The sequence below is a fragment of the Dama dama genome, chromosome 32 (genome assembly GCF_033118175.1).
Source record: "Dama dama isolate Ldn47 chromosome 32, ASM3311817v1, whole genome shotgun sequence".
Lineage (NCBI taxonomy): Eukaryota > Metazoa > Chordata > Mammalia > Artiodactyla > Cervidae > Dama > Dama dama.
The window spans coordinates 13,389,212-13,532,801 of NC_083712.1; the positions used below are offsets into that span (position 1 = coordinate 13,389,212).

The 143,590-nt window shown below is 47.2% G+C and overlaps 3 protein-coding genes and 1 pseudogene across 3 annotated transcripts; 1 reads left to right on the forward strand and 3 right to left on the reverse strand.

Moving 5' to 3' along the window:
* Window positions 1-34,507: 34,507 nt before the first annotated feature.
* XKR5 (XK related 5) lies at window positions 34,508-51,333 on the reverse strand. The gene is made up of 7 exons (XM_061134535.1): window positions 51,247-51,333; window positions 48,755-48,938; window positions 43,098-43,282; window positions 41,614-41,823; window positions 40,787-40,956; window positions 37,360-37,471; window positions 34,508-35,532 (listed from the first exon to the last, which is right to left on the reverse strand). The coding sequence occupies exons 1-7, from the start codon at window positions 51,302-51,304 to the stop codon at window positions 34,508-34,510; spliced, it is 1,944 nt and encodes a 647-aa protein (XP_060990518.1). The 5' UTR covers window positions 51,305-51,333.
* Window positions 51,334-56,067: 4,734 nt separating this feature from the next.
* On the reverse strand, window positions 56,068-59,106 carry LOC133050386 (zinc finger protein 596-like). The gene is made up of 4 exons (XM_061134537.1): window positions 59,095-59,106; window positions 58,845-58,971; window positions 58,024-58,116; window positions 56,068-56,849 (listed from the first exon to the last, which is right to left on the reverse strand). The coding sequence occupies exons 1-4, from the start codon at window positions 59,104-59,106 to the stop codon at window positions 56,068-56,070; spliced, it is 1,014 nt and encodes a 337-aa protein (XP_060990520.1).
* Window positions 59,107-66,437: 7,331 nt separating this feature from the next.
* Window positions 66,438-81,298, reverse strand: LOC133050387 (putative protein FAM90A5P). Its single transcript, XM_061134538.1, has 5 exons — window positions 81,287-81,298; window positions 81,041-81,163; window positions 68,214-68,413; window positions 67,684-67,789; window positions 66,438-67,145 (listed from the first exon to the last, which is right to left on the reverse strand). Exons 1-5 carry the CDS (start codon window positions 81,296-81,298, stop codon window positions 66,438-66,440), a joined length of 1,149 nt encoding a protein of 382 aa, XP_060990521.1.
* A 9,544-nt stretch (window positions 81,299-90,842) lies between these two features.
* On the forward strand, window positions 90,843-91,890 carry LOC133050388 (ubiquitin carboxyl-terminal hydrolase 17-like protein 13; annotated as a pseudogene).
* Window positions 91,891-143,590: the final 51,700 nt, after the last annotated feature.

Here is a 143,590-nt window from a genome sequence, read left to right on the forward strand (position 1 = left end):
GTCCTTCCAATGAATATTCAGGACTGATTTCCTTTAGGATAAACCGGTTGGATCTCCTTGCAGTCCAAGAGACTCTCAAGGGTCTTCTCCAACACCACAGTCAAAAGCATCAGTTCTTCTGCACTCAGCTTTCTTTATGGTCATCCGTACATGACCATTGGAAAAACCACAGCTTTGCCTAGACAGACCTTTGTAGGCAAAGTAGTGTCTCTGCTTTTTAATATGCTGTCTAGGTTAATCATAGCTTTTCTTCCAAGGAGCAAGCATTTTTTAATTTCATGGCTGCAGTCACCATCTGCAGTGATTTTGGACCCCAAGAAAATGAAGTCTGTCACTGTTTCCACAATTTGCTATGAAGTGATGGGTCTGGATGCCATGATCTTAGTTTTCTGAATATTGAGTTTCAAGCCAACTTTTTTCACTCCCCTGTTTCACTTTTATCATGAGGTTCTTCAGTTCCTCTTTGTGTTCTGCCATAAGGATGGTGTCATCTGCATATCTGAGGTTATTGATATTTCTCCCAGCAATCTTGATTCCAGCTTGTGCTTCATCCAGCCTGGCATTTTGCATGATGTACTCTGCATATAGGTTAAATAAACAGGTTGACAATATACAGCCTTGATGTACTCCTTTCCCAATTTGGAACCAGTCTGTTGTTCCATGTCCAGTTCTAGCTGTTGCTTCTTGACCTGAATACAGATTTCTCAGGAAGCAGGTAAGGTCATATGGTATTCTCATTTCTTGGAGAATTTTCCAGTTTGTTGTGATCCACGCAGTCAAAAGCTTTGGCATAGTCAATAAAGCAGAAGTAGATGTTTTTCTGGAACTCTCTTGCTTTTTCTGTGATCCAACAGATGTTGGCAATTTGATCTCTGGTTCCTCTGGCCTTTTCTAAATCGAGCTTGAACATCTGGAAGTTCTCGGTTCACGTATTATTGAAGCCTAGCTTGGATAATTTTGAGCATTACTTTGCTAGCGTGTGAGATGAGTGCAATTGTGCGGTAGTTTGAACATTCTTTGGCATTGCCTTTCTTTGGGATTGGAATGAAAACAGAGAGATTCTTGGTTATTATCCTGAGCAGGAGGTAAAAAAGCCTGTTTTTCAAAAGGTCACCCCAAATAGAAAGCTCAATAACTTCTACTGTGTTGAAGAAACTCTCATTTGTGGGGCAAACTCTCAATAAATGTTTATTGGTGGTGGGGAGACAGCTCAGTTACTCACCCAAATTGATGATTCATGATTTTATCTGTGACTATGTAAGAAAGACATGTTCTGCAACTTTATTTTTATAAATCTTTATATCTGAAAAAAGAATGCTAGTAAGAGATTATTTACTAAGAGTCTTGTCTCCTTATAGTTTCAGAATAAATTCTGGTTTACATTCTTGGGTTTATTGATGCTTTGTTAGTTCAACCAAAAAAGGGAAACTATAAATCTCAAAAATTAGTTACCTGGCAATATGCATGGGTGCATGCTAAGTCGCTTTAGTTGTGTCTGAATACAAGAATGCATTCTTGCAAGAATGCAAGAATACTGGAGTAGGTTGCCATGCCCTCCTCTCGGGGCTCTTCCCAACCCAGGGATGGAGCCAGTGTCTCTTTTGTCTCCTCCATTGGCAGGACACAAAAGTCGCTTAACTGATAACTTCTGACAGAAAAAAATCACTCTGGCTTAATGAAGATGTAACACAGTATTTCAAACTTTGTAAGTGCCTTTAAAAAGTGGATGATCGTAACTCTGATCATAGTTATTTAAAGATTACAGAGGTTTTTAAAATCTAGATAAAAGAATATAGAGATTACAAAAGCGAAGATTCTCCATCTTTCATAAGAAAATCTCCTGGTCTTTCCAAACTGACCCCACGTTGGTCCTGAAGGCTGAGGAAATGTCTGTCCCCGCAGACTGGCAGCACAGACTCCTTCCCAGGTCGGTGAAGGTGGAGTGTAACGGCAACCTCAAAGGGCTTCCCTTGCAGCGCCATGTGCGCCTGTGTATGTGTGTGTGTGTGTGTGTGCGCGCGTGCGTGCGTGCATGCACATGCGTGCACGTGTGCTCATGTGCTCAGTTACTCAGGCGTGTCCGACTCTGCACATTGACTGACTGTAACCGGCCAGGCTCCTCTGTCCATGGTAACCCCCAGGCAGGGATACTGCAGTGGGTTGTCATTTCCTCCCCCAGGGGATCTTTCCCACCCAGGGATCGAACCTGGGTCTCCTGCATTGGCAGGTGGCTTCTTTACCATCTAAGGCACCAGGGAAGCCCCAAACTACACTGTATACTGTGTCTATGTGTATGTCCATAAGCGGTTCTGCCTTACGCTAGCACTAGCAACTTTCTTGTTTGAAGTTTTTTGGTATGCTGTTCTAATTTGTCATGTGACTAGGGTAAACTTGATATTGTGAAATGAAATAAAGTGTATTTTAAAGGATCAAGGCAACAATTTATTCTTCCTTCATGTGTGCTAATGTCGTCATCCTTTTTTTTCTTTTTGCCTCTGTATTCCTTCCCTATCTGTTTCTAGAAGTTATAATAAGTAAAGGACTTCAGGTCAGAAATAAATCCATACAGGGCATCCTCCCCTGGTCCTTTTCTCGGGAAGCTGCAGGCCCGGGGTTGTCTGACACACTCACTCCTGTGCCCACGCTGGTGTCTGCTGGTTCCTGGTATTGAGTGTGTTGCTTTGCTTCCTGATAACATTTTATTTCTAACTGCTGGCCCGGCTCTAATGTGCATGTGTGTCTGCCATTGGCTTCTGGTGGACAGACTGGTCTGCAGGATGACAGAGGTCGGTTGGGGCTTGTGGGTCCTGAGATTCCATCCCAGTTCCTGGCATACTAGGCACCCAGCACGTTTATTTACCTTACTCGATAGATACAGTGAAACTGAAAGGACCTCAGTTGAGTCCTACTCTTTGCGACTCCATGGAATTCTTCCAGGCTCCTCTGTCCATGGAATTCTCCAGGCAAGAAGACTGGAGTGGGTCGCTATTCCCTTCTCCAGGGGATCTTCCCAACCCCAGGGACTGAACCCAGGTCTCCCACATTGCAGGTGGATTCTTTACCGTCTGAGCCAGCAGGGAAGCACAAGAGAGCGAGAGTGAAGTTTCCCAAGGAAAACGGTTCCTTCTCAGGGGAACTTCCTGACCCAGGGATCGAACCAGCGTCTCCTGCGTTGCAGGTAGATTATACCAGCTGAGCTACCTGAGAAGCTGATTTAATTCAGATGACCATTATAGCTACTACTGTGGGCAAGAATCCCTTCGAAGAAATGGAGTAGTCCTCATAGTCCACAAGAGAGTCTGAAATGCAGTACTTGGGTGCAGTCTCCAAAATGACAGAATGATCTCTGTTCATTTCCAAAGCAAAGCTTTCAATATCACAGTAATCCAGGTCTATGCCCCAACCACTAATTCCGAAGAAGCTGAAGTTCAATGGTTCTATGAAGACCTACAAGACCTTCTAGAACTAAAACTAAAAAAACGATGTCCTTTTCATCACTGGGGACTGGAATGCAAAAGTAAGAAGTCAAGAGATACCTAGGGTAACAACAGGCAAGTTTGGCTTTGGAATACAAAATGAAGCAGGGCAAAGGCTAACAGTTTTGTCAAGAGAACGCACTGGTCATAGCAAACACCCTCTTCCAACAGCAAGAGATGACTCTACACTTGGAAATCACCAGATGGTCAATATCAAAATCACATTAATTATATACTTTGCAGTCAAAGATGGAGAAGCTCTCTAAAGTCAGCAAAAACAAGACCAGGAGCTGACTGTGGCTCGGATCATGAACTCCTTATTGCCAAATTCAGAATTAAATTGAAAAAAAAAAAAATAGGGAAAACCACTAGACAATTCAGGTGTGACCTAAATGAAATCCCTTATGATTATACAGTGGAAGTGACAAATAGATTCAAGGGATCAGACCTGATAGGATGCCTAAAGAACTAAGGATGGAGGTTCATGACATTGTACAGGAGGCAGTGATTAAGACCATCACCAAGAAAAAGAAATGCAAAAAGGTGAAATGGTTGTCTGAGGAGGACTTACAAATAGCTGAGAAAATAAGTGAAAAGGAAAGGAGAAAAGGAAGGATATACCCACTTGAATGCAGAGTTCCAGAGAATAGCCAGGAGAGGTAAGAAAGCCTTCCTCAGCGATCAGTGCAAAGAAATAGAGGAAAACAACAGAATGGGAAAGACTAGAGATCTCTTCAAGAAAATTAGAGATACCATGGGAACATTTCATGCAAAGATGGACTCAATAAAGGACAGAAATGATATGGACCTAAGAGAAGCAGAAGATATGGCAAGTATATACAGAAGAACTATACAAAAAAGATCTTAATGACCCAGATAACCATGATGGTGTAATCACTCACCAGGAGTCAGATCCTGGAGTGCAAAGTCAGGTGGCATTTAGGAAGCATCACTAGAAACAAAGCTAGTGGAGGTGATGGAATTCCAGCTCAGCTATTTCAAGTCCTAATAGATGATGCTGTGAAAGTGCTGCACTCAATATGCCAGCAAATTTGGAAAACTCAGCAGTGGCCACAGGACTGGAAAAGGTCAGTTTTCATTCCAATCCCAAAGAAAGGCAATGCCAAAGAATGCTCAAACTACCACACAATTGCACTCATCTCACACGCTAGCAAAGTAGCACTCAAAATTCTCCAAGCCAGGCTTCAATAGTACATGAACCGAGAACTTCCAGATGTTCAAGCTGGATTTAGAAAAGGCCAGAGGAAACAGAGATCAAATTGGAACCATCTGCTGGATCATCGAAAAAGCAAGAGTGTTCCAAAGAAACATCTGCTTTATTGACTACATCAAAGCCTTTGATTGCATGGATCACAACAAACTGTGGAAAATTCTTAAAGAGATGGGAATACCAGACCACCTTACCTGCCTCCTGAGAAATCTGTATGCAGATCAAGAAGCAACAGTTAGAACCAGACATGGAACAACAGACTGGTTCCAAATTGGGAAAGGAGTACATCAAGGCTGTATATTGCCACACTGTTTATTTAACTTCCATGCAGAGTACCTCATGCAAAATGCCAGGCTGGATGAAGCACAAGCTGGAATCAAGATTGCTGGGGGAAATATCAATAACCTCAGATATGCAGATGACACCATCCTTATGGCAGAACACAAAGAGGAACTGAAAAACCTCTTGATGAAAGAGGAGAGTGAAAAAAGCTGGCCTGAAACTCAACATTGAAAAAACTAAGATCATGGCATTCAGTCCCATGGCTTCATGGCAAATAGATGGAGAAACAATGGAAACAGTGACAGACTTTATTTTCTTGGGCTCCAAAATCACTGCAGATGGTGACTGCAGCCATGAAATTAAAAGATGCTTGCTCCTTGGAAGAAAAGCTATGACCAACCTAGACAGTATATTAAAAAGCAGAGACACTACTTTGCCTACAAAGGTCCGTCTAGGCAAAGCTGTGGTTTTTCCAATGGTCATGTATGGATGTGAGAGTTGGATCATAAAGAAAGCTGAGTGCAGAAGAATTGATGCTTTTTACTGTGGTGTTGGAGAAGACCCTTGAGAGTCTCTTGGACTGCAAGGAGATGTAACCAGTCTATCCTAAAGGAAATCAGTCTTGAGTGTTCATTGGAAGGACTGATGTTGAAACTGAAACTCCAATACTTTGGCCACCGGATGTGAAGAACAGACTCATTGGACAAGCCCCTGATGCTGGGAAAGATTGAAGGCAGGAGAAGGGGAGGACATAGGATGAGATGGTTGGATGGCATCACTGACTCGATGGACATGAGTTTGAGCAAGCTCTGGGAGGTGGTGATGGACAGGGAAGCCTGGTGTGCTGTAGTCCATGGGATCACAAAGAGTCAGACATACTGAGGGACTGAACTGAACTGAACCACAGATACACACCTGAGGCTTGACGTTTCACAGGTAACCACTGGGCCAACAGATCAAATATCAGTTGAAGTCTTTCTAAAGCATCTGTGTCTCACTGTTACAGTCTGAAGTCAACAAATTCTTTCTAAAAGTCAATGGCATAACCAATATTTAGCAAGTGATATGGAAGTTATGGTTTGGGAAGGTCATCCAGGAATTGATGGTGGTGAAGACAGAAAAGCACAACCAAGGAATACAATGTGAGGCAGATATGATGCTATTGAAATGTTTTCTTTCTGGATTGGGCTTTGAGTGATTGTCATATTTTGTCATTTTCTGTGCGGAGGAAGGGCGGTAGGGTCGTGGGGGTGGGATTTTTTTGTGTATCTTCAAATTTTTCCAAATTAAAAAATGCTAAATTTACTAGGCACATAGGTTATTTTGTTTAGCACTATTATCAGAACATAATTCCATATGGTATCATGATGACTGGTAATTCAGTAAAGTCTTAAAGTCTGCAGTATTTGAAAAATCCTCTTTCTGGTTATCTCTAAATGAATTCAGTTAGTTAATGTTATGTGGTACAGTGACTGCAAATAATTATTGGAAAATATCTGTGCTGTTGCATCTGCTTCTAATGAAAGTGAAACTCTTGTTACTTCTGTCTGTTCCTTTCATTCTTTCCAAAGGGAATTACTTGGGATGAATTGTGTTGAAAGGCAGTATGTTTATAGCAGCCTCAGAAGACACATTAAAAATGCTGATAGCAAAAGAATGAGACTTTTTAACAAGGCTGCAGTTGATTTTGAGAAGTGCATAGGAAACAAGATAATTCCCCTAAACTGTTAGAAGAACAATCTTTTGAATAATGTTGCCTGTGTGCATGCTCAGTCACTCAGTCGTGTCCAGCTCTTTGTGACCCCATGGACCGCAGCACGCCAGGCTTCCCTGTCCTTCACTGTCTCCCGGAGTTTGCTGAAACTCACATCCATCAAATCAGTGATGCTATCCAACCATCTCATCCTCTATCGTCCCCTTCTCCTTCCGCCTTCAATCTTTCCCAGCATCAGGGTCTTTTCCAATGAGTCAGTTCTTCCTGATCAGGTGGCCAAAGTATTGGAGCTTCAGCTTCAGCATCAGTTCTTCCAATGAATATTCAGGGTTCATTTCCTTTAGGACGGACTGGTTGGATCTCCTTGCTGTCCAAGGAACTCTCAAGGAGAAATTGATAGGGGTCCCCAAATGTCCTGTTGACAACAGTGAACATTTACTACCTTTTTTTTTTTTTTTAAAAAAATCTCATCCAAAAACAGAACTGGGCCCTAAGAAATGTGTGACATTTGCTTTTATGTCCATAGATGACGAAACAGGTCTGCAGAGACAAGACCAGTCGGAAAAACACGTCCCCTGTCTCCAGGAGCCCAGGGGTTTACAGAGTAAAAACCACTGGTCATTTCTTTTGAAACTGTAAACATGTACAAGCAGAAGGGCACTAGTTCACTGATAATATTGCATAATACTTAGATTTTCACATTAAAAGTTACTTTGAAGCCGACGTCCAGATACCCTGTGAGGAGCGGTGGGTTCCTCCCTGATCATGGACTTTGGGGTGAAAGGCAGGAGTCGAGTGTAAACAGAAGGAGCCGGAGCCCCCACCCAGGTGAGGAGAACTCAAGGAGAAGTTCGGGTCTGGGGGCTGGAGAAGCATGTTTGATGGAAACACGAGGCAGTGGGGGGCGGGGAGACGCGGAGAGGAACCAGCAGGTCTCACCGGGGACGTGGCGCCGGGCTGGGGACCTGAGATGCCTCACCCCGCCCATGCCATACAAGATTCCGAGGACAGGCAAGTCCATCCTGTGTCACGGCTGAGGCCCATGATGCCCACCGAGACTAAATAACTTAGGCAGAGTTCCTGAATGAGCCAGGGGCTGAGCCAGGTCCGAATTCGTGTGTGTGAGCCCAGCACCAGGGACCCCTCACCCCACCACCTGCATCCCAGCGCCTCCGAGGAGCCCTCTAGACCGCCCCGCCAGCTGGGATGAGGGGCAGCCCTGGGCCCGGCCTCTGCCAGCGTGGCGGGGCCCCCTGGCTCCGTGGGAAAGTCAGCAGCCCTCGGTCACCTGTAGGGTTCTCTCATCTAGAAGGTCATCGCCATACAGATGGCTAACAAACACATGAAAAGATGCTCAACATCACTCATTATCAGAGAAATGCAAATCAAAACCTCAATGAGGTACCATCACACGCCAGTCAGAATGGCTGCTATCCAAAAGTCTACAAGGAATAAATGCTGGAGAGGGTATGGAGAAAAGGGAACCCTCTTACACTGTTGGTGGGAATGCAAACTAGTACAGCCATTATGGAGAACAGTGTGGAGATTCCTTAAAAAACTGGAAATAGAACTGCCATATGAACCAGCAATCCCGCTCCTGGGCATACACACCGAGGAAACCAGATCAGAAGGAGACACATGCACCCCAGTGTTCATTGCAGCACTGTTTATAAGAGCCAGGACAGGGAAGCAACCCAGATGCCCATCAGCAGACGAATGGATAAGGAAGCTGTGGTACATATACACCATGGAATACTACTCAGCCATTAAAAAGAATTCATTTGAATCAGTTCTAATGAGATGGATGAAACTGGAGCCCATTATACAGAATGAAGTAAGCCAAAAAGATAAAGACCAATACAGTATACTAATGCATGTATATGGAATTTAAAAAGATGGTAACGATAACCTTATATGCAAAACAGAAAAGAGACACAGATGTACAGAACAGACTTTCAGACTCTGTGGGAGAAGGCGAGGGTGGGATGTTCTGAGAGAACAGCACTGAAGCAAGTATACTATCAAGGGTGAAACAGATCACCAGCCCAGGTTGGATGCATGAGACAGGTGCTCAGGGCTGGTGCACTGGGAAGACCCAGAGGGATGGGGTGGGGAGGGAGGCAGAAGGGGGGATCGGGATGCGGAACACATGTAAATCCATGGCTGATTCATGTCAATGGATGGCAAAAACCACTACAATAAAAAATTTAAAAAAAAAAAATCTGGAACTAACATTAAAAACAAAAAGAAAAGAAAGGTCATCGCGACCAGCGCCTACTTGGGAAGCTCTCTGGCTGCACACCGCATGCCCAGCAGGCCTGGGAGAGCTGGCGGGCACATCCCTGTGTGGTCGCGGAGAAACACAGGGTTTCCTCCCCACCCACCCCTTTCTCCAGGACAGAACTGCCCGGCAGGACTGAAGTTGGCCTCGACGTGGGTCTGATTCTCCCTGGGGTCAGACCTCCTGGCTTCTGTCTGTGAATGCCGTGGGTGACTCCGGGCCGTGGAGTGGATTTGGGGTTGGGGCACACTGCAGTTGGGTGTCTGTCTGCGGGGTGCCCCCTCTCCATGTGGACTGTCAAGGAGAAGCCTGGGGGGACACAGCTGATGGACACTGGGCAGGTGTTGCCCCAGGAAAGAGTGTCTGCCCTCTCGTGGCCCCAGCCCTGTCCGAATTCCCAGCCTGGCCCAGCCCAGCCCCCAAATCCTCCTGCTCTCAAAATGCTGCTCATATCTAATCTGGGCAAGTCCACTGTTGACCTGCCAGCCCTCTTTCCCAGGGCCCAGCAGTGTCCAGTGGAAACAAACTGACTGATTGGGTTTGTGAATGAATACGTGTCAACCTGCCTCCTCCTCCAGGTGTGAAAGCGGTCCGGGCTTGATTCTGGAATCACAGGGATTGTTACGGGCTGAATTGGAACTCCCGCTCCTGATTGGTGTCTTCAAGTCTAACCCCCAAGACTTCAAAATGTGACTGGCGTTAGAGATAAGGTCTTAATGTGATTAAGGTAAAGTGTGGTCATTGGGTCGGGCCCCTGATCCCAGAGGACAGGTGCTCTTTACTGCTGCTGTTCTTTCATTGCTAAGTAGTATTTGACTCTTTGCGACCCCATGGACTGTAGCCCACCAGGCTCTTCTGTCCATGGGATTCTGCAGGCAAGAATACTGGAGTGGGTTGCCATGCCTGCCTCCAGGGGATCTTCTTGACCCAGGGATGGAACCCGGATCTCCTGCACTGCAGACAGATTCTTTACCACTGAGACTCCTGGGAAGCCCGTCTTAGAGAAAGAGACGCCAGGCGTGTGTGTGCAAAGGAAAGTCCAGAAGACGGAGTGAAGGTGGGCCTGGAGCAATCTAGGAGGTTATGTGGTTAAAAAATAGGGCCTTATTATTTCAGCTCATTTTACTTCAGAGGCAGAAGCAAACAAAGGTCCTATTTGAGGAGGCCAGAAAAAGCCGCCATCCCTGTGTCATAGAAGACCCTTCTCAAAGGTGCTCGATGTGAAGTCCAGCGGAGCCCAGAGCGTGGTTTGCTCCTCCCTCTCCACAGGCCTTCCTGTTCGTCCTGGGACCGCAGCATTGGAGGGCGCCGACGGCGGAGGTTGTTGGGGTCACAGCCCCCCTAAACCAGCACCTCCACAGCCCCGAGGCTCCCTACGTCCCCAGTCAAGGTCACAGCCGCAGGCCTGGGAAGACAAGTGTCCTCGGGACAAGCCACGAAGGAGGCAGCTTTCTGCGGGAGGGACCAGCCTGCGCGAGGTACTGAGGGACTCACAGCCTTGTGAACACAGCCAGGCCCAGCCCAGCCGGTCCTGTGGACCTCGAGGCCCAAACAGCTCAGGTTTCCCGGCAAAGGATGGGCCAGGCTGATGGGAAAACCAAACCAACAGCCGGCTTTCCCCCCCGCATCCCGGCGGGAGACCCCGACTGCGGGTGGAGACCGGGAGTCAGGGGGGCCCGTCCCCGTGGCCCGAGGAGGTTTCCTAAGCGGCGGGGGCGCCCGTTCGTATAAGACGGTCACCTCCGAGGACCTGAGATGAGGACTCCTAGGTTGCGCATCTCAGCTTCCGTGACCCGGGAAATATTTTGGCTCCAGGCTTTTTTCTCCCAGACGGGCTTCCAGCTTTAGTACATTTGTGTTTGGCTCTCTTTCTTGCTGTTGTTGTTCCTTTTGAAATCCCCGCCGAGATTAGACTTCTCTGCGCGATTCTGTCTGCAAACCCGCCGCCCAGGGAGAGCGGGAGCTGGCCCGGGGCTCTCATAGACGCGGGTCGCAGAAAGGGGGTGGCGCGCCATCTCGTGGCCAGCGGAGGGACGACAGTTTGGCCACTGGCCTTAGTCCACGTCCTTCTAGGATGAGTTTGAGAACCAAGACGCAGAGAGCAAGACAGCGGCTTCAAGGCCGAGTCACCCTGTTAACACGCAGGGACACGACGTAGCTGCCCCGCGGCCAGGCCAGGCCTCGGTTCTTTCCCGGGCCCTCGCTTGCTCCCAGGTGATTTGCTCCAGGCACCCTGAATCCCTCCTGCGTCCTGAGTGCTGGGAGAATGTGCCCAGGGGCTCTGCCTTCCGTGGGGAGGACGCCCCGCCTGCCCAGGTGCCCACAGCCCTCGTCAGTCACCCCTGCCTCGCCATCTGGGGACAGAAAGGGTGTTGGGTCCCTGGTGGGCTGCTTCTTAAACCTCCCAGTCCACCCTCCTGGAAACAGGTCAGCAGGTCCTAGCGGAGCCCCGAAATCCACTTCTGGAACCACCTGTAGGGGCGATGCTGATGCAGGGGGTTTGTGGACAGAGGGATGAGGCCCCTGGAGGTGGGGAAATGGCCCCACCTGGTAAACGCCCAGGACAGACGGTCCCTCCTGTCTTGCCGGCCTCATGCGTCCAGCTGGACGCTCCCCCTTTCACACCAGTCTCACACAGGAGGAACGTGGGGTCAGCTCTCAGGTTAGGACCCAGCACTGCCTTTGGGGGCTTTCTTCTCCCAGGGGGGAGACCCACTGTTGTTGGCGTCACTGGTGGAGACCCGGCTGCCATGTGCTGGAGAGACTGGTTTTCTCTCCTTGCAGAACACCTAGAGACAGAGAGGTCAGCTTTCTCTTTGGACACCAGGAAAGAGCTCTGCTGCAGGCCTGGAAGCAAGGGGACAGTTTCCAAGAGCTGCAGGGTGGGCTTCACAGAGAGCCTGGCCTCAGAGGCCTGGGGTGCTCTCTGGGATGTCTGAAGTCAGGAGATACGAAGGAAACAGCCCTCTGTTTCCCTTTCTGTCGCTGCTGTTCAGTCGCCAAGTTGTGTCTGACTTTTTGTGACCCCCTGGACTGAAGCATGCCAGGCTTCCCTGTCCTTCACCATCTCCCGGAGTTTTCTCAAACTCATGTGCATCGAGTGGGTGATGTCATCCAACCATCTCATCCTCTGCTGCCCCCTTCTCCTCCTGCCCTCAGTCTTTCCCAGCATCAGGGCCTTGACTAGTGGAAAACTGTGCCCCTAGATGCACGTGGAGAGGTCTGAAGAAGGTTGGGAAGACATGTCTTGTGGGCTGTTATTAAATGGTGAGGGGCAACAGATCATAGTTTTTCTCACTATTGAAATGTGTTCACTTCCAGACTGAACACAGCTGGCACAGACAGGGGGGCTTGAAGTGTGGGTTTCTGCTCCAGGGTCCACTGGCCATGTCAGCCTGGAACTCCTGCCCCTACTGAGTGTCTCTGAGGATGTCTCCTGGAGGCCTGGTTTCCTCATTTGCAATCTGGGAACAGGTAAGAGTTCCTTCCGTCTTGGGTTGCTGGTAGGACCAGGTGAATCGGTGCATCAGGGCTGGTGTATAGGTGTTTGATAAATGTTTGCTATCATAGTCTGAATTCCTATTAACTCATTCAAAGAAATCCAAGAAAATAAACATTAATTTTAAGCTGGTATATTTTTCTGTGACTAGAAAAATTGGCTAAAAAATTGTTGTTTAGTCACTAACTGTGTCTGACTCTTTTGCGATCCCATAGACTGCAGCCCGCCAGGCTCCTCTGGCCATGGGATTATCCAGGCAAGAATACTGGAGTGGGTTGCCATTTTTCACTCTAGGAGATCTTCCTAACCCATGGATCGAACCCATGTCACCTGCATTAGCAGGAAGATTCTTACCACTGAGACACCAGGGAAGCTCCTGGCTAAAAAATAGAACCATATTATTTTTCTTTTTTCAGTTTGGTTTTTCATGAAAAAAAAAAAAAAAAAACCTCTGCAAACTTAAATGAGCAAATGAACTAAAGGAAATTTACCCCTATGGGGAGTCATTAAATTTCAAGGCCTCCCTGGGGGCCTCAGAGAACCCATCACTCCATGACTCCATCCCATGGAATCATTTGAGAATGCCTTTCCCGGGACTGGATAAAATGATGCAGGCTGATTTTCCATCAGCAGGGCTGTGAGGATGGTTCCCACTGGCCCCTGACCCATCTGAGGCCTGTGACTAGGTGACTGCTTTCTTTCCACATGGAAAAACTGCCTTTAATGGGAGAGATCATGATCATGGAACCCTTTGCATCTCACTGATGGGCAGAGCATTTCCTAGTTCATTTCATTTCCCTTGCCCACCAGAAGGTGCTGACTCTGTTGAAAACATGAGAGTCCATCTGCTTTAACTAGCCCATCCCCAAACCACAGCCATTAGCCTCGAGTTGGAAAGCATCATTCCTCCTGGGGTTGCTGCCTAGGTTTGAAAAGGAATGGACTTCACACAGGCAGCTCATTGAAAGAGGACTAGATCTAGACAATCTGGTCTTACATCCTAACATTACTTACTGTGTGATCTTGAGGAATCCTTCTTTCTCAGTTCCTGTGTATTCATCAGTAAGGAAGGATGGATGCTGAAGCTGAGGCTCTAATACATTGGCCACCTGATGTGAAGAGCTGACTCACTGGCAATGGACCTGATGCTGGGAAAGATTGAGGGCAGGAGAAGAAGAAGGTGGCAGAGGATGAGGGGGTTAGATGGCATCGCCGACTCAGTGGACATGAATTTGAGTGAACTTTAAGAGATAGTGAAGGACAGAGGAGTATAATGCAGTCCATGGGGTCACAAAGAGTCAGACTCAACTTAGTGACTCAGTTCAGTTCAGTCGCCCAGTCGTGTCCAACTCTTTGCAACCCCGTGGACTGCAGCACGCCAGGCCTCCCTGTCCATCATCAACTCCTGGAGTTCACTCAAGCTCATGTCCATTGAGTCGGTGATGCCATCCAACCATCTGTCATCCCCTTCTCCTCCTGCCTTCAATCTTTCCCAGTATCAGGGTCTTTTCAAATGAGTCAGTTCTTCACATCAAGTGTGAAGTATTGGAGTTTCATCTTCAGCATCAGTCCTTCCAATGAACACTCAGGACTGATTTCCTTTAGGATGGACTGGTTGGATCTCCTTGCAGTCCAAGGGACTCTCAAGAGTCTTCTCCAACACCACAGTTCAAAAGCATCAATTATTTGGCACTCGGCTTTCTTTATAGTCCAACTCTCGCATCCATACATGACTACTGGAAAAACCATAGCTTTGACCAGATGGACCTTTGTTGGCAAAGTAATGTCTCTGCTTTTTAATATGCTGTCTAGGTTGGTTACAACTTTTCTTCCAAGGAGCAAGCGTCTTTTAATTTCATGGCTGCAGTCACCCATCTGCAGTGATTTTGGAGCCCCAAAAAATAAAGTCAGCCACTGTTTCCACTGTTTCCCCATCTATTTGCCATGAAGTGCTGGGACCAGATGCCATGATCTTAGTTTTCTGAATGTTGAGTTTTAAGCCAACTTTTTCACTCTCCTCTTTCACTTTCATTAAGAGGCTCTTTAGTTCTTCTTCACTTTTTGCCCTAAGGATGGTATCATCTGCATATCTGAGGTTATTGATATTTCTCCCAGCAATCTTGATTCCAGCTTGTGCTTCATCCAGCCCAGTGTTTCTCATGATGTACTCTGCATATAAGTTAAATAAGCAGGGTGACAATATCCTTTTCCTATTTGGGACCAGTCTGTTGTTCCATGTCTGGTTCTAACTGTTGCTTCCTGACCTGCATACAGGTTTCTCAAGAGGCAGGGCAGCTGGTCTGGTATGACCATCTCTTTCAGAATTTTCCAGTTTATTGTGATCCACACAGTCAAAGGCTTTGGCATAGTCAATAAAGCAGAAATAGATGTTTTTCTGGAACTCTCTTGCTTTTTCGATGATCCAGTGGATGTTGACAATTTGATCTCCGGTTCCTCTGCCTTTGCTAAATCCAGCTTGAACTTCTGGAAGTTCACAGTTCACATATTGCTGAAGCCTGACTTGGAGAATTTTGAGCATTACTTTACTAGCGTGTGAAATAAGTGCAATTGTGTGGTAGTTTGAGCACTCTTTGGCATTGCTTTCTTTGGGATTGGAATGAAAACGGATCTTTTCCAGTCCTGTGGCTACTGCTGAGTTTTCCACATTTGCTTAGTGACTGAATAACAACAAAGAAAAGAAAATGGAGGAGTGTGGCGTTTTGTTATATGATGATCAGATGAGGCATAGATAGTGGCTGAGTGTGAGGACATGGGTGGGAGAAGCTGGCGGGTTGGTGAGGATTAAGTACCAGAGGGACTGTGGGAAGCCTAAGAGTGAGCTTGAGGAACATTGGTAACCATATGTCAAAGGCAGATAGTTATTTATTCTCTAGGACAGGGTCAGCACCAGGTAACATGGTCAGTGTGGGTTCAGCAGGAAAAAGTCTGTTTCCTGGAGACTTGCAGAAAAGTCTCTTAAACAGTAGGTACATATTATATATTAAAAATATGTAAGTCCTAGTTGTGTTTCATGTACATAGTGATAAACACACACGCAATGGAAGGGCGATGTGAACACAGGAGACACAGACCTCCACGTAAAGCCAGTGGATTGGAGACAGGCCCCCACAAGCCAAGGAATAGCAGCAAACCACCAGGAGCCGCAGACGTGAGCGGATCCCCGAGGGGCTCGAGGGGGTGGGGCCTTGCTGACACCCAGAGTTTGGACATCCGGCCTCTACAGCCAAGATAATGCATTTCTGTTCTCTCCCAGCAAGGGCATCAAAGCCCACAGCTTTGTTTTGAGGCAGCTCAGGAGGAGACACAACTGTTACAGAAAGATGATGGGAGAGACAGCGCCCTCCTGGAGGGGGCGGAAATGCAGCTCTGGGCAGGAAACTTTCCCAGAGAGAGGCTGATGGAAGTTGAGACAAGGCTGAGGTGAGCCAGCCTGGACACAGGCCTCCTGGCGTCTTGAGTGCCGTGGGATGCCGCCATGTCGCTTCCGGGAGCATTTTCACGTACCTTTTTGATGCTGCTGTTTTGACCAAAGGATATAATATTTTGAGTGATTAAAAGCCAGTGTGCAAAGGATCGACTAGACTTCACACAACAGCAGCAATGGCTAAATGACTTATTTCTCTCCACACGGGGTGTCAACTATCTCATGTGGTTATCTTATTTGTTGTTACCCTTTCCTCCATTGTTTTTATTTTATGACTTAATTTTTAAACTTTACTGACCTGTCATTGACATGTCAAGTTTGTGTGTATTTAAGGTGTACAACTGGTTGCTTTGGTAAATGTAGGCATTATGAAAACATCACCACAGTCAAGCTAAATAACTTATCCATCACCTCTGCCCAGTTACCCTGTGTGAGTATATGTGTGTGTCTGGGCGGGGGATGATCACTATTATGTACACACCCTTTTTATATATAAAACACAAAAGCAGTAACATGGGGAAAATTTCTCCAGCCTAGTAGTTTTCCACACTGGCTCTGAGGTGAGGTGTAAATGGTACAAGCTACTGGAGGACTTGGCTGACGTTCCCCTAGTTTTGTTTCAGGAAGTGACCACCCCGAGCTCGGTGGGGGGCAGGTGGGGCAGAGAGGGCTGTGGGGTCTCTTCCTCTGAGCCCTCTGTCCCCTGGAGACCACCGGGCCTCCAGGAGCCATGCGGCCAGGTCCAGGTTCTGCCGGGGGCTGGAGGCCTTCCGGAGAGTCGGCTGCAGTCTCTGTCCACTCTGGAGGGCGCCATCGGGGGCTCACTGTATCTGTGTGTGTGTGCTAAGCCCGACTCTTTGTGACCCCGTGGACTGTAGCCCGCCAGACTCCTCCGTCCATGGGATTCTCCAGGCAAGAATACTGGAGTGGGGTGCCATTTCCTCCTCCAGGGGATCTTCCTGACCCAGGGACTGAACTGACATTTCTTATGTCTCCTGCATTGGCAGGCAGGTTCTTTACCACTAGTGGCACCTGGGAACTCCCATCATATGTATTTATATCTAAAAAGAGACAGATAGATGGATAATTTTCTTTATCCACTCATCCCCTGGTGGATTCTTAGGTTGATTCTGTGTCTTGGCTGTTGTAATGAACATGGGGGTGCGGATACCTTTTCACCTTAGTGTTTTCCTTTCCTTCAGATAAATAACCAGAATTGAAATCGCTGGATCATACGGTGTTGTATTTAGTCTTTCAAGGAGACTTTGTATTGTTTTTCACAGTAGCTGCACCAATTTACGTTCCCGCCAACAGTGTACAAGGCTGCCTTTTCTCCATATCCACCCCAACACTTGCTATTTGTGGTCTTTTCGTTGACATCTGTGACAGGTCTGACAGGTGTGAGGTGCTCTCTTTGTGGATTTGATTTGCATTTCCCTGATGACTAGTGACGTTGAACCTCTTCTCATGTACCTGTTGGACATCTGTATGTCTTCACTGGAAGAATGTCCACTCAGGTCCTCGGCCCATTTTAAAATGAGTTTTTTTTTTCTTTTTGGCTATTGAGTTATGTGAAAGTGAAAGTCAAAGTGAAAGTCACTCAGTCGTGTCTGACTCTTTGTGACCCCATGGACTATACAGTCCATGGAATTCTTCAGGCCAGAATACTGGAGTGGGTAGCCTTTCCCTTCACCCGGGGATCTTCCCAACCCAGGGTTCAAACCCAGGTCTCCAGCATTGCAGGCAGATTCTTTACCAGCTTAACCACCAAGGAAGCCCATTGAGTGATGTGAGTCCCCTTTTAACCGTTTTCAGGGTACAGTTCAGTCACATTAAATGCATTCACCCTGTTCTATATCAGTTGTCACTTCCCACTTCCAGGGCTTCCCAGGTAGCACTAGTGGTAGAGAACCTGCCTGTCAACTCAGGAGACACAAGAGATGTGGTTTGATCCCTGGGTCAGGAAGATTTCCTGGAGGAGGGCATGGCAACCCACTCCAGTATCCTTGCCTGGAGAACCCCATGGACAGAGGAACCTGGTGGGCTATAGTCCATGGGTTGGCAAACAGTCGGACAGACAGACTGAAGTGACTTAGTATGTACCCCTAGCTTTTACCCCTTTCAAACAGACTTTATATTTTAAAGCCGCTTTAGGTTCAGAGTGAAATTGAGGGGAAGTCACAGAGATTCCCCACACACCCCAGGCCTGGGCTCCGTGAGCTCTGCGGGGCGGCTCCCTCACTGCCCGCAGTCAGGGGTGACCGCGGATGGCCCCTCCAGCTGATGCCCTTCCTCCTGGAAGCTTCCATGGTCCCAGTGCAGCGGGCAGTGCTCTGGCAAACACGAAGACCCCACCAGCCAGGATTCAGGGTTAGGAGAGGAATTCAAAGGCCTCTGCAGGTTTATCTGGCCAAGATCCCAGGCCTCATGGAGGCCTTTTTAACTGGGGTCCTGGTGAAAAATGAAGCCCCGAAGGCAGTTACCTCCCTGCAGAGGTGAGGCTGACTGATTAGACAATCCAACACACAAATCCATTTATGCCTGGCTTTTTTTGTTTGTTTGTTTTTATTTTTAATTTCTAGTTGGGAGAAATAACATCAAGTTTGTATGCAGATGGGAATAACCCAGTGGAGACTTTAACAATTAGCATATCACCGAATGTATTGACCATATATATTTGCCCTCCATCTAACAATCTGAATTTACAAATGCCTTTCCCCTAGAAACTGGTTATGTATTTCTGACTCTAATCTCTCAGTGTCAATACTTCCCCCAGGAACTTATCACCTTAGCAATTTGATTGATGATTAAACTCTTTCCTGGTATTTTCTAGAACCTATAGTAATCATGCTTTTTCAATAGAAATTTGACTTCCTTTACAAATAGACATTAAGCAGAAATTAACTACCATTATGTTTTAGCAGTAAGAAAAATGACTGCTGATATCAAAATCAAAAGGAAACTCATGTCCAGGACAGACTGAGTCCTCTCCTGATACATCAGCTACTACTGATTCGAATCTGATTGAACTCTGTAATTATTTGAAGTTCCGGTGATTGAGGTCTGCTCTTGATGCTGACCAGGTGGGACATCACTGTAGAAGCTGTGTTTTGTAGCAGGCATCTGGCTGCGGGAAAGACAAGCTAAAACCCACCCAGAGGGGGCATATTTTCCTGCCATGTAGGAGGGGGTGATGGAAACTGGTGATGGCTCAAATGTGAGTGCCTGCTAAATCCATCTGCCAACACAGGAGACGTGGGTTAGATCCCTGCGTGGGGAAGATCCCCTGGGGGAGGAAATGGCAACCCACTCCACTATCCTTGCCTGGAGAATCCCATGGACAGAGGAGCCTGGTGGGCTACAGTCCATGGGGTCACAAAGAGTTGGACACGGCTCAGCACACCCCACGATGAGGGCAGGGGACATGAAACAATGCTGAGGGCTGATGGTCTACAGACGGGAAAGAAACTAATGGTGTGGAGCTTTACTGCAACAGGGTTTCAACTGGATTCCTCTCTTCCTTCCCTTTTTTGGTAGCTAATATTTATCTTGAGTCTCACATGCCAGACACCATGGTAGGCAGGATCCTTGTGTGACCTCAAGAGCCCTGATGAGCTCCATGCAAGACAGGCGCTAGCATCCGGCCCACTTCCCGGATGAGGAGACTGAGGCGTCAGGCAGGACCCCTGCCAAGGTCACAGCAGGCCCGCTTGATGCAAAGCCAAGCCCTGCCCTTTGCCTTTGGCTGCTCCTCATGGAGATCCAGGCCCTGCTGCTCAACGATGCATTTATTTTTCACCCCAAGTTTATAGACGTTGTGTATATTTTCAGATAAAAATAGACTCTTTCTGGGAGGCAGCCAAAGCGTGATGAGAAAGTATCTTGAAAATTGCCAAGTGTTACAAAGAAGGTTTTTTAAACAACCTCATTACACATTATTGGACAAAATGTAATTGTTTCTATTATTAGTGGACATGTCCTAGAATTGCTTTTTTGTTTTTCTGCAGAAGTACTGACTTGGGGGTATGTTGGAAGGGAAAGGAAAAAAAAAAAAAGATTTCTCTGACCAGCACTCCAGACAGAGGATATCTGAGTCTTATGCAGCAGGTACCTATACTGCAGATGACCCCCCCACCCCTACCCCTTATGGCAAAAAGTGAAGAGGAACTGAAGAGCCTCTTGATGAAAGTGAAAGAGAGTGAAAAAGCTGGCTTAAAACTCACCATTCAGAAAACTAAGATCACGGCATCCGGTCCCATCACTTCACAGCAAATAGATGGGAAAACAATGGCAACAGTGACAGACTTTATTTTTGGGGGCTCCAAAATCACTGCAGAAGGTGACTGGAGCCATGAAATTAAAAGAATGCTTACTCCTTGGAAGCAAAGCTATGACCAACCTAGACAGCATATTAAAAAGCAGAGATATTACTTTGCCAACAAAGATCCGTCTAGTCAAGGCTATGGTTTTTCCAGTGGTCATGTATGGATGTGAGAGTTGGACTATAAAGAAAGCTGAGCACATAAGAATTGATGCTTTTGAACTGTGGTGTTGGAGAAGACTCTTGAGAGTCCCTTGGACTGCAAGGAGATCCAACCAGTCCATCCTAAAGGAGATCAGTCCTGGGTGTCCATTGGAAGGACTGATGCTGAAGCTGAAATTCCAATACTTTGGCCACCTGATGCAAAGAGCTGACTCATTTGAAAGGACCCTGATGCTGGCAAAGATTGAATGCGGGAGGAGAAGGGGATACGGTTAGGATTAGCCTCCAAGAGAGCCTGGAGGATGGAGGTGATGTCAGTTTTCAGAGCTGGAGTTGGCAACGTGGCAGGGAAGGGAGAGAGGATGGTCTGGGGAGGCAGCGGGACTGGGGAATGTTTCGAAGCAACATTTATTTGTGTGGACGTGCAGGTGGGTGTGGAATCTTAGCAGAAGCACCTGGAGAGAGAGGTGGTGGGGGTAACTCACATAGGACGGTCAGGAGGAAACAGGAAGGGATGGAGGGGCCAGGGTGGGAGATGGGATTTTGTAAGGATGAGGACCGGAGATAGAAGAGAGGGTGAGCAAAGATCCCAACTACTTTCAGCAAGAGAACGTGGGAAGCCAAGGGGCTTCCCTTCCGATGGGGTGTATCTTCCCAGGTCAGCTAAAGCACAGAGGAGACCCTCGGGATCAAAGCTGTGGGTGCCATCGCAGGGAGGAAGGGGAGGTGGGGAAAGCGATTCTAGATGCACAAAGAGCCCAGATCAGAACAAAGAGGGTGCATCCATGGGGAGGCTGTTCTGCTTTGTGGGTTTTCTCCCAGAGCCTGGAAAACGGAGCCTGTTGAGTGTGAGCTGAAGTTGCCATCAAACCTCTCGAACTTCTGAGTCACGGGCTGGCCTGCGGGGGCCCGGGGGAGGTGGGGGGCAGCTGGGGGGACTGGGTTCGCTCAGGGGCTGCACACGCTCCCTCCGGGGGTGGGTGGGGGGCACGTCCAGGCCCCCTCTCCTCAGGCTCTGTAAATGCTCCTCACTGGGGGCTCACGGTGACCAAGGGGCCAGCTGGAGCCCCCTTGCTGTGCCATTGCAGAAACCAAGACACTGAAAATTCTTGATTCCATAAACGTGTCTTGAGTACTGAGAGTGTTAGAACCAGGCAGGGTGCTAGGTGCTAGGTTCCGGGGTGCAGTGGGGAGCCAGGCGGCTGAGGCCCTGGCTGCCGCGGGGGGCTCATGTTCGCTGGGAGACCCCAAATGCCAGGTCATCCCCTGTGCAGAGAAGCAGCACCCGGGATGGAGAACCTTCCACCGATCTTAGCTCCACAGCGCTGAGAGCCCGGTGCTGCTCAGATCAGACTCCGGAGGCCCGCGGGCTCCACTCACACCCATGGGGCCTGGGCCTGGGCCAAGCCGCTCGGGTCGGGTGGAGCTGCGCTCCGTCGGGTGGGCCCTGGCATCCAGGTGCCACAGCTCAGCCTCTGGGGTGAGGGGTGCAGGCGGGTGAGCGGGCGGGCTTCCTCTGTTGGCACCCACGGCGCCCAGGCTGAGACAGCACCTGCCCGTGGAGTTGGATGCCTGACCCGACACCCCAGGCGATGCTCTGCGGCAACCTGGAGTGATGCTGGGAGGGGGAGATGGGGGGCTTGCAGGAGGGAGGGGACACGTGTGTGCCTGTGGCCAGCTCACACTGATGTCTGGCAGAGGCCATCACAATATTGTAATTATCCTCCCATTAAATAAATATATATTAAAGGGAAAAAAAAAAAAAGAAACAACCTTCCCTTGAAGAAAGGGGATCACTGCCTGGTCCAGCGCCTTTCTGAATGCTGGGGAAGGCTCCGGAGGTGCAAAGCTAGGAAGGCACCGGAGCACCCATCACCTTAACCCTGAACAGGATGGCTGGTGAAAAGCCGGTCGTGGGGGAGAAGCGATCGCTTCCCAGCCCGGATGGTAACCAGCCTCGGGGACAGGCCGCAGCGAGGGCACCCGGGGGGAGCCGGGTTGAAATCCGGGGCTGTGTTGCCCTTGACGCCCCTGTCTGGGCAGGAGCAGCGAGGTCTGGGATGCGGGGTGCGGAGCGGGGGAGAGGCTGGAATTCAGCCCAGGCCCTGGGACTTAGCGTGTCTTCCTCTGACCCCGCTGTGGCCCCCACCCCCGGACGCCTCTAATCTGCAGGCTGTGTTCTCTGGGACGGCCCCTGGGGGACTGAGCTTTCTCCCAGGGCTGGAGGACCTTCCTCTGCGTGTGCTCTGGGACTATCCCAGCTGAGGGTGTGTGGGGGGCTCCCAGGGCCCTCCTGTCCTTCCCTGCAGGCCCGGGGAGGTGTGGTCCCTGCAAACCTGCGGCTGGGGCCTCAAGGAAGCAGAGAGGAGAGGCCGTCTTGGCGCTCGCTGGCAGAGGACAGAGTGTTTCCTGTGCACTTCGCTGGGCATGTTCTGCGAGCCTGGTTTGCATTCAGTGGATATTTTTCTTGGCTCCTCACCAAAGCACAGCTTGCCTGGAGGTGGAAGAAACCAATTTGTTAACAATCGTCAGAAAAAGAAGAGGCCGGGAGGGTAGCAGGCAAATAGAATCCAGAGGCAAAAGCCCAGCCAGCCCAGAGAGAGGCCTGGGTCCAGGCCCTGCTTTTGCCTCCTCCTCTGGCCCCGAACCCTCATCCCTGCAAGTCGTCCTGCTCCAGGAAGCCTTCCAGCCCTTCTCCTCCTCGTGATCAGCTCTCTTTGCTTCTTTGCAGGAGGTGTCCTCCATAGCCACGAGCTGGATGCATCACTTTGATTTGCTTTTGTGCTTGTTAAGATGGTGCAACCCTGCTTGAAGCTGTCTGTGCTCAGGCCACTGGGGTCCATGTTTCCTAAGCCCAGGACACCTGTGACTCTGTTTTGTTTCTCTTAATAGTCTTCTTCTTCTTCTTTTTAAGCGGTTTAGGTTCACAGCAAAGTTGAATGGAAGGTACAGAGATTCCCCATGGCCCCTTTGTACCATGGCCTCTCCCATGAACCACATCCTCAACCAGATGCTACATTTGTTTCAGTGAACCTCCACGGACAAATCCTAGGGCTCACTCTTGGTGCTGTGCATCCTATGGGTTTGGACAAGTGTATAAGGATGTGTATCCACCACTATAGCATCATTCAGAGTATTCTCATTGCCCTAAAAACCCTCTGTGTTTCACCTCTTCATCCCACCACCCCTCAGTCTCTGAAAACCACCGATCTTTACAGTCTCTATAATTTTGCTTTCTCCAGAATGCCACAGAGTTGTAGTTACACAGCATAGAGACTTTTCAGATTGGCTTCTTTCACTTTGTCCTATGCGTTTAAGGTTTCCCCATGCCTTTCCATGGCTTGATTTTATCATTGAATAATATCCCATTGTCTGGAGGGACCACAGTTTATTTAGCCATTCACATTCTGACAGACACCTTGATTGCTTCCAAGTTTTGGCAAGTATGAACAGACTTGATAAAAACATCTGTGTGCAGATTTTTGTGTGGACCTAAGTTTTCAACTCCTTTGGGGAAATGCCAAGGAGTATGATTGCCGGACCATGTGGTAAGCGTATGTTTAATTTCTAAGAAAGTGCCAGAGTGGCTGTACCATTTTGCATTCCCACCAACAATGACTGAGATGTTCCTGCTGTTGTACATCCTCACCAGCCTTTGGGGAAGTCAGTGTCCGGATCCGGTCATTTTCCTAGGGATGTGGGGCATCTCCCTACTGCTTAAATGTGCATTCCCCTGATGACATCTGATGCGAGGAGCATCATCATGAAATGTGCCTGTTTGCCATCAGAGCACCTTTTCTCCCACACAGTGACGATGTCGTGCTGGGCAGTCATTGGGTTCTGAGCATTGGACTTGCTCTCTTATTCCTCATTCTTTTTTTTTTTTTTTTTTTATTCCTCATTCTTGAAATTAGGAAGAGAGCTTGCTGCGGGCAGGGTGTGTCTCCCAGGTAGAGCTTGACCCTGGAGAGTCTGGGCACCGTGGGGTAAGAGCATATCTGCTTGTGTGATCAGAGAGAGGCTACATTACCCACCTGAGCCTCAAGCTCATCACCTGTGAAGTGGGGAGACGCCCAGGACCTTCTTCAGAGAGTTCTTTGCAGTAGTAAACCTGTATATAGAATAGCTCTGAGCCTGGCACACGGGCAACCCCAGGAAAGATTAGAGAATGGTGACCGAGACTGCCTTGGTGAAGTCACCAAGATGGTGACTGCGTCTTGGAGGAAGGACCAGCTTCCATTAGCCCAGATAACAGCTGAGCTGGGACGGGGGAGCTGAAATCAGTCTCAGCGCCAGGAAATCTGAAGCCAGCTGCCAGGCTGCCTTCTTGTGTCGTCTCATTACGAAGATTTCTTTATTTTCTAAAATAGGTGCCTAGGAGTTTGGCGTGATGAGCAGGCAGAAAAGGTTAAGACAAAGCCACCATGTCATGGTTGCAGCTCGATAAACTTCAACTCCCAGAGCAAGTATTTGGCTAGAAACACACAGTTACGACTTGAGAATTAAATGTAGAGATTAAAGAGACATTACCTAATAAGGGGATTCACCCAGGAGTCAGGCTCGGTTATCAGCAAAAGGGTGAGCTGGTTAACAGAAGACTGGTTCCTGGGGTTCCTCGCTCACTTTCTTGGCTCCAGCCAAGGCCAGTCCTGGCCTGCCCTCTTTCCTCACACCATCAGCACACAATTAATGAAATGTTGGAGCGGGCCCAGACGAAAAACTTGTTTAGAACACTTCCTCCCCACTTCACCAGCACACAAACATCTATTCTGGGTTTGGGCTATTTTCCAAGTTGTGTTACATGATAATAAACAAGCTTGTTTTTTTTTTTTTTTAATGAGTGAAACTTTAACTGGGTACTTTGCAAAACACAATTAAAAACATTATTTGGAGAAACTATTAAGTGGAAAAGTTCAAGATGTAAAGAATTGCATGTGGGTTATAAAAATGTTTTTCTCTAAGCTCTGTTTATTCCTTGGCATTTGGAAAGACCTGCTTGGACACATTTCTGCCCAGGAATATGTGCTTCCCAGAGATGTTGGGACTTTCTTATATAGGCTATCAATAATTAGCTATCTTATTTTAAGGATAAAAAATGGGAAAAGTTCAAGAAATTGATGAGCAGGCTTAAATTTGCTGAGAAGCTTAGAATTCATGACTGAAATTTGCAAAGTAAATCAACACACTACGAAGAAGTAAATTAACCCAGAATGACAAAATGAAGGGATGGTTCCCATGTAACCTCATAAATTTCCTGCTTGATGCATTTCAAGTCTCTGATTTCTAATAAAATTCTCATGAGAACATACTATTGCTCCATAAAAACTCCTGAACTCTCCCCATGAGAACCGACTGGTTTATAAGGGCACCAGGGTTCAAGGCTGTGGTTTATTTATTAAAAAATTCTCAGTAAATATATCATGGTCCACTGGAGAAGGCCCCACAATTATGGGGAGGCCGTGTGTCATTCCTGCTGTCCCCAAGCATGAAGAAAAATAAGAAGAAACAGGTCAAAAACTCTGAACCAGGAAAAAAATAGTAACCTTTTTTTTCCCTCTAAAGAAAGTTCTCTGTGAGTTGCTCCAGGCCTTTTTCCTTGGTGCAAAGGAGAGGGGACCTCTCACTGGGGGCTCACCTTTGCCTTACGGAGTCTGGAGGGTTGACAGCAAGCCCGCTAGGCACAGTGTGGAGTCTTGGGGTCCTTGCCCTTTGTGGAGCACCCCCGGAGCACCCCTCCAGGGACCACACGGCCGACAAAGGCTGCCAAGTGGGTACCACACCATCTGAGAGATTTCAAATGTCTCAGAGAAGAGAGGTTTTAATATATGTAAATGTAGTCATGAAGATAAGGAGTTCATGGCATACTCACCTCTTCCCACATGCCTACCATCTGAAAGTAATCTCTACTAACCTTGTGTTTCCATCTGTGCCAAATACTTGGCAAAAACCTGTATGGGAGGCTTCCCTGATGGTTCCGTGGTTAAGACTCCATGCTTCCAATGCAGGGGGCGTGGGTTTGATCCCCGGTCGGGGAACTAGGATCCCATGCACTGCGTGGTGCAGTCAAAAAAAAGAAAGTTTTATGGGTCTTAGACCTCACTTGATTGTACACACGATCCTGTAACACAGGCTGTTTCTGTCACCCTCATTTCAGAGCCCTGAAGGAAACTCCGCGCAGAAAAAAGGTTAACTCAGCTCACGAGGGATGGAGTGAGTGAGTGAGTGAGTGAGTGAGTGAGTGATAGTCATGTCCGACTCTTTGCGACCCCATGGACTGGAGCCCTCCAGGCCTCTCTGTCTATGGGATTCTCCAGGCAAGAATACTGGAGTGGGTTGCCATTGCCTTCTCCAACGAGGGATGGAGCAGGGACCCAAGCCCAGCCAGGCAGACTGAAGTGCTGACCACTAACCACCCGATTGGACTTGGAGGAAATGCCCACCAAGGAGGTGTCAGGACCCCTGGGGCCTTTCCAGGTCTTAACCTGCTCGCCCAATATCCTCTTTAAACAGACTCACAGGTTCAGGTCTAACAGCTGCAAACACCTGTATCGGGTTGAAAACTGTGCTGAGCTCCCCGCAGGTGGGCTGTGTCTGACCCCCGCAGCCCACGAGGGAGACCAGCCCTCTGCCTTCTGCGCTGCTGTCTTCACCGGACTCCATACTCCAGAGCTGGACCTTGTGTTTCCAGCGCTTGGCGAGGGGCCTAGCACATATAGGTGCTTGATGAATTGTTCTGAGAGATAAAAGTAGGTTTTGGCTCACAGCTGAGAAGAGAGGATAATGAAGATTTAAAACAACGGACTGCTTTTAAAGAGCAACCTTAGATTCACAGAAAAATTGAGAGGAAGGTACAGCGATTCCCAGATATCCCCTGCCCAACCCATGCGTCACCTCCCCCACGGTCAACATCCCCACCAGATGGCACATTTGTTGCAACTGATGAACCGACACGGACGCACCATCACTACCCAGGGTCCACAGCTTCCATCAGGGCTCACTCCTGATGCTGGGCCTTCCTTCCATGGGTTGGGACAAGCGTGTAACTGTGTGTATCCATCATTATAGCATCACATAGAGTAACTTCACTGCCCGAAACACCCTCTGTGCTCCGCCTGTTCATCCCCCGCCTTCTGCCCCCAAGCCTTGGCAGCCACTGACCTTTTTACTGTCTCCGTATTTGCCTTTTTGAGAACGTCACAGAGTTGGGATCACACAGAACGTAATCTTTTCAGATTGGCTTCTTCCTCTTGTGTGTGCTGTTACTTCAGTTGTATCCGACTCTGAGTGACCCCATGGACTGTAGCCCGCCAGGCTCCTCTGTCCATGGGATTCTCCAGGCAAGAATACTGGAGTGGGTTGCCATGCCCTCCTCCAGAGAATCTTCCTGACCCAGGGATCAAACCTGAGTTTCATGTCTCTTGCATTGGCAGGCAGGTTCTTTACCATTATCGCCACCTGGGAAGCCCGGCTCTGCTCTTAACAATTATCTCAATAAACCCTTAAGCCTACAGCTGTCAAGGGAACTAGGGCCTCAGCTGGCTGGGAGATGCAAAGGCCAGTGTAGCTTTTCAGAGCTCGTGCTGCCGCCCCTGCGGGGCGTTTGTGTGGATGACTGAAAGCCACAGATTGCAAATCAACCAACTAAACTTGTACATAAGTGGATGAAGGATGGAGCGGGCCGATGGAGGGGCAAGAGCGCCACCTACTGAGCCCACGCCACCCTGCAGGTGAAGCCCTCTGCTGCCCCTGCTACCCAGGGTTGGAGATTATGTGATACTAGCGCTTGCTCTTAAAACAAAACACGGTTGTATAGTATGCTTAACTCCATAACACACATCTAGTAACAGCCCCACACAGCACGTCTTCATTACAAAAGTCAGCAAGACGTATGGCCGTTTAATGCATTAACATGTCAGGGAATGCTCATCTGCACAGAACCGGCTTTTTGCAACTTAGAATTATGGCTAAACCTTGTCATGAATTAAGTGAGAGGAGAAAGCAGTTGGCCATTTATTTCAAACCAAAGTCAAAACGAAGCCAGATTAAGCTTTTTAGCTGGTAGTTATTTAAAATAAATGACTTGAAATCCTAAAAGTTTGTATAACCTTACGAAATGCAACTTGGACCTTTGTCCACCTAACTCCATTACTCAGATTAATCACATTGCTTCCTGACTGCTGAGAAAAAAATCTTGACCTCCAAATTCTTCAGATGTTTGAGAAAGGAAAGTGGGGTCTGAGTATCTAAGGAAATATTTATCCCTCGATTTGCAATGGCTGTGATTTAAAGCAAAGACAGGACTGGCCACCAGAACCAACCTCTTTTCCCCCGCTGTTCCTAGAAGTCCAGGGGCTTTTAGAGGGGGAGGCTGGGACTGAACATTTCGGGAATTCCTGTTTTGTTTGTCATTCGTTTCTAAGGGTCATTTGATCATTTCTAATGATCACCCTATGAGCCTACAAGGCCTGAGAAGGGTCTTTGCCCTCACCCCACAGGACTCTTGCAGGAGGCTGACCTTATGACCCCACATGGTCATAAGACTGTGGTGAGATGCCCTGAAGTGAGTTTATGGCTTTGGAGCAATTACTGTAAAACATTTTAAGTCAAAGCAAGCTTAAGTCTCCATGAGGACCCAGCGTCCTAGAGGTGGTGGTGTCCCCTTTCCTCCATGGTCTGAGGAACACAGCACCCCCAACCGCACGCGGTGACTCGGGCTCCACCCTCTCTGGAGGGCAGCTGGGACACTGGGCTTGGGAGGGGGGATGAGTGAACGGAAGGACCCTGTCCCGGGGGTGCGACAGGTCATCTCCGCTGGCCGTGAGGCCACGTACAGGGACTCTGTGGGGCAGCCAGGCTGGCTCAGTGTCTGATTCACAGACGAGGAACCAGGCTCAGAACTCTGAACTGACTTCTGTCCAGCCAGATGTTAGTTGGAGAAAGAGCAGAAGAGAGCACCGGTCTCATCTCCTGCAGGCATCCCCCACCTCAGAGCTTCTCTCCGAGGTGCAGTGCGCCAAAGCTCATCTCTTCCAGGCATTAAAAAAAAAAAAAGTGAATCTCCATTCTCTTACCAAATATTCCATCTTTTAAAGTAAATTAAAGGCCCATATAGGCAAAGCTGTGATGTTTCCAATAGTCATGTCCAGCTATGAGAGTTGGACCACAAAGAAGGCTGAGCATCAAAGAATCGATGCTTTCAAATTGCAGTGCTGGAGAAGACTCTTGAGAGTCCCTTGGACAACAAGGAAATCCAATCAGTCAGTCCTAAAGGAAGTCAATCCTGAATACTCATTGGAAGGACTGATGCTGAAGCTGAAACTCCAATACTTTGGCCACCTGATGCGAAGAGCTGACTCATTGGAAAAGACCCTGATGCTGGGAAAGATTGAGGGTAGGAGGAAAAGGGGACGACAGAAGATAAGATGATCGGATGGTATCACTGACTCAATGGACATGAATTTGAGAAAATTCCAGGAGATGGTGAAGGACAGGGATGCCCGGCATGCTGCAGTCCATGGGATCACAAGGAGTCAGACACGAATCAGCAACTGAACAACGAAAAGACAAAATGTCGCCTTGAATTCCAAAATTCTCAGGTCTGGATGTCATTCTCAATAACACTGGTTATTTTTTGGTTGGTCTGTGTTCTCTTAGTTTCGGCTTGAAGGACACACTAACAACAAAAATCCATAATGTTTATGCTGTTTCTCTCTTCCCATCCCCCCAGCCCAGTCTTGCCAATTTGTAAACAAATCAGAAAAAAAAAAAAAAAATCCCCAGTGGGCTGGAAACCTGTCCATGGTTTGCTCCAGCTGGAAAGAATTGCGTTCCACCAAGATTTAGACCCCATTTATAATGGAAACCCTGACGGGCAGTGTTGTAATTATAGTCTTGCCGTAATGAATGTATCTCTGTGGTCAGTCGTGGATTTTTCCATGGTATTTTTCCATGGGAGATTTCCTCCCTGGGAGATGTTAACTTAAAATCTGGACTATAGCTTTGACTTCAGAGCAGACTTCTCCGGGCATTGGCGGAGCTTAAAGTTGACCATCATATTGGCTTTGGGAGACAGCGTTAGCAAGGGGGACATTAGTCAAGTTGAGTTTTGCAAGATTGATGGGGCTGGGGGATATGGGTTTGATGCTGGAGGACTGTATTTTGGGAACCTTGCATTGTTGCCCAGATTTTTAAACCAGAGACTGTTTTCTCTGCTGAGTGGCTACATGAAGTAGAAAAAGTATCTCGAGTGGACAGGTATCAGGGTGCCCAGCCGTCCTGATCAGCCCGGAGACTGTCTGGTTTAACCCTAAAATCTCACATCCCGGGAAACCCCCAGTCTTAGAGAAACCAGGATGGTCAGTCATCTTAAAAAGTCGGGGAAATTGAATCAAATTCTACAACTGAACTGAGTTTTAAAGTAAAATCCATTCTATGTGTCTAAAAAAACTTAAGTGTCATCAGCCCTTAGCTTGAGAACTGAATTGGGGAGATGGGGAGGGGGTGGTCTCAGAAGGAATGAGGTCTCAATCTCACACTTGGCTCAGCACAATATAGTATGAAAAACCCAAGATGCCACCACTCTGCTTAATGATTTCTTACGGTGACCGATCCTCGTGTCTCTGGAGGCGTGAGCAGGACAAGGCAGCTCGAGGTGTGCTGGGCATCCCAGGAGACGCTGCTGCGGTCCGCAGAGGGAAAGGATGGAGAGAAGGCGTCAGGGCTGGCGTGGGAGCCGGGGCTCCCCCTCTGGGCCCCAAATCAGCGCCCTGGCCCAGAAGGTGGCCTTCTGGGTTGCTCTCATGGCCTTTTCCAAGAACTGTGGAAGCCTCCGCCTTTTAGGGACTGGGAGGCTGCTGGGGTAGGAAGAAAGGGAAGAGTAAGGAATCAAAGCCTAGGCAAAAATGGCCAACCCCAGGGATTTCCTGGCAGTCCAGTGGTTAAGACTTTGCCTTCCAATGTGGGGGGAAGCAGGTTCGATCCCTGGTCAGGGAACTAAGACCCCACATGCCTTGGGGCCGAAACACCAAAACATAAGACAGAAGCAATATTGTAACAAATTCAATAAAGACTTTAAAAATCATCCACATCCCCCCCACCCCAAAAGAAAAATCTTAAAGAAAATGGCCAACACAAGATTCCAAAACATGAGGGACCTCTGCACAGGGGCGAGAAGAAACACGTGTCAAACCTCCTTTTGACTTCTAAAACCAGACAGCTTGGGACACAAGTATTAAACCCATCTTTGGGGTTATAAATGCTGAGGTTTCGGGGTAGGAGTAGAAGCTGTTTCTGTAAGCTCAGAGCCTTTGGTGGATGTGCGTTGTTTCTGCTGTTGTAGATTCTATAGCTCTGAGGTCCAGCTTCGAGACAGAGAGTCAGGACACATTTAAAACGGCCACGTCCCTGCTTAGGGGCAACTGGTTTAGAGGCAAGCGTGCTACAGTTTGTGAAAGAAGTTGGGAGTACTGCTGGGGGGAACCGGGCAGTTACTTTCAGAGCCCCCTGCCCCAGGCTGGCCTCCCAAGCCACTGGGCTGGGGCGCCCACTTTTGGAGAGTTCGTGTCCTCTGCCTTCCCTTTCTGGCAGTGGTGGTGGAGAGCGGGCCCGGGGCATTCATCTCTGTGGCCTGCTCCAGCCTGCTCGCTGTGGGTTGGCATTGGTCCTTACCAACACCAATGGCATAGCATACCCAGGGCTCCACTGCAGCAAGAGGACCCTCCTGGGGCTGGTGCAACCCCCTCCTCCTGCAAGCTAGGGTGCTCTGGTTCCCGGGACTCCAACTAGAACGCTGCACACCACCCCCTTATCATACGGTCGACCCCCTGTGAACGTGACAGAGACCACCTGTGCTCCAGAAGAGCGGGGGCCTCAGCGATAAAGGCAGGCACGTGCAACTGCTTTCACCAAAACCCACTCCCCAAACGGTTATTCAGAGGCTTTGCCTATGACAGGCACAATCTCTAGTCCTTCAGAAAAATCTAGAATTTAATTCCACTGAGGGGTGTTCACTGCTTGTTATAAGCTGTCCGCCAGCCAGACCTCACCAGGCAAACAGCTGAAGAAAACAGCCTGTCGCAATGAGCGGACGGCCATCAGAGAAACATTCGTGGAGACCAAGCCTGAGTTCCTCAGCTTCTGGCGAGCCCGCTTTCCCTCCTTTGGTGGGATGTGCGGGCAGTCGGTAGCAGGTGATACTGCAAGTCCTTGCATTGCTTCCTACACAGCTTCAAGGGAGAAGGGAGTGAGGTAGGCTTAAAAGAAACAAGAAAAGCAGGTGGGACAGCAGATCCGAGATAAATGCCCTCAAGCAAATATCCGGGGGCAGCCCATACTTTCAAGTTTCTGGGTGACGGCCACTCACTGAAGCAGGAACATCAACAGAATATATCCAATACGTGAGACTTAGCCTAACAAACAGTGCAGCGACCACCGATATTCCCAGGGAGCAGACAGCAGCGTCCTGAATCTGGGAGCTCATCAGATGCTCCCAGCTGGGCCACGAGTTCTGTCATTGACAGAGTCTCACAAGTTATCAGCTTCAGAGAGGCCACATGGAGATGGCGATAGAGAAAATGCAACGTCACTGCGCGTCCCGCAGGATCCACCCCTTCTACCCAAACGGGCAATGGCTGGCCCGGTTTTCAAGTGTGGCATCCTTCCCAGTCGGGTCTAGCCTCTGCAGGTGAGCGTGACGGAGGGGCCGGGTCACAGAACTGCACCGGAACCGGAGCAGCACCAGCTCCCCGAGGTCCTTCTAAATCCCCGCACCGCGGCCCCAGCCTCGGTGCTTCAGACTCGTCCTCATTCCCCATCACCGTGAGGAGTCTGGAACCTGCTGGCTCAAGCTCAGCTGGCTCCCGGAGGTCCTCCCCTGAGGACACGTGCAGTGCCATCTCCAAACGTCACACTCGGGCTCTGCGCGTCCCGCCCACGGAGATCCAGACAAGGAGGATCTCCCTCCAGTGACCGCTTTCTCAAGGTCACACAGAGCATCCAGTTCTTGCTGAGCCTTCAATGTGGAGGGGAAAGGCCAGAGGTCCCGGTGGAGCCACTGATGCTGTTCTCCGCATCCTCCCGACAGATTCTCTTTGACCAAACTGCTCAGGCTCCCCCGAACTTTCCAGCCACATCCTCTGCTGTGTTCCTCTCTGCATTGTCCTGTTTTAGCACCAATCCTGCTAAGTCAACCTAACCAGAAGCCCACACCCTCAATATCCAATCACCTTCCATACCCAATCGGGCTCCTCATTCACCAGATCCTCCGGCCCAGGGAGGATATCTGACCTCCCTGGCCTGCCTTCAGCACACATCCTGTTACACTGGTTTAGCCAGAAGCCCCCTAAGCCCGATGTTTCCTCTTTACAATTTTCCACCCACGAAGCCCCACCTGCTGCTCGGCTGTAAACCCCCCTTGTCCACACTGAGTTCAGAATTGAGCCAGTTTTACACGGAGGCCTCTTCCCCTATGGCAATAGCTCCTGAATAAAATCTGTTTTCACCATTTCAACTCTGTCCAGCTCTGGTTTTTCTCTGACTCTCCGTCTATGGGACAGAGGCCTGAGGTGTCCTGAGGCTTACAAGGGAGTTCATAAAATAATGCAGCTAAAATACATTTAAAAGAAGAGTGATTAATAACCACTTAAGTCTTATTAACAGAAGAATAAAATAGGACTCTGGGTTTTACCCTTGAGTTTACTGGGGAAGCCACAGGAAGGATCATAGAGTTTGTCAGGGGCTTCCCTGATGGCTCAGGGTAAGGAATCTGCCTGCAATGCAGGAGAGTCAGGTTGGATCCCTGGGTCAGGGAAGACCCCCTGGAGGAGGGAATGGCTACCCAGAAGCAGGCGATTGTGAAGGAAGCTTTATCTAGCCTCCCTCTCGGTGTTAGAGGACTCCTCTATGTGAACCTGTGGCGTGTGGTGCTTGCAGGGGACCTTAGAAACAATGTAATCCGGTTCCCTCGTTTTCCGGCTGAGCGGACAGACGCCCAGAGCCGCTGTGACACAGTCAGGGGTGGCGGGTCGGAAGTCCCCCCCTCCAGTGACCAGCGTGGGTCACCCACTGGCGTGCTCAGCGGAGGAAACCCACCTCGGCCGTCAGCCTCGCCCTGCGGCCGCAGTCCCGGGGGGCGTGCACTTGGGGGTGGACGTGAGGCAGGGCGCGTCCGCGGGCCTCGGGCCCACCTCGGGCAGCAGCGTCTGGGTACCAGCCGCGACGGGGCGACGCGGGGACTCCTGCTGCCCCCGCAGCCCTGAGCCGCCCTGGGCCCGGCCGCCGGACTGCCAGCGTCTTCCGGGGCCCAAGATGGGACTGATGTCGGCCACGCTGAGGGGAAAGCGCTCGGGGGCTGGCTGGGCTGGGCTGTCCGACCCCAGCCCGCTCCCGGGGGAGGGGAGCGCCCCTTCGGCGGTGGCGCTGAAGTACAGCGTGGAGCCGGCCTGCCCGCCCCCGCCCCCCGGGGGCCCCCCTGCACCCCTCGCCCCCAGGGCAGCCCCGGTTCCCTCCTCTGAGCCGCCCTCCAGACCTGCAGCTGACAGCTGCTGGGCTGGAGCTGGGTCAGGACTCTCGCTGGCAAAAGACAGGTAACTTGAGGTCTCATCAGCCTCTGCCTTGGGGACCACTGGAAACTCAGAGCCTTCCTCTGAGGTTAGAGGGTCCTCGGGTGATGAAGGGGGCTCCTGCCGTGGGGGTGGGGGCGTCCTCTGCCTGCTGTGGTGTTGGCTCAACCCCCACTCAGGGGAGGAAAAGCGGGCCAGGCCGTCTTCTCCAAAGACTGCATTGATCTTTGACACGTTCCCCGTCTTCAGAGCCAGCTTCACCAGCAGCCAGTGGTGGTGGCTGAGGAAAGAGGCCTCCCCTGCTGTCTGGCTTTCCAGCCCAGCCTCTAGGGGCGCCCACTGTGGGCTGGGGGGCTTCCCCAGGCTTGGGAGCTCATCGCTTTCCTCTGGGCAGGTCCCCAGGCTGTCCGGTCCCTCCCTGGCTGGGCCTGGGGCTTGTGGAGAAGAGTCTTCTTCTGCTTTATCACCCTCTGTGGGGTCACAGGACGTGTGTACACAGCCCTGCCAGATGTCTGTGGATTTTGGATGCAGTAAGCTGTAGTAAACGACCAGCGAGACAGTGCCTGCAAAACAAGAGGGGAAAAAAAAAACACAAGGTGACGTTCTTTGAAGTCCTGCATCCTCCCTGTGGTTTGCAGAATTCCGGCTTCTCCAGTTTTGAGTAGAGTAATATAATTTGGGATCCAAAACAGGACTCTTGTTGGAGCATCAGAAGTGGATATTTGGGGGAATTTATGTATGTTCCATCTCTGATAGGGCTTCCCAGGCGGTGCTAGCAGTAAACGATCCTCCTGCCAATGCAGGAGCTGCAAGAGACGCAGGTTTGATCTTTGGGTTGGGAAGATCCCCCGGAGAAGGAAATGGCAACCCGCTATAGTATTCTTGCCTGGAGAATCCCATGGACAGAGGAGCTTGGTGGGCTATAGTCCACGGGGTCGCAAAAGAGTCAGACACAACTGAGTGACTGAACGCGCATCCATACACGTACATACACACATACACAGTTCCAATAAGCTGCAAATGTTCCTACACTTAAAAAATGTAAGAACAAAGTTTAAATCCTAGAGATTTTATGACTTCTTCTTTGAAGGAGGCTCCAACTGAGTCCTCTAGGTGTACATGTGCATGTGTGTGAGACAGAGAGAGAGCTTTGGTAGAAAAGATAATTTCACTTTCAGAAAACCAGGTCAAATACTCAGAACACAACCATCCACATACTGATTGATGGATTCCGAAGTGAAGGGAGAGAAAGAGATAAGGAATCATTTCAAAAACAAGACCCAAGCAGAGGTTAAACATACCCATCAAAACCCCCATATCAAGGAATTTCCACGAGCAGCAACAAAACTTCCTTTGTGCACAAACATCTGAACCACATTGTTGTCAGCTTCATTTATTTTGATCAGAAGTGTTGACTGCGGCAATAATTTATTTAGCAGAGCATTCCAGTAATCCTCCCACGTTATTTCCAGTTTCCTGTTGTACTGGACCAAGTGCCGGGTTTCAGGGAGTTCGTAATAAACAGCATGAAGCCTGACATGGGGGTGGGGGGGCATGGGGTGAGCTTCGGCAGGGCCAGGAAACACAGCAAGGGTGCAGTTAGAAGGAGCCCAGCAGACGTCCCCTTGCCTGCTCTCAGCATCCCTGGGGGAATGGAGTCAGAACTCCTAATGGAGGGTGACCCAGTGTTGTTTCTGCAGGGGGCATGTGCTCAGGCCATTTCCACCCAGTGTCCTGAGTTCTCTGGTCAGTGGCCAGGAGGTATTGTCCCCCTTCTCCTATGAGGAGCCCCCTGAGACCAAGAAAGGGGAGCTGACCCCATCCACAACCCATCCTGCCAATCTCAGGGCTGTGTGTGTTCAGTGAAGACAGACTTCCCTCGAAAGTCTGCTGTTTAACAGGTTTCTTGGTGGCAGCCCCAGACTGGCATGCAGTAGGCACTCAATAAATCTTTATCCAGGCAGCTCAAGATGGAAGCCGGAGCTGCTGTGTTCAAGCCTGGGCTCCACCTCCCCACTGAAGACTCTAGTCCAGGGCGCTGGACAGTCAGGGGTTCTGCTGCCCCCGGAAGCTGGGGGGAAGGGCCAGCCGGCCTGGCTCTGCCTGAGCCCCTCCAGCCTCACCAGCAGGCCACCCCTGGGGTGGCCCCTGCTCTGCTTGCAGCTCTGGGTACGGCCGAGCGAAGGAGACAAAGGCTGATCCAGGCCTTCACGCCCGGGGCGGGGGAGGGTGGCGGCCTGGCCACCCTCAGCACAGGGCCCGGCCCTGGTCTCCACCCAGCCGCTTCCGAGCCCCGATTCCTACCCCTGGGGTGAGCTGACTGCAAAGAAGCAAGTTGCGGGAGGTGGGGTGGGGGACAGAGGGGCAGCGAAGGCGACCTTGGGGCTCACCGATCAGAAATCCAGACAAGACGCCTGCGACAGCCCCCAGGCTGGTCCACGAGGCCCCCTGGAGAAAGTCCGTCGCCAGCAGCACGAGGATGATATTTTCGAGCAGCATCACCTGTGAGAACAGGAGTGTCAGCATGCCCAGCCTGGGCATGCAGCCCGGGCACGCTCCCGCCCGCGATCTCCTGCAGCCCCCTTCAGGGCTGGGGGCTCCCACTGTTGACCGGCACCCCCTAGCAGCAGGGCAGGGCCGAGCGAGCCTCTCCCGCGAAGGGCCCTCCTGTTCTCACTGCAGCTCGCTAAGTGTCTGCAGAGGCAGAAACGCACAGAAAACGGAAGGGCACAGCTCACAGGCTGCAGGGGTCCCTTTGGTGAGTCGGGTGGGGCTAAGAGGGACTTCTATTTGCTACTTCATCTGTTGCACAATCTCATGTTAACTGTATACACATGTTAGTTTTACCATGCGATAATTAAAAGTGTCTGCAGAGCTCCCAGTGACACTGGATTCCAGCAAGACTCACAAACTTTCATAACAATTTTAGAATTTTTTTTTCCCCCAAATATTTGCCCAAGACACCCATCTCCTCCCGTCCCTGGACACTGGAGCGCGTGGTCTTTCAGGCCTAAACTGAATGATCGCCAGCTTTCTGGTTCTCCAGCTTGTGGAGGGCAGACTGTGGGACTTGGTGGCACTGTAATTGCATGAGAGAATCCCTGTAACAAATCTTTTATGTATCTAGACACATCTTACTGGTTCTGTTTCTAGTGGATGCATTTGTCAGGGCCCTCCAGAGAAAGAGAACCAACAGGATGTGAATGCAACCACTTTCCACTGACAAAGATGCTCTTCTTGATCAAACCTGACTCAGACGGGCTCCTCTGAGTGCTCTTCTTGGCCTATAAAAACTGCAGACCGGAAGCAGAAATGACTGTTTGAAGCCAACACTAATAGTATTTCCTAATAGCTCAAGCCTGCATCCCTAGCGTGGTGACCCAGCCCCAAAGAAGTTCCTGCCTGAGAAAGCTTGGTGCTGCCTGGAGAACTTACTGTTTGTTCCAGAATAAACCTGGTCATAAGGCAGAGAGACCCCGCCACGTAGGAGAGCTACTTTAGAAAGCCTGCAATTATACACAGTTTCTTTGCTTGACATTTTCTGAAATGTCAGTCTTTTACCACCCAGAGCTGTCTTCTCCAGGACCTGAGAACCAGCCCTCTGAAACGCAAACATCCCAGGAGACGACTTTCCCAGCTCTGAGTGTGTGTGAGTTGCTCAGTCGTGTCCAACTCTTTGCAACCCCATGGACTATAGCCTGCCAGGCTCCTCTGTCCATGGGATTTTCCAGGGAAGAATACTGGAGCGGGGTGCCAGTTCCCTCTCCAGGGGAGCTTCCCGACCCAAGGATTGAACCCGGTTGTCCCACACTGCAGGCAAATTCTTTACCATCTGAGTCACCAGGGAAACCCAGCTCTAAAGTGTGTTAACGCTGCCCCCCGTCATGAATACGTGGGAAGTGTGTGAACGACCCAGATGGTGTGAGGTCACTCCCCGACCTTGCTGGAGACCACAGTGTTCCCTGTCACTCGCTGTCCCTTTAAAATGTGCAGTCGCCTCCGCATGAATGGAGGTGAGGGGTCAGTCCATGCGGGACCCCGCTCCTTGTTGCAGCTGACTTACCAGGATCTGTGTGCCTCGCCTTTCCTCCGTCTCAGCACCGACCACAGCACTCTCCCCTGGGCGCCCCCCCGCTTCCACAGACTTCACTGTGCTTCTGCCCATTCGAAACTTCCGCAGTGTCTAACCTCTGCCTCTCCGGCTTGACCGCTCTGAGCTCAGTGGTCCAGTGACCAAGATGGCTGGAAAGAAGGAGCATTTTCCCCCTTCCTCGTATGTGTGCGTGTGTGCTCACTCACTTCAGCCATGGCCGGCTCTGGGCGACCCCGTGGACTGGAGCCCGCCAGGCCCTCTGTCCATGGGATTCTCCTGACAGCAACACTGGAGTGGGGTGCCATGCCCGCCTCCAGGGGATCTTTGGGACCCAGGGGTTGAGTCCGAGCCTCTGGCTTCTCCTGCATGGCAGGCGGATTCTTTACCCACCGAGCCACCCGGGAAGTCCCCCTTCCTTGTACAATGGCCCCTAAAACTCCCGGGACGTGATCTGCTGACGAGGGTGTGAACGTGACAAAAGCAGACAAAAGCAGCAAGTGTGAAATGCCTCCTCATTTAGTTCTGCTTCTCAGGGCGCCTCTGGACACCAGCACGTGAGTGTGATGCTCCCACAAACGGACGATGAAATTCACCCTCTTTTATTTACAGTGTGTGTGGGCTCGACTACACACCCAGCCCTCAGCCCACACGGTGTGAGGGGCCTGGTTACTCCCAATTTCCAGATGTGGAGACTGAGGCTTGGCGTGACTCACCCAGTATCATGGGTCCTCTGTGGGCCTGTGGCCTCGAGGGTCAGCGAGCTTTACAGGGCTCCCCTAAACCCGGAGGTGACCACGCCGTCACCTGCCCTGGACTGGAGCGGCCTCTCTGGCTCTTCCCTTCACTCAGGTCTCCGTCCTGGAGCACTGGCGCCTCTGAAAGTCTCAACTTCTATTTTTGGTAAAGGCCACTCTTGGTTGCTTATTTCAGCCCGAGTTTATTATTTTATTTACTCTTCACAGGGACCCTGAAAAGTAGGTCGGTCTTAGTCATTGTCTCAGTGACACCAAGAGATGAGTTCCTGATGTGCTGATGAAAAAATAGGTCCAGAGAGTCTAAGTTCTCAGTCACAGTTGGTAACAGTTAATGACAGAGCCAGGGTCCCATGGAAGCTGCCTGGTTACTAAGCCTCAACTCTGAAGCACGTGGCTGATCCAGGCTCTTCTTTGCCTTCTGCAATACAGTTCAACCTCCTCCTTTTCATCAAAAGTGTCTCTGGTCTTCCGAGCAGGAAGTGGTAATTCTATGAGATTCAGACACTGCTTTCTCTGCTGGCATTGGTCCACATTCTGCCTCTTTATTATTATTTGGGTACAAGCTTATTTCCTCTAATGCACTAGAAGCCGCCTACAGATAAGCACTATGTCACCTTTGTGTTTTTCACACTACTTGTGACCACAGCTATAACTCAGCAATTGAGTTGATTGACAAGGATGTTACGTATATGACAAAGAATACAACTGTGATTATATTTATCAGATGGGTTCGCTGAAAAGCATCACCAAATACACCACAATCCTCGCTATGGTAACTACGTGGAAACAGACATCAGGTTGCTACTTTCAGAGACCACCATCTCTGCTCAAGACTATAATTCTTTTTAGAGTTTTTCCTAAAATCAAGCTATTCCTTCTTAATAGATATGCATGCACAAGTGCACACATGCACACACACACACATGCACGCCCATGTTCCTTGTACACAGTAAAGTTAGGATCACTTGCCGTGTAGAACGCTGCCATCCTGTTTCTGGAGGGGCTGTCCCAGAGGTTGAGGTAGCAGAGGATGAACACGGCCCCCACGAGCAGGTTGAAGAGCCTCCAGCGGCAGGTGCTGTCCACGATGTCACTCTGCTGAGCCACGAGCCAGAAGGTCATCACCAGCCAGTGGGCACCTGCAGAGAGCAGCCCCAGGAGTCAGGGCCCAGAGAGGGGGCAGGGCTGGGGGAAGCAGGAGGGGTGGGGCCAGGACTCAGAATCCGGGGCCCATAACCCTCCTTTCTGCTCTGACTGCGTGTGACTCGGCATCCAAGGAGACGGACGAAAACCCAGGAGAGAGCCAAGGGACATAAAACATTCGCAGGTTTTATGTCACGTAAGCCTTTGTGCCTTCCTCTCTCCCGGGACACTCAGGGCATCCCTCCACATTCTTGAACCTGGGCTGGCTGAGACCGCTTTGCCGGGCAAAATTCAGCAGAAGCCATGCTGATCCAGGTCTGGGCCAGATTTAAGAGGACTGGCTGCTCCCACCCCCTTGCTCTTGGAATTCTCAGCTGCTGCGTCTGAAGCCAGCTGCCTCGCCTGCATGGAGAGGATGGAGGGGTCCCAGGTGCAGGATGTCTGAAGAGCCAGCCCAGGGGAGCCCCGCTGTGAGTCCTGGTACTCGCGAGCCTACAGGGATAGCGCCAGAATCCTCCAGGCAAGAACCCCCAGCGAACCCCGGTCGGCCCTCAGAGGCCGGGTCATTGCTCACAAATGGTTCTTTTCGGGCATTAAGTTCCGGGGTTGCTTGTCGTGCAGCCGTAGACGGTCGGGACAGAAGCCCAGCTTACCTGCGACAACCAGCACCCAGACGCGGTAAGCCCGGAAGAAGAGAACCAGGCTGAGGACGCGAGCTCCGACCATGCCCATCCTCCAGAGCTGCTGGCAGCCGAGGGCCGTCCAGGGCGTGGAGGTGTGGTCTGGCTTCACGGAGCGCAGGGAACGGGCGTAGCACACCAGGGCCCAGGAGAGCGTGGTCCAGGAGCACAGGGCACTCACCCCTGGAAGGCAAGTGGGCGCCACCAGGACCCTAGGACCGCTAACCGACAGAACCTGCCTTCACAGAGGGCATCGCCACCTCCATGCAAACACGCAGGCCTGTCTCCGTGCAGAAGAAACGAGGACCTGGGTACTCCTCCCCTCAGGCGGGCTGGGCTCTCCGTGGGTTCACGCTTAAGGAAATAAAGCCCCAGGGGCTTCCCCAGTGGCTCTGCGGTAAAGAAGACATCTGACAATGCAGGAGACATGGGTTTGATCCCTGGTCTGGGAAGATGATCCCACGTGCTAGGGAGCAACTCAGCCCGAGCACCACGACTACTGAGTCTGTGCTCGAGAGGCCGGGAGCCGCACCTACCGAGCCCACCTGCCTCCAACTCTGCAACCCCTGGTGAACCATAGCTCAAAAGGCTCGTCTGTCCATGGGATTCTCCAGGCACGGATACTGGAGCGGGTGGCCATGCCCTCCTCCAGGGGAATCTTCCTGACTCAGGGGTCAAACTCATGTCTCTTCTATCTCCTGCACCGGCAGGTGGATTCTTTACCACTCATGCCACTTGGGAAGCCCTCAGTCCATACAAAGGAGGTGTAACCAGATAAACATGGACCGGAACATGAGGGGGTGCCAGGCCTGGAGGAGACACCCCGAGGCCTGGCCTGAGTGCCAGCGCCTCTGCTGGCACCTGCCTTGTTGATCCCACTGCTCTCAAGGGGTGAGGCTCAGGCTGCACGGAGTTAGTCCCGGGAGAAATGGACATACTGATCTCCCAAGGGGCACACAGGCCTCCCCAAGGTGCTTTCAGGGTCCTCACCACCTGCAACTTCCCTCTCGCGGACCAACCCCCACGAAGGAGGTCCAACCCCTGGGAACTCATCGCCCCAAACAAAAGCCAGTTTTAACCTTCACCTTGGGCATCATAGATAACACCCCTGGTGGTTCAGATGGTAAAAGAATCTGCTAGCAATATAGGAGACCTGGATTCAATCCCTGGGTTGGGAAGCTCCCCTGGAGAAGGAAATGGCAACCCACTCCAGTATTCTGGCCTGGAGAATCCCATGGACAGAGGGGCCTGGAGGGCTACAGTTCATGGGGTCGCAAAGAGTTGGACATGACTGAGCGACTCACACATTCACTTTTGTGCACCGTAGTGAGCTTGGGCTGCCCTAGCTCTTCCTAACAGGGGACATCTTAGGTTGCCAGGGTTTGCTAAATAGGGCATTCGCTTCTGTCCCCGATGAGAAGTCAGGCAGTCTGTGGTCGGGGGTGGAAGTTACTCACCTGGCAGAGGAGCAGTGAAGTCAGAGGCGAGGAAAACGTATGTTTGGACCAGCAGGTGGGGCCCGACCTGAAGCAGGGCTTCGAGGAGGCGCAGGGCCGCCAGGTCTGCCTCCTGCAGCAGCAGCTGGGCCTGGGGGGCGGCCTGCCCTTCCTTCCGGAGGCCGGCGGACATGGCATCCCAGTGCCTAGGGCGGAGGGCCAGGACTCAGAACCGCACTGCGAGGGCTCAGCTGGACCCCTCTCCTGTTGTATCACCTTGAGACCGAGAGCCTTCTAGGGCCTAGCCCGCCACGTCCGCATCCCAGGCCCCTGAGCCCTGACTCCAGGCTGAGGGTGGCGCTTCTGGTCCCAGTGCAGGAATCCTGCCCAGCGGACCTCACTCTACCCACACATGGAAGGGCCGCTGGGTTGGGAGCTGGAAGCAGACAGGTGTGCTGGGGGCTGTCTCTGAGCCCTGGGAAATCCCGAGCTAAGCCTGAGCTGCCTCCCCGACCCCGGGGCCTCCGGCGTCAGTCGCTCAGCCGTGTCCGACTCTGTGTGACCCCCTGGACTATGGCCCGCCAGGCTCCTCTGTCCATGTGATTTCCCCAGGCAAGAATACGGGAGAGGCCCTTCTGCAGAGCCTCTTGCAATGGGAGTTAATTCAGTCCTGTTGGACGGCAGGGAGGGCAGGGGGCTACTGGGGGGTCTGCAAGACCAGGCTGGCCTGGGCACAGGGGCACACTGGCTCCTCCAGGTGCAGCTACCTTCCTCACGTCCAGGAAAAGGAGTCAACACAAGAGAAAAAAAAAATCAGTAAATGTTCCTTGTTCATTCTATTTCCGATAAACGCACCTTTGAAACCTTTCCAGATGCTTCAGTTTCATGCAAACCGACCAGAGGTGTCATGGACCACCGTCCTGTGCCACCTGGACGGTCGTGCATGCATGAAAATGTCACTGCAGGCTCTGAGGACTTCAGGTTTTCACAGAAATTTCCCTCTCACCCTCCCAGGAGCAGGAACAAGGTGATCTCTACACCTGCCTGCAGCAGGGGCAGGCGTGCATACCAAGTCCACCAGCAATCGCAAACTTCAGTCCTATCCACGTTAAGAAAAACTGGAAATCATTTTAATTTACCGATTCCTGAACCAGAGCTGGGTGTGCCTTTCAAGTCACCCCAAACGCCCTCTCCCTCTGATCTCTGGCCAGCGTTTCTTTGGCCAGAACAGGAGGGGGTCCTCTTTGAAATGTTCTTAATCAGGGTACCGAGAGCCCAGGAAAGAGGCTCAAGAGAAAACAGCTTTTCTTTTTCATGATTTGGATCCCGGAGTGAAGTGATTTCTCACTGAGTCTTTGAAGCTGTGATCTCTGACCCAAAAAGAATGTTAAGAGAAAGCAGATGAAGCCAAACCTGTAGCTCCCCTTTGGGTCCTGAATCCTCAGTTCTGGGGACACCCCAGCCCCGCTTCCTAGCCTCCCAGCTGCCCCCATTCATTCGGCAGGCATCATTATGGGCTGGCCCCACCTGCTGGAGACTGTAGTGGCCGCAAACGAAACTGAAGACCTCTAAAAGCCCAAGATTCAGTTATGGAAAGAAGGCCACACACACGTGCGAAGTTTTAAGCAGGAAGAGAGACGTGCTAAAATGAGAGATGAGGGGGTCCTGGGGAGAGAGTCCAGTGTGGGCATTAAACACCCAGAACACCCAGTGACACAGTCTTGGTCCCTTCTCCCCCAGTCCCTGGCAACCACCATTCTAACTTCTCTCTCTATGGTTTCGGCTACTCTAAGCCCCACATGAGTCTTACTGCATCAGGTCCTCAAGACTCATCCATGTTGTAGCGTATTACAGAACGTGCTTCTGTTTTCCATTGCATGTACAGACCACACTTTACTTATCTGTTCATCCGTTAATAGACATTTGGGTTGCCTCATGTTTTGACTATCGTGAATGATGCTGCTATGAACACAGGTGTACAAAGATCTCTTCAGGACACTGCTTTCAACTTGTTTGGATATTTACCCATTAGTGGAATTGCTGGATTATACAGTAATTCTGTGTTTAAGTAATTGAGGAATTACTATACTGTTTTCCACAGTGCCTACACCATTTTACATGTCCACCAACAGTACACAAGTGTTCTAATTTCTCTACATCCTTTCCTTGCTAACATTATTTTCTGTTTTTTTTTTTTTTTTTTTTTTGCGGTGAGGTGGATAGGATACCCATATCCTAATGGGTATGAGGTAGTATCTCATTGTGGTTTTGATTTGCATTTCCCTAATGGTTAGTAAAGTTGAGCATCTTTTCATGAGCTTATTGATAGGAATGTATATTACAAACTTTTAAATGTTAAATTTATACCCATCGATACTAAGCTTGCCTTACATATCCTTAAAGCTCATATCAACTTTCTTTGCAATAATTTTTCCCTTCTACTACAGAAACATTTTTAACCCCAAACACAGGTTAAGGATGAGATGGATTAGGTATTCTTCTATCATCTCAGGCTGAGTTTACAAACGCATTTACAGGCTTAAAATCATTTTTTACTCATTGGTAACAGAATTAGAGTAGAAATATAAAAACAAAACAGAAAAATGTAACTGACTTTGTTTAAACAAGTAGTTACTAATGTCAACTTCTTTTGAAAAGTCAGACTTAACATTATCAGTGTTATTTGAAATTTTAAACAAACGCATGGAACTTCCCCGGCAGTCCAGTGGTTAAGACTCCGCACCTCCAATGCAGGGGGCACAGATTCAATCCCTGTACCTGCTGGGGGAACTGAGACCCCACTTGTGGCCGGAAAAAAGAAAAAAAAAGAAAACATTTATGTTTTAGTCCTTGCACTTTTTATAAGCTACTTTATGTCAGGAGGTTTTTGTTTAATTGGTTTCTCTGTAGTTAGTCCAGTCTTCTGCATTATATAGAGCTGCCTGCGTGCTAGGTCATTCAGTCATGTCTGACTCTTTGCGACCCCATGGACTGTAGCCCATCCGGCTCCTCTGTCCATGGGATTCTCCAGGCACAAAATGGAGTGGGTTGCCATTTCCTCCAGCAGATCTTCCAGACCCAGTGATCGAACTGGGTCTCTTGCATTGCAAGCGGATTCTTTACCATCCGAGACAGGATCCCTTTTAAAAAAGGTCCGTCTAATCAAAGCTATGGTTTTTCCAGTAGTCATATATGGATGTGAGAGTTGGTCTATAAATAAAGCTGAGTGCCAAAGAATTGATGCTTTTGAATTGTGGCATTGGAGAAGACTCTTGAGAGTCCCTTGGACTGCAAGGAGATCCAACCAGTCCATCCTAAAGGAAATCAGTCCTAAAGATTAATTGGAAGGACTGATGCTGAAGCTGAAACTCCAATACTTTGGCCACCTGATGTGAATGAAGAACTGACACGCTAGAAAAGACCCTGATGCTGGGCAAGATTGAAGGCAGGAGGAGAAGGGGACGACAGAGGATGAGATGGCTGGATGGCATCACTGACTCAATGGACATGAATTTGAGTAAACGTCGTGAGTTGGTGATGGACAGGGAGGCCTGGCTTGCTGCGGTCCATGGGGTCGCAGAGTCAGACACGACTGAGCGACTGAACTGAACTAACCCTATATAGGATTGCGCAAACAGAGTTGCTTTGGCTCCATCTACAGGCGCTTTTACTGAACTGCAGTTTGCTGAGAGGCTTCTTTACGGACAGTGATTGGGAGTCCATTGCAAAATTCCGCGTGGATTTGCTTAAAGACAATTCAGTATCCAGTGTCTTCTTTGTGAAAGCCAGATATGCTGGCTGCAGGATGAGAAATAGATTTGTTTTCTACTTTAACTTTCAAAGCTTTCTTCGAAGGAAGTAGATTTCCATTTTTTTTTTTTTTTAAACACAGAACTGCATACCATGGAGCTTCTTATGTTAACAAAACTCAGACCCAAATTTGTGGTTCACCTCGAGTAACTGCATTTTGCCATTACCTTCTTTTCCAACACTCCCTTCCACTTCCTGAATGTTCTCACTTCTTTTCTTTCTTCTTGCCTTTTTTTTGGTTCTTTTAAATTGTATATAGAGATATATATTTTTAAGTCACCTTAACTGACTTTTTAAAATAAGAAGAGATATAGATGACTAGCTGTTTGTCCTAACTTCTAATCTTCATGTCTCTCTTCACTTATTTCCATTTTTTAAAACATAGTTTGTATTCATGACATTATTGGAGAGACTTGGGGAAGATGAGTAGGGGGTCAGCGTTGGACAGCAGCATGAAAGTGGACACGTGAGCCTGACCCTGTCCCACTTCTGAGAAAGGTACTGGATCAGGTGGGCCGGAGGGTCCCCACAGGACTCCAGAAGGCAGACTTACCTGACAATTACTCAGGAAGCTTCTCTCAAGTGACTGGCACTGACTTCACTCTTCTTCTGAGCTATGACATGTTTGCTTAGGGGAATGCTGATTCATTTTTTCAAGAGGTGGTCTGTCTTCGAGGTCACATGCTTTTTGGCTATAACGTTACCAGGTGGTCCCCAGAAGGACTCGAGCCCTTAATGGTTTTTAGACCAAGCTGGGCTGACAGAAGCATGTGCGCACATGAGTAGTGCCCACGACAGGCTCCAATCCCCCCTGAGCCAGAAGGAAAAGCCACCTCTGCTCTCTCTCCACCAGTCAGAATCTCATCTTTTCAGAGAAACCACACAGCTTGAACGACCCACCATTAGGCTAAATTGGTGTGGCTGAAAATGCTTCTGGTGCCTTTAGAGATGGAGGGCTCCAGCTCAGAGAACCCCAGTGAAATTTGGCTAGCTGCATGATATCTTTATAAGAAGCACCCTCTGGGGTATTCCCTGGCAGTCCAACGGTTAGGACTCCAGGCTTTCACTGCAGAGGGCCCAGGGTTCAATCCTTGGTCAGGGAACTAAGATCCCACCTGCCTGGCGGCAAGGCCAAAAAAAAAAGACGCACCCTCTGCCTCCAACTTGAGATTCATTCCCTCCTCAGAGCCTGCTGGGATACCATAAAACTCACTTCAGTTTCTCTAAAGAAAGCCTTGGGCTACAGCTTGAGGGCCTAAAACACCCAGCAGCACAGCCTGAGATCCGAGACTAGACACCACTCCTGGGACGGCCTTCCACCCTTGGGCCTTCTTGTTCCCTGAGCGAAGGGGCAGCACTGGTCTGGTCTCCCACAGGCCAGCCCGCTGAGCACTCTCCAGGCTGCCTTTTATGGAAAACTTTGGCCCTGGCACGCAAATGGTTTCTTCTCACAATAAAAACTTAATGCAAATGTCACCCTGCAGCCTACTGCACTGCTTCAATCTGTGCCGCCCTCCTGGGGTGAAGGGGTGGGGTTCACATGGACGCCCCGAACCCACTCACTTTCTATGGCTCTGATGGTGAGACCGACTGAATTGAAACAAGAGCACATGGCATTCGGCCCAAGTCATGAAAAAGCTTTTGAAGGGTCAGAGATCCTTCTGGAAGGAGCCCCCTGAGGATGTTCAAGGCAGTTTAGGCTGGGTGAGGGGAGTAGCATCAGAGCCAATGTTCAAAGAGATGGATGCGAAGCCTCTCCCAAGCCAGCATGTTTGTGACCCGAAAGATGGAACACCTATGTGCGGAACGACTCTCCTATCTCAGGTGTGAAGTCACCCATCAGGGTGAGAGGCGCTGTCGGTTCTTACCGCTTCCACACGCCGAGCTGGAGGAGGTGCAGGACCAGCAGCAAGCAGCCACCTTGACGTCCATCTTCTCGGAACCAGAGATAGCTCAGGCCCTGGACCAAGAAGCCGGGCAGTAGCACTGACAGGACCAGCCAGGCCCAGAGGAGCCGGCCTGTGGTGAAGTAGTAAACCACTGCGCAGAGGCCTGGGGGCCAAAGGGGAAGGACCAGAGGGTTAGCGGGAGGCTGGGGGCAGGGGGCGGGGGCGCCTGGGCAACGCTGCATACCCGGAGTTGGCCGGGCTGCCTGCTAGACCCAGCCCGGGAGCCGGCAGAGCCCACAAGCAGCCTAGATGGCAATGAGGTTGAATGGAAGGGCCAGAGCTACCCAAAGTGTCAGACACCATGGTCCGAGAAGGAGACTACCGGATCACATAGGGCAGCGTGCACAAAGCCCTGGGTACTTAGCACGTGCTCGAAAATGTAAACCCTTCCCTCTGGGGACAGAAGATCCTAGAAGGGTCAGGTTTCCCAGGTGGCTCAGTGGTAAAGAATCTGCCTACAATGCAACAGACATGGGTTCAATCCCTGGGTTGGGAAGATCCCCTGGAGGAGGACATGGCAGCCCACTCCAGTATTCTCGCCTGGGAAATCCCATGGACAGAGGGGCCTGGTGGGCTCCAGTCCCTTGGGTGGAGAAGGGTTGGACATGACTTAGTGACTAAACAGCAACATCAAGAAGACAGGGTCAGGTAGTGGAAGGAGCTTGACCAATCTACTTCGGATCTGCCCTCCCTGATGAAGGACAGCAGAGATGGGTACCCAGGACTAGTAGGTGCTCAGGACTCACAGGAATTGTTTGATACGACTGTTGCTTGGGTTTCCCAATGTTAGAGTTTAACACGGATTTATGGGCACACAAGGCTGTGAATTGCAGCAGCAAGTGGGTACCAGCCCCGGGTACAGACGGGAGCCCTGCAGGTCTGGACTGAGAAGCCCGGGCTTGGGCAGCCCCTCCTTGGTCCACAGGCTCTGTGCTGTTGTTGAGTCGCTAAGTCCCGTCTGACTCTTTGAGGCCCCATGGACTGCTGCACACCAGACTTCTCTGTCCTTCACTATCTCCCAGGGGTCTGCTGAAACTCATGTCCATTGAGTCAGGGATGCCATCCAACCATCTCATCCTCTGTCGCCCTCTTCTCCCGCCTTCAGTCTTTCCCAGCACCAGGGTCTATTTCAATGAGTGAGCTGTTCACATCACATGGCTGAAGTATTGGAGCTTCCGCATCAGTCCTTCCAGTGAATACTCAGGGCTGATTCCCTTTAGGAAGTACAGGTTTGATCTTGGTTCTGTCCCCTGCTCTAATCACCTGGCACACACAGCTTTTTGTCCCCCAGGCAAAAAGCCTCAGGTGGAGTCACAGCTTCCCCAATCTGAGGAAAGCCCAAGCCCTGGCTGGGACGGAAGGAGGAGCCTAGTCCGCGGGACCCCCTGCAGTGGGTGCTGGGACTGGGGTCCTGTCTCACCGTAAGCCCCGCTCAGCGGGGGCGCTGGCCCCGGGCGGAAGTTTAGGGGCGGATCTCAGCCTGGCGCCTCCTCTGTGCACCTTAGAAACCTCAGGGGAACTGCACGGACCCCAGTTCAAAAGGGCCCCGCTAACACAAGGGGCGGGGGGAGGGTAGGGCCGGGCAACTGGATCCCAGGGGTCAAGTTCAGGGCCCGGCACTCAAAAATGGAGCGAGCTGGGGAGGGGCCAGGAACCCTGGGGGTCTCGAAGCTGCAGCCCCATCAAATCCACTCCGCACCCGCCATCCGGGGGGACCCCGCGGAGGAAGAAGCGGCTGCCGGGAGCGGCGGAGGCCTCGGCGCCGGCACCGAAGGAGTTACGCGTTCAAACTGGAAAGGCGCGAAACCGCTCCCCGCGCTCGCTCCGCCGCGGCTGGGGGACCGCGCTCAGCACTCGGCCTGGGGGTCCCCAACCGGCCGCCTCTGGCCAGGAGGTGAACTGTGCTCCAGAGTTCCGCGGAAGTTGAGCTCGGTCCCACCCCAACCCGGCCCCAAACCGCTCCCCGCGCCGCCGGGACCCCAGGCGGCAGAGAGAGCGGGCAGGGGCGAGCAGGGCGCGCCAGGCCCGCGTGCAGCGCCCCCGCCCCGCAGCACCGAGAGGCCTTCTGGAGGGAAGCGGGGGTCAAACGTTCCCAACTCCCAGCGAGGATCGCCCGTCCGCTGGGGACTAGGGGTTGGGGGTCGGGCTGGGGGTTGGATTGTGCATCCGCAGGGGAGGGGTCTCAGGCACCGGGAGGACCATGCATGCAGCGGGGTGGGGGTCCATGCATCCTCCGGGGGATTTACGCCTCCCCGGGAGGGTCACGCGTTCTCAGGGATCCCCGAGGGGCTGGGTTGGGGTGTGGGGTGCGCAGTGCTGGGGTGCAGGCCGCCGCCGTGGCGGGGCGCGGGTGAGGGTCCCCGGGCGTCAGGGTGGGTCGGAGGGGCGAGCATGGTCTGCCCCGCACTCACGCGCGCTCTGCTCGGCAGCCAGCAGCAGGGCGGACAGGCCCAGGACCCCCGCGTGCATCCTCCGCGCCGCCCGCCCGCCTCTTGCGCCCCCGCCCCTTCCCCTCTGGCCGCCCCGGGACGGGGAGGTTTCCGGCCGGAGACCCCACTGCAGGATGCATTTGGATTGGGCTCTTCGGCTCAACGTTTTTTCCCGGGTTTCCCTCTGGTTTTTCCCGGTTAACTAGACGGGACGGAGGGAGGGAAGAGAAGCAGATTGAGTGGTCTGGTTGTTAAGTCAGGTAAAGCACCGATTACGCCCGGCCTCTGGATGTGCGCAGCGGCGGTCCCCCAGCTCTGTGACCGGCCCTGGGACAGGACTCGGCGAGTGTTAGGGCCGCGGAAACCGGCCCCGGGCCTCGGGCCACTGAGCGGCAGTTTGCTGAACCACTAGGCTGAGAGCACACGGGCGTCTGTGGGAGGAGCTGACTTGGAACCGTTAAGGAGTCTTTTGGAAATCCTGGAGGGCTTGAAAGCTGGCATCTTCCCCGTTTCTCACTCTTAAATCCATCACGATCTCTGTCCGCACAAGTCCCGCCCCCGCCCCCCCCCCCCCCCCAACATGGACTTGACTGTTAATCAAGATTCCCACGTGCAAGAAGTAAAACTGCTCTTTGGAAACACCTTCCCCCAACGTGGTACGACCAGTCTTGGCCTTCCGCAGTCTGCATAAATTGAGTGGAAGGCAGAGGAGAGATTCAGGCAAGACTTTACTGGGGCTCCTGCTTTGGCTGGAAGTGTGTGTGTGTGTGTGTGTGTGTGTGTGTGGTGTCAAGCTGGGGGGGTGTCATAGGCGGTTTGCCCCCCTTTCTGTGGTGCTGAGTGCAGAGGGCGCTCAGTACCCTACTTTTGCTTCTGCACTCAGTTTTTGCTCCTGGCTCTTCAGAAATGACAGCTGAGTTTGTTTTTGTCTTTGTGTGTCTTTGGGAGTGAAGAATTCACCCCAACTGCACATGCACACAGTTATTTTTAGTCTCCTATAGTTTCTTTGTATTTTGTAGGGTGCAAGCATTCCAGCATTGCAGCAAAGTGTCCCAGTCCCAGGCCTGTCCCACCAAGACATCTATCTATCTGTGTGTCTGTCTTATCTATCTATCTAATTTATCTATCTAACTAGGGTGTAGTTTAAAGAAGTGATATTTAGGCATGGGGATGCTGATGATGCAGGTGGGCTGTTTAACTTTCAAAGTAGGCAGTTAGCCAAACTATTCCTCCTTTTTGGGCTTCCCTAGTAGCTCAGATGGTAAAGAATCTTCCTGCAGTGTGGGAGACCTGGGTTTGATCCCTGGGTCGGGAAGATTCCCTGTAGAAGGAAATGGCAACTCACTCCAGTATTCTCGCCTGGAGAATCCCATGGAAAGAGGAGCCTGCATGCTACAATCCATGGGGTCGCAGAGTCAGACGTGACTGAGTGAGTAACAGACACACACACACATGCACACACACACACACATTCTTCCTTTTTATTTGGGAGAGTTTTCCATGTGCATCCTTAAGTTTAAGGATTTGCCACTTCCTTGCTGTGCTGACCCACTGGTTTAATGAGATAGAGTACCCGCTCCTTCTCTACAAAAGCCCTGCAGTAGAAAATGCCCAGCTGAAGAACTTATATTTTGAAGGGAAAAAATAGAGGGGGTGACCCAGGTGACCCTCTAAATCAAGTGAAGCTACAAAACTTCGGGACGGAGGGAGGGAAGAGAAGCAGATTGAGTGCCTCTTATTATTTTTTCATTTAACAAAATAAAACTACAGAGTCAGACATCTTTGATTCTTCCCTACAGTTTGGCTGCAGCTCTTTAAAAAAATGTTTATTTCATTGAAGGTAATGTATTTGGCTTCCCTGATGGCTCAGTGGTAGAGAATATGCTTGCAGTGCAGGAGACACAGGAGACTCTGATTCAGTCCCGGATGTAGAAGATCCCCTGGAGAAGGAAATGGCAACCCACTCCAGTATTCTTGCCTGAAAATCCCCAAGGACAGAGGAGCCTGGTGGGGTACAATCCAGGAGCGTGCAAACAGTTGGACATGACTTAGCAACTGAACAGCAACATTTATTTATCCCAAGAGGCTTCCCTCCTAGTTTTCCACTCACTTTTCAACGCATTTCTGGATTTCTCATCAGAATTTTGAATTCTAATCTTCTAGGTCTGTCCCCATTTCAGAGTCTCAGTTCTGTGATACAGATGTTCAAACCCCCTGTAAACCTTTGGTGACGCTTCCCTCAGGGCGTCCCTTGTGGCTCAGCTGGTAAAGAATCCACGTGCAATGTGGGAGACCTGGGTTCAATCCCTGGGTTGGGAAGATCCCCTGGAGAAGGGAAACGCTACCCACTCCAGTATTCTGGTCTGGAGAACTCCATGGACTGTTTGGTCCATGGGGTCACAAGAGTCGGACACGACTGAGTGATCTTCACTTTCACTTTCCCTCTATATCAATACAAGGGAGCAGGTTTAACATCTAGGTTGCCAAATGTTCGGCTTCATTTTCACCAAAACTGCCTTGTTAAAAGGCCCACTCCCTTTGGCTGACTACTGCCTCCCCTTTTATTGGCTTTCAGTCCCCAAAACCTCCTTTTCCTGGTTGTCCTGCAAAAGGAGTATGTCATAATGTGTCCACATTGGGAGCAGGACTCTCCTCCTCTAGAAAAGGGATAGAAAATTGAAGTCACTTACAGAATTTGGAATTGGGAGGGAAGGAATCATTGTGGTATTCCATACTTTCCTCAATGTTTCAAGTTTTGGAAAAAAAGAATGTTTCCCCGAATTTCTAAGTTTTATTGGAGGCATAAATATGTATCCCATTTTCTTATGTTAAAAAAGAATCCAATGATTTAAAGTTTTGGAGGAGGGTCTTACTCCTGGGGCAGTAGCAGTTTGAACAGGAGCTACAGTGAATGTCTTCAGTCCTGAAGCTATGGGAGGGATTTTGCGAGGAAAAGTATATGGATGTGTGTCAAAAGATAACTTTCAAGTCCTACAGACGAAGTGGGGAGATCTGCTTTGTGACAACATTTTTTGGGGAGGAAAAGTACATTGTGCTAATTATTTTAAAAACCTGCTTGTGTGATGGCTGGTAGTTTTACACATTTTATATTCCTGCAGATTTATTCCATGAGCTTATGTGGTGGTAACAAGGCTGGGTTCCTGTTTAGTGAGACAGCTGAGTGCATAATTCAGGAATCAGCTGAGTAAGTTAGACAGTATGATCATGGAAGGAACCCTCCATCCACTTGGCTCAGTTCTAAGGCTTTAGGACAGAATAACAGAGATTTCTGAGGTCTAGGAGGGCAGAGATGTCTGTCTCTTGAGCCCCAGGTGGTTTCCATCTGCAGACATAGGTTGAAGGGCCTCAAATAATGTAGGACAAGATGTCTCTGAGGACCTTGCCTGAGCAGGGTTGTGGCATTCTGGGAAACCTGGCCAGTGGAGCTGAAGATCAGAGCTGTGTCACCCCCAGGGCCTGAGGGGGTAGATGGGGTGGGGGCACGTTGAAATGAGTGGAGCTGAGTTGAGAGGAAAGATCTGTGGAGACAGGGGGACTCAGAGAGTGGGGCTGAATCTCTGCCCACTTTCTCAGAGTGCAGACCTGCACCCCTGTGTTTGTGTGTGTGCTAAGTCTCTTGAGTCATGTCCGAATCTTTGCAACCCTGTGGACTATAGCCCACCAGGTTCCTCTGTCCATGGGGATTCTCCAAGCAAGAATACTGGAGTGGGTTTTCATGCCCTCCTCCAGGGGATGTTCCCAACCCAGGTATCGAAGTAATGTCTCTTACATCTACCTGTATTGGCAGCTGGGTTCTTTACCACTAGTGCCACTTGGGAAGCCCATCCCTGGGTTTATAAGGGCCCAAAGAAAGCAGACAGCAAAGCTAAGCTCCTTTAGCCACAGACTTTATTGTTTGAATATTTTCAACTATGACTTATTTTTGGACAGACTTTAATTTTACAAAACCCTACATTGCATGTTGCTGGGTCACTTAACTCTCCCTTTGATACCACGTTTCCATGAAGACGTATTTCTCCCAATCACAAACTGCCTGACTGTGTGCTACAGGGTTCTTTTAGGGGTTACCCCTCCCACACAGTGTCATTTATTTTTTCTGATATGAAATCTAGCTGTAGCTTCACTGTGATTTTAAGATTGCTGCATCCTCAGTGTGAGAATTTAATGTTGACTGAGAAATGAAAAGTGATCCCTGAAGTCTTCCCTTCTGTCATGACACTGAGTTTGTTCTATAGACTGAGCATGTGTGGACCGGAGGGGTTGCTCTATGGAGAAAGAATTTCTCATACCTTTCCATGAAATAACTTCTTTAGGATGACTTATTTAAAAGTATGCTTTGGTGTTCCTCAGCATACTTTGGTATCTTTCAAGAGTCTTCATCTTTGTTCTTGTATTTATTTTTTTCTCAAGGTTTCTTGTGCACATCAAGCCTGGTGATCAACTCAACGGTTGTCAACGGTTATCACAGTGGTAGTGGTTCTCTTCATGGAGTTGGTTCACATTGATCAATAATTATCAAAGAAGTAGTAGGGATTGCTTATCCTCTGCTCATGTCCTCTAAGAGCTTTAGAGTTGGGGGCTGTTGCTGGAAACACCCATATTGTGTTTGTAGAGTGAGTTCTGTTAAGTTACACTAGGTCAGGCTAATGACTAAAGTCACAGAGATAGCACACATGTGGATCCACATCCATAGGTAGTGCCTGTCTGGACTGCACAGCGCAATGCCTGAAGGAACCTCCATATTGATTATGTCACCTCAGGTCAGAATGTCTACTGAGGGTCCTACTGGTTTTCTTTCTTGTGCTGGGTTCTCTCGTGTCGTCTAAGGGAAGAGGCACGAGTGAAGTGTTCTCCACAGAGCTGACATTCATAGGGCTTCTCTCCACTGTGGGTTCTCTCATGTTCCCTCAGCTTAGCGTATTTACTGAAGGCCTTCCTACACACAGAGCATACATGTGGTTTCTCTCTAATGTGGATCCTTTTGTGCACATGAAGCCCTGAACTACGAGTAAAGGCCTTCCCACACTCAAGACATACATGTGGCTTCTCTCCAGTGTGGACTTTCTTATGCGAACTAAGGCCAGAGCTTTGAAGAAAGGCTTTGCCACACTGATGACATTCATATCTCTTCTCTCCTGTGTGAGTTCTCTCATGTTGTTTCAAGGAGGAATTTTGATTGAAGACTTTCCCACACAGATGACATTTGAATGGTTTTTCTCCAGTGTGAATCATGCTGTGTCTCCTGAGGTTAGCACATCTACTAAAGGCTTTTCCACACTGATGACATTCATAGGGCTTCTCTCCTGTGTGAGTTTTCTCATGTACTTTCAGGGAGAATCTTTGATTGAAGACTTTCCCACACAGTTGACATTTGAATGGTTTCTCTCCAGTGTGAATCATCTTATGTCTGCTAAGGCTAGAGCATCTATTAAAAACTTTCCCACACAGAGCACATTCACATGACTTACGTCTAGTGTGAATGTGACCCTGTCCATCGAGGAATGACCCTTGACTAAGTGATTTTCCATGCTGTTTGCTGACATTATGTTTCCTTCTGAAGGGAACTATTGTATATTGAAGTGAAGGTGTAGGAGTAACTTCCTCTCTCAAATCAGCACATCCAGCAGGATCCCCTTGTGGGTGAGAAACCTGCTTTGGCGGGGAGGAGATATGAGGCTGTTACTGGTTTGCCCATGTCCAGGTAGACACTCATTGTCTACATATTCACCCTAGAGTATCAGCCGATAATAGTTTCCTGTTAAAGTGTCTCCAGTGTTGGTTGCAAACACATGTTGTGTTACTCCCCTGCAGGCACAAACATTCTCTTTATAGTTTCCTGACCCCAGATATCAGATTAATTTTGAAGATTTCATTGTGTTTTACATACAGGAAATTGTGCTCAGTTACCAACTTATCTTATCACTAGGTCATTCAGTTGATGCCTGGGCTTCTCACCCATGAAACTTACCATCGTCCTGGTTGGCAATGTGTGCTTCCAGTAGACACTTTGCATTAATATCATTTCTTGTTGTCTAAAGAGACTTTCACTGCCTACAGAAATGGAAAAAATATATAGATTTTATAATGGCATTAGAGAAATAAAAACATAGATAAATACCAAGGTCCATGTGCCTGTGTTTCAAAAATTGGTACTTAGATGGAGAAACTGTGTATAACAAAAAATACTGAGGTAGTAGAAATACTTTAAAGGTAATTGTCTAGGAGCTTTCATGGTGGTGTAGTGGTTAAGATTTCACTTTCCAGTTCAGGGAGTGTGGGCTTGATCCCTGATAGGGGAGCTGACATCCCACATGTCTTGTTACCGAAAAACCAAATCATAAAACTGGAGAAATATTCTAACAAATTCAATAAAGTCTTTAAAATGGTCCACATTAAAAAAAAAAACTTTTTTTTTTTTTTTAGAGTCATTGTCTATTAGAAGAAAACCAGGATTAATTATAGAAATGAAATGTGGTGAAGAGACACTGGGTCAACAAATGATGGAAAAAACATTAAATGGGAGGATCAGGACAAGAATCACTCTGTAGAAGTTTTAAGTTCAGAAAGTCCACAGCACTTTTTCCCTGGAAGAAGAAGTGACTGGAAGGAAGTAATATGAATTGTGGTAGTAGATGCATAGAATATAACAATGTGAGGAATATGCCCTAATGTCCTCACTTCCATTTTAGGATATATCCCTCACTTCAGACTTTCATTGGTATCTCCAAGGATGCTCACCTGGACTCTGACCTTGGAGGTCTGCTGCTTCACTCCACAACTCTTTCCCTTGTTCCAGCTGGAAAATCACATCTGATTTGCTGATCGGATAGCCTGTTTGATAAAAAAAAAAAAAAGCTGTGGATTTTGAGTCTCGGCTAATTACTCTTTGCTATGCTCAAAACATAGGTAAGGTAGTGAGGAAAATAAAGAGATAATTGAAGGTCAGTGCATGCAGCAACATCTTCAACAGACACGACAGTGAAGGTCCTTCAGCAGACCAGGAGGAAACCCAGAGCAGCAGCAAGAAGAGTGAGGCTGTCTAAGGGCTGATGCCCGTGCACCAGTTCAGAGAGAGGTCACAGATCCTCAGGCTTTTCCAAATGAGAAAGATCAAAAGACTCTGTAGTGAGCTGAATATTTCTGTCAAACAGGATCCAGTAAGGATTCACCTTACAGGAAGAATCAAAATACATATATGTATGTATATGACATATACGTGTACTCTGGTCTCAAGTCTTTGTGTAGCGACAGGAACAGAATAATTATTTTTAAAAATATTTCATCCTTTATCCTATTATTTATGTATTACAATATCCATTGAATCCTCAGCTCTGTTCTGAATGTTGAGACTGAGTAGCAACAAAGATATGAAACCTGGCCAAGATAACCCTCTGTGTGGTAATAAAAAGTACCATGGAAAGGAACAGCTTCCTTTTATGTAGTTAGGAGGACAAGCAGAGAATCAGGAAGCAGCTGGAGTGGGACTCAGGATAGCTTGTTCAGTGAGTGAGTGAACAGAATGGACACAGGTGCAGGTACGTCCTTGTTGACAGACTCACCTACAGAGACCAGGTGGGTGATAGTTTCCATCATCACATTTCGGAACAGGTTTTTCTGGGACTTGTCCAGCAGGCTCCACTCTTCCTGGGTGAAGTCGACAGCTACATCTTCAAACGTCACCGATTCCTAAAGCATCAGAGATGTTCTGGTTTAGACAGAGCAGCCCTACCACTGTCCAGAGTGGGTGGCTGAGCTGAGGAAGGATGGGGACTGGGTGCAGCTTCAGGAGAAGGAAGCATCACTACTCACCAGGGGCTCCATGCTCATCAGCTCAGTCACCGGGAGCCTTTCTCGGGATCTCACTCACAGCCGATCCAAGCACTAGGCAGGCCAATCTGAGGATGGAGTAGAAGCCATGAGACCCCAGTCCTGTGCTTCCAGACCCACCTGAATTCAAGCCTCCAATCTTTAGCTGGGTGTAGCCCCAGCCCAGCACTCGGAAACCAGTGGTGTGTCCAGGGAATACTATGCAGCTTCTTCTCTCCCAGATCCCATGTGAAGAGCTAGAGCTGCGGTTGCTAACACAGAAAGTCAGAGTTCAGAGAGTCCGCAAATAAGAACGTGTTCAGCACTGACTGTGTTCATCAGCCCGCGGCGCCCGGAATCACTCAGTGTCCCCCCTGATCCCAGCCCTCGGGGACCCCAACTCTCGCCAGGGTAGGTGGTGGTTCACTGCTGTAGGTAAGCACTCTGGAAGCCCCCACTCATCTCCTGCCTTATGCGCCCATAGTGCTTCTCCAACAGCCCTGGCAGTCCTCCAGAAACACACTGCCTTCCAGCTCTCCCTCAACCCTGACATTAGTTCTGTCCTCCATGCATATGAATATCAGTTACCCAAGGACCTATTTTAGGATGGAGTTAAATTGAGGACTTATTCCATTTGGAGGAACCACAGCACCCACCCTGCCAGCCTCGTCCTTAACATCCCCCACACCAGAAAGTAGCAGGAGTCCAGGAGTTACAGGGTTACTGTCATAGACTATCTCAATCCTCCTGGTCAAGGATGGTCAGAAATATGGAATAGATGAGGTTTAGAAGGAAATTGCTTTATTTACCAGTTTACAATGGACACCCAGAGGTTCCAAAATCTTTAATATATGACAGGGTTACACTAGAGGAAGGAGCAGCTGTCATTTAATTTTGCTCAGTCTCTGTCCTGTGATCAAATACCTTTAGCCTAACAGAGACGAATAGATTTTACCTGTAATATGACTTCTAACAGCAATAATCAGAAGAAACTCCTGTTATTTCTCTCTTTGTATTTATCGCTTAGTTTAAGGGGAACCTCTCCTTCCATATATCCAAAGTGAAGCCCCTCAGCACATCCCCTCTATCTTGAAACAGAAATCTCCCTGGAGATATTCACTCTCAATCTTCTACTCTCAGGTCCTCCCTCCGAAACCAAAGTGAAAGCCTAGGTGTCATTTCCTATCAGAAATGAATTCCTGGATCCATGCCTCTGCTCACTGTGGAGAGGAATCTAGTGTCCAGGACAAAGCACAAATTCCAAAATCCACTTAAGAATAAGTGATTGGATTAGTGATTAGATTATGCAGAGCACCTGGGGAAATCCAAGCTGGGAGGGACTGTCCAGGAAAACCAATCAAGACTTGACTGTGGATTGCCTTTGGTTTCGATTTGACTTCAGACAAATCCCAAAGTGAAGTGAAGTGTTCTTTTTTCACTCTTAGGCTATTTCTTCTACTGATAATAGGAATAGGTAAATTACTATGATATCCAGGGAAACCCCAGGCGTATGTAACAGGCTGCCTACAATAGAAAGAAGATGGAACCTAGGCAACTTTGGCTATGTCCAGTTTAGATGTCATAATCAAAGGAGGTTAATAATATATACAATAAAATAAGCATTTCAAGTGATTTATTCCATCTTGAGATAATTATTTCAACATAAAAATAGGTCTCAAGACACATAAGAAATAAAGTGAGGAAAATCACCTGATGAAATCCATTAAAGGAAATTAATTCAGAGAAGCAGAAAATGAAATACTTAGAAGATAATTACCTAAATATTTAGAAACAAATATGTAAAAACATCAGATGTAGATCAATGACCAATAAAGTTTTTCAAGACAAAGGGCATACTCTGTATCTGCATCGTGTGATACAGAAAGTGTCACACACTTGGGGTGACAGAATATTTGAAGTCTGGCTGGCAGTACCAATGACTGAAAGTTAGCTATTTAATTGGATTAATTTAAATGTTCAAACCACATGGTCCTGTATTGGAAAGCCAAGATTAGGATCTTAGGTCAGGCAGATAAATAGATTTAAGACAGAAATGTTGGAGCTGAAAAAAGGGATGTGAACAGTCAAAGGTTGGAATGAGAGTGGCAGAGAAAATGTTTGACACAGTATGATTCAGAGACCATGACATGTGTCTAGAGACAGATAAGACATACATTTTAGGGAAGGAAGCACCCTCCTATCTCGCAGTTTGGAGCACTCACCAAAATCCTAAATTGGAGGAGCAGGTGAAGCCAAATGGATTCTGAGGATTCCATAGCAAGCAGCTGGTTCCTCTTCCTCCGACCTCCTAAACGGTCTAGGTTCTTCTCTGAACAAATGCCTCCCTCTGTCTGTTTGACTTCCATTTAAACCTGAATAGCAGTTTATAGCCCTACCTGATCCACCCTATCAAGATCCTGAGTTTAGTAGACTTTCAGTCTGTGAGCCACGCCCCATCCGGTTTGAAAGCTTGGATTTTCCAGATTAATTGAAATTATAACCCACTCCCAGTGTTGGAGAGCAAAGATGTAATGACATTATTCAGGGACAGTGAGAAGATCCATCATTCTCTTCTTCATTCATAAATACTTTTGAGTGCATTCTCTGTACTGTCTTCAAATAACAGGGCATCAGATACACTAGGATTCTGTGGAAATGAAGCTGGGGTTCCCTGGGAGAAATTTGGAATTAAAAATAAAATGCAAGATGAAGAACTATGAACATTTGAAATATAAATAATGAGGTGACAACATAAAATCTATTGCTGGGCTGCAGAGCATGACTTTTAAAGTACTGACAGCATAGTACCTTCAAGAACATGTTTAGAATCTATTAACTGTGTAAAGAAAATGGGAAGACAACTTTATACTTTGCTTCTTGGTTAGTAGGAAAATCCATACAAGTGTTCCTACACAGTAAACTATTATAAGTAATTTTACTTCCATATTATGCACAGCTGATTTAAACATTTGAGTGGAAATCTTATGGATGTGGAGATGGCTCTTTAAGCTTAAAATTCCTGGTTTCCAAGTGGAAAAAATTTAATCAAGGGACACAGTATTTCACTGTATCCGAGGACATTTTGCTTATACCTCATACAATGCCTGGTGATCCTATTATCTTGTGCATTTCAATTACATCTCCCATATTCATTAAAGAATATTTCACCTGAAACTAGTATATTAAGGTAAATCCACTATACTTCAATTTTTTAAAAAGAATATTTTAAACTTATGCCGTTACCATTCAGTCTCAATGACTCATCCTTTTGCTTTACATTCATCAGATTATGTACAGACTGTTTCCAAAATGAAATAGATAAGTTTGAGTGTGGACCCTTTCTACCACAAGATTTAGGGAACTCTTATAGGGTCATGTATTAATTATGCCATCTCCCCAATGTAATGAAAGGAATTGCCTTTCATCTAAACTTGGGAATTTATTTCTACACTTGTATTCTTTCCTATTTTCTCCTGGCACATCAGAATGTATGTTATGACTCAAAAACACATACACTTTATTTTATTTTCATTTAATTTTTAAAGTATAGTTGATGAACAATATTATATTTGTTTCAGATATACAACTTAGTGATACAGTATTTTTTATAGATCATTCTCCTGTTGAGATTATTATAAAATGTTGTATGTATTTCCTGTGTTGTGCCATATATCCTTGTAGTGTATTTATTTTACTTATGGCAGTTTATATCTCTTAATCCTTAACCCCTAACTTGCCCCTCCTACCTCCCCGTCCCAATGGTAACCACTAGTTTGTATTGTATACCTGTGAATCTGTTTCTGTTCTTTTATTTCATTTTTTTTTTAAGATTATACATATATGTGGTAACATACAGTGTTTGTCTTTCTCTGACATATTTCACCAAGCACTGTATGCCTAGGCTCATCCCTGTTGTTTCTAAAGGCAAATTTCATTCTTTCCTTTTTTGCTAAGTAGCATTCCATTCTAATATATACCACATCTTCTTTATCCATTCATCTGTGGATGGACACTAAGGTTGTGTCCATGTCTTGGCTCTTATAAGTAATAATTCTGCGAATATGGGAAGTGCATTATATCTTTTGGTGTTAGTTCTTTTGTTTTTTTCAGATATGTACCCTGGAGTGGAATTACCTTTGTTCCTTGAGAGTTTTGACAGATGATTTTTCTTCTGAAAATATTATGTAGTTTAATATTTTCTGTCAAGTATGTATAATGATCTTTGTGTTGCCCCCCAAGTTCATATGTTGAAGCTGGAACACTCAGTGCATTAGAAGGTGACTTTACCTGATGAGCATGCAGTGAGATCCAGGATAAGATTAAAGTGATGGCCTTCTGGTAGGGCCCTAATCCAATCTCATCTGTGCCCTTAGAAGCAGGAGAAGACACCAGGAGTCTGAGCAAGAGGAAAGGCCGTGTGAGGACGCGGTGAATTGATTCCTGTCAGCTGTATATGGACAGTCCTTGGGGACAAGCAAATCCATCTAGGCCTTGATCTGGAAAGTTCTGGCTCCAGGAAACCTTGATGGTAACTAATGGGAAACTCCAGACTAGAGTAAGAGGGAATGTGCTATTTCACATTGAAGACTTCAGAACACATTTTCCATGTCTTTTGTCCATTCCCTCAGGAGGCAGAGACTCAACATAGAGCTCAGCTCAGGGATTTCGTGAGACCAGAATATGTCCTTCACATTCGTAAGTCCTTCATCAGGGAGGATGAAGGACTTACGAATTCCTTGAAAAGAACTTCAGGATGCTATATGCATCTAATGTCTATATAATATCAACGTATGTACATTCTTTCTCAGTCTTCATCTGTCATGAGTTCTATTTCACACATCTTGAAATGATGTATAAATTCAAATATGTTTTTTAAAAACATGGATGTTATCTCACACTTTTTCAATTTTTCGAAATATATTGTCATTACACATTTTTTGTTATCTTTCTTCCCTGGGCTATTTAAATGATTATTTTTGTTTTGAAAGTAGGAGATTGTTGAACCCCTCTTTGCTTATTCTGTCTGAATATTTTGGGCCAAGTGTGGCTAATGAGCTGTGTGCCATCACCTGGGTGGATGGAGGACCACCACACAGCTGACAGCATGTGTTCTGATGGAGCCCAGATCTGTGCCGTCTCTCTAAAATCGTCCCGTGTCCTGAAGCCCTGCCCCCTGGACGTGCAAGTCCAAGAATATCAGCCCATCCCTAATAATTCCAATCCCACTTCGCTTCTCTGACAGACGCCTCCTTTCTACTCCTGTGATGCTCAGAGGATCCCATAAAATAGAGCATTTCTCAGGCCCATTCAGAGCCTTTGAAATGACAAAGTTGAAGATCAGACGATATTTTGTTTTGTGAGAATCTAAGAATGTACTGAGGAGGATTTAGATCCTGAGACAAGAGAGTAAAAGAAATAGGCTGTGACCCAGGTCAGAGAAAGACCGTCTCAGAAGTTTTGGGAGGTCTGGGCTCGGCCCCAATGTGCCGGCTGTCTCCCTGGTAGTTTCATCCCCTCGTGCCTTCAGCCAGCAGCTCCCTGCCCTTGAGGTGCAGGGCTCTGCAGAATGAAGACATTCCCCCAACCGTTGCTCTGTAGGAAGGAAGGAGCACAGTTTGCTCTTCCTAGGAGGTCCTCTCCACGCGGCTCAGTGGCTGTTCTTGGACCTACTCAGGTCTTTTCCTGCTGGAGAAGAGAGGCAGCCAGTGAGGTGGGTGATCTCTGCCCACCACCTCCAGTGCTTCTCAAACTCTGCCGCTCGTTTGATGACCTCAGAGTAGCGGCAAGCCCAGTGCCCAGGTCTCAGAACAGACAACCAGCTCTACTTGTAAGGAGGATCCGGGCGTATGTACACATTGCAACTCACCAACTGAGTCCAGTGTGGCCACAGTGAGAATAAACCAGTACAACTGCTTATCATATTCTCTACGCAGGGGACTCACACGGTGCATTGTTAATGTGCGTATGTGGGGGTCTGGGAGGGCCTGATTCTGTGTTTTTAATAACGTCCTCTGAAGCTCCTCTTTCCCTCAATTACAAAATCTATCTTGAGTAAAAATAACATTCAGATGATCTTCAAGGCTTAGAGATAAAAATCACATACAATGTGTCTTTATATGGTAGAACTTTATTAAAATTGAAAGAATTTTTGTTATTGGTAAATTTTATAAAATTTGTGGGAGACATTATATCAATCCTATCAAAATTATCATTAAAAAGGAAGTGGGAACTTATTCCAAATATTTTATCATACCAACTAATTTTTCATACCAGTATTACATAACAAAAGCAAGTAATACATTATAAGAAAATCATAGATGAATTTCCTCATGAGCATAGATAAGAAAAATTCTTAATAAATTACTAGCATATTAAATCCAACAGTATATAATATTATATATACATATACATATACATGTAATGGATCTTGACCTAAGGATGATTATGCAAATTTGATTTAGGGCAGAGGCAGGCGCTGCTGGGGCTGGGTTCAGAGCCTGCCTGCCACGAAATGCTCTTTCTACGTCTCTTGATATGATTGTATAGTTTTTCTTGTTTATTCTATAAATATAGAAAGAAAAATTTTATATAAAGCTTTATAATAACACACTGGCAGCTCAGAGGGTAAAGAATCTTCCTGCTACAGGAGATTCAGGTTTGATACCTCGGTCAGGAAAATCCCCTGGAGGAGGGCATGGCAACCCACTCCAGTATTCTTCCCTGGAGAATCCCATGGACAGTGGAGCCTGGTGGGCTACAGTCCATGAGGTTGCAGAGTCACACGTGACTGAGCAACTAACTAATAAAACATAATAAGCACAGCCATGGGAAAGCCCCCCACCATGATTTACAGTGAAAGACTCCACAGAGTCCGTGAGTCTCATCTCAGGACAGGGCACTGCTAACCTTCTGCAGAGCAGAGTCAGGCCCTTTAGGCAGGTTCCAAACGTTCAGATTCAGATACTACCATCAGGTACAGATACTACCATCATCAACTACAGGTACTGCCATCAACTACAGGTACTACCATCAACTACAGATACTGCCATCACTCCCTATCTACACAATGGTTAAAAGTTACTCCTAGAATTTGCCTCTATTGCTTATAATAGACTTAGGCTGACAGCTTGACTTTCAGTTTGATAAGTGCCCTGTGACAGACTCGGATTCCATGAGGAGACAGTGCAGAGTGGGCAGCTGTGTCCCCAGGGTGCTCCGGTCCCCCTGCTGTTTCGCCCACCAGGGCGGGGAGTCCTGCTTCATCGGGAACCGCCGCTCCCTGTAACACCCACTCCACCAGCCAGAGTCACAGTCACGTCAGGGCATCTGGGGCTGGAGGACGAGTCTCAGTTGCCACTGGTGTCTTCGTCCCAGTCGCTCTCTTCAGAGGAAGAAGACACCTGGAGGTCGTCGTAGAGGATGCTCCGGGGCCTGGGGACAGCGTGTCCCTTGGGATCCTGGTCGACGGACAGGCTCTGAGCAGGAGGGGCTGGCCGCTCCGCAGGCCGTGGAGAGTGGGGCGCCGTGTACCGGCAGCTCCACCGGCCTTCACCCTCTCTCAGGAAGAGCATCCTGAGAGGCTGGCCCGGGACACGGATTATGGGCGCGGGGTGGGCTGCGGAGACGGCGCGGACGCTCCTGGAGGGAGATCTGTCCGGTGGAGGCTGGAGGTCAAAGCCTTGCCCCTGGGCGTGTGTCTTCCTGGATACACGGGCTGCCACTCTCGGTCCATGTCCAGCTGTGCTGGGTGGAGAAGGGAGATTCAGGAAGGTCCCCAGATCTGCTGTCGGAGTGCTCTCTGGGGTGGTCTGGACGGGGCTGAGTCTAGGTTTCTTTGGGGGGTTCACACATGTCGGGGTGGGGGTCTGGGCATATCTCTTGCCTGGAGTCTCGATGCTGCCCTTGGAGGCCTGGACCAAATTCCTGCTGATGCGAGACACTGCGGGGAGGGTGGATTTCATATCATCTTTCCTGGTCGGTGACCCTCTTGGGTGACCTGGATTCTGAAGGGATTTCCTCTTGGATGTGTGGATAAGCACGGGCATGTTTGGGTGCTGTAGGAGAAGATCACAGAGAGAGGCCAGGTGTGAGAATCTCCTCTCCATCCAGTAAAACACCTCATAGGAATTAATTTTATATGATAAGATACTCAACATCAGATTTGCTCATAAAAAAATTTACAGTATGACCTTGATACATTTATGGATCAAATAGGTAAATGGAAATGTTATAATAATAGATCTTATTAAGTAAGGGGAAACAAGCTTTTGGTACACCCTCTTCTTAGGACTGTACGCAGCTTGGTGTCTTGCAGGCACTATGATGGCAAAATGAGTTTTCATGGTCATAGAGGATGAATCACAACTCACAGATTCCTGTTCTGACTTCTACTATGGAAGCTACTGATAAAATCACTTCCATGTCCCTGCCAGCTTCTTCCCAGACATGGGAAGAATGCAAAATCAAAGGCACCACGAAAAATAGCATCTGAAGAATAAATGATCACATTGGTCAGGAAAGAATGTGAATGGTTTCCTCCCACAGAAAGGACTGAAGCCAGTCGATTAAAGAGGGGGCCCAGCAGAGACTGACCCTCAGGCAGTGGCCGGGCTCCGGCTCCTCCTTCCAGCTCTGCGGCTGCCGACCATGGGGCCTCCTGGGAAATCGCTGCAGGAGCTTCCTCTGCTGCTCCTCTTTCCTGAAACACAAACAGGTCAAGAGTCAGAAACCCAGTGTCCTTGGCACAGTTGGGACAACGGTGCTGTGGCCCAGCCCCTTTCCTAGTTTGGGGGTGACACCAGACCTGAACCCCTCTGCCTTTGTGCAGACCCCCATGTCCTTCCCTGACTCCAGAGACCCCTCCAGGGTCTCCCAGGAAGTCCCGTCTCTTCATCTCTATGGCTTTGGGGCCGGTCAGGTGCAAAGTTGTGTGTGTTCCCCACACTTCTTCATGACTTCAGGCATAGTGTGAGCCCGAGTGTGGCCCCTGAGGACGAGGCCCCTGTCTCTGTCTCCCCAGCTTCCCTGTCCTTTCTAGAGATGGCCCAGCACGGTGTCGACAAGGAGAGGAACTGCCTCCAGATTTCAGCCCAGACCTTGGGTCCCACCTCCCCGTCACTCACCTCTGCCTTTCCTCCTCCTCTCTCTCAGCCGTGTTAGGGGTCCCTGGGGTCGGTCGGTCCTGCAGCTTCCGTGCTTCCAGGTTCTCCTTACCGAGTCTGGACCCCAAAGGCAGGGGGGCCAGCGCCCCTTGCCAGCGCTTCATGGGGCACCTGAGGCTCCTTGCTGTGTGTCCAAAGGCTCCACAGTCCTTACACTTCACCTGTGGGTGGAGGAGAACCAGGTCAGCTAGTCAGCAGAAACCACAGGCACGAGTCCAAAGTTAGTCCCAGGACAGATAGAGAGGGCTGAATGCTGGTTCTGGCGAAAGGACACAGTCCCTCAGGGGCCAGGATATTTACAATACTGTGGTCCCCAAAGCCTTCGTCAGGAGCATCAGAGGAGGAGGGGCTGGCAGTCTAAGGTGAACAGTAAGAGCCCCATTGAAAGATCTGGATGAAGCCAGACCAGACATTAACCCCAAGGAGCCCAGGTGGTTCCTCCCAGCCTCTGAATGGCCTGATCTGCTGGGAAATGAGGTCCCACGGCAGTTATCTTTGGATGGGAATGCACCAGTGAGTTATGGACCCAGAATATTCCAGGTCTAAACCCTGTCTCCGCAGTCCATGCCACCCACAGATTCCCTGAGGTCCAAGCCCCCACTCACCGTGGAGTCTTTCTCCTGCAGTGGGGGAGCCATCTGCCTCCCAGGTCCTGGGTTTTGCTTCCTCACTTTCTGGTCTTGAAAGAGTCGGCAGGCTCTCAGCCATCCATAATGACCAGCCATCTTCCACACCTACTGGAGATTCTCCTCAATCTTAATTTTTGGATTGCCTGTGTGAAAAGAAAAAAAAAAACTGTCATATTGATGCTGAGACACAGAGACATCCCTGCCCTATCGATCCCCTAAATGGGGATCATGACATCATGATCAGGTTTCTGACAATTTGACTTCTTCTGCCCAGATATTTCTCTTCACAGAAAGTGAAGAAGAACTAAAGAGCCTCTTGATAAAAGTGAAAGAGGAGAGTGAAAAAGTGGGCTTAAAACTCAACATTCAGAAAACTAAGATCATGGCAAATATATGGGGAAACAGTGACAGACTTTATTTTGGGGGGCTCCAAAATCACTGCAGATGGTGACTGCAGCCATGAAATTAAAAGACGCTTGTTCCTTGGAAGAAAAGCTATGACCAATCTAGACAGCATATTAAAAAGCAGAGACATTACTTTGCTGATAAAGGTCCATCTAGTCAAAGCTATGGTTTTTCCAGTGGTCATGTATGGATGTGAGAGTTGGACTATAAAGAAAGCTGAGCACTGAAGAATTGATGCTTTTGAACTGTGGTGTTGGAGAAGACTCTTAAGAGTCCCTTGGACAACAAGGAGATCCAACCAGTCCATCCTAAAGGAAATCAGTCCTGAATATTCACTGTAAGGACTGATGCTGAAGCTGAAACTCCAGTACTTTGGCCACCTGATGTTAAGAACTAACTCATAGGAAAAGACTTGATGCTGGGAAAGATTGATGTCAGGAGAAGAAGGGGACGACAGAGGATGAGATGGTTGGATGGCATCGCCGACTCGATGGACATGAGTTTGAGTAAACTCCGGGAGTTGGTGATGGACGGGGAAGCCTGGTGTGCTGCAGTCCATGGGGTCCCAAAAAGTCAGACATGACTGAGCGACTGAACTGAACTGAACTGCCCAGACATTTCTATATTCTCCCCTGAATACTGACACACAGATTAGTACCCAGACTGACATGCATTTGGATTTGCATCCTCGGAAGACTAAGTTTAGAGACTTGGGTTACATGTACCACAATCTAAGAGATAAAAGATCTCTCCACATGTACACAAATATTTGTGCTAAGGGAAAGCTACATTTAATTTTGAGGAATAGGCATTTGAAAATTAAAAATAATGTGATTAATTTGGAAAATTGGACTCTCCCATTCGACATCAGAGAAGGCAATATTCAAATACAAATTCACTTAAAATTATCTTCCTCTCTACTAGATTAGATGATTCACAGCTGAGGGTCTGTTTTCTGAAACTTTTGTCCTCAGAGTCTCATTTTCACCTAGCTAATGTGAAATACATGTTTCAACAAAGGATGAACAAATAATGTTTTTGGCTTTCAATAGTATGCATATTCAATAGAAATCTAATCAGCCATAGGAAAAGAAAAAAAGAAAAAAAGTTGAGATCTTATTATTTTCCAGAACATGGAGAGACATTATTGTTATGATGCTAATGAATTAAGTCAGAGGCTGAAGGCAAACACAAAAGGACTTCACTCCTGGGTAGAACAGTGAGAACAAACAAAAAAGTAACAAATCAACAAATCGATGAACAAACCAGAAGACAGAATCAAACAGATACACAGAAAAGTTAGTGGACAATAGGGAGAAAGCTTCCAACATCCACTGGATCATCGTAAAAGCAAGAGAGTTCCTTGCAGAAAAACATCCACTTCTGCTTTATTGACTGTGCCAAAGCCTTTGACTGCGTGGATCACAACAAACTCTGGAAAATTCTTAAAGAGATGGGAATACCAGACCAGCTGCCCTGCCTCTTGAGAAATCTGTATGCAGGTCAGGAAGCAACAGTTAGAATTGGACAATGAACAACAGACTGGTTCCAAATAGGAAAAGGAGTACGTCAAGGCTGTATATTGTCACCCTGCTTATTTAACTTATATGAAGAGTACATCATGGGAAACGTTGAGCTGGATGAAGCATAAGCTGGTATCAAGATTGCCAGGAGAAATATCAATAACCTCAGATATATAAATGACACCATCCTTATGGCAGAAAGTGAAGAACTAAAGAGCCTCTTGATGAAAGAGAAAGAGGAGAGTGAAAAATTTGGCTTAAAACTCAACATTCAGAAAACTAAGATCATGGCATCTGGTCCCATCACTTCATGGCAAATAGATGGGGAAACAGTGGAAACAGTGGCAGACTTTATTTTCTTGGGCTCCAAAATCACTGCAGATGATGGGTACAGTCATGAAATTAAAAGACACATGCTCCTTGGACGAAAAACTGTGACCAACCTAGACAGCATATTAAAAAGCAGAGACACTATTTTGCCAACAAAGGTCAAAGCTATGGCTTTTCCAGTAGTCATGTATAGATACGAGAATTGGACTATAAAGAAAGCTGAGTGCTAAAGAATTGATGTTTTTGAACTGTGGTGTTGGAAAAGACTCTTGAGAGTCCCTTGGACTGCAAGGAGATCCAACCAGGCCATCCTAAAGGAAATCAGTCTTGAATATTCATTGGAAGGACTGATGTTGAAGCTGAAACTCCAATACTTTGGCCACCTGATGGGAAGAACTGACTCACTTGAAAAGACCCTGATGCTGGGAAAGACTGAATGTGGGAGGAGAAGGGGATGACAGAGGATGAGATTATTGGGTGGCATCACTGACTCAATGGACATGAGTTTGAGTAAACTCCAGGAGTTGGTGATGGACAGGGAGGCCTGGCATGCTACAGTCCATGGGGTCGCAAAGAGTCGGACACGACTGAGCGCAACTGAACTGAACTAAACTGAGGGAGGAAGCTTCAGGGGAGAAGGCAGGATAGTAACGGTGGTCCAATGTGTAGTGACAGTGAGAGAGGAAAATCTGGGTGGTGAGCATGAAAAAGTTTCAAAAAGCTGAAATGTAATAATGTGCAAAAGGGCAGAGTCACTGCAGTCACCATGACGCAAGGTAAGCAGCAGGAGCTTGCCCACCAGAAGAACATGAAGAAGCAGAGCAACTCGGTTAAGGGAAAGCACTGAGCTGATGGGGCGATTGTCCCCCAAACAGAGGACACGCAGATCATGCAGCAGAAGCTGACAAAGGCAAAGGGAAGCAGGAACGCAGGTAGCTTTGTGGCTTCGTGTGCAAGCCTCTTGCCCTTCGCCTGTGTGCCTGAAGCCAGCGCCCCCACACTGGCGTTTCCTGCTGCAGTGCTCCCAGGACTGCAGAGGTGCTCACAGGCCCCGGGACCGACGGCGCTCCCCTTGCCCTGCGTCTGCAGCGGGTCCCTTTTTTGCTTCCTTTCCCTCAGGTAACCTCTCTCCCTTTGGGCCACTCCCAGAGGGTGAGGGGGTTATCCTTTCCCAGTCTTTGTGGGATTCACCCCAAAGTTTTAAAATTAGCTTTGTAATTGCAAAAAAAAAAGTACAGATAAGACATCTAATATTAACATCAACGTTAACTCAATTTAAAAAATAAAATTATAAAGTTAAAGACACCTTACCCTATTGCCAGGCCAAATCACTACCTAAGTTTACTATGGACTTTTTTTCTAAGCGACATGCTGAACACCAGATTTAAAAAGCAAACCATCCTAAAATCCAGCCGTGCTCCTCCTCTCTGTAGGAGATGATCAGAGAGGTGGGGGAGTAATGCCCTCACTGAGGGAGATGCAGCTTTGAAGCTGGCTGAGGACCAGTCAAGGAGGAATTTCCCTTTCCCAGCTGACCTGAGGCTGCTCCAAGGTCGCATGACCTTGTTGAGAGTTTCTTAGCCAAGTGACATCATCTATTTACCTTTGGTCTAACCACATCTGAAGACATGTTAAGAGAAAGAAATAATTCACAATTTCACTCATGTGTGGAACACAAAAGACAAACAAAAAGGAAACAGGTAAAAAGAATTTTAAAGAAGACAAAGTTGACGTGATAGCAAATACAAAGATACACAGACCTGAGTAAAGGAAACCAGAAGAGAAGCCTCAAACAAAACGGGGCAGCAAATAGTAACAGAGGAAAACTGCGTTCTTTGGTGTGAGGAGGTGTGTGGTTCACAGAAGCTGAAATGTATGGCTATGCACCTAAAACTTCACTAAAATTGTAATGGGATAATAACAAAATTAGAAAAAATTCAAACTAAATTCAAAAGAAATTAGAGAAGTGATCCCCAGCTGCCTAAAGCCACATCACTACATGATTTCACTCTTGTCCCATTTCCCTGAGGGACTAGCTGAAAACCAAATTTAAACCACACAACCTGAAATTCAGCTGTGAGCCTCTAGTCTCTCAGAAGATGCTCAATCATGAGTGCTGGACGCTCCAGCTGAGGAGATGCAGCTTCCAGGGTGGCTGAGGAGGGTCAGTGGGAAATTTCCCTTTCCCGCTGATTTTATACTACCCTAAGGTCACATGACCTTGATGAGGTTTTCTTAACCAATCAACGTTATGTAGGCTACAGTCCAGAGGGTCACAAAGAGTCAGACACAATTTAGCAACTAAACAACAAAAATCACTGTATCTATCAGTGTCTTGAAGACCCATTTAGAAAAAAGAAATACCTTGTGAATTCGCTTTGCTGTGGAACACTAAACACAAATTTCAAAAGTAAATAAGTAAAAACAAAAAGGGGAAAGCAAACGACACAAAAGCAAACATTCTCCCAGAACAGAGCAGGGCATGTCAGAGGACAGTGGCAAGGGGATGGCTGATGAGTAAAACGGATCCACAGGATGGTAACAAAAACCCTAAGTTGCTGGTGCTAACCAATTTTAAGGTATACTGGAATTGAAATATATTTTTGCACACATAAAACTTATCTAACATCCTGACTGAATGATACCCTACAAAAATCATTAAATTAAAAAAATATTCATGTCCATGGCCTAGACTACATTGGTACCTATTTTGTCTACTGTCCCATTTCTCTGATGGACAAACTGAACATCAAATTTAAATCAACCTGAACCTCAGTCACATGCCTCTTACCTGTTGGTAGATGCCCAGAATGCTGGATGCTGGGAACTCTGCACCTTTGAAGGTAACTGAGGAGGGCCAGTCGAGTAACTTCCCTTTCCTGATGCCTTTGATTCGTCCCCAAGGTTACCTGACCTTGATGAGGTTTTTTATAATCCAATCAAGGCTATGAATCACCTTTGATCTAATAATGTCTTGTAGACACCTTTAGAACACAGAAATACCTGATGAATTCACTCACATATGGAACACTAAATACAAGTAAAAAGAGCAAATAAGTAAAAAAAAAAATTAAGACAGCAAATGACATGCAAATAAACACATATTCACTGAACAGAGCCGCAGATGTCAGAGGGTACCAACAGGGGGATGGCTGATGAGTGAAAAAGGTCCACAGGATGGTAAAAGGGAAAAACATCGAAGTTTTTGGTGCAGGTCAATTTTATGGCATACTGAAATTGAAATATATTTTTATATAAATAAAACATATAATATTGTAACCAAATGAATGATACTCTAGAAAAATAATTAAGGGCTTCCGTGGTAGCTCAGACAGTAAAGCATCTGTCTGCAATGCGGGAGACCCGGGTTCAATCCCTGGATTAGGAAGATCCCCTGGAAAAGGAAATGACAACCCACTCCAGTACTCTTGTCTGGAAAATTCCATGGGCGGGAAAATAATTACATGAAAAATTATCCATGCCTCAGTGCATAAAGCCACATTTGTACATATTTTGTGTCTGTCTTGTTTCTCTGGGGGATACACTGAACACCAAATAAAACCAGACAACCTGAAATCCAGCTGGGTACCTCCCATCTGTCAGTAGATACTCAGAATGGTGGGTGCTGGGCACCGTACACTGGAGGAGATAGAGCCTCGGAGGTGGCTGAGGGTCCGTGGTGGAATTTCCCTTTCTTAGCTGACTTGTTACTGCTCCAAGGTCATGTGACCTTGTTAAGATTTTCCTGACCAATCCAAGTCATATATCAACTTTGTTCCCTCCATGTCTGAAGACAGATTAAGAGAAGAGAAACACCTATTGACTCTACTCATGTGTGAAGTAGGAAGAAACCAAGAAACAAAAAGAAAACAAGTAAAAAAAAATTAAGGAACTAAATAAATGACACAAGAATACACACACAGACACACAGAACTGAGTGGCGGATACAGGGGGGAATTGGCAGGTGGGAGGGCCCAATGGTAAACAGTCACGGGAGAGTAAAGGAGGGAAAATAACATGTTGGTGCTGAGCAGGAGTACGGTATGCAGGAGCTGAAATCCACTTGTAAATGTAAAACTCATCTAATATTATAACTGAATGATAGCTCGGTATAACATAGAGATGAAATTAAAAAAAATTAAAGAACCTTTACTCCCCTGTCTAAAGCCACAACACTGCATATTTTGACTGCTGTCCTATTTCTCTGGGGGTTTAGCTAACACCACATTTATTTCAAACCAACCTGAAATCCAGCTGCACTCCTCCTATCTGTAACTAGAATCACAGAAAAGTGGGTGCTGGACAAACTCCACTGGATGAGATGAAGCTTTCAAGGAGGCTGAGGAAGTGTCCAAGTGGAAAGTTGTCTTTGCAAACTGACCTTCATGCTGCTCCAAGGTCACATGACCTTGTTGAGCAATTTGTACCCAAGGAACGATACGTGTCACAATAGACAGACAATAGAATTGGTTGCTCATCACCTTCACCCAGGACTTGTTTTCCCATCTTGACTGCCCCCAGAATTCCTTGTGGAACTTTTGAAAACCAGTGATGGAGTTTCTCTGGTAGGTCAATGGAGAAGAATCCCCCTGCCAAGGTGGGAGACACAGGTTTGATCTCTGCTCTGGGAAGATCTCACTAGCAACTAAGCCACTGTACCCACCACTGAGCCCCAGGAGCCCCAACTACTGAGTCCAGGAGCCCTAGAGCCTGAACTCTGCAGCAAGAGAAGCTGCTGCAATGAGAAGCCCACACACTGCAATTTAGAGACAAGTTCCTGTTTGCCACAAGTGGAGAAAAAGCCTTCCCACCGGTGAAGACACAGCAGAGCCAAAGTTAAATAAAATTTTTTTTAATTAAAAAAAAAGTCATTATGGATCAGTACCATCCCGTGTGTGTTTCTGTGAGTAGACTCAGGCCTTGGTTGGGGAATTGTACTGCTTTGGCTGGAACACACCTCATCCGAGTGGATATCCAGGAAGACTCTCCCTGGAGATATGGATTCAATATGGATGTGTGTCAAAGGATAACTTCCCAAGTCCTGCAGACAAGAGGGGAGATTTGCTCTGTGATGACATTTTATTTGGAAAAAGACATTGTGCTAATTATTTAAAAAACCTGCTTGTGTGATGACTGATAGTTTTAGGCATTTTATATTCTTGCAGATTTATTTCATGAGCTTATGTGGTGGTAACAAGGCTGGGTTCCTGTTTAGTGAGACTGCTGGGTCCAAAATTCAGGAATCAACTGAGTAAGATAAAGAGTATGCTCATGGAAGGAACTCTTCATCCACTTGGCTCAGTTCAGAGGTTTTGGTACAAAATTAAAAAGAGATTTCTGAGGTCTGGGAGGGCAGAGATGTCTGTCTCTTGAGCCCCAGCTGGTTTCTATCTGTAGACATAGGTTGTGCATACCAGTGTGCTAAGTCGCTTCAGTTCTCTCCAACTCTTTATGACCCCATGGACGGTAGCCCACTAGATTCCTTTATCTGTGGGATTTTCCAGACAAGAATACTGAAATGGGCTGCCATGCCCTCCTCCAAGGGATCTTCCTGACCCAGGGATGGAACCTGAGTCTCTTATGTCTCCTGCATTGGCAGTCAGGTTCTTTACCACTATCACCACATGGGAAGCCTGCAGACATAGGTTGAGCGGCTCAAATAATGCAGGACCAGATGTCTCTGAGACTCCCCCAGGACCTTGCCTGAGCAGGATCATGACATTTTGGAAACCTGGCCAGTGGAGCTGAAGATCAGAGCTGTGTCACCACCAGGGCCTGAAGGGGTGAATGGGGTGGGGGGATGCTGGAATGAGTGGAGCTGAGTTGTGAGGAAAGAGCTGTGGAGACAGGGGGACTCAGAGAGTGGGGCTGAGTCTCTGCCCACTTTCCCAGAGTGCAGACCTGCGTCCCTGTGTTTACAGGGGCCCAGAGAAACCAGACAGCAACATTGAGCCCCTTTAGCCATGGACTTTATTGTTTGAATATTAACAACTATTATTCTATACTCACATTTTAATTTCTTACAAAACTCTACATTCCACATTGCTAGGTCTCTTCATTCTCCATTTTATGCCACATTTTCATGAAAAGGTATTTCCCTGAATCATAATCTGCCTGATTGTGTGTTTGTTGTTATGGGTGTTGTGGTGTAGTCACTAAGTTGTGACCCCATGGATCATAGACCCCCAGGCCCTTTTGTCCATGGGGTTCTCTAGGCAAGAAATACTGGAATGGGTTGCCATTTCCTTCTCCAGGGGAACTTTCCAGATCAGGGATTGAATCCATCTCTTGCATTGCAGGTGGATTCTTCACCACTCAGCCACCTGGGAAACCTGACTGTGTGTTACAGATTTCTTTTGCAGGCTCCCCCTCCTACACAGGGTCATTTTTTCTGATATGAAATCTGTAGCTCCACTGTGACTTTAGGATTGCTGCATCCTTAGTGTGATAATTTCGTGTTGACTGAGAAGTAAGTCTCCAAAGACTTCCCTTCCTTCACAACACCGAGGGTGTGTCATACAGACTGAGCATGTGTGGAACAGAGTGGTTGATCTACAGAAAAAGAATTTCTCAGAACCTTCCGTGAAATCACTTCACTAGGATAAATTATTTAGAAGTGTGCCCTGGTATTGCTCAATATACTTTAGTATTTCTCGAGAGTCTTCATCTTTGTTCTTGTTTTAGTGTTTATTTTTTTCATTGAGTTTCTTGAGCACACCAAGCCTGGGGCTCCGCTGAACATTAACAGTGATTACAATCTTACTGGTTCTCTTCATGGAGTTGGCTCATGTTGAACAATTAATTATGAAAGAAGAACTAGGTGTTGCTTATCCTCTGCTCATGACCTCTAGGTACTCAGGGGCTTTAGAGTTGGGAGCTATTGCTGCAAACACCCATATTGTATTTACAGAGGGAGTTCTGCTAAGTTACCTGAGGTCAGGCCAATGACTAAGTTTTGCCACAGAGTTAGCGCACATGTGGATCTATGTCCACAGGTGATTCCTGTCTGGACCGGGGAGTGCGATGCCTGAAGGAGCCTCCATATTGATTACAGACAGTTACTTTAGTGAGTGTGAACTCGGTGAATTTAAATACTAATGCTATGGCTGCTGTTCCTCCCACATCCCTCATGTGTGGAATGTGGAAGGAACAGCGTGTCATGTCAGGTGAGAAAGTCTACTGAGGGCCTTCCTGATTTTCTCTCTGGTGCTGGGTTCCCTCGTGTCGCCTAAGGGAAGAGCCATGACTAAAGCACTTCCCACAGAGCTGACACTCATAGGGCTGCTCTCTGGTGTGTGTTCTCTCATGCCTTCTCAGGTCTGCATGTTGACTGAAGGCATTCCCACACCGCCGACATTTATAGGGTTTCTCTCCTGTGTGGGTCCTTTTGTGCCGAGTCAATTCAGAACTCTGACTGAAGGCCTTCCCACACACAAGACACACGTGTGGTTTTTCTCCAGTGTGGATTCTCTTGTGCTGACTAAGGCCAGAGTTTTGGCTAAACGTTTTCCCACACTGATGACATTCATAGTGCTTTTCTTTGGGGTGGATTTTCTCATGTTTTCTAAGGTAAGAGATTTGATTAAAATTTTTCTCACACAGACGACATTTGTAGGGCTTCTCTCCTGTGTGAGTTTTCTCATGTTGTTTCAGGTAGGAACTTTGACTAAAGAGTTTCTCACACACATGACATTTAAATGGTTTCTCTCCAGTGTGGACCCGATTGTGGTTTCTAAGGTCAGAACTTTGAAAAAAGCCACTTCCACAGAGACCACATTTGTATGGTTTCTCTCCAGTGTGAATCATCTTGTGTCGTCTGAGGCTGAAGCAGTTACTAAATACTTTCCTACAGAGAGGACATTCACACAATTTGCCTCTACTGTGAATATGACCCTGTGCATTAAGGAATGATTCTTGACTAAGGGACTTTCCACACCGTTTGCTGACATTACGTTTCCTTCTTAAGTGAATTGATGAATGTTGAGGGGAATATCTAGAAGGAACTTCATCTCTCAAATCCGTGCATCCAGCAGGATCCCCTTGCGGGTGAGAAACCTTTTTGGGGAAAGGAGATATGAGGCTGTTACTGGTTTGCCCACGTTCAGGTAGACACTCATTCATCTACATGTTCACCCTCGAACATCAGCTCATAATAGTCTCCGGTTAAAATGTCTCTAGTGTTAGTTGCAAACACATGTTGTGTTACTCCCCTGCAAGCACGAACATTCTCTTTTATAGTTTCCCAATCCCAGATATCAGATTAATTTTGAAGATTTCAGTGTGTTCTAGAGACTAGGAGATGAAAAATGTTTGTGCAACTTATCTTTCCCCCCCTTATATTATGGTTTTGAGCTCATATTAACTTCTTAACCAATTTCAGAGCATCCAAAAATTTGCTCAGGAAGAGCTCAGTCTCAATTTACAGGCAATTGTGCTCAATTACCAACTTATCTCACTGTAGGTCTTTCATGTGGATGACTGGGGTTCCCACCCATGAAACTTACCATTGCCATGGTAGGGGATATGTGCTTCCTGTAGACATTTTGCATGACTATCATTTCTTGTCGTCTAAGGAGTCTTTCACTGTCTAAAGAAATGTGAAAAGTATAGATTTTAGAGTGGCAATAGGGAAATAAAATGTAGACAAACACCAACGTCCATGTGAGTATATTTCAAAAATTGGTACTCGGAGAAACTGTATATAACAAAGAAATACTCTATGTAGTAGAAATGCTTTAAAAATCTTGTCTGTTAGAAAAAAGCCCAGGCTTAAAATATAAAAACATAATGTGGTGACGAGATATTGGGTCAGAAAATTTAAAAAAAAATTTAAAAGTGGCAGGATCAGGACAGGAATCACTATGTGAAAGTTGAAGTGTGGTATAGTCCACAAGCACCTTTTTTCCATAGGAGAGAAAATATCAGGAATATGAATTGTGGTGATAGGGGTCCAGAATTATAACAATGCGAGGAATATGCCCCAGTGTCCTCACTTCCACTTTGGAGTATATCCCTGCCCTCATCAGACTTTCATTTGGTGTCTCCATGGACTTAATACACCGGCTGAAACTGTTTTGCCCTGAAGCTCAGGCCCCTGACACTCACCTGCTGCTTCAGTCCACAGCTCTTTTCCTTGTTCCAGCTGGGAAATCACATCTGATTTGCTGATCTGATAGCCTGTTTGATTTAAAAAAAGAAAGGTGTGGATTTTGAGTCTAGGCTAATTACTCTTTGCTGTGCTCAAAACATGGGCAAGGTACTGGGGAAAATAGAGAGATAAGTGAAGGTCAGTGCAGGTAACAACATCCTGAACAGACAGGACAGTGAAGGTCCTTCCTCAGACCAGGAGGAAACCCAGAGCAGCAGCAAGAACAGTGAGGCTGTTCTTCACTGTTCTTCACTAGGGGCTGATGCCCATGCACCAGTTCAGAGAGCAGTCACAGAATCCTCAGTCTTCTCCAAGTGGGAAAGATCAAAAGACTCTACAGTGGGCTGAATATTTCTACCAAACAGGATCCAGTAGTGATTCACCTTACAGGAAGAATCAAAATTATATCATACATAGGACTCTGCTCTCAAGCCTTCATGGAGTGATTGGAACAGAAGAATTAGTTTAAAATATTTGATCCTTTTATTTATGGATTAAAATGTCCATTGAATCCCCAGTCCAGTTCTGAACGTTGAGACTAAGTATCAACAAAGATATGAAGCCTGCTCAAGGTGACCTTTCAGTGTGGTAACAAAAAGTACCATGGAAAGGAACAGCTTCCTTTTATGTAGTTAGGAGGACAAGCAGAGAATCAGGAAGCAGCTGGAGTGGGACTCAGGGTAGCTTGTTCAGTGAGTGAGTTAACGGAACGGACACAGGTGCAGGTACGTCCCTGTTGACAGACTCACCTACAGAGACCAGGTGGGTGATAGTTTCCATCATCACATTTCGGAACAGGTTTTTCTGAGACATGTCCAGCAGGCTCCACTCTTCCTGGGTGAAGTCGACGGCTACATCTTCAAACGTCACCGATTCCTAAAGCATCAGAGATGTTCTGGTTTAGACAAAGCAGCCCTACCACTGTCCAGAGTGGGCGGCTGAGCTGAGGAAGGATGGGGACTGGGTGCAGCTTCAGGAGAAGGAAGCATCACTACTCACCAGGGGCTCCATGCTCAACAGCTCAGTCACCGGGAGCCTTTCTCAGGATCTCACTCACAGCTGATCCAAGCACTAGGCAGGCCAATCTGAGGATGGAGAAGAAGCCATGAGACCCCAGTCCTGTGCTTCCAGACCCACCTGAATTCAAGCCTCCAATCTTTAGCTGGGTGTAGCCCCAGCCCAGCACTCGGAAACCAGTGGTGTGTCCAGGGAATACTATGCAGCTTCTTCTCTCCCAGGTCCCATGTGAAGAGCTAGAGCTGCGGTTGCTAACACAGAAAGTCAGAGTTCAGAGAGTCCGCAAATAAGAACGTGTTCAGCACTGACTGTGTTCATCAGCCCGTGACGCCCGGAGTCACTCAGTGTCCCCCCTGATCCCAGCCCTCGGGGACCCCGACTCTCGCCAGAGTAGGTGGTGGTTCACTGCTGTAGGTAAGCACTCCGGAAGCCCCCAGTCATCTCCTGCCTCATGCGCCCACAGTGCTTCTCCAACAGCCCTGGCAGTCCTCCGGAAACACACTGCCTTCCAGCTCTCCCTCAACCCTGAGGCTAGTTCTGTCCCCCATTGACGTGGATATCAATTACCCTAGGACCTCTTTTAGGATGGAGTTAAATAGAGGACTTATTCCATTTGGAGGAACCACAGCACCCACCCTGCCAGCCTCGTCCTTAACATCCCCCACACCAGAAAGTAGCAGGAGTCCAGGAGTTACAGGGTTACTGTCATAGACTATCTCAATCCTCCTGGTCAAGGATGGTCCGAAATATGGAGATTTAGAAGGAAATTGCTTTATTTACCAATATACAATGGACACCCAGAGGTTCCAAAATTTTTAGTATATGACACGGTTACACTAGATGGAAGAACAGCTGTCATTTAATTTTGCTCAGTCTGTGTCTTGTGTTACCCTAAACACCTTTAGGGTAACAAAGATCACCCAGAAGCAGCTCCTTGTTATGTGTCTTTTCGTGATTTATTGCCCAGTTTGGAGGGAACCTCTTTTTATATCCAGTCGATCCCCTCATCACATCTTGCCTATCTTGAAACAGAAACCTTCCTGAAGATATTTGCTCTAGGGTTTCTGCTCTCCAGTTCTCCTTTCACCATCAAAGTGAAAGCCTAGGGATCATTCCCTATCAGAAATGAATTCCTGGATCCATGCTTCTGCTCACTGTGGAGAGGAATCTAGTGTCCAGGACAATGAACAAACCCCAAGATCCACTCAAGAAAGTCATTGGATTAGTGATTAGATTAACCAGAACTGTTGAAACTCAAGTTGGGAGGGACTGTCCAGGAAAACCAATCAAGGCTGGGCATAGATTGCCTTTGGTTTAGACTTCAATTTCTGCGTGTAGTGAAATGTTCTTTTTCACTCTTAAATTTCTTCTTCTATTGATAATAGGAATATGTAAATTCCTATGATATCCAGGGAAACCCCAGGCATATGCAAAAGGGCATTCCTACTATAGAAAGAAGATAGAACCTCAGCAACCCTGGCGATGTCCAGCTTAGAGGTCATAGGTATCAAAGGAGGTTAATAAATATTAAATTTTTGGAAGAATTATAATAAATATTTGAAAACATTTATTTTGTCTTGAGATAATTATTTTGACACAAAAATCCATCTCAAGACACATAAGAAATAAAATGAAGAAAATCACTTGATGAAATCCATAAAAGAAAATTTAGCAAAGCAGAAAATGAAGTATTTAAAAACAAACTAGTAAAAGCATAGTTGTAGATCAATGGTCAGCAGAACTTTTCAAGATGAAGGACATGTTCTGTACCTGTATTGTGTGAACAGAAACTACCCCACACAGAATACCTGAAATTTGGCTGGCACTACTAAGGATGTGAAGTTTATCTGTTTAACTGCATTAATTTAACTGTGTGTATTGGAGATCACAAGATCTAGGTATATAAAATAGATTCAAGACAAGAATGTTGGAGCTGAAAAAAATCACGAACAGTCCGAGTAGCAAAGAAAATGTTGACATGGTATGATTCAGAGACCATAAAAGGATGCTTTGACTCCAGTGTCTAGAGACAGATAAGACTTATAACATTTAAGGGAATGAAACACTCCTATCTCAGTTTGGAGGACTCACCAATACCCCAAATTGGAGGAGCCGATGAAGCCAAGTGGATTCTGAGGACTCCACAGTAAGCAGCTGATTTCTTTCTTCAAGGTCCCCAAAAGTCCAGCTTCTTCTCTGAACAAATGCATCCCTCTGTCTGACTTCTTTTTATACCTGAATAACAGTTTATAACACAATCTGGGCTATGATCCACCCTATCGGATCTTGAGCTTAATAGGGTTGCAGTCTGTGAGCCACACCCTGTTCAATTTGATTGGATTTTCTAAACTAATTTGGAGTTATAACCCACACCCAGTGTTGAAGAGCAAAGATGTAATGACAATGAGAAGATCCATCATTTCCTTCTTCATCCATAAATGCTTCTGATGGATGTATTACTGTATTGGAGAATACAATATAGTACTGTACTGAGAACCATTCAATGTCTTCAGATAACAGGGCACCAGATACCCTGGGATTCTGGGGAAATGAAGCTGGGACTCTCTGGGAGAAACATGGAATTAAAAATAAAATGCAAGATGAAGAACTATGAACATTTGAGATATAAGTAAGTGAGTGACAACACAAGATCTTTTGATGGTCTGCTGAGCATGACTCTTAAAGCACTGGCTACACAGTACTTTCAAGAACATGTTAAGAATCTATTAACTGTGCAAAGAAAATGAGAAGACAGTTTTACACTCCAATATTAATTAGTGAGGAAATGAACACAAATGTTCCTACGTAGTGAACTACTGTAAATTATTTTACCTCCATGTGTTGTGTACAGTTGATTTAAATATTCGAGTGGAAATCTTACGGGTGTGGTGATGGCTCTTTAAGCTTAAAATTCCTGGTTCCCGAATGGAAAAAAATTAACCAGAGGACACAGTGAGTATTTCATTGTTTCTGAGGACATTTTGCTTATACTTCATACAATGCCTAGTGATCCTATTGTCTCATGCATTTCAGTTCCATCTTCCATATTCATTAAAGAGTAGTTCACCTGAAACTAGTATATTAAGTTAAATCCACTATACTTCAATTTTGAAAAAAGAGTATTTTGAACTTTTATCATTGTCATTCAATCTCCATGGAATCATCCTTTTCCCTTAAATTCATCAGATTATGTGTAAACTATTTCCTAAATGAAACAGATCATTTTGGATATAGGCACTTTCCACCACAAGATTTAAAGAACTCCTGTAGGGTTCTTATGCCATCTCCTACATAGCAGGGAAGGAATTACATTCATCTCAGCTCAGGAATTTATTTGTTTTTTTCCATTCTCTCCTGGCACATCAGAATATATGTTATGATTTAAAACATAGGCACTTTCTTTTCATCTAATCTTTATTTATTTTTTCCCATTTATTTTTATTAGTTGGAGGCTAATTACTTTACAATATTGTAGTGGTTTCTGCCATACATTGACATGAATCAGCCATGGATTTACATGTGTTCCCCTTCCCGATCCCCCCTCCCACCTCCCTCTCCATCCCATCCCTCTGGGTCTTCCCAGTGCACCAGCCCTGAGCACTTGTCTTATCTATCCAACCTGGGCTGGTGATCTGTTTCATCCTTGATAGTATACTTGTTTCAATGCTATTCTCTCAGAACATCCCACCCTCGCCTTCTCCCACAGAGTCCAAAAGTCTGTTCTGTACATCTGTGTCTCTTTTTCTGTTTTGCATATAGGGTTATCATTACCATCTTTTTAAATTCCATATATATGCGTTAGTATACTGTATTGGTCTTTATCTTTCTGGCTTACTTCACTCTGTCTAATGGGCTCCAGTTTCATCCATCTCATTAGAACTGATTCAAATGAATTCTTTTTAATGGCTGAGTAATGTTCCATTGTGTATATGTGCCACAGCTTCCTTATCCACTCGTCTGCTGATGGGCATCTAGGTTGCTTCCATGTCCTGGCTATTATAAACAGTGCTGTGATGAACTTTGGGGTACACGTGTCTCTTTCAGTTCTGGTTTCCTCTGTGTGTATGCCCAGGAGTGGGATTGCTGGGTCATATGGCAGTTCTATTTCCAGTTTTTTAAGAAATCTCCGCACTGTTCTCCATAGTGGCTGTACTAGTTTGCATTCCCACCAACAGTGTAAGAGGGTTCCCTTTTCTCCACACCCTCTCCAGCATTTATTGCTTGTAGACTTTTGGATAGCAGCCATTCTGACTGGCGTGTAATGGTACCTCATTGTGGTTTTGATTTGCATTTCTCTGATAATGAGTGATGTTGAGCATCTTTTCATGTGTTTGTTAGCCATCTGTATGTCTTCTTTGGAGAAATGTCTGTTTATCATCTAATTTTTAAAAATATAGTTGATGTACAATATTTTATTTGCTTCAGATGTAGAACATTGATACAGTATTTTATAGATTATGCTCCACTAAAGTTATTGTAAAATATTCTCTGTATTCCTTGTGTTTTGCAATGTGTTGTTTTTGTCGTTGAGTTGCTAAGTCATGTCCAACTCTTTGAGACCCTATAGACTGTAGCATGCAGGCTCCTCTGTCCTCCACTATCTTCCAAAATTCTCTCAAATTCATGTCCATTGAGTCAGTGATAACTATCTAACCATGTTATCCTCTGTTGTCCCCTTCTCCTGCTCTTAGTCTTTCCCTCAGTTGGAAAAGCATCAGGATCTTTTCCAGTGAGTCAGCTCTTTGCATTGGTGGCCAAAGTATTGGAGCTTCAGCTTCAGTATCAGTCCTTCCAATAAATATTCAGTTTTGATTTCCTGTAGGTTTGACTGGTTTGATCTCCTTGCTGTCCAAGGGACTCTCAAGAGTCTTCTCTAGCACCACAATTCAAAAGTATAATTTATTCAGCAGTCAGCCTTCTTTAAGGTCCAACTCTCACATCCACAATGTATACTGGTAGCTTATTTATTTTATGCACGTAGGTTGTTCTTCTTAATCCTCAACCCCTATCTTGTCCCCCTCCCAAATGGCAACCACTAGTTTGTATTCTGTGTCTGTCTTTTTCTGTTTGATGTTGTTTATTTGTATTTGTTTAGATTCACACCTGTAAGTAATAACACATAATATTTGTATTTCTCTGTTTGAATTATTTCACTTGGCATAATATACAATTCAATATTACTCAGTCATAAAAATGAAAGCAATTTACCATTTACAAAAACAAGGATGGACCTGGAGAGTATTATCTGTTTATCTGTGGATGGACACTTAGGTGCTTCCATATCTGGGCTCTTGTAAATAATACTAGTGTGAAATGAGAGGTGCATTTATCTATTTGAATTTGTGTTTTCCTTTCCTCAGATTTTACCCAGGAAAGGAATTTTGGATCATAAAGTAGGTCTGTTTTCAGGAATCTCCATATTGCTCTCCACAGTGGCTATACCAATTTGCATTCCCACCAACAATGTAGGAGGGTTCCCTTCTCTCTATATTCTAGCCGACACCTGCTAGCCGCAGAATTCCGATGATAGCTATGACAGGTGTGAGGTGAAATCTCATTGTGGATTGGACTTCCATTTCTTTGATTAGCATTGTTGAGCATCTTTTCATGTGCCTGTGGCATATTTCTTCTCTGTAAAAATGTCTGTTCAGACCTCTGCTCAACTATTTGTTGCTTTTTTTTTTATTTTGAGTTGTATGAGTTGCAAACCAACCATATTCACTTTAAACTGCTTCTTCTCTCTGACCCCTCCTCTTAGCATTTAAATATGTTATGACATCACCCAACCTGAAATTTGAAATGAAACAAAAAAAGATAAGCAAACAATTTGTATTCCTTTTATTTCTAATGGTTTCCCTCTCATACCCTCTTTAATCCAGGTTGAGGGTAGAGCTTATTAGCATTTCTCCCCACCTCAAACAATCTTGTGTTTTGTCCCCGTTAATTTATAGACATGATTCTTACCAGCAAAGCTAACATCTGATCAAAACACAAGTCTCATGAGATGCCATCAGTCTTCATGTCATTTCCATCCTGAGCAGAAGGTGATTCCTTCTGTTGTGAGCCCAATTTTCCCTGGAATCTTATCACTTTTGTCACAGTTTTGGATACCAGAGGGCAGAGGAGATGGAACTTCATGTGCTGGGTATTTATTAGGGAGTGATCTCAAGATAACATATAGTGAAATGATGAGGAAGAAATCCATGCACTCGGGAAACCTGGCTTCACCTCAGCCGCCAGCAAGCTCTGGCCAAGCACACACGCGAGCTTGACCAGGGTGGATGGCAGGAATGCGGCTGGCCGAAAGAGGAGAGGGAAAGAGCTGGCTTAAAGCTCAACATGCAGAAAACTAAGATCATGGCATCTGGTCCCATCACTTCATGGCAAATAGATGGGGAAACAGTGGCAAACTTTATTTTTTTGGGCTCCAAAATCACTGCAGATGGTGACTGCAGCCATGAAATTAAAAGATGCTTACTCCTTGGCAGGAAAGTTATGACCAACTTGGACAGCATATTAAAAAGCAGAGACATTACTTTGCCAACAAAGGTCCATCTAGTCAAGGCTATGGTTTATCCAGTGGTCATGTATGGATGTGAGAGTTGGACTGTGAAGAAAGCTGAGCACCGAAGAATTGATGCTTTTGAACTGTGGTGTTGGAGAAGACTCTTGAGAGTCCCTTGGACTGCAAGGAGATCCAACCAGGCCATTCTAAAGGAAATCAGTCCTGAATATTCATTGGAAGGACTGATGTTGAAGCTGAAACTCTGATACTTTGGCCACCTGATGTGAAGAACTGACACGCTAGAAAAGACCCTGATGCTGGGCAAGATTGAAGGCAGGAGGAGAAGGGGACGACAGAGGATGAGATGGTTGGATGGCATCACTGATTCAATGGGTTACCAAACTCAGTGAGTTTGGGTAAACTCCAGGAGTTGGTGAGGGACAGGGAGGCCTGGCGTGCTGCGGTCCATGGGGTTCCAAAGAGTCGGACACGACCGAGCGACTGAGCTGAACTGGACTGAGGGGGAGTGACACTGGGAGCTGACAGTCAGTGCCGAGTGCTGCTGCTGGGCAGGTGTGGGTCAGGACCCTGCCTCCCAGGAGGCAGCCACCCTGCCAGCCAGCTGTCCTCACTCTAGAGAGCTGGTGGTGTCCTGTGGGGGTCCTGGACCAGGTCTCTCTGTGCCCAGAAACCCCTCCATATAAGGCTGGCAACGGGGTTAAGTGCCCTGTCCTCACGTATACGTGGATTCCTTTCTCTTCCTGCTCCTAGGCTGTGCCCCCAGATGTATTTCCCTGTTAAATCTAGAGCTCTGCTGCCCCTGAGAACTGATGTCATGACCCTGTCACTCACTCCGTAAAAACCTGTCTCTTATCTCTGATCGCTATAGGTTTATTACCATCATTAATATAATGAGTACATCTCCCTCCCCATGTTCATTGTTGCCTTCATTGTTATTGTTTGTTAATCCTCTCTATTCCCATTACTGTATATTATAGTACATTGTCAGTCAGTTAGTTCAGTTGCTTATTTGTGTCCGACTGTTTGGGACCCCATGAACTGCAGTACACCAGGCTTCCCTGTCCATCACCAACTCCCAGAGCTTGCTCAAACTCATGTCCATTGAGTTGGTGATGCCAACCAACCATCTCATCGTCTGTCATCCCCTCTCCTCCTGCCTTCAATCTTTTCCAGCATCAGGGTCTTTTCCAAGGAGTCAGTTCTTCGCCATCAGGTGGCCAAAGTATTGGTGCTTCAGCTTCAGCATCAGTTATTCCAATGAATATTCAGGACTGATTTCCTTTAGGATTGATGGGTTTGATCTCCTTGCAGTCCAAGGGACTCTCAAGAGTCTTCTCCAACACCACAGTTGAAAAGCATCAATTCTTTGGCACTCAGCATTCTTTATGGTCCAACTCTCACATCCATACATGACTACTGGAAAAACCATAGCTTTGACTAGGTGGACCTTTGTTGGTAAAGTAATGTCTCTGCCTTTTAATATGCTGTCTAGGTTTGTCATAGCTAGTACATTGTGGTTATTGATATACAACACTGAGAGGAGATGCTCTTCGGGAAAGTGGTTCCAGCTGTACCACAAGATATCTTTTTCTCCTGAGGAGCTTCCTGAAATATTCTAATTCTTGATTCTACCAGCTGTGAAATAGATAACTAACAGGGATATAATGCACAAGCATAGGGAATATGGTCAATATTTTATAATTATTTTATATGGAGTATGATCATTAAAAATATTGAAGTACTAAATGCTGCACCTGAAAGTAATATAATACTGTAAATCAACGGTACTTCAACTAAAAAAAAAAAATCAATAAAAAGTAAGCCAGTTTTTAAAACATAAAAAACACAAAAAGAATGAACTTTTAGAAGCCAGATTGTATCTCCTACCAAATTCATATGTTCAGCTCTTCATGTTGAAGAGACCAGAATGGGGGACGTCCCTCGTGGTCCAGTGGTTAAGACATTGCCTTCCAAGGCAAGAAGTGCAGGTTCCATTCTCGGTTGGGGACCTAAGATACCACATGCTGCAAAATGTGGCCCTGAATTAAAAATAAATCAATAAACCTTGAAGAGACCCTAATGGGGCTGTCTATGGAGACTGTTTGTGATCCCATGGACTGTAGCCTCTCAAGATCTCAGTCCATGGAATTTTCCAGGCAAGAACACTGGAGTGGGTTGCCATTTCCTTCATGTCTATGGAGAAGGGGCAGATAAAGCAGTGTTTAGGTTAAAGTCATGCCCTCAGGGTGAGTCTCTCATCTCAGCAGACTGGTGCCCTTAGAAGAAAAGCAAGAGACCCCAGAGTCTGAGGAGGGGCAGGCCACCGGAGGATGCTGTGGGTGGATGGTGGTCACACTCTAAAATCAGAGGCCTCAGGAGAAAACGAAGTAACTACACCTTGATCTGGAAACTTCATGCCTCCAGGACTGAGCCTCTGCTTGCAGTTGGAAATCTTTATTTAGACAGAAACTGGACTGTGGACCTCCGGACTTAGGCTGAGGGGAGGTGCGGTTTCACACCAAACCCCTCAGAGCATGTTTTCCATTTCTATAACCCAGTCACTCTGGAGGCAGAGACCAAGCCTTGGGCTCATATCTGGGGACTCCTGGGACCAGACCTGGGGTTGTGAGGTTCAAGGACTGAAGAAGTGCTTTAAAAGAACAAATGTTACTAGAACTCCTACCGTCAAATATCTATCATCTGTCCAACTTCTTTCTCATAGCTTTCATTTCAGGTGTTCTTTTCCACACATCTTGAGTTGACTTCTAATTTCAAATACTTGGGATGAATGTGGATGATTCCCAATAAGTTTTCATCTTTCTAAATATATTACAGTTTCACCATTTAAAAAACTATCTTCGGGGAATTCCTTGGCAGCCCAGTGGTCAGACACATACAGCTGTGCATCAAGGCACCCAGGATATCTCATTTTCTTGTGCATTTTGTCACCTGTGAAATCTGGGACCCACTTCCGAGCTGAAAGAGACATGAGGTGGGAGCTGGGCTTCGAACATGGGGAACACCTGCAATATGAATGCAGTGCTGCAGTGCCTGACTGACACATGAGCCCTGGGCAGCTCATGCTGTTCCAGCAGCATGGACCATCTGTCCCAACCAGATCTGTGTGCTGTGTGCTATGCAAACTCACATCACCCGAGCGCTCCTTCATTCTGGAGAGGTGATCTGGCCCCGGAAGGACCTGGTTGCTAGCTTCCACAGATATAAGCAGGAAGATGCCCACAAGTTTCTGATGTTCACTCTGGACATCATGCAGCAAGCGTGCCTGAGTGCCCATGAGCTGTTAGACCATCCCTCTGAGGATAGCACCCTCATCCGTCAGATCTTTGGAGGGTCCTGGAGATCTCAGATCCAGTGTCTCCACTGCCTTGGTGTCTCAGACACTTTTGACTCATGTCTGGACATCCACTGGATATCATGGCAACTCAAGTGTGAACCAAGCTTTGAGAGAGTTGGTGAAGCCCAAGAAGCTAGATGGTGGCAATGTCTATCATTGTAGCATATGTCTCCAGAAGGTGCCAGCCACCAAGAGGTTGACTGCACCATGTTCCCCAAGGTCCTGATCCTCGTGCTAAAGAGGCTGTCAGATTTCACAGGTGACAAAATGCACAAGCAAGTGAGATATCCTGGGTGCCTTGATGCGCCACCGTACATGTCTGAGTGGAAGGTAGGACCCCTGGATTATGTGCTCTATGCCATTCTGGTCCACTTTGGGAGGAGCTGTCACCAAAGACATTACTTTTGTTGTGTGAGAGCTGGAAACGGCTAGTGGTACAAGATGGACAATGCTAAGGTCACCCCCCTGTGCCGTGGCCTCTGCCCAGAGTGCCTATGTTCTCTTGACATCCAGAAGAGTGAAGGAGGCGATGGGGGTAGCGCCAGGAGATCCCTGAGGGCTGACCCCACAGGCATGGATGCAGCCCATGGCGAGCCTGCCGGAGATGCCAGCCCTGGAGCTCCTGGGTCGGAGGAGCCCCTGGAGGAAACCGAGGTTCAAGAAATCAGCTTAGGGGAGCGGAGGCGCCTCCAAGAACACAGTTGACCTTGGATTGAGTTCCACCTCCGAAAGGTCGAGTCGGCCCCACCTGCAGCGGCAGTCCTGATCCACCTGTCGAAATATGGAAACGGGAGGAAAACGAAACTTCCTGAACAGGAAAACGACTGGCTCAACAATTCAACCAGGGACCCCCGACCTCAGGGGCCAATAAACGTCGGCAATGACCCTTGTCTCCAAGGGGGAGGCCAAAACCAAGAAAAGTAGCAAGAAGAACCAGAGGCCTCTGGATGCCCTGCAGTAAGTGCTGTTGTACACGTCTGCATGCACACTCACAGATATACACACACACACACTCACATAGACACACACACTCACATAGGCACATACATTCACATAGGCACACACTCACAGACACACACACTCATACACTCACATAGACACACACACACTCACATAGACACACACACATACACACACACACTCACATACACATACTCATACACTCACATACACACACACACTCATATAGACACACACACACTCAAATAGACACACACTCACAGACACACACACTCACACATTCACATAGACACACACACACTCACATAGACACACACACTCACATAGACACACACACACTCACATAGAAACACACACACTCACATAGACACACTCATACACTCACATAGACACACACACACTCACATAGACACACACACACTCAAATAGACACACACTCACAGACACACATACACACTCACATAGACACACACTCACATAGACACACACACTAACACACTCACATAGACACACACTCACATAGGCACACACTCACACACACACATAGACACACACACTCACATAGACACACTCATACACTCAAATAGACACACACTCACATGGACACACACTCACATAGACACACACACTCACATAGACATACACACTCACACTCACATAGACAGAAACACACACAGACACACACACACAGTCACACACATAGACACACACACTCAGACATAAACACACACAGACACACACACAGTCACACACACAGACACACACACAGTCACACACACTCACATAGACATACACACTCACACTCACAGACATAAACACACTCACAGACACACACACACAGTCACACACATAGACACACACTCTCATAGATACCACACATGCACACACTCATTCACTTAACACACACAGACACACACAGAGTCATGTATAGGAACTAGTTGGTGTTCTGGGTGTAAATAGCGAAAGGACTGTGTCTGGACAGTTCACGGGACACAGAATTCAGTATGAACTTTCCCTCCTGAGATTTGGGGTGGGAGATCAACTGTGAAGTTGTTGGAGGGGATGGCATTGATGACTAACGTATTTTCTTTTCCTCACTGGGTTGGGCTTTCTTTTCATATTAACATGACCACTTGTAGTAATTTTACTGTTAAATGTATTCTGTATGCTCTGTGCCTTTTTCATTTGATTGGTCTCCCGTTTGCCTGAGAGGAAACACTAATACGGATTGCATTTGTGGTGTGTCCCTTCTTACAGCGTGTGCAGCCCGGGGGCCCTCCAGACACCAAGGACACATCTGTCCGAGGCCCTGTTTTCACGTGGACGCTGCCCTGCAAGCATCGCGTTGCGGACATCACTGGGTCCCCTCCCTACCATCTTGCACTCTGCCCAGGACCCTCCGTCCCTGCCCAGCTCACAGAAGCAGGCCTCCTTGGCCTCCGCCCTGCCCTCACATTGCAGGTTCAAGCCACGCATCCTGATGTGACCACCAAGCCATGCCCCCTGCCCTGCCCCCCAAAGACTGAGCCAGGACTTCGATCTCTGCATCCCGGTCGCAGATGAGGGGGTCTGCCTGCGTCCCCATTTAGGACACAGGGTCCCTCAACAGGTAGAGACTCCCAGCAACTTCTAGACCCACAGAAAAGCACTCAGCAGCTGCACGGGGAGGCTGACCGGACTGTCCATCTCCTCTCAGCACAGACGGATGTGGACAGAGAGACAAGTGCTCAGGTGACCAGCCCTGACCTCAGCCTCCCCACAAGAGGACTGCCCTGACCACTGCCCAGATCTGCTGGCTGCCCGTTCCCCATCCAGCTGTTCCAGGCTGGCCCCTAGAATGGTCTTTACCAGACTGACCGATGGATGGTGGGGCTCCAGGTTCAGAAGAATGTCCTTCCTCCAGCCTCTGGAGACGCCACCCTTTTCTGTCAAAGCCCTCATACCCTCGGTGACCCTGGAGGGCATGGTCCCTGGGTCCCGTGGCCTTTCTTCTTTGATGACTCTCTGCTCTGGTTCTCCTTTGAGCAAAGTGACTGGAGTGAGAAACTCCCGTATAAACTGAGACGTGGTTTTCTGCCCTAAATGGCTGAGGAGGGGCGAGCACAGGGCATTCACCGCTCCCTGTGTGTGAGAGGAGGAAGGAGCCCGGAGTGACATGCAACACAGCCTCTTCTAACTGTGGACGTTTCAGGAGAAAATAACGTGGAACTTATAAAACTGGCATATGAAAGCTTTTTTAACTTTTAAAAATTTTATCATGAGGTAATCTGAGTAAACTAATTGAATAGAATTTAATTGGAAATAAAGAGCTTTGAAATTAGTCTGAATTTGGGGAAACTCTGGTTAAAGTACTGAGCTATGGGCTCTGTGTCTTTTAAGAGTTGCCCTGTCCTGAGACAAGAGTTTTGTTTTATAAAAATGATTGTAATATCTAGTGGAACTATATGTAAGTTTGTTCTGTATTTTCCAAGTCTCCTGTAAATGTGTTATCATACTTTCATCATTTAAAAAATTAAAAAGAAAGAAGGGAAAAAGTTTTGTTTTATAGAAGATGAGAGTTTTGTCTCTTTGGAGGTGTTTTATAGAAACCAGTGCATTTTGTTATTCAATAGCACTGTTTTAAAATGTCTTTCAATGTTACTAAAGTCACAAAATATGATATACTGTGAAGGTATTTTGATTTCTAAGTCGTCACCAGTCGACTTTATGTTTTATTTATTAAGTTTAGACTAATGATATGTTCATGTGCTTGGTCGTGTCCAACTGTTTTGCAACCCCATGGACTGTAGCTCACCAGGCTCCTCTGTCCATGAAAAATTTCCAGGCAAGAATACTGGAGTGGGTTGCCACTTCTTCCTCCAGGGGATCTTCCTGACCTAGGGATCAAATCCGCATCCCTTGTGTCTCCTGTATTGGCAGGAGGGTTCATTACCACTTTGCCACTTGGGAAGCCCATATTCCTGATTGTAGGGTAAGGGAGTTAGAGAAAGTGAGGTTCAGGAAAAGAACAAGACCGGCACTTTACAGGAACGGATCACCTTTAATGAGGCGAGAAGGGGCAGCAGTCAGATTAGTGAGCTGCTGCACTAACCCAAGAAAAGAGTAAGTGTATGTAGGCATACACGTGGAAATCTACTGTCTTAAGGGGGCCTGTTCTTCTCCAAGGTTGTTTGGAGTAATTATTTCTTAAACGGCTGGGGCAAGGAAGTCTGCAGATCAGCCAGAGGCTGGGGCCAGCTGGGAGCTGGACGTAATCAACCTTAATGTCCATTTTTTTTCTTTGGGTGAGAGTTCTTTGTTTAGCATAGGATGGTGGGGAGGACCTGAAGGGGAGTTTTAACTCCAGGCTATTTTGAGCTGTGTAACTTTCCTTCACTGATAACCTGTGGCTTAATAGAAATGCAGTCCTTTGGGTATCCAGGACTCAATTCTAAGAAAATGAGATTCCACAAAGTGGATGGACCCAGGAATTTGCATTTCCAGCGAGGCTCTTAGGGATGCTGAACATGGTCCCCAGACCTCCCTCCAGCAGCACTAAGGTAAAGGGCAAGCACAGCACTGCCAGTCCGAGACCCACTGAGTACATCTTAACACAGGACTTCTTGTTCTTAGCGAGACCACCATCACTTCTCAGATTACAGCTTGCACTGATCTAACAAGCAAAGACTGGAGGGGAGAAGGGGGTCGGTTCTGTGCAAGGCGACCTCTGAGCAACACCCAACCTTCATTCAGTAACACCAACTGCATTGAGCAGCTATTCTGCTCTCCTGGGTGGGCTGGGGGCCCTTTATCCTGGGCCCTGTGCTGAGAAACACAGTTCATGATATGAGCACATCGTCATGCACTGCAAGTGGTCACAGTCCATTTACACACTGGAGTGGAAACCTTCGGATGTGCAGATGGCCCATTCAGCTTAAAGTTCCTGGTTCCAAGTGGAAATAATTAAAACAGGGGACACAGTGTTTCACTGTATCTGGACACTTTGCTTGTTCTTTCTCATAAAAGGCCTGGAAATCTTATGACAGCAAGCATTTCAGTTTCATCTCCCATGCTCAGTAAAGAGTGTTTCTCCTGAAACTAAGATAAATCAACACACTACTTCAGTTTTTTAAAAAAGATTATTTGAAAGCTTCACCATTACCACACAATCTCCACAAACTCATCCTGCTCTCTTACATTCATCAGATTATGTGTAAACTATGTCACAAGTGAAATAATTAATTTTGGATGCAGGCACTTTCCACCCTAAGATTTAAAGGACTCCTGTAGGATCATTATTTATACCATCTCCCACATAACAGGAACAGAACTGTCTTTCATCTCAGCTCAAGAATTTATTTCTACACTTGTGTTCTTTTCCTATTCTTTCCTGCCAGTTCAGAATGTATGTTATGATTTAAATTCACTTTTTATTTTTTTAAGCATGGTTGATTTACAATATTATAGTAGTTTCAGGTGTACAACATAGTGATTTAATTATTTAAAACATTATACTCTGCTTAAAGTTATAATAAAATATTCCCTGTGCAGTACAATTTATCTTTGTAGCTAAATTACAAAAATTTTATATATAGTAGTTAGTATTCCTTGATCTCATGTTTTCCATTTGCCCCTCCCCTCTTCCCTCTTCCCTTTGGTAAGCACAGCTTTCTTCTCTGTGAGTCTATTTCTTATTCCATTTGTTTCTTTTTTCTTTTAGGTTTCACATATAAGTGATAGCATACAGTATTTGTCTTTTTGTGTTTGACATTTCTCTAACCATAAGACCCTGCAAGTCTGTCCATATTGTAAATGGCAAGATTTCTTTTTTACAGCAAAGTGATATTCCATTGTGTATATACATCATTTGTTATTTACTCTGTTGATGGAGATGTAGGTAGCTTCCATATCTTGACTTCTGTAAACAAAGTACTTATGGACATTGGGGTGCATGTATCTTTTCAAAATAGCATTTTTGTTTTCTTGAGCTGCACACCCAGGAGTGGGATTGTTGGATCATACAGTAGTTTTATTTTTCACTTTTAGGACCCTCAATACTCTTTTCCATAGTGGCTGCACCAAATTGCATTCCCACCAAGAGTGTGCTAGGGTTCCCTTTTCTCCATATGCTGGACAACCTTTGCCAGTTGTAGAACTTTTTGTGAGGGCACTGAGACAAGTGCGAGGACACAGCTCATTGTGGATTTGATTTGCATTTCTCTGATGATTAGAGGTGTTGAGTATCTTTTTATGTGGCCATGTGTATTTCCTCTATGAAAATGTCTATTCAGATCTTCTGCCCATTAAAAAAAAACATTCATTTATTTATTTTTCACTGTGCCGGGTCTTGGTTGCTGCCCAGGCTTTTCTCTAGTTGTGGCGAGTGGGGGCTACTCTCGTCATGGTGCCACCGCTACTCCTCCCGGTGACTTCTCGTGTTGCAGCGCACAGGCTCTAGGTGCTCGGGTTTGATATCTGCAGCTCCTGGGCTCTCCGGGATAGGCTAAGTAGTCGCGGTGCACAGGCTTAGTTGCTCCATGGCTTGTCGGAATTCCCGGACCAGAGGCTGAATCCCCGGGTTGCCTCCAGGGAAAGTGACTCACCTCCAGCCAGGGCGGGACTCAGTTTCGCGCCCACATCAATGCTGGGACACAGCTCTAAGAAAATCGTGGGCTCCAACTGCCTAAGGCTGCTAGCCTCAGGCCTTGTTGCTTCTCCTACAGCATCTAACCACTCCTCCCTGCGACCGGCTGCCAAGGGCCAGCGGGAGAGGGGCTTCCCACACCCCCACCCAGGATGCCGCGTTTCTGCTGGTCTGTCTAATCTCTGCACTCAGCTCCGTCCAGAGAGGCCGGCGGTCCCGCCCGGAGCAGCCCCAGCCCTCGGCCCTTGTTCCAGGGGACCGGTCCCTGCGGGGCCACCACGAGAGGAGGCTCGGATCTCCTCTTGTTCAACAGAAACGCGCCCCACGACCACACCCCCCGGAGACCTCCCTGACGGCGGAACCGCGGTCCAGACAAGTCTGTGGCCGTTAGATCTGACCTCTGGGAACCCATCAAGTCCCTCAGTCGTCTGAAATGTTTTCTCGAGGTCCTGAACTACAAGAGGCGAGGAAGAGGTTTTGGCAACTTGGAATACGGAGACTCACAGTCAAAGCGCCGGCTTTGAGCTACTGAGGAGGTCCTGGAGCGGAAGGTGCCGGCGGCCCTGGAGTCCGCCTTGCCGTGCGCGCCACGAGGCGGCGCCGGAGAAGGTACCGGGCGGGTCCACGTTACGGGCGTCAGGCGGGACCGGATTCCTCTTGAACGCGAGTCTGCGAAGAGCCTGGCCAGACGGACTGTTAACGGTGAGACGCAGGTGCTCACTGACAGGGCGGAGTGAGCGCCAGGCGGAACGTGAGAACCGCGGTCCTCCTTTGAAAGGTGCGAGAGGCGGGCGCTGTACACGGAGGGCCGGGCGGGGTGCGCGCGGAGCCGCCGACACACCGCGCGCTTCCCCGCAGCGCTGAGTTCCTGCTCCTCTTCTTAGTCCAGTGGAGCCGGGCTGTTCACTGGGAAGAGCAGAGAGCAGGAGAGGACTCGGAGACTCACACCCAAACCCACAAGGACGACTTGGTTCCGGGGAGCAGGCTCCGTGAGCAGACCTGCGCTCCGCTCCAGTGAGACGGGCGCGCCCGGACCTGTTCCCGGACGGACCCAGGGGTGGGGGCGGAGCCTGGGGCTCGGGGCGTCCTCCTCACACGACGGCGCCTGAGGGACAGGGCTGGGGTGGGGAGGCGTCCTCCTCACACGACGGCGCCTGAGGGACAGGGCTGGGGTGGGGAGGCGTCCTCCTCACACGACGGCGCCTGAGGGACAGGGCTGGCGGGGTGGGGGGCGTCCTCCTCACACGACGGCGCCTGAGGGACAGGGCTGGGGTGGGGGGGGGGGGCGTCCTCCTCACATGACGGCGCCTGAGGGACAGGGCTGGCGGGGTGGGGGGCGTCCTCCTCACACGACGGCGCCTGAGGGACAGGGCTGGGGTGGGGGGGGGGGGCGTCCTCCTCACATGACGGCGCCTCAGGGACAGGGCTGGCGGGGTGGGGGGCGTCCTCCTCACACGATGGCGCCTCAGGGACAGGGCTGGGGGGCGGAGGTGACCCTGCGGCTGAAGGGGCTTGTAAAGCCCTCCGTGGCTGCTTCCTTTCTTAGGGCGAATGCCCAGTAGAGATGTTACTTAAAGACAAAAGAATAACCTTTGTAGCATCACTAAAACTCATGACTTGTCTCTTTCTCTCCCTCCTCTCGTTTCTCCTTTCTTTCCTTTTCTTCTTCTCTTTTTAAACTCTCACATCTGACAAATGTCAAATACACACAAGCGTATAATGAATCATCATATTCGTATTTCCTCGCTTCTTGGTATTTCTCAATATTTTGCAAATCTTTTTTCGGCTCTGTATTTTTCATGTCTTTATTTCACTCTTCCTTTTCTTTCTTTTTTTGACTGAAATGGGAAGTGTTTACTCTTGAATTTTTATTTCTGTATTCATTTAATTTTTAATTGGACTGTAGTGGCTTTACAACGTTGTGTTACTCTACTGCACAGCAAAGTGAATCAGCTGCATGAATACATGTATCCCTTCTTTCTTGATTTCCTTCCTACTGAGGTCACCACAGAGCATTTCTCCTTTATTTTTCTTTTTGCTAGACTGTTTTGAAGCAAATCCAGGGTACCGTGTCATTTCACTGATCAGTCCTTCAGTGAGCTTCCTTAGCTGATGAGGCCCTTTCTCTTCCAGCATAACTGCCACATTGCTGGCACCCTAATCAAGTCAATAAGAAGCCTCTGATATTACCCAGTCCATATTCAAACTTATCTGGCCCTCTCAAAAAGTTTTCTTGCAACTGGTCTCTTTGATACAGAATCCAAACAAGGCCCACCTGTTGGTTGTTTTGCCTCTTTTCTCTCAATAATCGTAATCCTTCTTTCTCCTCAGGCCATTGGGTTGGTAAAAAAAAACTAGTTTGTTTTTCCTACCTAGCATCTCATGTCCTGAGTTTGATTTATTGCTTCCTTGAGCCGTTGTTTTACTTGTTTCTCTAACTTTTGCATTTCCTATAAATTGTTAGTTAGCTGTAGAAACTTCATTAGTTTCAGGTTCAATTGCCGGTGAGCCCTGAGGGAACTCAGGGAAGGAAACCAGAAATACCCACTATCTAGTAGTAGCCATCAGACTGCACCCACCCCGGGTGATGCAGCTTGAGGAAACTCAGGATGAGAAAATGCAGGATCCTGGCCCCAGAGAGCTGAGGAAAGATTTCAGTGAGCCCAAACTCTTGCATCTTCCCATACAGAGAAAAGTGCTAAATTCCTTAACTGGGGGTATCTGTTTTTCTTTTATTAACAATAACCTTTTGTTCTGAGTACATGTTGTTATTATTGCAAAAACTCCTATCTATCCTGGCATATATGCTGGGTTCCCCATTTCCTCTTCCAAACAGTTTTATATGAGAGGCTCTCTCCCTAAAAATGCCCGCTGAATAAACATAACTCTCAACTTTTAGGTTGTGCATTTTTTTTCAGCAGACAAGCTTTTGGCCAGAATATTTCTTGGGTGGTGTTGTGCCCTTTTCTGAATCACAATAGGAGGTCCATGAACCTCTGGTCCTGTCGCTTACAATGAGGACAAGGTTGATCACTGAGTTTAGTTGGTCTCAGCCTTAATTCTCAGTCATCAAGTTCCCTGCCAAGATTTCCAACAGATATTTTAAAGCCATCCATTGACATTGTTTTAGTTCTATGGTTTCATTCAGGGGTGCAAAATGGTGATTTTCCAAATCTATTATCCATTCTTCATTAATTAGCTGGAAATTTTCTATAAATATTTCACTCATATAAAGGCTAAATACAGTTTCTACAAAAAGGGCAGAATAAATGCTTGATCTTTTCTCCTATATACCGATTTCCAGAGTTGGAACCTTAACAAACCCCAAGTATAAGTAATATTGTTTTTTAAGTATCAGTATGACCTCATGAATTTTTCTATATTTGGTGTTTAAAATATAATTTACTGTTATATTTCTGCGTATTTAATGTTGATATATTTTATATATTTAACCAGTTGTAGTCATAATTCTCTGCCAGGATGGAAAATGCTCCATCCTTGCCTAGGGAGTCCCCCTCATTGGAGCCAATGTTCTCTGGACATTCACCAGCCTTTGGTATCTTCTCTACTATCTAGCACAACAAGATACCTCAGACTCATCTTGTCCATCTCATGCTCCATACTTGGAAACTGCTGTTTCTATAAGACATCCTGGTTCTTTCTAGTGGGAAAGAACATACATGGCCTGTATGCTAGGGGTGCTCATTGCTACTTCATTGTATCTGCATTTGTAGGGGTGGGGCTGAGAAATATATACTTGTTAAGAGATGAAAAGTCAGGATTTTATACTAATACATCCAATTCAAATTTAAGACTATAGGATTTTCATGTAACCTTTTAATTTTATATGAATCTTCTCTTACGTTAAAAATATTGGTTCTGATGATGTTTTTCATCCTCCCTCCAACCTGACTTTCATCTTGAGAAGCTTCAGATGGACACACAGGCAAGATTAGTACAGTGCGTACCATACACCCTCCCTCTGGATCCCCCAGTTGTAATCGCTTTGCAAGTTTAATTTGCTTTGAGCGATTACAGAGGAAGTTGCCAGCTTTGTGACATTTCAGCCAGCCCTAAATACTTCAGCTCCTACCTCCTAGGACATTTTGCCATTCTTCGGCAAAATGTCAATGCAGGAAACAACACAGACAAAATGTCAATGCAGGAAACAACACAGATGCAAATCTCGTAGATACTGCTCTGAGGAGGGGCACTGGTCATGGTGTGTTTAGATGACTTTGGCTTTTCCATTGAACAACAATCATCTCTTGCATCTTCAAAATATATGTTCTATACTCTGCATACATTTTACACAAATACACATGTATTTTGTGAAAATGAAATTCTTCAAATGTACTTATAACCGGAAGCCACTGCCTTTCACTGTTTTTCACGTTCAGCTCTGCTCCTTCTCTGAATGACATGCTTACCCCTCTTATTTTCACTTATCAACTTTAAACACCATCTGTTGTGTCATAAACCACAAGGACTTAGTTGATACTACCCACTCCCCTAACCACTGGACTACCAGGGAATTCCCCCACGTTTTTATACTCCTTGATTTTTATGTGTGATTGTGATTGATCAAAGTGGAATGTGGACTTGCTCTTGCCAGATGAAGGAGAGGACAGCGTGTGTATCATCAGGAGTTGTAAGAAATTTATGGGAAAAAAGGGAAGGCAACCCTCTCTCCCATCAGTGGGTGTCTGCAGGCCTCGTGGTGCAAAAATGACAAAAGTCAGGGGCAGTGGTCCTGGAGAATGCTTCTGTAAGTGATGTGTAAGTAGATCATGTGACTGTGCTGGAGTTAGAAATGGTCCTCCAGGAACCAGCTATTAGGCCTCCTTACTTGGGATAGTTTTATGGTCCTAATGAAAGTTCTCAAATACAAGGTTAACCAACCCACAACCCACTGTCCCAGCCCAAGGAGGAGAAGGGGCAGCCGTTCTGGGCTCAGCAGATGGACAGGCTGCTGAGATTGCTGGGTCTGGGATGAGCTTCTGCTACGAATGAGGGGGGCCTGAGGCTGTGTCACTTATCATGTGCTCTCGGTCTCACCTGGACCCCCTACATCGCTCACCTGTAGATCTGGTGATAAATCAGAGTGGAGGTGGCCTGGCTCACGGCCTCGTCAGCAACCCCCAGTCCCGTACTCAGTGGGTTTTGCTGCCTGGCCTGTCTGCCCTTTCAAACTTCAAACTTTCTTAACCTCTTCCAAAAGGAGACACAAGACTCATTCTGGGCTCAAGGACGTATGCCTCACAAAATCCTTCTTTTATTAAAACAATGGTTACAAATACTTCACATGGCTCCTGAGTCCCCTCTGCCATTGCTCCCAGCTCAGAGTCAACGGATGCAGCACTTGGCCTTGCCCTTGTAGCAGGTGCCCTCAATCCTGTTGTAGAGTGGGCAGGGCAACAGGTTGCAGGTCCCCCCTTTCCTGGCACATATGTAACTGTCAGTCCGCTGGCCGAGAATCGTCAGATGGCAGGCACCTGTGAGAAGGGAAAAGCAAGTGTGTCAGACTCCTGGCTTATGGCCACAGGGATTTCCGGGGAAAGCAGGACAGACAGACCTTTGCAAAGCACATCACAGGGGTTTCCCTTGCAAGAGCTTGACACCAAGATGTGTGTGCTCATGAGACACGGCATCTGAAGAGTCCCCCCTCAATGCTGGTGGGTTATGGTGTCTCTACCCTTAGCGAGCCCTGATTTTTTGGCATTATCTTTGAAGATCTACTACATGATAGGGCTCAAAAGGAATAGCAACATATCTCATCAGAGTGCTTTGGTTATGTTTCTTGTTCTAGAATGAGCTTGTGCGATTTTTAGCAAAGCACTCAAACATTCTGAACCCCAGTTCTCAGGTTTAAAATTGAGGAGACTAGATTATATGATCTCATTTATTTTCAAGATTCTGAGGCTGGTCATCTTTCCTTTGGTGGGAAACTAACACATTTATGATTGTATTTTTTTAAATCTAAACTTTTAATTTTATATTGGAGTACAGATGATTAACAATGTTGTGAAAGTTTCATGTGGACAGCAAAGGGACTCAGTCATACATATACATATATCATTCTCTTCCACATTCCCCTCCCATCAGGCTGCCACATAACACTGAGCCAAATTCCATGTGCTATTCAGTAGGTCCTTGTTGGTTATCCATTTTAAATACAGCGGTGTGTACAAGTCCATCCCATTATGGTTGCATTTAATCCTCCAAGAAATGTATCACTTTTCCCTAACTTATAGACAGGGAAATTGAGGGCCAGAGAGATCAAATGTTGTTATTATCTAATTCAGTTCAGTTTGGTTTAGTCACTCAGTCGTGTTCAACTCTTCGCAACCCCATGGACTGCAGCACACTAGGCTTCCCTGTCCATCATCAACTCCTGGAGCTTGTTCAAATTCATGTCCAACAAGTCGGTGATGCCATCCAACCATCTCATCCTCTGTTGTCCCCTTCTTCTCCTGCCTTCAGTCTTTCCCAGCATCAGTGACTTGTCCAATGAGTCAGTTATTTGCATCAGGTGTCCAAAATATTGGAACATAAGTTTCAGCATCAGTCCTTTCAATGAATATTCAGGACTGATTTCCTTTAGGATTGACTGGTTTGATCTCCTTGCAGTCCAATGGACTCTCAAGAGTCTCCTCCAACACCACAGTTCAAAAGCATCAATTCTTTGATGCTCGGCTTTCTTTATGGTCCAACTCGCACATCCATACATGACCACTGGAAAAACCATAGCTCTAACTAGACGGACGTTTGTCATTAAAGTAATGTCATTTTTTTTTTTTTTAATATGCTGTCTAGGTTGATCATAGCTTTTCTTCCAAGGAGAAAGCATCTTTTAATTTCATGGCTGCAGTCACCATCTGCAGTGATTTTGGAGCCCCAAAAAATAAAGTCAGCCACTGTTTCCCCATCTATTTGCCATGAACGTGATAGGACTGGATGCCATGATCTTTGTTTTTTGAATGTTGAGTTTTAAGCCAGCCTTTTCACTCTCCTGTTTCACTTTCAAGAGACTCTAGTTCCTCTTTGCTTTCTGCCATAAGGGTGGTGTTGTCTGCATATCTGAGGCTATTGATACTTCTACTCAAAATCTTGGTTCCAGCTTGTGCTAATTATCTAATTAGTCAGTGATTATATTATATCAACAGATGCAGAAAAATATTGAAAAAAATTCAACATTGATTCATGATTAAAGAAAAAAGAAAGAATTCCTAGCAAATAAAGAAATGGAGGAAATTTCCTTAATCTGATAAAGAGTACTTACAGAAGCCTACACCACAGTGTACACTTAATGGTCAAGCACCGAAAACATCCATGAAATTGGCAATCAGACAAGCATAACTGCTATTATCATTATCATTCCACATTGTACTTGAGGTACTAGCCAGGGGAATAAGATAAGAAAGAAATAAACAAAAGGTACAAGAGTTGGAAAGAAAGAAATTAAACTATCTCTGTTTGCAGATATTATGATTATATGTAGGCAGACCAAATGGAATTAACAGGCAAATTTAGCAAACTTGCTATATATAAGATCAATATACAAAATGAAAAAAGAAAAAAAATGAATTTTACTTCTGTATATTAGCAACCAACAGAAAAAAGGAAGTAAAGGAAAAACACCATAGAAGAGCATAAAGCATGCCAGGTTATAAATCTGAAATGGATGTATAAATTGGCAACAGGGACAGACTTCATTTTCTTGGGCTGCAATATCACTGGGCCCAGCTGGGAGAGGAGCAGGCAGAGGGCCAGCAGCAGCAGGCGGAGGACCCTCATGGTGGCGGCGGGCGCCGGAGGCCGGGGAAGGAGGCTCAGGGGAGGCCAGGCTCCAGAGGCTCCAGAGGCGGCAGGGTCACCGCCTTTATAGGGCTGGAGGATTGCACAACCGCACACATGGACGTGAAGGGCGGCGTCCAATGCCAGGGGGAGATTCTAATAAACAACCCTTCTTGTTAAGCCCTGAGTCGTCGGGGAGTCACGTGGACCCGCGTCTACCTCGGGCTACAGCTGGATCTGGAGCTCGGCCTGCAGGCCTGGAGGCATCTCCTCCCGCCTGCTCTGCTCTGGGTCCCCGGAGCCGCTCAGAGGGAGTTTCTGGGACGGGAGTGCACGCTGGAACCCCTCCCGCCAGAGGCTCCGGGAGCCGGAGAGGTGGCCCCGGGGGCACTGAGCCAGGCCTTTAGCTGAGCTGCGCTCTCCATGCGGTGCCCAAGACTTCACCCTCCTCCCTCACAAAAGCCCGGCTGTTGCCTTTCCTCCAGCCTTTAGGGATGGAATTTTCTTCCGCCCCAAGGTTGACTAATACTAGTCTTTCTAGTTTCTGGCTGGTATTGCTTTTTTTAAATCAAAATGTCTCTCAAATCTTTTATAATCTATGAGCTTCTTCTGTCACTTAAACTTTTTTTTTTTTTTTTTTTGGTCAAGACAAATTTTTCAGAGCAGTTTTAAGTGCAAAGCAAAATTTAGGGGAAGGAACAGAGTTCATCATATTCAAACATTTATCCTTTCACTCACTGATTCAAGTGTGTATATTTGGTTCCTGTTATGTGCTAGGTGATGTTTAGAGTCTTGGGGTGCAGTGAGGAACAAGATTTATGTTGGTTTCCTGCAAAAGTCTAGTTGAGGAGATGGAAGAGCAGACAGGCCGTTACCATGGCACTCGCTAGGTGCTCTGATTGGCAGCAAGTGAGGTCCCCGGAACAAGGTCGGTTTCTGAGGGAGTGTGTGTGAGTTTGGCTTTGGTTTCCTCCTTAGGCAACAGGGAGATCTTGGAAGATTTGAATCAGGAGAAATACACAAGCCAGTTGCCATTTTAGAAACCATCTCAGGGAAGTGTGGGTGGAGAAAGGCAAGACTGGACTTGGGAGGACAAGGGAGGAGCTGGTGGAGCAATGAGGGTCATGACTTAACTAAGGTCATGAAGGGGGGAAGAAAGGAGACATGGATTCAAGGGATGTTAAGAAGGAAAAGTCCCCCAGACACAGAAGGAGACAGACTGAACTAGATCCCTGGCTCCGTCCAGGTAAAAGGTGATGCCCTGGACCAAGGTACCATAACCAGGAGGAGGAGGTGATTCAGGGAAATGGTGGTGAGTTGCATAAACATTTCCACGGAAGGAGTGTCTTGGTTTGGGTTTCCCGAGATGCAGAATGTGAGCCCAGAATGTGACTGAAGGTGGGAAGCTGGGAGCGTAAAGAGGGGGGAGGTGACTGGACGAGAAGGAAGCGGACAGAGACGTGAGCCTCCAGCCGGTGGTTCCCTTCCTCATCAGAGGCAGGGCTCCAGGCTCCCGGGAGGCCCAGCCCTCGAGTCTCCCTCCCGCTTCCTCTGTGGAGCTGCAGGGCCTGGCACCATGGCCGGGACAACCTCTTGGCTGGACTTGCCCCATCTGTGAAGCAGGGAGATGCAGACAGAGCCCATCAGGTCGGGACAGCTGGCGTCTGTGGTGTTTACACAGATCAGGGGAGGGATTGGCAGTGCACCTGATGTGTGCGGCGCTCCCGAGAGTAAGAGCAGCCACTTGCACTGACGGCTCACGGGCCCCAGGCCAGCCCACTGCCCTGCGTGAATGCTGAGCGTGGAGCACTCTGCATCAGAGACGCACTTGAGTGCATTTCAGTGATGCTTGTGACCCAACCACCATGGGCTGCGCGCTACAGGAGTGAAGGCGCCCTGCTCCCGGGGGGCTGGCGGCTCCTGTGGGGGAGCCTCTCTCTTGTTTCCCAGCCACCTCCTCTGAGAAGTCCTCCCTGACCTCCCCTCGTCCTAAAAGTGGCTGGTACTTCTGGGCTGCCCCTTTTACAACCTCCTTCCTGTCGAGTTCTTGCATGCTGGCTGTCCCCCGACGTCAGTGAGGTCTGAAGGAGGGGCCGCATGAACACCCCCATCATCTCCCCTCCCAGGAGAGTCTGGTGTCCGGTATAGATGACCAGTTGCTGGAGGAAATGAATGAAATGAGTGCTGCCATGGACTGAATGCTGTCCCCCAGATTCCCATGTTGAAGCCCTGTGTTTGGAGGTGGGGCCTTTAAGGAGGTAATTAAGGCTGAAAGAAGTCACAAGGCCCCATCCCTGTAGGACGGGTAGTCTTATAAGCAGAGGAAGAGATTCATTGCTCTCTTTGCCACATGAGCACATGGCAAGAAGGCCGCCTCCAGAACTACGAGATGGGAGCTTCTGTCCTTCAAGCTCCCAGCCTGGGTGTTTGATTACAGCAGCTGTCCTGACTAATACACCTGTCTGCACCTCGGTTAACTCTCTGTCTCCTAGGACCCCAGAACTCCCTGGACTCAACTCCTGAGAGCTCCCCAACCTCTTGGCACCCCAACGATGGCCCCTCTCTAAATGCCGCAGCCCACGTTTGTGAAAGGATTTCAATCTGAAATGGAACTGGAAGATATAAAATGGAAAATCTCATGCATGTGTCCGCAGAAAAATAAAACTTCAGGACTAAGAAATAGAGTTTCTGTAAATGCCCGGTTTACAGAAAAGTGATAATATTACAGTTTTCTTAAATGATTGGGTCGTTATCAGAGGTTGCCTCATATCAGCCTGGTTGTTTGCTGCCTGGGCTGGTTTTGTCTGCTCAGGTGACTTACAGGGCTGGTGTGTGTATTTTTTTTAATTGATTTTGATTTTAATAGACTGTAGCTGGACTCTCCCCTCTTCACCTTCCCTTTACTGACCTGCTTATCACTCTACCGATTGTGTGCCCTAATGCAATTACTGCTGTTCCTGAATAAACTCATCTTTTCAACAATTTTGAGCTTATCTCGGTTTACCTTTTTACGTGGGTCCACGGTAGCTATTTCCATTCCGCTCTGCTGTGTCTGAAAACAGACTCAAGGCCTTGTTTATAGTTTGGGGCCAGGTCAGGAGGGCCTGCATCCCTCACTGCTTTCCAGGGACGGCCATCATTAACACTCTTTGCCTGAGAAAGCACGGGTCAGGGTCTTATCAGGGAGAAACCTCAGATTTACACATTTGTGTGGGTAAAAGAAAAGGAAAACTTACATGTGTGCACATCCACCTATGTAAACAGAGGGAAAGCCCGGAGACTAACAGAAAGCCATCAAATGGAAGCAGCATTTGTTTCTGAGAAAGGGCAGGGGTTTGGAGGGACAGGCGGGGGAGAAATCCTCCCTGTGTTCCTGCGGCAGGTTTACATCCTGATTATTCGGTTAGCGGAGCTCACGTGGTGCTCGGGGGTGGCTCGTGCCCCGGAATTCCCCGCACTTGCCCCTGTTCTCTCCCTGGCGCCTGACCTTGGCCGCAGCCGGCTGGGTCCCGTCCTTGTCTGCTGGTCTCCAGGGCACGTCCGCCTCGCGGGCCGCGTGGCCGGCCGCTTCCCGGAGGCAGGAGTTGTTTGCGTCAGGCGTTGATCACACCCTCGCAGCATGAGACCTGGGGCAGAGGTGCGGGAGGGGGAGGGGTGTGCCGGGAGCACCCGCTCTGAGCCCCACTGGCTGAGGATCAAGCCGGACTCCGTGGGGCGGAGCTGGTTTCGGGGACCCTTCCGAGAGGCGGTCCCGGCTGTGGACGCCTGACCGAGCCCCTCCCCGGCCCGGGTGCGACGCGGGGACGCCCACCCCTGTGCCCGCAGCAGCCCGCGGAACCACCAGGGCCACGAGGGGAGCCGTATCAGCCCCGGTCAGATAGACTGAATCGTGCTTCAGGGCACTTTGAAGACACACAAGATTGGTCGTGATTCTTTATAAAAAAATTTTTTAATGCATTAAAAAAATTGTAGTATAGTTGATTTACAATGCTGTGTTAATTACAGTCAACAGCAAAGTGATTCAGTTATACACATATACACCTTCTGATGGTCTGCAGTGTGTCTGGGACCCTCCTTGCCCCAGGGTCAGCCGTGGTCGACGTGCTGGTCTGTCCACGGGCACCGTCACCCCATGCCTTCATGTGTGGGCCTGAGGCAGCCCGCCCACATGGGGAACTCCTGTGAGATTTGGGGTCTGCAGTCTGGAGACTGTGACTCTAGGAAGATAGGGGGCCTTCTCGGACTCCCAGGAGTGAGGCCTCTCACACCCCCAGGACCAGGCGTGCAAAGGGGCTGAGGCTGTGGTCGTGGGCTACGGCCCAGCTGGGGACACCCCTGCAGGGCCCGCTGTTTGGACAGGGGCTGACTCTCTCTGATTCAACTCGGGCGATTCAAGGACTGCGGGGTCCTTGATGCTAGAACTTTCACTTCAGTGGATGAGGGGGAAGATGGACAGCAAACACAAACAGTACACACACGTGTATGAGTGTTTGTATGATCGAATCAGCGTGTGAGGAAAAGGAGGCGGCAGAAAGGATGAAGGGGGTAGTTCAGAGGGTGGGTGGGGGAAAGTGTCTGAGGAGGGAGCCTGAGGCCTGCACAGGATGAGGCAGAGGCTCTGTGCGCGCCTGGGGGCAAGAGTCGACTCGTTGCTAGTTCCCAGTGAGGCACGCACTCCCACGGTGGGTACACACAGGTGCACACACATGCCTGCATGTGCACACACACACACCACATAGACATGCACCCATCCATTTTATGAGGTAGAAAGAAAATTGTCCAGACTGTTATCCCTTGAATATTTCCGGTACAATTCAGCCAGTGTTTTCTAAGCTCCTGCGGTGCGCCTGAGAGTTGGTCACTGAACAAGAGTGTCTCAGAAGCAGGAACACGGTTTCAGAAACAGCTCTGCTACTTCAGGTGAAGGAGCCAGCAGATCTCAGACTTGCTGATCGTTTAAAAGGCCACGTCAAAGTCAAATAAACTAAGTGATTTAGAAAAGTTTGCTTAGCCAAAAAAATAAATAAATAAAAACCAGATCCAGAAAACATGTATTATGGATTTTATGCAGGCTGGTAGAAAGCAAAATGATGATATAGCTTGAAATTTTCCTGTTAAAGAAGGAAAGAAGACAGAGCAGGAGTCTAGAAGCTTCCAAGAAAGGTTATTTAGTGAAGAAATCTTCCTTGTGCTCTGGAAACACGTATATTTGCTTATATATATGATCCTCATACCAACCTGACATCGCTTTCCAGAGTTAATAATGGCATTTTTCTTACATTAAATGAATGATTCCTCTTTCCTCAATGGCCAAGAGTCACATTCTCCCTTTCAGCTCCCTGAGAGTTGACACTGGCCTGTCTGAAGCGGCAGAAGGACCCGCTCCTTCCTCCTCTCTGAAAGGAGGTGGGGTCCCCTTTCCCTTCAGGAAAATCTACATTATTTCACTAGAGATGTAGCCTCATCAAGACCAGTGTGGTAAATCTGAGATGATGATTTTTACAATCTGAGAATCTCAAAGATCATGAACAGCATGTTATGATCTATATCTATATGAGTTATTGCATGTGAAACACAGGAAAAGTTCTGTTGAAAATGTTTAACCAGTGAAACACTTCACTTTTCTCTGAGTTAAAAACAAATTTAGTTACCATATTTTAAAACTGCCCATTAACCACCCAGAACTGCTTATTCCTGGTTCAGGCAATGTTCTCAATGACCTTAACACTTTCAGGTGATAAAGTCATGAGACCAAAGGGCAGAGAGGAAAGTTAGACACTTGCAAAACAGAATTCTGCAGACCCTGACGGCATGTGCCACAAGTTACCTGCCCAGCAGCAAACAGTGATCACTGAACAGCTTCCAACGGAGGTAGAGTGTTCAAATTCTAAATTCCTTCAAATAAAATCCGTATGTAGGAAGTGCAGACCCAGAGTCCGTTTCTTTCATGGAAGAATAATCTGCATGAAACCACTGCTTGTTGGAATTAAGGGATGAAGACAAAAATCTAAAAACATAGAGAGTCATTTTCTTCACCTTGTATAAAAGCTAAAAAAAGATTCTGAGTTAGTTGAGGAGTTTGTTTTTAACATTCCTTCTTTCATTTCTGTAGCTATTTAGGTGAGATTGTTTTGCCTCATTAAGAGTCACTGAAGCAAAGCACAGAAATAATTTAGATATTATACATAGTATTGCCTGCAGGTGGCAGCATCACCACCCTGGTTTGGAATCACTAATAAGCAAACAGCAAACTTAAGGAGTGTTCTCTCAGCATGTTCACAGGCCTTTCCTATGGGGGTAATCAGTGTTACACATGTAATTTCTGTTAAGTATCCATTAAGAAAAGACAGACAGACCAAACAGAAGAGCGATTGTCTGTATTCAGTGCCTGTAAGCTCACCTCTAATGGACAATGCATGCAGTTTATTTTCTTTTTTATTCTGTGTGATATTTGTTCTTATTGTGTTTACTGAAATGCAATTTTATGTTTGTTGCATCTAATAATAAAAATAGGACTAATTATTTGTACATCTTTTTAAAAAAATGGTTGGCATACACAAACATAGTAAGTTTTCACCAAGAAATAGTTGCAGAGTATTGCTCTGAAAGACGTGGTTGTGGGGCAGGGGGTGGGAGGGGTAGGTGAGGGGAGGTGATGGGCAGAACCCCAGTTCTGATGACAAGGGAGATGGGGTAAGAGTTGACCCCATCTCCACATGCACATTTTGACCAACTTGCATTTCTTTTTGGGATTTGGATTTGTTTTCTCTATCTCTCTCTTGAAAAAACAAAAAAACACACACCTAGAATCCCTGGCAGGGTGTCTAGAAGGACCATTTGTGAAAGCAAAGGAGCTGTCCTCCTTGAGACTTCTGGGAGCAGGATGGGACTTGCTGTTGCCACCCTCTAGTGGTCAGAGACTTGCACACTCTCCACCTCCCAGGGTTAGCCTTTCTTTTTCTAGTTACTCTGGAGCCCTGGAGAAAAAACTGTCTGTCCCCCCAACCGTTTTTTTTTTTCAATGGTCAGTTTTTTTACTTTTCAATTTTTTTTATTGGAATATAGTTGATTTACAAGGTTATGCTAGCCTCAGGTGTACAGCAAAGTGAATTGGTTATATATATATATGTACATGTATATATATATATCCCCTCTTTTCTAGATTCTTTTCCCATACAGGATATTACAGAGTATTGAGTGGACTTCTGTTCTTTCAGATTCTGTCCCTTTTGATTAACATGAAAGCCCCACACTTACATCCTCCCCCATTCCACCCAGAGATTCTTAGGGATGCCTGCTTGGGATTCATTCAACTTGCTGCTCATTGTCTTCAGCTAAGATTTGATCCAGGCTTTCTTGAAGCTTGTAATACAAAAATAAAAGTCCCCCCCCCCCCCACATATGTCAAATGTAGATAATATTGTAACCTTGAATACACTCAGGTAAACAACTCCCCTCACCTCGGCAAGATTCCTGGTCTCTCCTGGAGCTGCACGTTCCAGGATGATGCTCCTTGCTTTAGTTCCTGCTGAAGATCCCAGTCCCTTTGAGCTTTCCTGTTATTTTCCTGCATGTTTCAGGGGCAGTGATGCAGGTTCTGTGAAGGTTTCTGAAGCTCTGGCTCCTTTTGCTTTCCTCCCTTTCCCTCCCCTCCTCTTTCTCACCCTCTTTCTATATTCTCGGCCTGTCTTGTCTTGTGGAGGGAAAACTGCTAAAGGAGAGGTATCCCAGCTCCAAGCTTGTGTAGACGGCGGTTCCAGTGAGCTACCTGTATCACCTCATTTATTTCACCCAGCAGCTTCCGGCGGGAGGTAAGAACTTAGAAACGGGAGCTCTGTCCACTCTGCTCAGAGGGGCTTGGGAGTGGAGGTCTCTTCTGATGGACCATGGGAGGAAGGAAGCAATGGAAACCACATGGCTGCTGGTCAGCGGGGCTTCCCAGAGACCCGCCATCATCACCCAGGGTCTCTGCGGAAGTTCTCCCCTGAGCCCTGCGCTCCCCTGGAGTGGCTGCCCCCTGAGCCTCCCTGGTCCTCTGCCCACCCCAAGCCCCACTCCGGGCTTCCCGGTCCTGGCATTGGGGCCGCCCTTCCTGCTGTGTCTCTTAGCTTCTGTTTCTCCCACCAGCTGTGCCTCTGTGTGTCAGTGATGTGCGGGGCTGCAGAACCAAGTGGTCCACATCATGCTAACCCAACCTCAGCTACAGCCTGTGGCCTAGTTTTGGTGAAGAAACTTAGAAATTTTCCAGGATTGTCTTGTGTCTCTGTGTGTGTGTGGGGGTGGGGGTGGGGGTGGGGAGTGTTCCCAAAAGGTTCTGGAACCCAGGAAAAGTTACTTCAGAGTGTAGATAACCACAGCCCATCCCTGTGGGGCTTTCTGGGGTGGGGGTGCCTCCCATCTTTTTCCTCTTCACTTGTCCAGATTTGGTTGTGAGTCAGGGTTCTCCACAGAAATAACCCATTTCTTTAAAGGATCATCTCACACCATTACGAAATTAAGTCCCAAAACACACAAACAGATCAGTGCAGTAGACCAGCGAGACTCAGGGAGGAGCTGATACTGGAGTTCAAATCTGAAGGCCGGCTGCTGGCAGAATTCCTTCCCTTTGGGGGAAGTCGGCCTTTGTTCAGGCCCCAACTGATTGGACAAGGCCCACCCATGTCATGCAGGAGTTAATAATAACCTGCTTTAATGGCAACCCACTCCAATACTCTTTCCTGGAAAATCCCATAGACAGAGGAGCCTAGTAAGCCACATCCATGGGGTTGCAAAGAGTCGGACACGACTGAGCAACTTCACTTCACTTTATCAAAGTCCACTGATTTAAATGTAAGTCTCATTTCCAAGCATCCTCACAGGAACATCCAGAATGACGTTTGGCTGAATATCCGGGCAGCAAGGCCCAGCCACGTCCGCACGTGATGAACCACCACAAGAAGCTTCTCCGGTTTGCTCTTCTCTGTCTTCTGTCTCCCCTTTTCCTCACAGTGTGGGTTTCCAGCGATTAGAAGGTTTGAGATGGACAGCATTTGTGATCTCTTAGAAATGTCATCCCTACCCCTGGTCTTGAGTCTGGACACCTGTGTCCTGCATCCTATTTCACACTCAGAGGCTCTGTCACATCAGGAAAGCATTTGCGCTTCACAAGCCTCATTTGTAGAACAGGAATGTGTCTCTCAAGGGTTTGTGTAGAGAAGGAAATGAAGTGGTATTTGGGAGAGAATAATTTAAATAGTGCAGCACAAAAGTCAGTATCATAGGTTGCGATCACCCCATCCTTTCTGGGAGATGGCCTTCCCTGCTTGCTCACTGCCAGGTCTGGTCACATAAAAGTGTTGTTACCAAAAGGTGGGGTCTGGTTGCTTGCCACTGGAAATCCAATAAACAGTCCAGGTTGGTGAAAAGAAAAGTTTGCTTTATATCAGATGCTGGCAAGTGGGGGGAGGTGGGAGGGTGGACATTTGTCCAAAGGCTGACCCTCCCACCACTGACAGTCAGTGGGGAAAGAGCTTTTGCAGACAGAAGGAAGGCTCTACATGCAGAAACAGCACAGTCAGCTCTGACAATCACCTTCACATTGACCTTCGGTGGCCTGAGCAGCATCATCTTGATTGTTTTAAGTACAGTTAATTTTCAGTTATAGGGTTTGTTTGCTCCCATTTCTTTGAGGCCAGTTCTCAGAATTTTGGCCACTTGTGTCACGGCTACACTCTGATCATTATATAGTTAACTTCTCTCACCTGGTGGAGTTTCAGTGTCTATAAGATAGCTCACAAGATACGGCTCAGAATATTATCTGAGGAAATATCCCTTGAAGAAAAACAAAAGGTCCTTGACCCTGCTTGATGACTACATTAATATTATTTGGTCTCCTTTGACTGTTATTCCTTTGTTTCTGCATGCTCTCATTTCTCTGATTAAACGTATTCTTTGACTAAAGTGTTCCACAGACAAGAGGCAGGCGGAGGACATTGAAGTGGGTGGAAGGACTGTAGGGTTATGCTCCATTTCAGCATTTGGCCAACAGGAGTTAAGTCTCTGGTGAGAAGGCGCGGTGGGGAGGGGAGTACACAGTTCTGTTGGCAAGGTGTGTCTGGCTCAGGTGGAGACTGGGGTGCCCCGAGGGAAGTCTATCTTGCCAGGGCTCCTGCGTCTCCTCCCACTCCAGTCTGGTTGTCCTGGGGCAACGCCAGGGACGGGCATCATCACCTTTGGCTGCATCTGGCCTGGCAAGTGGAGATGAGACACCACTTTCTCCTCCACGCCTTTGCTCAGGGTGCACCTGTGTCTGGGAGTTGCACCAGGCCCTTCCTGGATATAGGCTCCTTCACGCCCCTGGGAAGCAGGAAGTCCTCCCAACTGGATGGTCTTTCTTCTCGAGCAAGACCCAGCTGACGACGCTGAAGCCAAGATCCCAAAGATGGTCCCCGCTTGACCTGACAGTCCTGGGGCCATGAAGAGACAGAAGCTCACGTCTCTGGTGCACTTTGGGAAGCCACCTAAATCACCAGAGAACTAGGCCAGAGGCGGTCCTCTATCCCTTCTCCCCAGCCCATATATTCATTTTTAATTTCTAGACCTAAGGGAGTTTTTTTTTTTTTTTTATTACAAAGCCTGCATTTTGTATTTGCTAATTTTTAATTGAAGCAGAGCTTGCATAGAGTGAGGAGCACAGATCCTGAGTGTTCAGTTGGAACCCGCATCCCCATCAAGCTATGAGACAGCTCCATCTAGCCCCAAGTTACCTTGACCCCCTCCCCTCCTCCTCTCCAATACTCTCCTGCTCATCCTGCCTGCAGAACTCTGTGGAATCTGAGTGGTGAGGTCAGGACACATTCTTAGCAATGTAAGAATCCCCAGCTTTGTATTCCAATAGTTCTGATACGTTTCCATGGTTCTCATGCTTTGCAGGCAGATTCTTTACTTTCTGAGCCACCAAGGAAGCTGGTTTAGTGCCAGTAGTTATCAACTCACATGGCTTTTCATTGTTCAGTTCAGTTCAGCCGCTCAGTAGTGTCTGACTCTTTATGACTCCATGGACTGCAGCACACCAGGCTTCCCTGTCTGTTACCAACTCTTGGAACTTGCTCAAACTCATGTCCACTGAGTTGGTGATGCCATCCAACAATCTCATCCTCTGTTGTCCCCTTCTCCTCCTGACTTCAATCTTGCCCAGCATCAGGGTCTTTTCAAATGAGTCAGTTCTTTGCATCAGGTGGCCAAAGTATTGGAGCTTCAGCTTCAGCATCAGTCCTTCCAATGAATATTCATGACTGATTTCCTTTAGGATGGACTGGTTGGATCTCCTTGCAGTCCAAGGGACTCTCAAGAGTCTTCTCCAACACTACACTTCAAAGGCATCAATTCTTCAGCACTCAGCTTTCTTTATAGTTCAACTCTCACATCCATACATGACTACTGGAAAAACCATAGCTTTGACTAGATGGACCTTTGTTGGAAACATAATGTCTCTGCTTTTTAATATGCTGTCTAGGTTTGTCATAACTTTTCTTCCAAGGAGCAAGCATCTTTTAATTTCATGGCTGCAGTCACCATCTTCAGTGATTCTGGAGCCCCCCAAAATAAAGTCTGTCACTGTTTCCACATCTATTTGCCATAAAGTGATGGGACCAGATGCCAAGATCATAGTTTTCTGAATGTTGAGCTTTAAGCCAACTTTTTCACTCTCCTCTTTCACTTTCATCAGAGGCTCTTTAGTTCTTCTTCACTTTCTGCCATAAGAGTGGTGTCATCTGCCTATCTGAGGTTATTGATATTTCTCCCTGTAATCTTGATTCCAGCTTGTGATTCATCCAGCCTGGCATTTTGCATGATGTACTCTGCATATAAGTTAAATAAGCAGGGTGACAATATAAAGCCTTGAAATACTCCTTGCCCAGTTTGGAACTAGTTTCATTGTAGTTTATCTTTAAATAATATTTACCCCTGATTTTCACTGGATGGTGGGCATTAGTCTCCTGGGAGAAGGAAGGGACCATGAACTTGCCTGTGTCTGGCTCATGACAGGGACTCAATAAAGTCTGTTGGATCCATGACTAAAGAGTGAACACTGAGAACAAAGAAAGGTTTGGTCATTTACTTGGCTCAGGTCACATGTGTGGCCTCTGAAGCTGGGAGCTGGCCATCACCAAGGTGGCAAAGAGAAGCCCAGGATGTCTTGCACTGTTTTCTGCTGATCTCAGCCTGTCAATCACTGGTTGTGGTCAATCTGCCCCTTGTGGGTCTTATGATTGCAAGATGCTCTCAACTACAACCATAAAGAAGTTCTGAAAAAAAAAACAAAAGAAAAGAAAAAGAGGCTTTTTGCTTACCAGACCTAAAAATCACACAGCATACCTGGAGCCATGGTGTCAGGCAGAGAGAGAGAGCACACAGGGCAGAAACCTGGAGTTTTACTTTTATTCAGGTCTAAGATCCCCTGAAGAAGGAAATGGCAACCCACTCCAGTGTTCTTGCCTGGAGTATACCATAGCCCGAGGAACCTGGCGGGCTATAGTCCATGGGGTCACAAAAGAGTAGGACAAGACTTAGCAACTAAACAACAACAACAGCAAAGATGGGGGTCTAGGTTTTGGGCTCACTTGTTATTGGTGAATTTAAAACATCAGAGCAAGAATTTAAAGTCTGGGAATAGAAACAAAAAACTGTGGAGCCCAAATGGCCAGTTAAGAGAAAGCAACCAAGGTTTCTAAAACAAAGGAGCCTGGGGAGGGGACCGTGGCCTGGCCCTTCCTCTGGCATTTTCTGGAGTTCTGTGAGTCAGTCTAGCAAATCGTACAACCTGAAGGGGGAGGTACTGGGAATTCCTGAGTTTGTCGCCAAGTTGGGCAGAAGTGTGGGTGAGCTGGGGACCCAAGCTGGCATCTGAGGTGGGGACAGTCTTGTGGAACTGGGATCAGACCTGTGAGGCTGACCCTCCTTCTGGGGTGGTTAGTGTCAGAACTGAGCTGAAGCCTTGGACACACGTTGGTGTCAAGAAGGGAAACACACAAGCAAAACCCTCTCAGCCCGGACCCGCGAACCCTCTGTAATCTCAGTTTTAAGCAACCGCTCTCGACTTCCATCTCCTGTCTTTCCGGCTCAACCCTTTGTAGATGAAGCACCTAGAGTCCTTGACCTGATGCTGCTAAGTCCCTTCGCATGCCCCCGGATTCAGCCTGTTTTCAGGATGCCTCACGCACAGCTGTCTCCCTGCTGGCCCAGCTTGGACTCCTCCTTCCCCTCCGCTCGCCTTCACTCCCCCACGATTGCTTCACGCGGCACCTTCTCCTCCAGAGCTCCCATCAGCCGCTCCCCAAGCCTGCTCTCAGCTGAGAGACGTCATGCCAGATTTTCAAAGAAAATCAAAGCAACCAGAAGTGAACTTCCCTAGTTGCGGCCCCCAGGTGTGTCTATGTCTGTGCCCACATGTGGTGTGTAATTCTCTCCAAGCTCCCTGCACACCTTCCTGTCTCCTCTCCCCACAGCCCCTCCCCAGTCCCCACCACCTCCTTTTTCTTTCAGCATCTCTGGAGAGATTCTGAATGGTTTCTGTTTGATGATGACTCATCTTTGTCCAGATGAAATATTGCTGTTCTATTTTTTCTTAATGTATTGTATTTAACTGCTTGCTTTATACTGATACTTTTTTTGTTGTTGTTTTTTAATTTGTGCCAGCTCTTAGCTGTTGCATGCAGAATCTTTAGTTGCGACATGTGAACTCTTAGTTGTGGCATGTGGGATCTAGTTCCTTGACCAGGGATTGAACCTGTGCCCCTAGCATTGGGAGCACAGTCTTAAGCACTGGACCACCAAGGCTGTCCCTGCACAATCTACTTTAAAGAGGTTTTGAGGCGGGGTAGACAGAATTTGGTTCCAGGCTACAGGGATTTCTCCCTACGATGCATGATTGTTACTATGAATACCTTCTTTCAATGGGTAACCAATGAGAATAACACAAATGGACCACCCACATTCTCATAACCAGATTCACAACTGCTGCCACCTAAGCAGACTGCTTCCTACCAGTGTGGTCCCTCATGTGATGGTTAAGTCAGCGCATCTCTTCTCCTTCCTGAAGCTGAGCTTCCTGTGCTATACAGCAGCTTCCCACTAGCTAGCTGTTTTATACATGGTGGGTTTAAAACAGTCCTTTACCTTTGCTTCCTGAATCCAGTCTATATATGGCTACCAAGTTATTTCCAGCTTGCAAACTTGGCAATGTTATTTTCTCATTTAAAGTTCTTCAGTATCTTCTCTCTGCTTACAAGACAAATTCAAATATCCAAACCTGAGTCTTCATATCCTACAGTGTTTCCTTTTTCTTTAGCCAAAGGACACATGACTTCTCAAATTCACATTGCAATCTACACCTTTCTATCTTTGCCTATGATCTTCCTTTTTCCAGGACTGGCTTCACCACTGTGTGTGTGTCTGCCTCATAAATACTGACTCATCCCTTAGACCATAAATCAAAAACTGACCTCATAGCAAAGTTTTCTCAGCTTCTCCCCCCTGCTCCCACCCCCACACCATAGGAACAGGAACAGTTGTTCCTTCCTTTAAGACCCCTTGTCCTCACTGCAGTGAATAGTGATGAACTGTTACAGTGTGGATCTGTTTGATCCAGCTGAAAGCCCCTGGCATTCCAGGAGCACATTTTGTTCATTTTGTACCTGACTCTGGCTAAGCAACTGGAAATCATGGGAGCAGAGGAAATGGGTCTCATGAAGAATGGTGCTGAGCCAAGCTGCCCTGTGCCTGGAAAGGGGGCCAGGAGAGTGCTAGAAACAGAATCAGGTGACGCCCAGAGGGACCATCTGACTGTTTCCTATCTTTGTGTAATTCCTCTCACTTGAGTGCTTTGCCCAGAAACTTCAAGGATGTTAGATTACTATACTCTTGTAACATGAAGCAGGAAGATAAGCCTACATTTTGAGTAACTTATTTCCTTTTATTAAGCAGGAGGGACAAACATATTTTCCCTGGAGGCAGATAATTTGGCTTTTACTTAGTGCAGGAAGTATCTTTTTGCTGAGAAACCATTCATCAGAGCCTAGTGTCAGCAGGTGTGAGCCCTGGGCTCTGATGCTGTAGCATCTCAGAGTTGGAGGGACCTAAGTGATCACTGCATTTTCCAGATGAGAAAACTAAGGTCCAGAAAAGAGAGGCTACTTCCCAGGGGTCCAGAGGCAGGTGGCATCTCTGGAGCCACAGCCCTGGTTTCCTGACTCTAAAATTGGTCTTTTCTCAGTTAATCCTAAGACTCAGTAATGACACTCTTTCATGGAGGAAATATCTAGAGTGCTGAATAATAATCAGAAGAGAAATCAGAAAATAAAGAAGATTAAAAAGGTGAACTTAAGCAATACTGTGCTGCTGCTGCTGCTGCTAAGTCACTTCAGTCGTGCTAGTCCATCCTAAAGGAGATCAGTCCTGGGTGTTCATTGGAAGGACTGATGTTGAAGCTGAAACTCCCAATACTTTGGCCACCTCATGCGAAGAGTTGACTCATTGGAAAAGACCCTGATGCTGGGAAGGATTGGGGTTAGGAGGAAAAGGGGAAGACAGAGGATGAGATGGTTGGATGGCATCACTGATTCAATGGGTTACCAAAGTCAATGAGTTTGGGTAAACTCCAGGAGTTGGTGATGGACAGGGAGGCCTGGCATGCTGCAATTCATGAGGTTGCAAAGAGTTGGACACGACTGAGTGACTGAACTGTGCTATTTCCTTTTATGGACACTTTTTAATATTATTGCCAAAGTATTTTTGTCATTTTCAACCTAAACCATTTTTTTTGTCTCCCTGTTTCAAATGCATCTGATGAAGCACCCTCCACAGACCAAAGTACTGAAGACCCCAAGACTCTTGCCTCTTCTCAGCTGAGTTCCTTGCTTCCCCGCCCCTGCCCCTACTTCCCCGCTAATGCGACGGTTAAAGCACACGTCTAGGTATGATTTACTGCGTTGTCTCCCCAGATGGTTTTCTCTTTTTCTTGCTGGCATGCTGCCCTGTTTCCTCCTGATTTCCTCCCTTCTAAAGGGGGATCTGACCATCTGCGCCCTAAGGCCATGCCACAGTGTCACAGAGAGCTGTTCTCCACCTTCTATCTCCTCCCGTCCTCAATGTTCCTGGCGCTGCAGCAGCGCTCGGACCCCCGACACCTGCCACTCGCCCAGCAGCTCAGCTTCGGGGGTCGGCGGTGACTGGCTCCCTGAGCTTGCTGAGAGGAGGGGGCAGTGACGAGGCCCCCGCATTTTGCAGCCTCGCGTCCCCTCCAGTCTCTGCCGATGAGCCAGGCCCGGGTACAGAGGCCCCGGGCGCCAGGCGCTGGCCCTTGGGTCCCTGCCAGGAGGCGCTGCGCGTCCGCAGGTGCCCACTCAGTGGTTTCTCTGGTTCACTAGCGCCCGGTGATGGGAACACGGCGGGCCGTCAGGGCGCCTCCAGGAACAGGCCCTGGAGGACGAAGGAGAGGCGCCTCAGGCCCCGCTGCCCACAGGAGGGAGAGGAGGTGAGTGAGAGAAGCTGAGGGCCCGGGCAGAGGGAGTCTCGGCTCCGGGGACCCCAGGCGGGAGCCCGAGGACCAGGTGAGCGGCCGTCCTCCCGCGCCTCCCCCTCCGCGTTGGGTCCCCGCGCCTCTCAGAAGCTCCTGGAGCCACGCGCCTCAGAACCGGGGGACATGGGGGTCAGTTCACCCAGCTCTGGCATCTCACGGACGAGGGCGCGGAGGCGCCGCGAAGGGACGTGACCTGTAGTCAGAGGCAGAGCCGGGACAGGAGCCCGGGGGTCCGAAGCCTCAGTCCAGCGTCATCTTTCCACACGACATCCCAGAGGTGTCTGAGGCTGCTTCTGAGGGAGCGAGGGGGCTGCGGGACGGGACACGCGCGGTGGCAGGGCCGGGCTCTGTGTCCACCCCGGGCTCGGTCCTCCTGACCTCGGTGTGGTCCTGCTCCCCGTGGAGGGAACGGCCGCTCGAGGACGCCCCCCGGAGGCCTTCTGAGGCCACAGGGAGGGTCCCAGGGCGCTCCGCGCGAGGCCGGCGCGGTGCCGCCCGACGCCCGACACACTTCCGGGCGCAACCGATGCTCGTGGCAGCCGATCGCGGCCCAAGACCCGAAGCCGCCTGTGCGCACGTGGGATGGTGCCTCCCCTAGACCGACCTGAGGCAGAGCGTCAGGGGCTTGAAGGGCCCCTTCTTGTTCTCACTGGAAGCAGGACCCCGAGACTGGAGTGTGTGCAGAGGCGGGCAGGCCGGGGGCCGGGATCCTGAGCCCCTGAGTCAGGAGCGATGAGTGAGGCCCATCCGGGTCCAGCGCGGGAGGCGTGGGAGCCCAGGCTCGGATGGGAGAAGTCTGGGCACTGACAAAGAAGGAGATGAATCTCGCGTTCCTATGGTTCTGTCAAAGGTGTTTCCTGTTTCCAGGCTCGACTTATTCTCCGTCTGGTTCACACCTAAGGGCTCAACGCTGAGGAGACTCAGTCTTGGGTTTTCAAGACCTCGGAGTCTTGTAGGTGAAACAAGGTCGACAGGAAACAGGACTCCCACTCGTTCATGGCGACAAGGACGTCATTCTGTTTCTCTAGGGAGAGAATGAGGGCTCAGAGTGAGGCCTGTCCTGTCAGAGTGGAGTCAGTAAGCTCCTCAGAGCAGAGCTGGGTGAGAAGAGAGCACCCGGTTTTCCCCTCAAAGAGAAGACATGTGCTAACCCAGGGCCACATACTCCCGGGCCTGCTCTGCTGGAGGAGCCCGTGAGGAGCAGACTGGGGCCTTTTATGGCCCCAAAACTGAAGAAGAATTTTATGAGATTCTTGTGACTGCTCTCTCTCCCTCCCTTCTTCCCTCCATTTCTATTTTCTCTCCTTTGAAGTAGCAACCATCCTTGCCTTGGACAATTTCTCTCACAGCCCATACATCCTCCAGAGATTTCACTCAGGGCCGGTAATCAGAATTAGCCCACATTACTAGACCCAATGTGGATTTTTTTTTTTTTTTAAATCTCTCTCTAACTTTTCAAACAGAAATCTTGACATGAACTCAGTCATCTCCATTTTCACCCCACAAGAGTGGTAGACTTAAACCCAGGGTCCCAGAAGCACTGGGTGTTGGTGTTGTCATTAAAATTCCCTCCATTTCTTCACTGGACACAGTCATTTCTGACCACCCAAGGACATCTTGGCTGAAACTACAACTTGTGCTTCATGCATGAGTTGAAATTCTTCATCAAGCCCTGGAAGAAATATCAAAGGTTTTACGGAATAAATCACACGTAAAGAAAAAAAAAGATGGAAGCATCTATTAAAAACACAGTAACTGTCTCTTTGAAAAACCTTGTTTCATTTTTGGAGATTGAGGAAGTTGATCTTTGACAGGAGAAAGAAGGGATAAAAGAAACAGGAAAACAGGGGAAATGGATAGAAACAAGTTAATTTGTGCATTGTCATAACTGAGAAAGAGTTTGCAGCATAAAAGACGTTTACCAAAAAAAAAAAAAAAAAAAAGACGTTTACCAGAGGATAACCCCGGGACATGATTTTGACCTTGTTTGGCCACAGTTTCTTCTTCTGTGAAGTGAGGAAGTTGGCTTCGAGGATCTCTGACAGTTCCAGCCAATGTGAGTCAATGCCTTTCATTGAGAGCAGAAAGGCAGAATCCTACACTTCAGAATCAAGGTTAATGATAATTCTTACAGACCTATAATTTTAGGACTGCAAAACCACTAAGAAGTAACCACAAAAAATCTAAACGAATAAGAGTTCAACTTGTGGGCTAGTGATGCATTATTATCCCAAATTCACAGTTTTTCTTATGCAGACAGTAGCAGTTATAAAATGTAATGAAAGAAGAATCTGGCTCAAAAAGAAAGAAAAACCATGAAATATCTAGGAATCAAGTTACATAAACACTCTGAACGACTCAGAAAGAAACTTACTGAAGGACACAAAAGGTTGTACTAAGAGGAGGCAAAAACATCTAAAGGGAAATCTTGTTCTTAGACTCACATGACCCACATGCCATTTTTTTTTCTTTAGTAAAACCTGTAATTTCAATGAAGCAATAACATTGTGTTTAACTTGATGGAATAATTTAAATGTTATTTGGTAATAGAGAATCACTGAGCATAGCCATGCACTCTGAGAGAGACTGAAGAGGGAGATCTGATTATCTTGAACTAGAGGAGCTGTGTTATTAATAGCTCAGATCACTTAGTGCTGCCTCTGGCAGAGACAAACAGAAGAGCGGAAGGAACAGAACTGTCTCTGACCAGGACTAGGTAGGTGCCAGGCAGGCTGTGTGGTTTAGGTGCTCTGATGGGTGTACAAAATGTGATCCCCTCCCCAACGCCACCCCCACCCCAGCCGTCCCCCCCTGCCGTCCCCCTCCCCACCACCGTCCTCCCCCGGACAGCCTTGGATCACCAGAGTGGCCCTGATCATTTTCAATTCCTTCCAATCATGTATGAGCTTGTTTCTCTTCTATGCAAGACTCGGTTTCCAAAGAGGACAGAGATGTGAACTCAGACATGAGCCTTCCATATGAGACACATGGGAGTGAGGGCATGTCTGTGGGCTCAGGAAATTCATAGTTCTGGACAGTGCAAGAAACAGTTCTAAGGTCACTGATGGTGAAGGAGGAAACAGACAGAGCTGGACTCCATCTCAGGCCAGGCTGTGAACGTTAGGCTACACGCATGGTCACCCTCCCAATGGACTCTGAACTTTGTGCCCGGTGTCTATAGAAATGGCATACTGATGGAAAACCAGACCACTCCCCGCCTCCCGGATAAAAGAGACTCAGGACTTCGACTTTCCGTCACCTAAAAGAATATGCTAATTACCTCTGTAACAGAACGAAGTCATAAATTCCATTATGTTTATTGGGATATGACCGCAGGCCTATTGATAAATGTCCGCTGTTTAGCTATCTAGGCTTATGACACATGAATCATGGGTTAACTTTGATCGTATCTCTCTTTAACTTGTCCAGACTAGTTCCAAGTAATTTGGGGAGGTGGGTTTGAGTAAGTACACTTAGGGTATATAAGGTTTATCACAAAAACTGGTCAGGGTCCTTGGCTAAGAGGAGACTCTGCCTTGGGCCCTCCGGTGTAATAAACAGCACTCCACTATCTGCATTGTTTCCCGGAACACATGGCTACAACACTGGGGACTCGTCTGTCACAGCTTTTCAGAAAAGCCTCTATTCTAGGACTGATTAACGATGAAACTGATCAGGAATACAGACAGAATTAGGTAAACATACGAACAAATACCTTTAAGGAAACCAAACATGAGCAAAAGTAATCACTGAGGGTACCTATAAATTTTGGCTATTAGACGAGCAAGCACAAAGCCAGAAACAAGCCAGAAACAATTTTTGCAAAACATATAAGAAAGGATTAATGATTTTAAATATACATGGGATTCTTAGAAGTCAACAAGGAAAGATGAATAGAAAAATGGGTAAAGTGTAAGAGACAAAAATGACCAGTAAACTTTAAAAAAATGTCCAACCTCAGAAACAATTTTTAAAAGGTATATTAAAATAAAAAAGGAATATTTTTCACTCATTTAATTTGCAAAAATTGAAACAATTCATAAAAACCAATATTAATGAGAATATTGAATGTCAAATATACTTTTTCACATTGTCAGTAAGAGGATAAAGTGGTACAACAGTTTCTAGCATGGGCAATTGGGCAAAACCCTTTAAAATTTGAACAATGCATATATATTGAGATTCCACTTGTAGGAATTCATACAAAAGTAAGTGTTACATAAATTTCTCAAGATATATGTGTATTCATATAAATATATGAGGCAAATTTATTTGAATAGATATTAAAAATTTTCCAAGATACTATTTAAGTGGTAAAAACACACGTTGGCATTGGTTATGAAATAAGATTCTGTATTTTAAATTAAAAAGAAATACTTTCACAATTTCATTTGCAAAGGAAAAGAGCTGAAATACTCTGAATTGTAGGTAGTGTTTATACCTGAAGCATGGGGCTATGGGTTTTTATTAAATCTTCCATTTTTGCATTTCTTTATGACTTGAAATTTTAAGTTGAAATTTTCTGATATGTATAATTTTTTATAATCAGAAAGACTATGATAGATTTAAATGGAAGTAAACATTGAAATTCAAATCCTAGAAATAATTAGGCATATTTCTCCACTAATTTTGAACCAATATGAACTCCTTCTTCCTTTAACATGGATTCTCCAGGTTATAACCCACCACCATTCTGGATCTTCCTTTCAAGTAGCCCTGAAGATCCAATCAACTGGGCTCTAAATCTTTTCTAATGAACCTCCTCACTCGCGAGGGGCCGGCCTTACCCTCCTTTTGTAACGGCTGGACTCCCACCCTACCACTTGCCTTGGATGCTCCAGCCTCTGCCTCATGGGGACGCCATCTCTGTAGATGTGGGCACAGGAGGGCCTCAACCCCAGATCTGAAACCCCAGGTCTGAGCGAACCCAAGGCGAGCCACAGCTGGGGCTCAGCGAGCAAGAAAGGTTGGAGCAGTCACACTCCTCCTGCCAAGGCAGGCGCAGGACCCAGGGGTAGGAGGTCGTGTCTGCTCTGGTCCTGGACGCCCTGAGCTCCTCGGACTTCTGACTGTGTCCTTGATTCTTCCCACCAGGCATTCCAGGACCTCCGTTCTGGGACAATGAGGCTCCTCCATGTCTTCCTCACCGCTCTCTCGATCCTCTTCCAGGTACTGCCCGGTAAATACCAGCCACAATGACCTTTCTTATCATTACTTGGTTTTTCCTTCCCTAAGTCAACCATCATGCAAAAGTAAAACATGACAGAGTTACTAATAGGTCACCTCCACACCCAAACTTAGGCATTGAGTGATTAGAGAATTCTTTCCAAAGCGTGTTGTTGTGTCTTCATGACCTTAAACGTCTTGTTGGTGGTAACCTTCTCCCTCCTCCCCTTTCCCTGAAATGATCTGGATGATTTGTGAACTAAATCAGTTGAACCACTTGGTTGGTATAACCCACTGTGGAGATGACATTCCTTTATTCAGGCCCGGACTGGAGACCTCTTGCCACACATGTCACGGTGTGACCTTGAGTTCCACTGGACAAGGCTTCCATCTGAGGAGCCTGTGAGAGCTGGGTGGGTTTTGCCTGATGGGGAGATGGGGTGACTGGTGAGGCACACGGCGCAGTGGTTACTGACCCTGCGGTTAACACCCAGGTGTTCCAGTGGCAGGAAGGGTGTGTGTGTATATATATATATATATATATATTTTTTTTTTCTTTTGGCTGTGCTGGGTCTTCATTGCTCTGGGGGCTTTTCTCTAATTTGGGGGAGCACAGGCTACTCTCCAGTTGCAGGGCACAGATTTCTCATTGCAGGGGCTTCTTACTGTGGAGCCCGGGCTCCGGAGCACAGGCTCACGGTGGTGTCTCAGGGGCTTTGTTGCTCCCACATGTGGGATCTTCTCGAACCAGGTTCATCAGCAACACTGACATCTTATGTCAGAACCAGAGGGTGACGGATCCGAGGGGGATGTTTGCTATTGGTGTTTAGCTGGGAAAGAAGGGGATCCCAGTCGAATGGTGAGACCCCCAGATTTCCTCATGGGACTTCCACAAGGCTTCATATAAATGTCTTTTCCTTTTCCAGACAGCACTAGGGCACTCAATTTTGAAAGACCCTGCTATCTTCGAGGTGGAATCTGCCTGAAGCAAGGGACGCCGAGCTGTGAGCCCTTCAGAGGACCCTGCCGGGCATTCACTGTTTGCTGCAAAATAAAGCCAAGCTGATGGAGGCAGCGAGAGACCCAGAGCAAGTCTCTTGTGCCGATAAAAGCAGACAGTTCTCACATCTACACAATCGACTATTTTATCTTAGGACTGATTAAAGTTGTCTTCCATGGCAGGGTAGGCAGTGGGAGGGAAACAGTCACAAGAATTAAATCTATGTTATGCTTTAACTGTTGCAAAGTGTTTTCATTCACAGAGCTAATGTGATCCTTAAGCCACTTTGGCCTGAGGCTGGAGTCCTGAGAGAGGTGCGATCATTCCGTGTCTTCCTAGTTCACCTGTCTTGTCCAAGGCATGGCCCCTGCTGTAGTTTGCTGAGTAGGTCACCTTCCATACAGGTGTCACTCTCCTCCCTCTGGGGAGGGAGCAGGCCTTGACAGGACCACAGCTTTCTGCAGTTTACAGAGCAGGTTTAGGGCGGGAGGACGGAGACAGGATGCAAGGTGCCCAGGAAGTGGGGGACAAAGAGGAAGGACAAGAGACAGGGGCATTCTTCCAAAACCTAAACAATCTCACAGGAAAGAAAGAGTGTGACTGGCATTGTGGTGATGTGACGACCAGTTCTATAACTGGGTCCCAGTCAGTGAATAATTAAAGGAAATTCAGAGCAGGCTTGCAGATGAGCAATGGGCTATGATCAGTGTACATCAGTGTCTGTAAAGTTATCCAGATACAGATACAAATGTAGTTTCTCCAATTGTTCTTCCTGTGTGGTCTGCCGACCGAGATCATCACAGAACTTTGAGTATGCCTTGTGTCTGCGATGTTGGTCCACTGTGTACTCTATCAGAACAGTTTATCTTCCATTATTGGAATGGGCTTCTAATTTTTCCGTAATACAAATAATGCATACTGACTCTTTACAAAATATCCTGGATCTAAAAATTATATTTGAAAACCCCATTGTAATCCATTTCATGCTTCCTTTAGAGCATAAAATAATTTTTCTCCAATCAGCTCTGCATGATTTATTAAAGAAACAGCTACTTCCCCCTGCCACTCCCACCCCCGTCACTCATGTAAAGGACACTTTTTATCATAAACGAGCTGTCAGTGTCTGCATAGTCTGTTTGTGGCTGCCCTTTGTTGAATCAGGGATTCTTTTTTAATTCCTTTGCCAATGCCACGTATTTTGAGCCTAGCCATCATCATAAATTAGAATAACTGGTAGTGAAAGTCACCATGTTGCTCTTTATAAACATAATTTCATCTATTCTTGCACACATTTTCCTTTTACAAGGAATTTTAAAGTCAGCACATTAATATAAACATCTTTATTTTTAAATCCTAATTTCTAGATTATCACTAGTCTATGAAAAGTCATGAACCAATTTATCAGTTCTAAAAATGTATAATAATTTTCACTTGGTTCTAATACCTAATCCTTGAGGAAGGAGACCAGTAGAACATCCTGCAGTAATAAAGAGTTCAGAATCTGGAGTTAGATTCCTGAATCCAACTTTGATTTCACCACAAACTTGAACACCACACTGAATATCTCTAGTCTTGTTTTTCCTCATGAATACCACTAGGGATGATATCAGAATCTATGTAAGGTAAGACTAAATTTTTTCTGGTTGTACAAAGACCATCATAATCATCTTCAATACACTTCACTTGATGGGTTCTGACTCTATAAATGTAGGATGAGTAATCAGCCATCATTTTGGGATGAGAGAGAAAGTATGAGAATCTTTGAGACAGTCACTCTGAAGACACTTTTTACAGAAAATTCTTCATTCGGAATAAGGGAGATCATTTCTTATGAGAAGCCCAAGATTTTCTGGGTGAGAAGGAAAATGAAATCCCACACTCAGACTCTGAAACTCTAAGTCAGGGATGGCTCAGCCAAAGCCCAGAGACAGAGGAGAGAAACAGCAGGTTAAGGAAAATCAGGAGGAGGGTGCCTGGATGGCTATTAGCATCACTGACGCCATCTTGGGCTCGTGCAGCTCCTGCCGTCCTTCTGTTGACCCTGCCCGGAAGTGGCCTGTGCGGTGAATCACGTCTCTGTCATCAGGGTCTTGTAGTTAATAGATACTGTTTAATAACCATTAGGACCAGGCAGCCTCTATGCTGTATTAGTCCTCAAATGATGATGAAAACCTTTCCTGGTGTATTCCCATGTGACCAGTTACCCTTCCACAAATCTTAACTTAAGAAAACACATTCCTATTTCCAACCCCCCACCCGCATACACCAGGTTAGCAATAAAATGGTCTCAGAGGATCCTCAGAGGTTGGAGTGAGCTGTGAATGCTTTGGAGTCCTGCTCTATGAGTAAGTAAGGTGCCCCCCGCCCCACCCTGGTAATCAACTTACTCATTGATTATACACAGTGGTCTCCTCATTTTTTGGTCTCAAGATGCCTGGTCAGATTGGTGAGCTGTTTTCATTCCTTCCATCCTCCAATGGGGCACCGAAGCCCCTGCCTCAAGACAGAAGAGCTGAATGTACGGGACAGCTGAGGGGACACTACAGCTACCTGGATTTGGGGGAGAAAAGTGGCTGGTGTGGCTGAGCACCACGAGGGGCTGGAGGGTCCCTGAGAGCCGGCGCCTCGCCTCCTGCAGGGAGTCCGCTGTTGTCTTTTGCGGCCATGTTGGGCTTTGTGCTCACCCCCTCCGCTCTGTCTCTCCCTCACGCTCTTCTTGCTCCAGCATTCTACCTTAATGTAAATACACTCATCTGACCAATCATTCCTTTCCAAGGTCTCACTGCTCAGGGCTCCTCGTGCTTCCCAGGGTGTTAGCTCACAAAACCTGACAGATAATGAGCTAAGTGAGCAGGGGCTGGATGGATACAGTAGCTCCCTTGATGCCCACCCCCAGACCCCATCCTTCGTTCTGCTTCGGGTCAACAAGCCGCTCTCTGCTGTGGGCCTTCTGGGCACAGTGATCATTTCTGTGGCCTCACTCAGATGAGTGACCCCAAGTCAGTTTCCTCACTGGGCTAATTTTCAATCAGAGAGAAGGGGACTGGGCTTTCAGGAAGAATGAAGAGAGAGCCATAGGGCTCCCCATGTGAGATTCTTGGCGCAGCACTAGGACATCCGTGGGTCCCAGCGATGGGCGGTCCAGGGGTCAGAGCTCCTGGGTCAAAGCTGCTGTGATGAAGCCCAGGGTGGCATGGGTGGACATCAGGATAGCCTCCATGATGTGCCACGGGGCTGGGGGTGCAAGGACCCGTGATGAGCAAGCTCTTTGCTAGAGGCTGAGTGCTAGCACCTTCCCTCCAGCCTGTGGGAAAATGGGCAGTTCAAGAAAGTGGAAACAAGGTTGACGTCCCTGAGTGGGCAGTGAGGAGTGTGAGCCTGCCCCCAGCCCTGGCACTGACCCAACAAGCTGAGGCCAATGAGAGCCAGCCCTCTGACCACTCAACCTGGCTCCAAAGCTGGTGACCTCTACTAATGACCCAGAGTGGACAGGCTGGACTGGAGGGTCCATGGAGCCCTTGCTTATCTCCCCCACCTCCTAAGAGGCAGGAAAAGCAAACTTTTTTTTTTAAATTTTTGGCTGCAGTGGGTCTTTGCTGCTGAGCCCGGACTTCCTCTATTGCAGTGACTGGGGGCTCCCCTCTAGTTGTGGTCCTCAGGCTTCTCATTGCGGTGGCTTCCCTTGTTGCGGGTCCTGGACTCTAGATCGCAGGCTCAGCCGTTTGGCACATGGGCTTAGGTGCCCTGAGGCACGTGGGATCCTCCGGGACCAGGGATCAAACCCGTGTCCCCTACATGGGCAGATGGACTCCCAGCCACTGGACCATCAGAGAAGTCCCAAACCAACCTCAGTCCTGGTTTGGAGCCAGGTGGGCTATTCCTTCTTCTCTTTTAGAAACCTGTCTCCCCTCAGCTGGTTTCCTGATCATTCTAGGTCCTTGGCTTCAGGGTCTTAATGTTTAGATCTTTAATCTTAATTGTAAGACTTATCTGAAACCCTGAAAGCAGGGGTATGCTCTTAGTGTGGGAATGGTGAGTGACCTTCAGAGTATTGCTGCTGACACTCTTCAAGTGCGTGGCATACTGTGAGTATGTTTACACATTTTAGTAAGTATCTGAGGGCTGCGTTACCATCTTATTTTTGGTGGGATCCCTTTCCAAGAAGATAAAAACACAAAGTTATGAAATTTTAATGTGTTTCTGAAAGACATTATCTGAGAACTCCACAATGGCCCATCTCAGAGGGCACAATGGCTGGCTATAAATGTCAGCCCAAGAGAGATGTTTAAAGTCTCTGATCTCAGCTTCCAAGTTGCAGCATAAAATTTCTGTTTATAACAAACTCTTGAAATCTGGCCTTGTCCTTCAGCTTAACAAGCAAGTAAATAGGAGGGACAAAGTGAGGGAAAAGCAGTGCAGAAGACAGAATACTTTCCTGGCAGTATATTTTGGGGATTCCTGGTTGGACTGAATTATTTCCTCCCCCGGATAGTGATCTCAAGACTTTCTTCCAAAAACAGACATTTTTGTTCTTTCTGCAGGTTGGGAACACAGTAGTAGAATGCTAAACTTGTGTGACTGAAATAAATTGTCTTATTCCCATGCCAGAGTTGTGCTCTGGTAGGAACTTCTGCTGTTTAAGGAGGAACTGAAGGACTCATGTTTGATGGAACTTCCTGAATTAAGTAAACTGAAGAATTCACATTTAATGGATCATCCCTGAATTAAATTGGAAATCTGAGGCCTCATTCTATCATTTTCTTTATTCACTGACTATTCTGTCAAAGTCTATTGGATACCTGCTGTGTGCCAGGAATTGTACTGGTAGCTGAGGCCATGGAACCAAAGTCTCCTCTCTTACTCAAGTTGAGTGAATGAAGGATGTCTTCACAGTGAAGGCCATGTGTGAGCTGAGACTATAAAAGCGAGTATGAATCAGGCAGGGAAAGTCAGAGGACAAGTAGCGTAAGTGTGTTTCAGTGTGAGGAGCACAAAATATGCCAGAAACAAGACTGACACTGTGTCAGGGGTTAGTGTGAGAACCAGGCTGAGATAAGATGAAACTCGAGAAAGTGTGGCCAATGGATGAAGGACCTGAGACACTAGAGAATTTGTCCTTCGTCCTTTTAACAGAGAAACACTGAGAATTTTACATGGAGGTGTGACGAGGGATGGGAACACGTAGAGACTGGAAACTCAGAGGCCATTGAGATTATCAGCAGCGACCACGGCTGCTTCGGAAAGCAGTTTGCTGTCTCTTGTGAAGTTAAGCACACGTTTACCATGTGGAAACCCATATGCCAATGGAAACACAGATGTCCTTCCACAAAGGGACACAAAACCTCGGTGACTTTTCACACTGTAACACACACACACACACACACACACACACACACACACACACACACACGCTCAAAGCTCTTTCCCCCAGTTCATACATCTGTAGGCACATATTAACAGGTTGGCTCTCCTGGGGCTCAGTGCTAAAGAATCTGCCTGCCAATGCAGGAGACACAGGCGATGCGGGCTCGATTCCTGGGTCAGAAAGATTTCCTGAAAAAGGAAAGGACGACCCACTCCAGTGTTCTTGCCTGGAAAATCGCACGGACTGAGGAGCCTGGCGCCAGGCTTCTCAGTCCATGGCATCACAGAAGAGTCAGACGTGATTTAGCAACTAAACCCCACCACCAACAGAATTAGGTTGTGGAGAACTTCCATTTCAATAGTTACAGGAGCAGGGACTGAGACCTAGGAAAGGAAAGGCCTGTCCAGAGTTAGTCAGCGAACGAGTGGTGTGACCAGACTTCCAACTGAAATCTTCCCATCCAGTTCATGACCTCATGCACCCAGAAAGACCCATGGGACCCGAGTGAGCAGCAGCTCTTATTAAACAGGCCCCCGCGGCGGGGAGAGTCCTGCGCGCCTGTGGATGCCCGATGCTGAGCTAGACTCGGCAGCAGTGTTTCTTCCGACTCTTGCATTCTCCAGGCAGGATGACGCACCCGTGGGTGTTTTGATACTTGCAGGCACCACCCATTTTCTCACATTCAAGGTTGTTCTTCTTTTCTTTCCCTATAAAGGACGGGGAGGTGAAAAAGAAACAAATAAATAAGGCAAGTGTAACTAGAGCTACCAGAATTCATCTTGGATAGCAAGGACTCCAAATGACGGTCCACAGGGACGCAAGTGGCACTCTCCTTGCGACCTACAGGCTTAGAATGTTTTTCCACATTTCTAAAAATTGTAGAAAAGCTGAGAAGGGGCCATAAATTGTTCTATAGGAAGGTGATTGTGCTCATTCATTTAAACACATCTATGGGGCTTCCCTCAGGCTTCCCTGATGGCTAAGCTGGTAAAGAATCCGCCAGCCAATGCAGGTGACACAGGAGATGCAGGTTCGATCCCTGGGTCAGAAAGATCCCCTGGAGAAAGGAATGGCAGCCCACTCCAGTATCCTTGCCTGGAGAACCCCATGGACAGAGGAGCCTGATGGGCGGCAGTCCATGGGGTCGCAAAGAGTGGACCACAATGGAGTGACTAAACAACCGGACCTGCTTGGTTAATGAATTCTGAGCAGAACTGACATTTACCTTCAGGGCTGGGGCCCTTAAGCACCAGCACGAGAGTCCTGAGAGCGCCTTCCTCGGACACAGGACCAGCAGCGCCCACGGTGGTGGCTGCTCCTCGGAGGTGGGGTCTGATCAGAGCACCTGGGCCCTCACGGGTTGGCGTCATTTGAGCAAGAATTAACTTTGGCTCTTTTAAGACGCCCAGATCTGGACGCACTGTCACCACAGCACAGCCTGGAGCAGGCTGTCCCCTGAGGAGGGCTGCAGGGAAATGCAGGACACCCAGTTTAGCTTGGATTTCAACAATTGTTTGGTGATCAACAAACAATCTTGTAGGATAAGTATGTCCCAAGTGTTGGAATCATACTCAAGCTAAAGTATTTGCTGATTTTATATAATTCAGTAAGTAAATTAGTTTTCTGGGATTGTTGAATATTTCATAAAAACAAGGTCTTTGGAGTCAAACCTGCTTGGGCTTGAGTTAAAAGTGCTCCTTACAGTCAATCTGCCCTGCTTTGAACAAATTACTTCATTTCTTAATCCCATCTTGTAAAATGGCCTACTGATAAATATTGCTATGAGGACTATATTTGGGATAAGACATTAAAAGTTTTGTTGTTTTGGTTAAAGAGGAAGTGGTCAATATTATTTACTATTATTATTAGTGTTACTGTTAGTCACATGGAAATGATTTGTAAGCTGTAAAGTCCCCTGTAAATGTTTTCTATCACCATTACAATTTATGGGTTTACTACTGACTAGTTAAGGGCAATCACGGGAAGCTATTTTTCACTTCTTTAAGCTTCTCTTTCATTATTTGTAAACTGGAGCATGTCATATATGCTATGCTTCTCTCAGACGTGATATTATTCCGTTTAGCACATCACTGGATGATGAATCAACTTGACCTTCCCTACTCCCGGCTTCAAGGTCATCCACCAGATCACCCGACCAGTTGCATCTGCCACTTACCTGCTGTTGTCTGCATAAGACACACAAGTAAGACGAAGAGAAGGTAGAGCAGTTTCATGATGGGAAAGGAGTTTTTGGAATTCCAAGCAGAACCAGTGTCTCGTGGCACACCTGAATCGGGGCAGGCGATCTGGGGAAGAGTTTGAAAACTTCAGCTGGAAAGAAAGTGCTTTTATTCCTACTAGAGATGTTCAGCTGGCGCTGGGCCTAATTTGAGGATGTTTCATCATCTATGGACACACGGTCCAAGCATTTGCCTGTTGTAAAGGAAGAGGTTTGCAGCAAGTCAGGGTTTCCACACTAATTCTCACTTCTGCTTATGGCTCTGAGGTTTGGTGCATTTTTTGGAGAAAAATCATTAAAAATTGAATTCTGTTAGCAAATTATTCATTTCTGTTTTCACCTTTATTTCATGTCTCTGCATCTGTCCATTTCTCCTTTCAGAATAAACACCCTCAATCCATGGGATCGCAGAGTTGGACACCACTGATTGGCTGAACAACAACAACCCACCACACCTACACCTTTTACAACCGAAAAAGGAGAAGGAATTTTGGAAATTAAAATTATCTTTTTTTCACTCTCAACTTTTTTTTTTTGGCTACCATTTATAGAGAGAATTGATCCATCCTAAGCAAGCTCTTGCATAGACCACAGTCAGGTGAGGCTTTATGGGCTAGAGTATTTCTTAATACCTGTAATTCACCAATGTATTCATGAGCAAAAAGCACCAAAGGATACCAGATAAGGGGCTTCCCAGGTGGCCCTAGTGATAAAGAGCCCACCTGCCCATGCAGGAGATGCAGTTTTGATCCCTGGGTTGGGAAGATCCCCTGGAGAAGGGAATGGCAACCCACTCCAGTATTCTTGCCTGGAGAATCCCGTGGACAGAGGAGCCTGGTGGGCTACAGTCCATGGGGTCACAAAGAGTTGGACATGATTGAAGTGACTTAGCACACACGCATACCATGTAAATCATTGATATTTTTCTCCATCTCTTCCTTCTCTCCACATAGTTTTGCTTTACAGTGTTCATCTCTCTCTTTTTCTTTTTATGTAAATCTCCAAAGTAACAAATCCTGTTTTATTATCTCACATTCTCAGCACCTAGAACAGTGCTTGGCATAGAGCAGGTGATCAAACATTTGTTTCTATGAATAGATATTAGTATGGAAGAGTCAACATATGGGTGAATGAGTAAATGGATGAATGGAGGGAATCAGGGAGGGAAGGAGGGAAGGAGAAAAGGAAGGAAGGCTTGGACATAATCCTTAGGGTTTTGAAGGTCTGGAGAGAGCCCATTAAGTTGCTTTATCCCAAAGTGTTTCTGAGCACAAGCACCCACTCACCCATTCCCAACATAACAGGGCAAAGCTTGTTATAATACATCATGGTCTCTAGCCTTCACTCACTCACCTCTCTTCCATCTTACATGAACTGTATGTTCTGACATTTTTCTCTCTGTCCTGAGGCAACTTAGCAATAAAATGTTTTCACTTTTAATCTTTTGATCAACATTTCAATCTTTCACTAAGTGGAGATCTATTTTAGTTTAGTGACCTCAACCTAAAAATAGAATGAGTGTTTGCAGTAAGCTGTTTCAATAAGTCTTATCTAATTCTACAGAATAGCTGTGAGGGTTTTACTTCCTTGACAGTACTTCTATAATAATAGAAAAGGAAGTATAGACTAAAAACAATTGGCCACATTTCTCTCTTGTATTCTTATACTGAAAGCGATCCTTTACACTGACTCCCTAAATATTACGCATCTATTCCCACCCCTTCTTCAACCACAGATGTCTCTCTCTCTCTCCTGAAAACCTACCTTGCAGTTGGTTCCTCCGCCCTTCTCAGGTGGACTGCGGCCCGTCCACTCAGGCAGAGACACCTGAGAGCCCCGGTCCATTGCCACACAGTGAGGGGCCAGGTCAACAAAGGGCAGAGGAAGGGCTGAGTGAGATCACACAGGATGCCTCATGATCCCTGTTGGTAGAAGTCATTCTGGGGAAGGGGGTGGGGGACCAGCCTGACTCGATGGCACTGTTGCCACCGAAATCTTAGTTTTCTCTGCCCACTGGAGCCAAATAAAATTTGCAGAGACAGAGTCTGGAGGAAACAGAAAGATGGCTTTAATCATCAAGAAGGGAGAACACGGTAGGCTCCTGCCTCAAGGACCCTGTCTCCCCTCCATCGGGAATCCAGGGGATCATACAGTCGGGGCTCACAGTCAGAGGTAGGACATAAGGGACAAAATGTATAGGGGTCCTGAATTCTCTCTTTTTGCACTGTTTGGAAACAGTCAATAGGCCACTGTCAGGTAGCTAGGTATTTGGGTCTGGCAGTTGGTCCTGGTGGTTGGGTCCATTGTCTTTTGGGGATTTCCTGGTGACTTTCTTCCTGTAATAGAAAAGGGGGAAAGCAAACTACTAGGGGGTAGCTTCCAAACACAGTGTACCGTAAAGTTAAGCATCAACATGAGGTTAAAATAGAGCAAAGAGAGGTAACAAACTACAAGGGGTGGTTTATGATGCCACAATGTTAAGTATCAGGACGTGGCTAGAATAAGTTAAAGGATAATAGATGCAGAATGTGGCTCCTGCAGAGTTAGAAGGCAACAGGTACAGATGTAGTTTGCATTATAGGTTAGTCTTCTGAAAAGAAGAGACTTAGTTATCAATGCAGACTGTTGATTGCTAGCAAAGTAATGCTCAAAATCCTTCAAGCTAGGCTTCAACATTATGTGAACTGAGAGCTTCTAAATGTTCAAGCTAGATTTAGAAACGGCAGAGGAACCAGAGATCAAATTGCCAACATCTGTTGGACCATAGAAAAAGCAAGACAATTCCAGCAAACATCTACTTCTGCTTCATTGACTATGCTAAAGCCTTTGACTGTGTGGATCACAATAAACTGGAAAATTCTGAAAGAGATGGGAATACCAGACCACCTGACCTTCCCCCATGCAAAACCTGTATGCAGGTCAAGAAGCAACAGTTAGACCCGGACATGGAAAAACAGATTGGTTCCAACTGGGAAAGTAGTAAGTCAAGGCTGTATATTGTCACCCTGCTTATTTAACTTATATGCAGAGTACATCATGTGAAATACCAGGCTGGATGAAGCACAAGCTGGATCAAGATTGCCGGAAGAAATATCAGTAACCTCAGATATGCAGATGATACCAGTCTTATGACAGAAAGTGAAGAGGAACTAAAGAGCCTCTTGATGAAGGTGAAAGCGAAGAGTGGAAAAAGCTGACTTAAAACTCGACATTCAAAAATCTAAAATCATGGCATATCATACCATCATTTCGTGGCCAATAGATGGGGAAACAGTGGAAACAGTGAAAGACTAAATTCTTGCACTCCAAAATCACTGCAGATGGTGACTGCAGCCATGAAATTAAAAGATGCTTGCTCCTTGTAAGAAAAGCTATGACCAACCTAGACAGCTTATTAAAAAGTAGAAACATTACTTTGCTGAAAAATATCTGACTATTCAAAGCTATGGTTTTTCCAGTAGCCATGTATGCATGTGAGAATTGGACCATAAAGAAGGATGAGTGATGAAGAACTGATGCTTTTGAACTGTGGTTTTAGAAAAGACTCTTGAGAGTCCCTTGGGAAGCAAGGAGATCCAACCAGTCCATCCTAAAGGAAATCAGTCCTGAATATTCATTGGAAGGGCTGATCCTGAAACTGAAACTCCAGTACTTCGGCCACCTGATTCGAAGAGCCAACTCATTAGAAAAGACCCAATTGCTGGGAAAGATTGAAGTCAGCAGAAGAAGGGGATGACAGAGGATGAGATGGTTGGATGGCATCACCGACTCAATGGACATGAGTCTGAGCAACTTCTAAGAGATGGAGAGGGAAGTGTGGTGTGCTGCCATCCATGGGGTAACAGAGAGTTGGACAGGACTGAGTGACTAAACAAAAACAAGGAAGTAGGGAAAGACTCAAAAGAAAAAAGAGGAAGAAAAAAGAAAACAAAACTTTTCTTAATTCACTGCAACAGGATCAATTCCCCTATAGGGATGAGAGGAAGTGGGAGCTGCCACTTTTCAGCAAAAGGGTTTTGCTGAAAAAATAAGCACTAAAAAGACCGTGCTAATGTTTGCAATGTCATGAACCTCCGTCCATAGTTCAACAGGCACTCTGTCTACCAGATCTAATCCCTTGAATCTATTTCTCACTTCCATTGTATAATCGTAAGGGATTTGATTTAGGTCATACCTGAATGGTCTAGTGGTATTCCCTACTTTCTTCAACTGAAGTCTGAATTTTGCAATAAGGAGTTCATGATCTGAGCCACAGTCAGCTCCCAGTCTTGTTTTTGCTGACTATAGAGAGCTTCTCCATCTTTGGCTGCAAAGAATATAATCAGTCTGATTTCAGTGTTGACCATCTGGTGATGTCCATGTGTAGAGTCTTTTCTTGTGTTGTTGGAAGAGGGTGTTTGCTATGACCGTGCATTCTCTTGGCAGAACTCTATTAGCCTGCTTCATTCTGTACTCCAAGGCCAAATTCGCCTGTTACTCCAGGTGTTTCTTGACTTCCTACTTTTGCATTCCAGTCCCCTATGATGAAAAAGATATCTTTTTTGGGTGTTAGTTCTAGAAGGTCTTGTCGGTCTCCATAGAACCGTTCAACTTTAGCTTCTTCAGCTTTACTGGATGGGCATAGGCTTGGATTACTGTGATGTTGAATGGTTTGCCTTGGAAACGAACAGAGATCATTTTGTGGTTTTTGGGATTGCATCCGAGTATTTCATTTCAGACTCTTTTGTTGACTATGAGGGCTACTCCATTTCTTCTAAGGGAGTCTTGCCCACAGTAGTAGATATAATGTCATCTGAATTAAATTCACCCATTCCAGTGCATTTTAGTTCGCTGATTTCTAAAATGTCAACATTCACTCTTGCCATCTCCTGTTTGACCACTTCCAATTTGCTTTGATGCACGGACCTAACATTCCAGGTTCCTATGCAATATTGCTCTTTACAGCATTGGACTTTGCTTCTATCACCAGTCACATCCACAACTGGGTGTTGTTTTTGCTTTGGCTCTTTCTCTTCATTCTTTCTGGAGTTATTTCTCCACTGATCTCCAGTAACACACTGGGCACCTACCGACCTGGGGAGTATAAGAGATGGGAATACCAGACCACCTGACCTGCCTTTTGAGAAATCTGTATGCAGGTCAGGAAGAAACAGTTAGAACTGGACATGGAACAAAAGACTGGTTCCAAATAGGGAAAGGAGTACGTCAAGGCTGTATATTGTCACCCTGATTATTTAACTTATATGCAGAGTATGTCATGTGAAATGCTGGACTGGATGAATCACAAGCTGGAATCAAGATTGCCAGAAGAAATATTAATAATCTCAGCTATGCAGATGACACCACCCTTATGACAGAAAGCAAAGAAGAACTAAAGAGCCTCTTGATGAAAGTGAAAGAGGAGAGAGAAAAAGTTGGCTTAAAATTCAACATTCAGAAAACTAAGATCATGGCACCTGGTCCCATCACTTCATCGCAAATAGATGGAGAAACAGTGGAAGCAGTGAGAGGCTTTATTTTTCTGGGCTCCAAAATCACTGCAGATGGTGACTGCAGCCATGAAATTAAAAGAAGCTTGCTCCTTGTAAGAAAAGCTATGACCAACCTAGACAGCTTATTAAAAAGCAGAGACATATGTTTGCCAGCAAAGGTCCATCTAGTCAAATCTCTGATTTTTCCAGTGGTCATGTATGGATGTGAGAGTTGAACCATAAAGAAAGCTGAGCACCGAAGAACTGATGCCTTTGAACTGTGGTGTTGGAGAAGACTCTTGAGAGTCTCTTAGACTGCAAGGAGATCCAACCAGTCCATCCTAAAGGAAATCAGTCCTGAATATTCATTGGAAGGACTGATGCTGAAGCTGAAACTTCAATCCTTTGGCCACCTGATGCAAAGAAGTGACTCATTTGAAAAGACCCTGATGCTAGGAAAGATTGAAGATGGGAGGAGAAGGGGATGACAGAGGATGAGATGGTTGGATGGCATCACTGACTTGATGGACATGAGTTTGAGTAACCTCTGGGAGTTATTGATGGACAGGGAGGCCTTGCGTGCTGCAGTCCATGGGGTCCCAAAGAGTCAGACATGACTGGGCAACTGAACTGAACTGTAGCATATGGGATCTTAGTTTCCTGACCAGGGATTGAACCCGTGCTCCCGCATTGGCAGCTGGAGTTTTAACCACTGGACCACCAGGTAAGTCCCTGCTTTTAGTTTTTGTAGCTGCAGTAGACAGGGGCAAGAGGTGGAGGTGGTTTGGGTCTCACCCCTGAGTAAGCACAAGAAATGAGACCCAGGCCCAGGTGAAATAATAACTGGCCTTGGACCAAAGCATGAGCCCATTTGGTTCATGAATCACATGGGAAAGCCATCCTCTTCTTGGTGCTGAAATGAGAAGAGCATTTCTCCCATGCAGGAATCCAACATGACACCCAGAAATGTTATGGCAATAAAACATCAACAGGAACAACAGATACAAGAATGCAACTTAAAGTTAAGCAGAAATTAAAAACTGAATTCCCAACAAAGAATATGATAAAAAATTTATATAAACTACCACCAAACCACATTTAATGGCAGATAAACGTTCCATGATAATAAAACAAACTAAAAATAAAGGATAAATGGGATATAAGATATATGAGGTGTAAGACTGAGTCCCGAATACAACCTTTGAGATGAAAAAGAGTTGGCAGATGCACCATGGGCATTTCTGTGAAAAAAGAAATATAAAGCGGAGTAAAATGTTGACAGCCATTATCATTTTTTTCCTCCATTAAACACACACAGGTTTGTCTCTTTTGAGCTCCTCATTTTAGCCTCATGGCATGAGTTTAAGCTATTGCTGTACTGATTTCCTGTTGCAGCAGAGCAAATTGCCACAAGCTAAGTGGCTTAAAGGATCACATACTTGTTATTGTGGTTCTAGGATCCAAAGTCCCAAGGGGGTCTCGCTGGCTTCAAATCACGGTGTCAGCAGGATGCCGTTCCCGCTGGAGGCTTCCATCCTTTTCATGCTTAGAAGCTGCCTGCCCTCCTTGGCTTATGGCTCCCCTCCATGTCAGTGCAAGCCGGGGCTGGTTTAGTCTCTCAGCCCACGTCTCTGACACTGAGCTGCATCCCTCGTCCAGATCGAAGGCTCCTTGTAAGGAGATGGCATTGGGCACAGTCAGTTAATCCAGGTCATTTCCCTATCTTAAGGGCCAATGATTAGGTACCATAATTCCACCTGTACTGGAATTCTCGCTTGTCATGTGTCTGTGCTTTCAGGCTATTAAAACAGAAACACCAAAGGCTAGGTGGCCCTGTTTTTGCAGTTTAGTTTTTAATTGAAAGATGATTGCTTTACAGAATTTCGAGGTTTTCTGTCATACACCAATAAGAATCATCCAAGGGTTCACCCATGTCCCCTCCCTCCCGAAACTTCATCCCATCTCCTTCTCCATCCCACCCTTCCAGCTGGTCCCAGAGCCCCTGTCAGAGTTCCCTGAGTGATACAGCTAATTCCCGCTGGCTATCTGTTTTACATGTGGTATTGTAATAGGTGGCTTATTAACAACAGACCTTTACTTTTAAATTTTGGAGACTGGGAGCTCCAGGATCAAGACAGAGCAGGTGGCTGGTAGACGGCGGTCTTCTCCCTGTGTCCTCAGAGGGCACAAGGGTGAGCGATCTCTCTGGGACCTCTTTCATAAAGG

What these genes read in the sequence shown, in the direction of transcription:
- XKR5 (XM_061134535.1), bottom strand. Translation starts at nt 51,304, where the DNA reads ATGCACGCGGGGGTCCTGGGCCTGTCCGCCCTGCTGCTGGCTGCCGAG. An exon ending in CTTCACTGCTCCTCTGCCAG is followed by an intron (nt 41,824 to 43,097) that starts GTGAGTAACTTC and finishes CTTGCCTTCCAG; the next exon opens with GGGTGAGTGCCCTGTGCTCC. An exon ending in CTGGGTGCTGGTTGTCGCAG is followed by an intron (nt 40,957 to 41,613) that starts GTAAGCTGGGCT and finishes TGCTCTCTGCAG; the next exon opens with GTGCCCACTGGCTGGTGATG.
- LOC133050386 (XM_061134537.1), bottom strand. An exon ending in CACCCACCTGGTCTCTGTAG is followed by an intron (nt 58,117 to 58,844) that starts GTGAGTCTGTCA and finishes TTTATCAAACAG; the next exon opens with GCTATCCGATCAGCAAATCA. An exon ending in CCTCCAAGGTCAGAGTCCAG is followed by an intron (nt 56,850 to 58,023) that starts GTGAGCATCCTT and finishes AATATACAATAG; the next exon opens with TTCCCTTCAGAAGGAAACAT.
- LOC133050387 (XM_061134538.1), bottom strand. An exon ending in GAGGAGGAGGAAAGGCAGAG is followed by an intron (nt 67,790 to 68,213) that starts GTGAGTGACGGG and finishes TTTGTGTTTCAG; the next exon opens with GAAAGAGGAGCAGCAGAGGA. An exon ending in AGCCCGGCCACTGCCTGAGG is followed by an intron (nt 67,146 to 67,683) that starts GTCAGTCTCTGC and finishes CTTCTCCTACAG; the next exon opens with CACCCAAACATGCCCGTGCT.